This window comes from Musa acuminata, chromosome BXJ2-4 (assembly GCF_036884655.1).
Source record: "Musa acuminata AAA Group cultivar baxijiao chromosome BXJ2-4, Cavendish_Baxijiao_AAA, whole genome shotgun sequence".
Taxonomy (NCBI): Eukaryota; Viridiplantae; Streptophyta; class Magnoliopsida; order Zingiberales; family Musaceae; genus Musa; species Musa acuminata.
In genome coordinates, this window is record NC_088341.1 from 11544300 (window position 1) to 11682500 (window position 138201).

The 138201-nt window shown below is 39.7% G+C and overlaps 12 protein-coding genes and 2 long non-coding RNA genes across 29 annotated transcripts; 8 read left to right on the forward strand and 6 right to left on the reverse strand.

Moving 5' to 3' along the window:
• Positions 1-23621: 23621 nt before the first annotated feature.
• On the reverse strand, positions 23622-28827 carry LOC103981497 (CBL-interacting protein kinase 19). 2 transcript variants are annotated; one of them, XR_671427.3, is made up of 3 exons: positions 27075-28771; positions 24058-24183; positions 23622-23962 (listed from the first exon to the last, which is right to left on the reverse strand). XR_671427.3 is itself a non-coding variant. In XM_009398244.2 (2 exons), exon 1 carries the CDS (start codon positions 28551-28553, stop codon positions 27087-27089), a length of 1467 nt encoding a protein of 488 aa, XP_009396519.1. In that variant the 5' UTR covers positions 28554-28827; the 3' UTR covers positions 23622-24183; positions 27075-27086. The 2 variants fall into 2 exon arrangements, 1 of the variants encoding a protein (XP_009396519.1); XM_009398244.2 differs by having other exon boundaries at positions 23622-24183; positions 27075-28827.
• A 2253-nt stretch (positions 28828-31080) lies between these two features.
• LOC135609026 (nucleobase-ascorbate transporter 2-like) lies at positions 31081-36081 on the forward strand. The gene is made up of 14 exons (XM_065102116.1): positions 31081-31519; positions 31639-31736; positions 32234-32410; positions 32564-32664; positions 32986-33061; positions 33971-34030; positions 34155-34339; positions 34422-34518; positions 34615-34701; positions 34819-34877; positions 34954-35045; positions 35131-35208; positions 35309-35469; positions 35758-36081. The coding sequence occupies exons 1-14, from the start codon at positions 31423-31425 to the stop codon at positions 35968-35970; spliced, it is 1581 nt and encodes a 526-aa protein (XP_064958188.1). The 5' UTR covers positions 31081-31422; the 3' UTR covers positions 35971-36081.
• A 2659-nt stretch (positions 36082-38740) lies between these two features.
• Positions 38741-44642, forward strand: LOC135610034 (shaggy-related protein kinase eta-like). The gene is made up of 12 exons (XM_065103969.1): positions 38741-39298; positions 40257-40343; positions 40434-40493; positions 40589-40861; positions 40939-41013; positions 41103-41159; positions 42062-42202; positions 42323-42373; positions 42447-42542; positions 43280-43363; positions 43598-43699; positions 44238-44642. Exons 1-12 carry the CDS (start codon positions 39188-39190, stop codon positions 44331-44333), a joined length of 1233 nt encoding a protein of 410 aa, XP_064960041.1. The 5' UTR covers positions 38741-39187; the 3' UTR covers positions 44334-44642.
• Positions 44643-45454: 812 nt separating this feature from the next.
• On the forward strand, positions 45455-47080 carry LOC103981500 (proline-rich receptor-like protein kinase PERK2). Its single transcript, XM_009398248.3, has one exon. The coding sequence runs from the start codon at positions 45743-45745 to the stop codon at positions 46778-46780; it is 1038 nt and encodes a 345-aa protein (XP_009396523.1). The 5' UTR covers positions 45455-45742; the 3' UTR covers positions 46781-47080.
• A 701-nt stretch (positions 47081-47781) lies between these two features.
• Positions 47782-52264, reverse strand: LOC103981502 (uncharacterized). 7 transcript variants are annotated; one of them, XM_065103976.1, is made up of 3 exons: positions 51040-52264; positions 48828-48948; positions 47782-48144 (listed from the first exon to the last, which is right to left on the reverse strand). In XM_065103976.1, exon 1 carries the CDS (start codon positions 52027-52029, stop codon positions 51106-51108), a length of 924 nt encoding a protein of 307 aa, XP_064960048.1. In that variant the 5' UTR covers positions 52030-52264; the 3' UTR covers positions 47782-48144; positions 48828-48948; positions 51040-51105. The 7 variants fall into 7 exon arrangements, with proteins under 7 accessions (XP_064960048.1, XP_064960046.1, XP_064960047.1 ...); XM_065103974.1 differs by having other exon boundaries at positions 47782-48679; XM_065103975.1 differs by having other exon boundaries at positions 48821-48948.
• An 850-nt stretch (positions 52265-53114) lies between these two features.
• On the reverse strand, positions 53115-58989 carry LOC135610035 (uncharacterized). 3 transcript variants are annotated; one of them, XM_065103980.1, is made up of 9 exons: positions 58762-58989; positions 56946-57022; positions 55720-55948; positions 55346-55500; positions 55210-55255; positions 55030-55121; positions 54785-54881; positions 53667-53723; positions 53115-53500 (listed from the first exon to the last, which is right to left on the reverse strand). In XM_065103980.1, exons 1-9 carry the CDS (start codon positions 58840-58842, stop codon positions 53333-53335), a joined length of 1002 nt encoding a protein of 333 aa, XP_064960052.1. In that variant the 5' UTR covers positions 58843-58989; the 3' UTR covers positions 53115-53332. The 3 variants fall into 3 exon arrangements, with proteins under 3 accessions (XP_064960052.1, XP_064960051.1, XP_064960054.1); XM_065103979.1 differs by lacking the exon at positions 58762-58989 and adding an exon at positions 57479-57741; XM_065103982.1 differs by lacking the exon at positions 58762-58989 and adding an exon at positions 57479-57741 and having other exon boundaries at positions 53365-53530.
• A 45-nt stretch (positions 58990-59034) lies between these two features.
• Positions 59035-91586, reverse strand: LOC103981504 (two pore calcium channel protein 1). 2 transcript variants are annotated; one of them, XM_065103977.1, is made up of 24 exons: positions 91289-91586; positions 88772-88915; positions 88440-88547; positions 86177-86272; positions 85127-85257; positions 84580-84640; positions 84192-84358; positions 82465-82570; positions 82265-82342; positions 81416-81471; positions 78751-78823; positions 77640-77705; positions 77347-77490; positions 76343-76400; positions 74807-74914; positions 72827-72890; positions 71044-71212; positions 69600-69664; positions 69305-69395; positions 67178-67264; positions 65738-65812; positions 65031-65068; positions 64847-64946; positions 59035-59296 (listed from the first exon to the last, which is right to left on the reverse strand). In XM_065103977.1, the coding sequence occupies exons 1-23, from the start codon at positions 91442-91444 to the stop codon at positions 64862-64864; spliced, it is 2226 nt and encodes a 741-aa protein (XP_064960049.1). In that variant the 5' UTR covers positions 91445-91586; the 3' UTR covers positions 59035-59296; positions 64847-64861. The 2 variants fall into 2 exon arrangements, with proteins under 2 accessions (XP_064960049.1, XP_064960050.1); XM_065103978.1 differs by lacking the exon at positions 86177-86272 and having other exon boundaries at positions 91289-91548.
• Positions 91587-94933: 3347 nt separating this feature from the next.
• LOC135610037 (large ribosomal subunit protein eL27-like) lies at positions 94934-95529 on the forward strand. The gene has a single exon (XM_065103986.1). The coding sequence runs from the start codon at positions 94988-94990 to the stop codon at positions 95393-95395; it is 408 nt and encodes a 135-aa protein (XP_064960058.1). The 5' UTR covers positions 94934-94987; the 3' UTR covers positions 95396-95529.
• A 2109-nt stretch (positions 95530-97638) lies between these two features.
• Positions 97639-101187, reverse strand: LOC135583878 (uncharacterized). 5 transcript variants are annotated; one of them, XR_010486018.1, is made up of 6 exons: positions 99946-101187; positions 99349-99858; positions 98617-98875; positions 98465-98542; positions 98229-98393; positions 97639-98147 (listed from the first exon to the last, which is right to left on the reverse strand). XR_010486018.1 is itself a non-coding variant. In XM_065103983.1 (5 exons), exons 1-5 carry the CDS (start codon positions 100110-100112, stop codon positions 98103-98105), a joined length of 1059 nt encoding a protein of 352 aa, XP_064960055.1. In that variant the 5' UTR covers positions 100113-101184; the 3' UTR covers positions 97639-98102. The 5 variants fall into 5 exon arrangements, 3 of the variants coding, with proteins under 3 accessions (XP_064960055.1, XP_064960057.1, XP_064960056.1); XR_010486019.1 differs by having other exon boundaries at positions 98229-98387; positions 100804-101180; XM_065103983.1 differs by lacking the exon at positions 98229-98393 and having other exon boundaries at positions 99946-101184.
• Positions 101188-103707: 2520 nt separating this feature from the next.
• Positions 103708-104334, forward strand: LOC135610039 (uncharacterized). Its single transcript, XR_010486020.1, has 2 exons — positions 103708-104007; positions 104130-104334. It is a non-coding gene; the product is annotated as an uncharacterized LOC135610039 (long non-coding RNA).
• Positions 104335-104347: 13 nt separating this feature from the next.
• Positions 104348-107356, reverse strand: LOC135610038 (wax ester synthase/diacylglycerol acyltransferase 11-like). The gene is made up of 7 exons (XM_065103987.1): positions 106967-107356; positions 105725-106321; positions 105581-105647; positions 105401-105501; positions 105108-105320; positions 104899-105036; positions 104348-104817 (listed from the first exon to the last, which is right to left on the reverse strand). Exons 1-7 carry the CDS (start codon positions 107246-107248, stop codon positions 104668-104670), a joined length of 1548 nt encoding a protein of 515 aa, XP_064960059.1. The 5' UTR covers positions 107249-107356; the 3' UTR covers positions 104348-104667.
• Positions 107357-117849: 10493 nt separating this feature from the next.
• LOC103981510 (protein NDL1) lies at positions 117850-121722 on the forward strand. The gene is made up of 11 exons (XM_009398260.3): positions 117850-118053; positions 119302-119401; positions 119857-119954; positions 120091-120179; positions 120300-120360; positions 120437-120523; positions 120606-120683; positions 120770-120826; positions 120933-120988; positions 121064-121199; positions 121285-121722. Exons 1-11 carry the CDS (start codon positions 117994-117996, stop codon positions 121504-121506), a joined length of 1044 nt encoding a protein of 347 aa, XP_009396535.2. The 5' UTR covers positions 117850-117993; the 3' UTR covers positions 121507-121722.
• A 261-nt stretch (positions 121723-121983) lies between these two features.
• On the forward strand, positions 121984-125980 carry LOC103981511 (uncharacterized). The gene is made up of 2 exons (XR_010486021.1): positions 121984-122361; positions 125720-125980. It is a non-coding gene; the product is annotated as an uncharacterized LOC103981511 (long non-coding RNA).
• A 573-nt stretch (positions 125981-126553) lies between these two features.
• On the forward strand, positions 126554-128359 carry LOC135610040 (pentatricopeptide repeat-containing protein At2g15690, mitochondrial-like). Of its 2 annotated transcripts, XM_065103990.1 has the most exons (2): positions 126554-128211; positions 128299-128359. In XM_065103990.1, exon 1 carries the CDS (start codon positions 126667-126669, stop codon positions 128194-128196), a length of 1530 nt encoding a protein of 509 aa, XP_064960062.1. In that variant the 5' UTR covers positions 126554-126666; the 3' UTR covers positions 128197-128211; positions 128299-128359. The 2 variants fall into 2 exon arrangements, with proteins under 2 accessions (XP_064960062.1, XP_064960061.1); XM_065103989.1 differs by having other exon boundaries at positions 126554-128359.
• The last annotated feature ends 9842 nt before the right edge of the window (positions 128360-138201 follow it).

Consider the following 138201-nt stretch of genomic DNA (forward strand, 5'->3'; position numbering starts at 1 on the left):
GACCTGTACAATTTAAAATAATATATCATATCACTTAATGATTCATAAAATCCAAAGCCTACTCAACTAAACCATAACCATATCATAAATCTATCAGCATAGGAATCTATACAATCACAAACCCAACATGTACCGCATGTTTATATCATTACACAATTTAAACTTAATATTCCCAAAATCCCGATATGAAATGTACTTTTCAAATATTTACAAGGTATATCAATCTAGAGTTATCGTTGATATTTCATTATACATAAAAGAAACTTATACAACATCAACCTATCAAGTACAAAAGATTTGCCCCAAAATCTTCTAGCTTTCCATTGCCTTAGCCCATTTTAAACATTTTAGCAAGCGACAAGCTATCCCGAAAAAAATTATTAGCAACGGAGTGAGCACATAGAGCCCAGTAAGTGAGTAACATATCGATAACAAAGAAGACAGTTTTAAACAAATAAGGTTTCAAAATATAAGGAAGAGATATAAGAGTTCAAAGATAGCCACTCGACGAATGCAGAATTACAATATCGTATCGTTCAAAGCATGTTTTGTTCATAATAATGGAGTAAGGGCTAATTGGAGCATATCGTTGGCATAAGAAGCATATCCATGACATATGAAATATTTCAAAGCATATCAAAGGCGTAAGGAGCATTTCAGATATCAATGACATATGAAACATTTCGGAACATGTCAATAACAAATAAAATATTTCGGAACAGAACAAATACAAAAACAGAAGCTCAACATCGCATTTGACATTGCATACTTTTCATTATTATCCAAAGCACACATAGAAGAGTATAATTAAAGCTTTGAATATCATATCAAACAGATAGAAGGTGAAGTGGGATCCCAAACATAATATGGTCCATCTATTTCTGAATGACTACCAAACATAATCTAGAGCATCGCGGGCTCTAAGCACATGCCCTTTACCATTTTTGACAAAGGTCTAGATAATCTCTTTACCATTTCTGGCAAAGGTCTATATAATCTCTTTACTATTTTTAGCAAAGGTTCAAAATAATCCCACAAATACCAGAGTATAAAAAGGTATTATGAACAATAAAATTGGCATATATCGAAAACACATGCGAAACAACGTAATGCATATGCCTATACGAAACATTATGATACAAACATGAAGTTTAAATAATAGATTCAGGTATGCAAATATTTGTAGGACAAGAGTATCAAGAATTTGAAGTAATAATGTAAAGCTCAACTGAAGTAAGAATTTTAGCTGAAATCAATTTCTAAAGAGATGAAACAAGAATAGGTGAAATCGACTTCTGACAGAATTTGAGAGGCATATTTCATGAATTGTTTAGATATTATACTCCAATTTATACAAATTTAGTTCATTTGAAAGATGTATCAATCTAGTTTTAGGTAAATCAAATTTGTATAAATTAGAGTTTACAACAGAGAGTTACAAATAATTTCATAGTGAAAGGTTTGGAAACATTAGCTCTGTTTTACTGAATCCATAGGGTCAATAAAAACAAATGTTTTAAGTTTGCATTGGTAGTCCAAAAATTTTAAATCATATAAGAACAGAAAGAATTTTGAGTCTAGTTTCAAATAAATTATACTTTGCATGTTGGGCTGGCAGCCCACAAATTCAGCCCATAGTGGGCTTGGGCAGCCCACAGCTCACCCCTTTAACCTAACCCTAATTAACATTAGGGGGGTGTGGTGGATGCATTTTGGAGGCAGAAAAGGCATAAATAGGGCAGCAACGTGGGAGAAGCAAAGAGTCACGAGATTCCAAAGAAAAGGAGGAAAACAAGACAGAAAAGGAAGAGAAAGAAAGGGAAGAAGACAAGGACAATGCAGAGAGGCTGTTCTCAATCATCTAGCAGTGTTCTCATCTCAGGTTAGATTAAATCTACAGTAGACACTTGCTGTGATTACTTGGGGAGGTTTTAGATATCGTGGACAGTGACGTGATCCTTATATCCCAATTGTTCTCTTGTGATTGTTGCTAGGGTTTAGGGCAAGAGATTGAGATTTGTATATTCATTATTCTCATAGTGGATTATCTCTAGTTTGTCCCGTGGTTTTTACCATTCACATTGAAGGGGTTTTCCACGTATATCTTAGTGTTTTATTTGATTGTGGTTCTATTTAATTTCGCTGCATATTATGGTCTTCTAGTATTTGTTCATATACAAAGGTTATTCTTGTTTATATCCCCATCAACTAGTATTAGAGCAAGGGTTTTGGTGATTTAATTTTGTATTTGAACATGGAGGCCAGTAATGTTTCTCGCATGATTAGTTTAAATGGAAACAATTGGATGATATGGAAACCAAGAATGGAAGATCTCTTGTATTGCAAAGATTTGTATGAACCTTTGCAAAGGGATAGTGCAAAACTCATAACTATAACAGATGATGAGTGGAAGAGGTTAGATCGAAAAATAATTGTATTTATTTGACAGTGGCTTGATGATAGTGTCTTTCACCATGTTTCTACTGAAATTTCTGCATATTCTCTTTGGAAAAAGTTGGAAAGTCTCTATGAAAGAAAAACAGCTGGCAACAAAGCTTTTTTGATCAGAAAACTTGTGAACCTAAAATATAGAGAGGGTGCTTCTATTGCTGAACATTTGAATGAAATGCAAAGTATTACTAACCAGTTATCCTCTATGAAAATGTCTCTTGATGATCAGTTGCAGGCATTGTTACTTCTCAGTTCATTACTAGAAAGTTGGGAGACACTGGTGGTTTCCCTTAGTAATTCTGCGCCAGATGGTGTTGTCACTATGAGTCAAGTAACAAGTAGTTTTTTGAATGAGGAGTTGAGAAGAAAGAGTTCGGCAACATCTCAGAATGATTCACAGACACTTATCTCAGAGAACAAAGGAAGGTCAAAGTCTAGAAGCAGTTCATGCATGGGTAGAAATAAGTCAAGATCAAAAAACGATATTGTTTGCTATAATTATGGTGAGAAAGGACATTACAAGAACCAATGTAAGCAACCTAAGAAGAGCAAGAAAAAGGGAAAAGAAGAGGAGTCTATAGAGTCAAAATATAATATCACAACTACAATGCAGGGTGGTGATTATTTGATTTTATCTCCTTCTGATGATATTTTTTCTTGTGTGTGTCAGGATCTTAAGTGGGTGATTGACATAGGTGCTTCTTATCATGCTACACCATAGAGGGAGTTTTTTTGCTACATACAAGTTTGGAAATTTTGGTGTTGTCAAGATGGGTAACTATGGCACAGCAGACATCATAGGCATGAGTGATATCCATTTAAAGACCAACCTAAGCTACAAGTTAGTGCTTAAGGATGTGAGGCATGTGGTTGACTTGAGGCTGAATTTAATTTCAGTTGGAAGGCTAGATGATAAAAACTATGATAGCAGATTTCACAAAGGGCAATGGAAGCTCAGTAAGGGTTCTCTTGTTATAGCTAATGGAAAGAAATGTCATATTTTGTACAGGTTGCAAGCTAAAGCTTATGGTGAGCAGTTAAATGCTATAGAAAAAGACTTCAGCATGGAGTTGTGGCATAGGCGACTAGGACACATGAGCGAGAAGGGGCTGCAAGCTCTTTCCAAGAGAGAGGTATTACCAGACCTCAGAGGTATATATCTGAACCCTTGTATTGATTGTTTGGCAGGTAAATAACATAGAGTTTCATTTGCTAGTCCTACTTTGTCTAGAAAAATGCATGCGTTAGATCATGTTTATACAGATGTATGTAGTCCTTTGAGGATAAAAACTCATGGTGGATCTGTTGATGTTCGTGGTATAAGTGGTGCACTTTATTTTGTCACTTTTACAGATGATTTTTCCAGGAAAGTTTGGGCTTATGCTTTGAAGACTAAAGATCATGTGATTAATGTCTTCAAAGAGTTTCATGTTAGGGTTGAAAGGGAGACAAAAAGAAAATTGAAATGCATAAGATCAGATAATGGTGGTGAGTATACAGGATTGTTTAATGACTATTGCAGGTCACATATGATCTAACATGAGATGACAGTTCCTAGTACACCTCAGCATAATACAATTGCAGAGAGGATGAACCGCACCATCATGGAAAAGATCAGATGTATGCTTTCACAGGCCAAGCTACCCAAAAGGTTTTGGGATGAGGCTTTGAGAACTACAGTTGATGTGATCAACTTATCACCATGTACAACCCTAGATGGTGATGTTTCAGAGCATGTATGGTCAGGGAAAGATGTTTCCTATAAGCATTTGAGAGTGTTTGGTTATCATGCATTTGTACATGTTCCAGATAATGAGAGGTCCAAGCTGGATGGTAAGATTAAAGAATATATTTTTCTTGGTTACTTACATGATCATTTTGGTTACAGGCTTTGGGATCCAGAAAAACAGAAGGTGTTTAGAAGCAGAGATGTAGTCTTCTTTGAGGATCAAACTTTTGAAGATTTGAAGAAGAAGGCACCAGCCAATACTTTTGTAGAAGGATTAGCAGATTGTGACCCAATTACTCCTCCAGTATATCAGGGTGATGGGGGAGATGTGCAGGAAGATAATGTAAAGCCTGATGTTGATCTACCTGCAGAACATGTTGAGCAAAAAGAAGTTGGAGAGCAACTTTCCGCAGAACCTCAGTTGAGAAGATCTTCTAGACAACGTCAACCTTCCAGAAGATACTCTATATATGAGTATGTGATGCTTACTGATGCAGGTGAACCAGAGAGTTATTAGGAAGCAGTTGAAAGTGAGCAGAAAGAGAAGTGGTTAGTTGCTATGCAGGAAGAGATGGATGCTCTTTAGAAGAACTACACTTATGATTTGGTGCTACTACCAAATGGAATGAAGGCCTTGAAGAACAAGTGGGTTTTCAGGTTGAAGACTCGAGAATATTGTTCTCAACCAAAGTATAAAGCTAGATTGGTTGTGAAAGGCTTTGGTCAAAAGAAAGGTATTGACTTTGAAGAGATTTTTTCTCCTATTGTTAAAATGTCTTCTATTCTTGTTGCTCTTGATATTGATGCTAGCCAGGACTTGGAGGTTGAGTAGTTAGATATGAAGACAACTTTCATTCATGGGGATTTAAGGAGGAAATTTATATGGAGCAACCAGAAGGCTTCAAAGTTAAAGGTAAAGAGAACTTTGTCTGCAAATTGAAGAAGAGCTTGTATGGGCTAAAGCAAGCTCCAAGATAGTGGTATAGAAAGTTTGATTCATTTATGATAGAAAATGGATACAAAAGAACGGCTTCAGATCATTGTGTGTACATCAAATGGTTTGGTGAGGATTTTATTATTCTCTTACTTTATGTTGATGACATGCATATTCTTGGAAAAGATATGTCTAAAATTGACAGATTGAAGAAGGAACTGAGTGAGTCTTTTGCAATGAAGGACATGGGGCCAGCAAAGCAAATACTAGGTATGCAGATTTCCTGTGATAGGAAAAATAAGAAGATTTGGTTATTATAAGAGAAATACATCGAGAAGATATTGGAAAGATTTAGTATGAGCAATGCAAAACCAGTTGGTTCGCCTCTTGCAGGTCACTTCAAGTTGTGCTCAGAACAGAGTCCGTCAAGTGATGAGGAGAAGGAGAAAATGCAAAAGGTTCCTTATGCTTCAGCAGTTGGAAGTTTAATGTATGCAATGGTATGTAAGAGGCCAAACATCGCATATGCAATTGGTGTTACTAGCATATTTCTTGCAAATCCAAGCAAAGAGCACTAGGCAACAATGAAGTGGATTTTTAGATATCTCAGAGGAAGCTCTAAGGTTTGTTTAAGCTTTGGAGGTGGACTACATGTATTGACAGGTTACACAGATGCAGATATGACAAGAGATATAGATACGAGAAAGTCTACTTTAGGTTATGTACTTACTTTTGTAGGGGGAGCTGTGTCATGACAATTCAGGTTGCAAAGGTGTATTGCTCTCTCTATCACAGAAGCAGAATATATTGCTGCTACAGAGGTATACAAAGAAATGTTATGGATGAAAGAATTCTTACAAGAATTGGGGTTGAAACAGAAAAATTATGTTGTGCATTGTGGCAGCTAGAGTGTCATTCATTTGTGTAAGAACCCAATGTTTAATTCCAAGTCAAAGCATATATATGTCAGATACCACTGGATTCAAATATATTTGAAGAGAAGCAGTTGCAGCTTTAGAAAATTCACACAAATGACAACGGAGCAGACATGTTGACAAAAACTTTACCAAAAGAAAGACAAGAGATATGCCGACAGCTGGTCGGCATGGCTTCACATTGAGGAGTCATGGGATAGCCTCCCTTATGGGCTGAAGGGGGAGGTTGTTGGGCTGGCAGCCCATAAATTCAGCCCACAGTGGGCTTGGGCAGCCCACAACTCACCCCCTCTTAACCTAACCCTAATTAACATTAAGGAGGTGTGGTGGCTGCGTTTTGAAGGCAGAAAAAGGCATAAATAGGGCAGCAATGTGGGAGAAGCAAAGAGCCACGAGATTCCAAAGAAAAAGAGGAAAACAAGGTAGAAAAGGAAGAGAAAGAATGGGAAGAAGACAAGGACAACGCAGAGAGGTTGTTCTCAATCATCTAGCAGTGTTATTATCTCAGGTTAGATCAAATCTATAGTAGACTCTTGCTGTGATTACTTAGAGAGGTTTTAGATATCATGGACAGTGACATGATCCTTGTATCCTAGTTGTTCTCTTGTAATTGTTGCTAGGGTTTAGGGCAAGAGATTGAGATTTGTATATTCATTATTCTCATAGTGGATTATCTCTAGTTTGCCCCGTGGTTTTTACCCTACACATTGAAGGGGGTTTTCACGTATATCTTTGTGTTCTATTTGATTATGGTTCCATTTAATTCTGCTGCATATTATGGTCTTCTAGTATTTATTCATATACAAAGGTTATTCCTATTTATATCCCCATCATTGCATGAATTTGAGTTCCCAACAGAAAGTTATAAGTAGTTAAGCAATAAGAGGTTAGAAATTGCAGTCCCTATTTTGTAGAATCTGTATGGTTAACTGAAACAGAAGTCTTAGTAGCATTTAAACTCAAAATCATTTAGTCTCATGTCAAAATAAAGATATTTGAGTCTACTTTCAAATGGATTAGGTTTCTCCAAAATCAGAGTTTAGTGCTAAAAGTTAGGTCTGAAACAGTGCATAGTGGTCAAATTACCAAAAATTATAGATTCATAGCTTTGTATCAAAATGAAAGAAATGTCTGGTTCTAAGCTGAAATCTTTCGAATTATATAAAATTAAGATGAAAACAGAGATTAGGATTATTGTAGGATGGGATTAGAATATTTTTCTTAGAAAAATTTGATTCCTAAATGTGGGGAGTTGATGCAAAACCTCAAGCAAATCTTCTTCTTCTTCTTCCTCAATTCCTCCTCCTCCTCCCCCTCTTCTTCTTCTTCTTCCCTTCTCTTCTCAAACCCATGCCGGCTACAACTCTTAAGTTTTCCTCCTTTAGTTAAGCTTTCCTTTAGTTTCTTCTCTAATTGCATTAGGTTTAGTTAATACAAGGCTTGCAAGGTGGCAAGCATGCATGAAAGAAGCTCATGTGTGCACCAACCTTAGGTTAGCTAGTGACATATGTCCACCATTTTTTTTTCTTTAACTTAAATTTGAATCTTTCATAAATCATATCAAATTTTTAATATTTACTCTTAGATCCTTAGCCATAAAGTTTTAATATAATATCATTTAATATAAAAAATTATTAAATAATCCTCATATTTACAAACAAACGTTTACTAAATTTTAAAAAATGGGGGATGTTACACCTATAGTCTCTCAACCATCTAATATCCCGAAGACCATATATCGGGCATGGAACTATTAAGCTCATATGGTTTCTTCTCAAGTCTTGTTATAATTGGATTCTCTTGGAAAACTCTTTCTCTCTCAATCAGAATGACCTTGGCCAAGGATTTGTTTGAGCAAGAATACATATGATATTCCTCCTATGATATTGAGGGTGGATAATCCTCTATCGACACTCAATAACCTTCGTAAGGTTGGCTGCCACTCCCAAAAACTGGTTGTACTAGATTTGAAACTTCCAAATCTATAAGTCCGATATCAAAGAGTGGAGTACTAATACAAGACATCTTTGGTGTCTTAAGTCTAAGGACCGAATACACTAGTAGGACTATGGAATCATTGTTTGACAATAACGCATCATCAACCATTTGGTATTCTATGAGTGAATCAATCAGTGAACTCATTCTCCAATAAGTACTTGTACTGTATCCTTAGCATCTCCACATAAGCAGTTGTGAGACTAACTGCCTCCATTATATGGACTGTTATCTCGATGTCCCTTTCGAGTAACTTATGACCAAAATTATTAGGGTCTGTATTTAAAGGTGAATCGATTTCATTATCGTGATCTCATTACGATCCAATTCTCATTGCACAGATCTATGAACATCACAATATATATACATATATGCAACAAGTAATATAAAGTGATAAAATACCAAAGCCAATCATGTCACATGTGTCATCACACACGTAATTGGCTTGTAGGGCACCTAGGACTAATAATCTCCCACTTGATCTAAAGCCAATCACTTATGTGTCTGATCCGCATCAGACCCTTGTGATGCTCAAATACAATATGAGACAATGACTTTGTTAGTGGATCAACGATGTTATCTTCGGATATAACTCTTTCCACTGCTACATCTCATCGGGCCATGATCTCTCTAATAAGTTGGAACCTCCTTAGAACACTTCTGATGAGACCCAGGTTCCCTCATTTGAGCAATCGCTCTATAGTTGTCATAATATAAGGGAATCGACTTCTCATTGCCTAGCACGACTTCCAAAATCTGTGAGGAACTTCTTTATCCAAACTCTCTCATTTGTTGCCTCTATTGTAGCAATGTACTCTGCCTCTATGATCTAGTTAGCAGTAGTATCTTACTTGAAACTCTTCCAACATACTGCTCCTCCATTCAGGGTGAACACATTCACCGAATTAAACTTATCATCATCGACATCGGACAGGAAATTCGAGTCCATGTAGCCTTCAACTCTGAGGCTACTACCTCTATATACCAGTAAAAGATATTTAGTCCTTCTTAGGTACTTCAGGATATACTTTACTACTTTCCAATGCTCCGAGCCTAGATCCACTTGATAATTCATCCCCCCCTCTTTGTGTCGACTCGATCCTAACAATATGGAGTAGACGCCACCGACTTAGTTGGAATTCTGTTCAAAATGTAAGCTGTGGTCTCTAGAGTGTATCTCCAAAATGAGATGGAGAGATCGAGGAAACTTATCATGGACTGCACCATGTCTAACAGTGTGTAATTCCTCCTTTTGGATACACCATTGAGCTGAGGTGTATAAGGAGGTGTCCATTATGACAGAATCCCATGGTCCTTGAGAAATTGGGTGAACTCTGTACTCAAATACTCACCTCTTCGATCTGATCGAAGAGTCTTGGTACTATTTCCAATCTGATTTTCTCGAAGGCCTCAGACTTATACTTCATCAAGTACACATGTCAATACCTTGAGATATCATTAGTAAAAATAATGAAGTAGGAGTAACCACTTATGACTTGAGTTGACATGGGACCACATACATTACTATGTATGAATTCCAGCAACTTAGTGACTCTCTCTCCAGTTCCACTAAATAGAGAATTTGTCATTTTTTGACGAAGGTAAGGCTCACAAGTTGCATATGACTCATAGTCGAATGGATCTAGGTATACATCCTTTAGCAATATTTGAATCATTCCCTCATGGATATGACCTAGCCTACAATGCCACAAGTATGCACTATTCTCCTCATCTGGTTTTCTCTTGGACACACTTACCTTCATAATATGTGGAGCAGTGTCTAGCATAAACAAACTATTATGCAATATTCCTCTTGTGATGATCTCATCATCTAATAATATTGAATAACCATTATTTTTAAAAACTAAGTTATATACATTAATTATCAAACATAAAATAAAAATAGTATTTTTGATAATAGAAGGAACAAAATAACAAGCATCTAATGTAATAATAGCTCTACCAGGCAGATGTAGGGTGACCTCGCCAATATCCACTACAGCAACTTTTACTCCATTGTCCGTCTTGAGATCCATCTCGCCTCTAGCTAATCTCCTAGGTTCTGTTAGAACTTGCAACGAATTGTAGATGTGATAAGTACTACCGATATCTAATACCCTTGTGTTATCATAAAATTTTAATAAATGAAGACTGATCATAAATGTATTTGAAGCTTCTTCAAGCTTTTGTTTTGCCCTCTCTACAAGGTACTTTTTGTAATTCCTCTTCCAGTGCTCATTTTTGCTGTAATGGAAGCACTGACTTTTGTCCTTTGTTGGGTCTTTCTTAGCAACCTTTGCTTTACCCGATCAGCCCTTACTCTTGCCCTTCATAAGATACTTTTCTGCCTTCATTTTCTTTTTGGTCTCACCAGAACTGACTTCTCTTTCTTGATGGTTTTCTCTGCATCCCTCAACATATTGAGGAGCTTAGGGAGAGTTATCTCAAGCTTATTCATATTAAAATTCATTATGAACTGAGAAAAGGTATCTGATAGGGACTGAAGTACAAGGTCTATACACAAGTCTTCCTCTAGGACCATTCCTAGACCCGTGAGTTTCTTTATCCACTCAATCATCTTAAGGATATGGTTCTGAACCGGTGTCCCCTCAGTCATCCTGGCACGAAAGAGAGATATGAATATCTCATATCGTTGAGTCCTTCCTTATTACTCAAATAATTTACAAAAATATAGAAGAATAGATTTGGTATGTTGTCTCTATAACTCAAGAGTCATAGAGCCCAACATGTAACACTAAGTAAGAGTGGAATCTTCTATGTACTTCACATAGCAAGTGATCTTATCCTTGTTAGCCCCTTCCTCGGGCGTAGGCATCACTATATCAAGGACATACGTGATTTTCTCTACCCTGAGAACGATTCTTAGGTTGCGAAGTCAATCGGTGTAATTTGGACTAGTGAGGCTATTGACATTAAGTATGCTATGTAAGGGATTTGAATGTGACATATTTATGAAAATAAAGATATAATATAAATAAATAAATAATATATATATATATATATTATAAAAAATAAATAAATAAAGATAAAGACTTCTATCTTAATCTACTCTCACTATTTTCTTGTGAATCACATAACTCCCTCCAGTATGTGAATCAAAGACCTCCGATAGATCTCTAGTGGGGATCGAGATCCAATCAACAACTTAACGTAACCTCGAGTGACTCGACCAATTATGCTAAGGCCGTAAAGATAGGCAACTCTTGTCAATCACAACTCCTTGTGATTCCCGTCATATTTGGCCTCCAAACCAATATGGCATTGAGTGACTCGACTAACCATGGAGTTCGGTTAAATCATCACCATCGTTACAAGATAAGTCTGATTCAATAATATGCTCTCGAGTGACTCGACTAAGCATACCATATCCTCAGGTCATCGATGACATCTTAATGTCATAGGCAAGATAGTGAATCGCAAAATAGGTGAGCCTCGAGTGACTCGACCAATTCAACCTACATCGGGAATCGGTCCCTACATATAACGATAGAAGGCTATGTGGGTCAATCTAATTACCTCACGTTTACTGAATTAATATTATAAAAAGAGGGGATTTTTGATTTGGTATCCTAATATGATGTGTCACCCGCCCTTGCAGGTAGGCCGCTCATAGGTGCCGCTTGCGCTTACGGGTAGGTCGCCTGTAAGCATCGCCCGTATGTCACGGACATTATTGTAAATGGGGTGTTCCACGTAATGCTTATATATGTCTATGTCTTTTCGTTTGTTTATGCTTTGTATAACATGTAAAGGGTCGTTAGTAGGCTTAGCAGCCCTATTTTCTTTCGGTCTGTTGTGGATCATTTTGGACTCTTTATTGTGCAACTATTCAGAGCTTGTAAAGTCTATTTGTAATTTGAATTGGCTATGAAGTATTTTCTAAAATGATTGCTTGTGAATCCCGAGTAAGATGCTTTCTCTAATCCGTTTTCTCTTTTATAGGTCCTAAGGGACCATAAGAGGTTTCGGGGAGGTTGACCTTTGCGGATGGACACACAAGGGTGCAGCACGACTTAGGCAAAACCAACTAAGTCCGTGATAGATGATATTAGAGTGGGACAAGCACTCATAGAAACACTTGTCATGCAAACGTGGGGGACCTAGTAGGGCTACGTTGAGGGTAGCCAGCATGCGCGACCGTTTGGGGGAAAGCAGACATGAAGATGTAGGTAAAAGGAGTCGCTCAAAGGAGCGGGCATCTGAGATTGACATTCAAAGGAATGACCAACCCTTAGCACAAGAGGCACCAAGAGGACAAAAAACTTGGAAGAATGCATAGTGCAGGATGGCTGAGTTCGAGCTACGGCTTGACGTTGACAACCATATATGATGGTGCTCAAGGCAAGTGAGGTGCTTGATAAAGGATGAGACCATGCAAGGTGGAATGGGTTGCTCAATGACTGAAAGAGTTGTGTAAAGCTTATAGAGGTGAGGGGAATTACTAACTCGAATAATTCGGTACTCATGCAAGGGCTTATATATGGACGATGGAATGTTTGTGGCCATCCCAAGATGAACAAAACTCAGCACTATGAAGCATTGAAACTTTCTCTTCGGCATGAGAAGGATATGTCTATGAGAGGTTGAAGTATGCAGCGAGTTTAGCATGTTGCTAGGCCTTGAGTGGTGCAGCAGGGACTATATTGATGTGGAGTCATAATCTGGCAAGTGCGTTTGTGGGAGGCAGAACAATATATAGTTTGTTCAGCAAGGTGAAGTAGTCCAAGGGGATGGTGGTCTCCAAAACTATTAGAGAGAAAGAAGCGAAGAGAGAAATTGCTCCATTAGAACAGATACCTAGGAGGGATAAGTCCCAACTCTCCAGAAGGAGAACTATATGCAACAGACCATACATGTTAAGGAGGAGTACCTCAAAACAACTCCACAAAGCTCAACAGACTGAACGAGCGGCGAGGAGTCATCGCATGATCTCACTTGAGGTAGTGCATTGGGGGAATACATTGCGAGATCAAGTGGGGGAGTGACCCAAGGTAAAACAAATAAAGGCACACTTGGAGTCGATATGAAGATCAGACTCAACGAAGGGCTAACCCGTGGAATGGTGGGTGCGAGGGCCACCATCAACTCAATGCAAAACGAAGAGCGAAGCAACTTGGGTGTAACTCGGCGAAGTACCCAAGCCGCATGAAAGAAGCCGACATAGAAGATGGAATATGGAGCAGAGGCACAGAGCTTTCCTTAGACAAAGGTCAAGGATATGAACTCTTGTAGAAGCAAGAATGAGATCATGTCGTTCCATGGGTCCTTCATTCTGATGGAGCGGACTCATCCTGCATGGTACCAAAGATGAAGGGAGCTTCAAGGCACATGCACCTTACCTCAAAGAAGCATTTGATGGAAGAACTGAGACAACTTAACTTGTAAAGGCGAAGTTGGGTTTAAAAGGCCTTGGCACGAGGTAAGAGGATGTGGAGGTGGGAACTCTTGAAGAATATGCCATAGTACTGCCATGCAAGTTGCCATGAAGGGAGTAGTGCGTAGTGGAGATTGTGCTGGTTGGGGCAGAGGCCCAGGATCCAAACAATGGTATACCAATTTCAGCGAAGTTGGTGGATTTCGGGAGCTGCTAGGCAACGAACTGTCCTAGAGCGGGTGGATGAAGGTCGATTGCCAAAAGAACGAATATAATAAAAAATAGAAGAGGCCCTGCGATGTGTTACCAGAGGCCACACATGGAGGAATCACAATCCGAGTTCATCCCATAAGGATTAGAATGCAATGGAGATGTCACCAAGAGGCGACATAATGTAACGTATTGTGGTGGAACAGTTCGTGCCAATGTGATACACACCAATATAGTCTCGTGAGGGACTATATCATACGAACGTATGATCGGGAGCTACTGGGAGCTCCACTTTGGTGAACAACACGACGACAAGAAGGGCTATGGATTCAAGGAGTGAAGGCCATGGTACTACAAAGGCGGGTCTTCTATGCATGCATCGAATGAAAGCCTTGATCATCAGCATATGGGGGCTGTGTACTACCGAGGGAAAAGTTTGAATGTAAGTACTAGTGAGTCCTATGGGAAGGACTTGATCATGCAGAGGTATGATCAGAGCAGTTGGAAAGTTAGATTACTTCAGAGCTCATATTCTCTTAAGGGAGCCCAGCAAGTCAGAGGACAAGGATAAGTAAGCAAATGTTGCTCCCAAGGAAGCTAAGGAGAACAGAATCGGTGTGAACCCTACAACATGATGGCAGAGGTCATACATGGGAGTTGCAGTCTATCTTTCTATTGACCAAGGGGAACTGCTGGGAGAATACAGAGGTGTTGAAGCAGGGAGTCGCAAGGGGCGAGAAAGCGACAATAAGTCCAGAGGGACTTAGCTACCCAAAACAAAGCATCGGTTAGAATGGAGGTAGACTCGGAGGAGTGTCATAGAGACATATCTACCGATCATGAAGAAAGGGATGCAGATGTGATGCGATGGATAATATGGCCATGGGCATGGCAGTGCCATGGTATCGCAGAGGTAAGACTTCCATAAAGTCATCGATCCCTTACTCTCTTGGAGGGAGAGTGCATGGTCATGAAAGGGGCCAAGAAGGTGGAACATGCAGAGGCAAACTCTAAGTACCAAGACAAGGCTGAACGATAGAGGCCAAGGAACTTCATAAGACCGGTGACAACGAGCTTCTCAACAAGATAGCCAAAAGTGAAGGGCTTTGGGTCATGCAAGAGTACACAACCAAGGAACGAAGCAAGCAGTACGCGGTGCTATACTTTTGCTACTCTGTGGAGTAGGTGATAGGGTTGATAGAGAAGACGGTATAATCCTAGAGGTAACCAAAACTATTAAAGACTTACTCTAAGTTGGGGTGAAAACTTCTTATATTTCAAAAGTTCAATGGCATTGAGAAGGTGAATCACAATAGCTAACTCAACGCAAGAAGTGCAAACACTTCAAGTGCTTCAAAAGTGTGAGCAAAGAGCAAGCGAAGGCTAGTAACCAACTCAATGTATGGAGTACAACTCTCGAGGAGGTGGGCGAAGTCAAGTAACCTTTCTCTTCTCAACTCTTAAGAGAATGGGCGAAACTGAGTACCTCAATTCTCTTACCTATCTAGCAAAGGAGCTCTACATATGTTCAAAGACCATTCGAAGAAACCAAATAGAAGATAATAGATGTCAAATCCTCACCAATTTTGATCAGTGCTACTGAGAGTAGATTATTCACTTCATTTCCCAACAGAATGCCAATCGAAAGTGGAAGCAATGCAAATCTACTTGGAAGTGATAATTAAGTAAAAGAAGAGTCGATGGATAAATTTTATGGAGGAAGGACCCAAAAACTTCAAAAGATTATGAGGTGATGCTCATTAAAGCTCCAACAAGCATACACCCAGTTCAAGCAGCATGAAGCATTTGAAAGACTGACGCATAGTAAGGACGGTCCTTTCCTTCATTTAAAAAATCTGTAGGAACCAATAGGGATCAACATAACTCAGCCAACCCCACACAAGAGTCAGAGCCATTGGCAAGTTGAAACTGCATGGCAGATCAAAAGTTCGACTACTCAACAATAGCAGCGGAGAGCGGTTGGGTGCCAAGAGTCGGCAAAGGCTTCGACGAGAACGTCGAAGGAATAAGTGAGGGAGAAGGAATAAGAGAGTGTTTGACATAATGTGTATGTATGTCTGTGTCTTTTGGTTTGTTCATGCTTTGCACAACATGTAAAGGGCAGACAATAGGCTTAGCAGTTCTATTTTCTTTCGCTCTGTAGTGGACTATTTTGGACCCTTTGTTGTGTAACCATTTAGAACTTATAAAGTCTGTTTGTAATTTGCATTGGCTATGTAGTATTTTCTAAAATGATTGCTTATGGATCCCAAGTGAGGCGCTTTCTCTAACCCATTTTCTCTTTTATAGGTCCTAAGGGATTGATTATAAGAGGTTTTGGGGAGGCTGACTTTTACGGACGGACACACAAGGGTGCTGCACGACTTGGGCAAAACCAGCTAAGTCTATGACATATAGACGATGCCCATCCTTGCGGCAAGTGGCCTGCAAGCGCCGCCTACCCTCGCGAGCACCACTACAAGCGGCCTGCTTACAATAGGCTACCGATAGCTAGCCGCCTGTGTGTAGGCGGCCAACATTATAAGCAGCGTTTAACAAATTCTGCAAAGGTAGCAAAAGTTGCTACCCTTTCTCGCCTTTTGTGTGAAAGATTTTGACGTCAAAAGTTTTCCTAAAACACAACTCACGTCATTCAAAACCAATCTTTTATACAAACAACCTATTTCTAATACCATTGTAGGGAAATCTAGAGGCGACATTACATATGCAGTGGTAGAACAGAAAATAAAATCCCTAATTTTTCAATGTTGTGTTCTTCGTCATGCGAAGATTGGTGCACAAAACCTGCGACACAGAAAACCACATGTGAGATAGTTGTGTTACCTAGGGAGATTGTATATCTCTGAATCCCTATATATCTGTTAGAGAGGATGAAGAAGGTTAAGCGTCCTCTTTTCTAGTGGTGATCCACATAGTACGGCTGCGACAACGCTCCTCAAATCTCCATGTCTACTATCTGAGGAGGAAAAGGGGAGAGGAGAATAGGAGGTGATCACTAAGAAGCCCCAACCTATGGGCTTTTAGTTCCCTCCTATTTATAGAGGCCCCTAGTTAACCATAATATATCTTGGCCTATTCGGTATTGGAGCTCTATCTAATAACCCAAGTCTTTACCTAATAATCTCTTATTAACTCTTATTGGATCTTATCCATGAGATCCAATAATTTAAGGGCTTATTGGATATCCAATAAGATAGGAGCTCCAGCGGATATCTTATATCTGAACCTCTACTCGTCACAATACCTACCATATGTGTGTGACCCTTTAGGCCCAATATCGAGCTGACAGTGAATTATACCTATCAGAACTCCTTCTGGCTCAGTGAATTATTACTCGACTCATCGACAGCGGACGTTCTAGGCCACTACGCCGTAGTCCCCGGACGGTACAGGGGAATCCAATCATTTGGACATATCTATTCTCAGTTATTATGTACCTATAGTCCCTCAATCATCTAATATCCTAGAGATCATATACCAGATACGGTACTGTTAGGCCTATATGGTTTCTCCTTGAGTCTCGCTATAATTGGATTCTCCCGGAGAACTCTTTCTCTCTTAATCTAAATGACCTTGGCCAATGATTTGTTTAAGAAAAAACACAGGACATTCCTCTCATGATACCGAGAGCGGATGATCCTCTATCAACACTCAATAGCTCTCGTAAGGTTGACTGTCACTCTCAATAACCAGTTGTACTAGATTTGAAACTTTCAAACATATAAGTCTGGTATCAAAGAGTAGAGTACTCATACAAGACATCTTTGGTGTCTCAAGTCTAAGGACTAGATACACTACTAGGACTACGGAATCGTTATCTGACAATTAGGCATTATCAACCATCTAGTATTCTATGAGCGGATCAATAAGTGAACTCATTCTCCAATAAGCACATGCACTATATCCTTAGTGTTCCCACACGAATAGCTATGAGACCAACTACCTCCATCATATGGATGGGTATACAACACACCAGTATATTCGGTTATCTCGATATTCCTTTCGAGTAACCTATGACTAGGATTATTTAGGGTCTGTGTTTAAAGATGAATCAGTCTCATTATCATGATCTCACCATGATATGATTCTCATTGCATAAATCCATGGACATCACAATATATATGCATATATGCAACAAGCAATATAAAGTGATAAAATACCAAAATATAATAAGCAAAAAAATGTGTATCATGTCACACGTGTTATCACTCACGTGATTGGCTTGTGGGGCACCTATAACTAACAAGACCTGCATATCAAATAAAGACTTTCTGAATGACATCGAAAGGTATATATCATAAATTTGATCTATCATTATTTTATTTTAATTTTTAGCTTTAAAATTATCGCATACCAATAGCATAATCATAGTTTTTATGCTTACAATTAGTATCAAAGCCATATTTTGAAATCAAATACCTTAGATCATAAAAGTATTTTAGATCTATTTTATATTTAGATATGTTTTTTAGCACCCTTGTGAATATATGTTATTTGATTTTGATTGTATGATGCTTTATCACTTCCCTGTCTCATATATTTTGTAAATTCATGTTGGTTTGAAAACTTTGTTCGATGAAATCATATCAGAAAGATATTTAAAATTAAAATATTTACAAGAGTAGTAATGAGTAGGTAAAGCAGTTGTAAAATAAGTAAATAAGCAGAGAAAGAGAGGTACACCAATTTTATACTAGTTCGGTCGTTGTGATCTACATCCACTATCGATTCCTTTTCATTCGAGGCCACCAGCTTTCACTACCGATATTTTTTTAACGGATGAAAATCAACTATACTTTTACACTCATTTTTCTCCTTTTTATAGGTTTAGGAGATAATCTTTATAACCACTCACCCCTCTCTTAAACTTCACCCAATAGTTAGAGCTTGAGAGGAGTTCTTACAATATTATAATAGCGTTTTCTTTCTTTTTTGCTCTCAGTTCTTGTGTTAATCGAGTAGGGATGAGTGGGGGTTTTTATAAGTCCCAAATGGATTCAAATATGGAGCCAAAAATTTGAATCCCTAGGATTTCAGGGTACTACCGGTACCACCACTAGTATTGGGCGGTACCACTACTGTCAGTTTTGACACTCGGCGGTATCACCGTCCAGTCTAGTGGTACTACCGCTTGACATATTGACACTGGGCAGTACCCCTGCTTAGTCTAGTAGTATCACCGCTTGATATAGTTTGGGAGACTGTGTCTGGGTAGTACCAATGCCTAATCTGGCGGTACCATCGCCTGACACAATCTTGAAGATTGTGTCTGGACGGTACCATCGCCAAACCCTGTTATAGGACACTGAATGGGCCAAACAATAAGCCTAATTCAGTCCTGATTTCAACCCAATTGGCCCCTAATTGAGTTGGCATTGTTTCATCCCAATACTGACTCAATTAGACCTAAATTAACTCGATTTAGATAAATTATTACATGAATCATATGTTGTCTAGCATATCATTGGTTCTTCCGGCGCTTCGTTTAATCCTTCGGCGTATCGTCCTCTTTGGTGTATTGCTCAATCGATATGTTGACTATCACAACTTCCGATCTCCTTGGTGTAATGTCCGATCCTTTGGCCTGATGCCCGAACTCACGACACGAAGTCCTTCTGTCAGCACGTCAACCAATCCTTCAGCCCGAAGTCCAATCTTCTGACATGTTCAACTTCGGCCCAACGTCTGATTCCTCCCGCTTCAATCAATTTGCCTCTCCTTGATCGAAGTTAGTCCTGCATCACTCAAAATACATATTAGATTACAAACTCATTAATTGATTTCATCATCAAAATCCGAGATTCAACAATCTCTCCCTTTTTAATGATGACAATCAATTAGTGACGGAGTTTAAACTAAACTCCCCCTATCAATATGCCATATTGATAAAAACATTGAATTCAGAAAACCATGCAATGTTTTAAAACATAAAGGTACATTCTACCATGCATGATTCAACTCATCATCATATCTTCTCCCCCTTTATCATTAACAAAAATGAGAAGTGCATCTAGTAAATTTTTGAGATATGCAAGTTTTACAACATACAAGCTAGCAACAATTTTGAATTGCGTAAGTTTGTCAATTTTGCTTCTTGAGATGTGCAAGTTTGCACTTTTGCTTCTTTTGAGATGTGCAAGCTAGCAAATTCTTGTCCTTGAAATATGTAAGCTAGCAAGTTTTTCTCCTTGAAATGTGTAAGCTAGCACGACTTTCTCCCCCTTTGTTATTGTCAAAAAGAAGGGAAGAATATAATTTTATAATTCTTTTCCCTTTACATCAATTTTCACATCATGACAAAAATGAATTTAAATCAAATGTGGTGAGGTATACATTTTATGAATACTAGGGAGTATCATAAATAAATCATGGCATGAAAGATATAATAACAAAGATCATTTGAATACCAAGAGACATGATTCATTTTGACAACTTTTATAGATAGGAAAAAAAAACATAGGAGATCAAATACTAGGCAATCTTCAAAGGAAATTTTAAGTCATGAATTTTGAGAAATGAAGAGAAAAATCATGATTCATTTAAAAAATCTTCTCTTAAATAAAATCCAAGAATCATATGAGAATAAAGAGTAAGAGATCTTGATTCATAAAAGAAAATCTCAAGTTATAATTCTGAGAATTCAATATCATGATATAGATAAAACTCATTCAAATTCAAATCGTCAAATCGTCAAAATCACTTCCAAGAGATTGCAAAATGACATAAATAGATTTATTAATTTTTTATTAAAAAAATTAATAAGTTTTTGAAGATAGAGTCATTTTCAAAAAAAATAATGTATTCCGCTATGTGATTGATTTTATACAAGCATGTCATTATTTTCTAAGCCAAAACAATACATTATCGTTTAAACTCAAAAACAAGTTTCATCACGAAAATCATCAAGATAAATATTTAAGTATTCATAGAATTATTTTTATTTAGTATACAAGTATTAGATTCAAATTTATATTACTTATTTCATAAATACTTAATGAGTTATGTCTACTAACATAATATCTTCAAACAAAAGATTCAATTTGTTAATAATTAATAAAAGATCTGGTATACTGTTTTTGGGATATTAGATGGATGAGGTACTATAGGTACATGGTAGTTGAGGACTAATAGGTCCAATGGATTGAATTCCCCTGTATCGTTAGGGGACTACAGCGTAGTGGCCTAGTACGTCCGTAGTCGATGAATCGAGTGAATTATTATGGGGATAATAATTCACTGAACTAGAATGAGTTTTGATAGGTATGACTCATGGCTAACTCGATAGTGGGCCTAGAGAATCACACACATATAGTAGGTGTTGTGATGAGTAGAGGTTCAGATATAAGATATCCGTCGAAGCCCCTATCTTATTAGATATCCAATAAGTCCTTGAATTATTGGATCCTATAGATGAGATCCAATAAGAAATGAGATATTATTGGATAGAGATCCACTAATCTAAGAGGCTTGGGTAGTTGGATGGAGATCTAATACCCAATGGAGCTGAATCCATTAAGGTTAAGTTGATAGGAGACCTCTATAAATAAGAGGGAACCAATGATTCATAGGCTAGAGCCTTTTTGGGTTGCCTCTCTTATTCTCCTCCCCTTCTCCTCCTCAGATAGCAGACATAGAGATTCAAGAAGCATCGTTGCAGCCATGCTGTGTGGATCACCACTAGAGAGGAGGACGCTTGACCTCCTTCACCCTCTCCTAGATATCTGTAGGGATTCAGGGATATATGATCACCACTAGAGAGGAGGATGCTTAGCAACAATAACTATTGCTGCCCTTTCTACCCTCGTAGATGACAACACTGCCATCTGTGTTCAGGCTCCCGACCGGTGGTTGATGGGTTGTTGTAGCGGTAGCCACTTGCGCACAGGCACTGTGCGTGCAGGTACGACTGCCTGTAGTGGCGCCCGTAGGCAGGGCCATAGGCATGGCAGTTGCTTGAGCATAGACACTATGCCCATGCTCAAGGGCATGCCTGTGCGTGCTAGGCCTACGCGCGAGCGAGCGCTATGCCCGCGAGTCCTTCTTGAGTAACCTATGATCGAGATGTCCTTCCGTTGGGCTCGCGTGCGAGCGGGCGTTATGCCCCCTATCCGATTATCTAGATGTCCTTCTTGAGTAACCTATGATCGAGAATATTTAGGGTCTATGTTTATAGGCGAATTGGTCTCATTATCATGATCTCATCATGATCCAATTCTCATTGCACAAATCGAGGGACATCGCAATATATATTCATTATCAATATAAAGTGATAAAATACTTTAATAATATTATCCAAAAAGATTGTTATATGTAACTAGCATAAGTGATCGTTATAATTAATATTTTTAAAGTTATTTATTTTTGCTTTCCTATTCATATTTATATATGTATATATTATAATTGAATATGATAATAGGTTTGTCATAAGATAAATTACACAAGTCATTTTGTCTTAATAAGATAAATAACTTTAAAAATACCTTAATAATATTATCCAAAAAAGATTGTTCACAATTGTAACTATGATCGTTATAATTAATATTTTTAAATTTATTTATTTTTACTCTCCTATTCATATTTATATATGTATATATTATAATTGAATGTGATAATAGGATTATCTTGACAAGATAAATTACACAAGTCATTTTGGACTACTTTAGAAAGAGCTAACAATGTTATGATATATAAAAGGAAGCATGATATTGATGATATACAATCGCTATAACTCGTATTGATAGTCAGATTTAATGTGGTACTATTTTATTTGTTAGACTTATTGGCCTATTTTATAAAATTCATACGCATGTGCAAAATATTTTTTAAAGTTTTATAATCTAATTAAGTCAACTTATTTTTAAATAAACTTTTGTTTTTTTATTTATTTTAATTTTAAATTTATTTTATATCTTACTAATTAATATGTCAAGTGGGAGAATACTATATTATGTGGCCTTATCTAATTAAATATGATGTGTTATAAATCTGATTGACTAATAGAAAAAAAATCAAATCATAATATGATTTCTTATGAGATAACCTAGGGTTTCTCCTAATATTATCATAAACTCTTTGCTCTTATTTATAAAAGGTCATGACCTCATAGGGATGATACATCAGTTATTGAGACTACATATATATTCTCGTTCTTCTTTAGTCCTTAATCAATCGTTTATAGTAATCTTACGAAGGATAAAAAAAGAATAAGACGAGTCTAATTTTTCTTATAGATCGATATTACAATAGCTTTCAAATCCAATGATGTACCTGCAAATTAGATAGAGGTTTTTTGAATAATATCAAAATGTACATATTGTAAATTTGATTTATTATTATTTAATTTTAATTTTTAATATTAAAATTTTTCATACAACAGTATTTTTATGCTTATGTGAGATAGATAGGGAAGAAATAGATGTTATCTGAACACAAGGACCACCTGAATAGTCAGGCCTTACGATTGCTGATGATTAATCCTGATTATGGTTGAAATCATCGATTTCGATTCGAATGGTAGGCAATTCCCATTCCAAAACCACAGTTGGGTCTGTCGAGAAGGGTAGCATCGGCTCAAGTGCAGGCATCACAATGCAGCCAATGGAGAGGAAGACAAACAAGTAGCATGCGGAGAGAGAGAGAGAGAGAGAGAGAGAGAGAGAGAGACCGAGGTGCTCGAGGCAATCACGGGTGGTGATGGAGACAGTCAGGGAAAAAAAAGAAATCTAGTTCGAAACCGTTGATCAGATCTATTGATGGTGTTGGCTAATCTGTAGATCGGACCGATGGATTATCTGAACAGATGTAGAATTCCATAAAAAAATATTTGAATAGGTCCATGTCAATTCCCATTAAAAAAAAATTCTGCATAATAGGAACTGTAATCAAGCGGTTCAAGAAAAAAATTCTTTGCCATGCAAAAGCCACAACCATGGTTTCTGTAGTCCAGTAAAATAAGATCCAAAATACAACAAACATTATCATAAATCAAACAGATGTTAAGGTGGAGTAATAAACATACACAGACGTACGACAGTGGTCCTTGCAATCAACCACTGACTGATTTATTCTGGACCTCTATATATATATTTACACAGCCACCTTAATCCGACGGGAGATATACATGAACATCATAGCTAGATGGGGAGATAGGACTACCAACTTCCAGACAGATGGACTAATCAAAGAATATATTTATATACCGTAAATTTACGGTCAGAATGATGATAAACCTTGCTGTCATCCAATCCTTCATGGCATACTGCCCCGTCCAAGGTGAGCCAGACAGACAAACACTACAAAAATCATGAACCACATCATCAAAATAATGCTCCTTTAAAGCTTGGTTGTTGATCATGGAGGTAGAAGTAGAGGCCAGGATGGTCATCACCAGATCAAAGCATAGTTGTGGTGGACACCTACTATGGTCTGGTCCACCAAGTAAGTCACGAACATCCAAAAGAACTTCCACCACTCGAGTGTCAATCAAGAAACCAATGCTTTAAGATCAAAGAACCTGCACATATACGAAACAAAATTAATAATAATAGATGGACATAAAAAGTATGTATAAAGAAAAGGGAGAGGAAGAAGAAAATAGATAGCAATCAATCAATATGGCAAAGATAACAAAGTCAAAAGTAAATAATCATTTGGATCACGATTCTCTCTTGTTCCATTTTGACGACGAGGCTCCAAAGAATTACAAAGGAAAAAAGCAGAGAAAATAGACTAAAAATTCTATCTATAAAGGTCCTCTTCTTCCACACAAAAACAAAAGAAAACTTGAACCGGAGGAGACACGAAAATGCCATCGTACTCAAATTTGGAGGATAACATTTTTCCCTTGAACATGATAAATTCCTGAAAGAATACAATTATCAAAGCATAGTAATCTAGTTTCTCCATGCAATGTCCATGTATTTATGGACCAAACAGAGGTTCTTAGATTGAAAGAAATGACTACTAAATGTTGAATACTTAATATCCACTTTGTAGACATCATCTGCTACCTCTTTAGCCTTCGTTGCTCCCGGAAATAAAATCTGACAGCCATCTGACATACTCACCACTGGAGAATACACTAGAGACAATGATTGTAAATTGATTAAAGGACAAAAAGTCTAGCCTCAAGCACCTGTGTGAGCATGATCTTGACATGGCACCTACAATTCCAGCCATTGACCAGCACCCTCTTTTGTCATGGCAAGGCAAATGGGGCCAACTAATGTTTGTGCCTGACCTTTCAATGAGGTCTTGAGTCATCATAATTTCACCAACACTTCTAGGTCCCATATCTTTTATCTAGAAAGATGTATATGATCCTCCTAACAAGAATTCACCACCTACATCTCCTCAACTTTCCTATTATTTCTATACACCGGACCAATAACTTCAGCTGGTTTTCTAATTCATGCAGCTATATCATTAATTAAACAAGTAAATTTTTTTCTAGAAGAACAACAATTGTAACATTATTGTGATCATGGTCTGTAGTACCGGACCGTACCGCCCGGTACGGGCGGTATGTACCGGTCCGACAGGCTTCCGGTACGCGGACCATCTGTTACCATTCCGACACTGTAGCAACACTGTAGCACTGATACAGTGCTCGGCACGCCTAAATATACCGAGCAGTACACCTAGGTGTACCGCTCGGTATACCGTACCGTACCGGTACCGAGCCCAGGTCGAAACTTCGGTACGGTACGGTATTGTGGACCTTGATTGTGATACAAAAAAATATGCTAGTGTATCTTCAAGGACCAACATTTTAATATGATATCACAGTGGGACTGTTCCTAAGAGTCGTTGAAGATTAGAAAATGAAATTAGTGAAGAGTAGATCTAATCCTGATAATCATCAACAAAAGAGATAATCAAGAAATGGATGATGATTCACAGATTGAAAGATGGATTCACCTTCATAAGAACAAACTGAATGTATGAATGATTGAATTTACAAGTATCTCTGTTACCAAAAGATCTAATGAAAAAGATTATTATTAAATGAGATAATTTAATGAATCGTTTCTTCAAATCTGAATATTTAAAAGAATTAATTCATAAATGGTTTTAGAGATATGACAAGTGATACAGAGATTTAAAAGAAGTTTAGCTATTAAACAATACTACATGAAAACATTACCCATGGATCAGTATCATGTACATACGACCTATGGTCTTGTGACATAAGACATCAAAAAGACTGGCACCTGTTAAATTAAGAATTATTAATGAACAAAAATTGAATGTTTGTCTGCTCTATTATATATATTTTTTATGAATTATTGAAGTCCATTTTTTATGCCAAAAAAGAACAAATATATTATGACTTAAGTGGGTACAACAAGTGCCCACTTCATCCAAATACAAAATGTTAGATATTGGAACAAGCCATTCCACGTGCCAAATCCTATCAAGTTTAGATGTATGTGTATAGTTTGTTGGCCAGTGGACAGCACAGTTGTCCTCCATATATATATATATACATATATACATATATATATACATATATACATATATATATACATATATACATATATATATACATATATATATATATGATTCTACAATCCAATACATCCTTAACTACAGTCAGGAGGATTGACCAAGGCAGTTGCACTATCTTCTCCAGAACATCAATTACAAAAGCAATATCAAATTCCACCTGAATTTTTTGCATGGCTAATTGGAGACCTTATCTAATAGTCTTAAACTTGCAATAGAGTACAGGTCTGTTCAAAGTCTCCCATCCTTCCGAATTATTTTCCCATACTAACACAATGGATGTTCATTTACAATCCACAATCAAGAGATTATAGGACAGAGACCAAACTAAGGTGTGTTGAAGAATTTTCAAATGTGGAACTTGGTTATTTTATCACTAGCTGTACTGCTGAAAGATACTCATAGATCTTATTGGGAATTACCGAATGACTGAAATCTCAAATTAGAAATTCCAAACTGGAGTGATTCATCTTATTGATTTATAGCCTAACTACAAAATTGAAGAAAGTCACAAGAAAATGAGGAGTCCCTATTTGCAAGATTATCTTGCTAAGGTCAACTTGGAGAATTGTAATGCCTTCCAAGAGGATGGGCCATTATCTCAAACATCATCGAGTATAGTGGGAAAAAAATGATTCCAGTCAAAACAGCATGGTTGAAACTTCCTCACAAACTCTAATGCAGAATTGTCAATGTTGAGTTCAATAAGCTTACAGAGCTTCAACCCCAAAATCTGAAGTTTCCGATGCTTGATACTAACACATGATAAACACTTGAATTTCCCTAATTTGTAATTTGAAACTGTTGAGCAAGAAGTAATGAATACTCAATGGCAACAGCATAAATAATTTGAACCAAATCATGGAAGATGTCTGAAATGGGAGAAGAATAAATTACCTTTTGTTTACATTATGACATGTTGGAAGTGGTTCTGACAACGGGAGGTGACTCGTAGACGAGGTGTTGCAACCCAGGCTTGAGCTCCTTGTTGCAGAACTCTTCGTACTCCTGTCCATCTCCAGCCTTCTTCTTCACCTCAACCACCACCATGGATGGCGTTAGCTCATATATCTCCACACCAATCGTCAGTGGGCCCTTCTCCCCCTCTCTCGTCCCTTCCAAGCTGATCCTGCAATCCTTCCGCCTGACCTTGAAGCTCACAACCTTTGCAATCTCCTCCAATTTCGATATGATCTGTGACACGGGCTCCTTGGACAGGAACCTGGTCATCTCCTCTGTTTCTTCGAACAACCCTGAGAGGTCGAATCCCCTGGAGAAAGATATGATATCGAACGCGGTAAGGCTCGGCGGCCTTGGCAATGGATGGTGGTGCTGCTCGTCCGAGAATGTAGGCGGGCAGGAAGCGACGGAGCAGTCCGATTCCGACCCCGATTCGTATGTCTCATCTTGCTTAGGTTCGTTATTCTGCAGTTGGTCATCTTCGGGATCATCTTCGGGATCATTTTCGGGATCATCTATGCTATGTAACTGGTTGTCTTCGATGTAGAATCGGACGTGTCGGAACCCTTTCCTGAACCAGGGATTCTCCATGATCTCCGGAATGGTGATTCGGGTTTGGGGATTGACATCGAGGAGGCGGTGGAGGAGGTGGACGAGATCCTGCGAGAACCATCGCGGGCACCGGAAGACGCCTTTGTAGATCTTGCGGTACATGGCCACGATGCTGCGGTCGTGGAAGGGAAGGTAACCTGCCATAAGCACGAAGAGGATGACGCCACAGGACCAGACGTCGATCTTGGCGCCATCGTAGCCCCTCCGGGAGAGCACCTCGGGCGCGACATAGGCGGGCGTGCCGCAGAAGGTGTGGAAAAGCCCGTCGCCGCGCATCTGTTCGGCAACGGCGGAGAGGCCGAAGTCCGATACCTTGAGATCGCCGTGATCGTCGACGAGGAGATTCTCCGGCTTGAGATCCCGGTGGAAGACGCCGCGTGCGTGGCAGAAGGCGACGGCGGAGATCAGCTGTTGGAAGTAGCGGCGGGCGGTGTCCTCCAGGAGGCGGCCCTTGGATACGCGGGAGAAGAGCTCGCCGCCGCGGACGTACTCCATGACGAAGTAGATCTTGGTCTTGGTGGCCATGACCTCGAAGAGCTGGACGATATAGGGGTGGCGGACGCGGCGGAGGATGGCGATCTCGCGTTTGATGTGCGCAACGAGGCCGCTCTTGAGAATACTCTCCTTGTCGAGGGCCTTAATGGCGACGAGCTCGTCGGTGCGCACGTCGCGGGCGACGTAGACCTTGGCGAAGGTCCCGGCGCCGAGGAGCTTGCCCACCTCGAAGCGACCAAGGAGGAGGCCGCCGTCTTTCTTTCTCCTTTTGTCGTGCTCGCTCGGCATCATCGTGACCGCCTCCTCCATCAGGGATCGGATCCCAACCCTTCTTCTTCTTCCTTTCCCTTCCCCTCGTCAAGCCAGAGCCAGAGCCAGAGCCAGAGCCAATTCTATTTCTCTCTCTCTGAAGGCGCCTATCGATTGCCCTTTTTTCCCGTCGCAACGGGATCTGTGGGAAGGAGAAGCGGCTTCAAGATATCGAATGGTAGTATATAAAGGGCAGGGGCGGAAGCGTCGGTGGCGGAGCGATAGCTTCTCCTAGACGAAGAAAACGTGACGGTAAAGCGACGGAAGGAGGAGTACCTAGTCGGGACCTCCGTTTAAGATAACGGGCATCGCAACGTCTGTTGTCTTTTGCGTTTGCCTTTCGCTCCCAACCCCTCATCGACTCGTTCCGAAATAAAAGGAAAACAAATCATTTATTTTCACCGATCGCTCAATTCGCATTCTTGTATTGGATAATGGTGGTGGCGCGCACGTTTGTCGACGAGGGTGTCAACATGGGTAAGTGGAAAGGAAGGCATCAGCGGCCATATAGTTGCTTTGAGATTCGTACGTAGTTCAATCTGACGGTCGAGTTCATACATTCAGTAGCACTTGCTCGACCGGGAACTCCGGCTTTGTAGGGACGCGTGGGAGTACGGCAGTGTTTATTGGTGAAGGACGGGTGAGGCGCGTCGCGATGGAACGGACAGCTGGAGGTGATTTGGTTATGGGTGTCTCCCAGTGAACAAGGAGCACGGGCATAATAAGTTGGCTGTTTTAACGGAGGGGCACCACCGTTTCTGTCCGTTCGTCGTAGCCGCTTCCTTAACCGGCCCTGTGGTTGGAGAAACGACAGGTCTCCCATGTAGGACCCAAATCTGCAAACACCGGAGTCCCCCAGATAGGCGTTCGGGTACCGACCAAGCACGTACACGAGTAAAAGAAAGTTCGAAAGCAAAGGAAAGCGTCTATTATAGCTGTCGTCAGCTGCCACGCGGCCGAAAATGACGGCTGAATAATGTTTTCTAGGTTGAGGTACCCATTAACCGATACCCCCGTGCGCACACGCCTTACAATTGAAGGAAATTGAGAGCCCGCAGGAGATCCGTCGGTTGACAAAGTCAGGTACGGCCAAAAAAGGGACCTCGAAGTATGCGTGTTCTTTAGTATTCATCGCGCGTGGCGGTTTTGCTCGCCGCGGGCGGCGGGACGACCGGCACGGGGCGCCGGTCGTGCTCGCACGTGAATCACACGCTACAAAGCGTGAGGCAAAGTAGTACCTGCTTACTCGTAGAATTCAAATATATTTGAATAATAATTATGACATAAATGTAAAAAACTATGGACTAATACATATATATATATATATATATACTTAATTACCATCTCAAAGCCTCAAACTATATGCAGATACTAAAAATCACCTAAATAAAATGACAAATCCCACCGATCATATAGGACAGCAATCGAAGCCATACAAATAGAACGTACGTGTCGCATAAATATAGATTCTAACAGCCGGCCAAGGAAGACTTGCATTCGTCTTGACCTGGTCAAACAAATGCATTCACCTGCATCACTTGACGAACTATTTTGGCAGTTTCTCATTTTGCCACCACAAAAACAATACCTAATCGGACTTGTCGGTCTGACAGAAAAATATAGATATGTTCATTTGGTAAACATGCCAGTTTTTGTATCAGTAAACAATACCATTTCCAAACCCCGTTGAAGTCCGCGGTCAACGCATGGAACGATTCCATATAGGCCGTGGGCTTGGGCCTAAATAAGGCAAAATTGGGACAACAATTGGACTACCAATTTGGTCAAAATTTCTTCAGAGCTTTCAATCAGTCTCCGCCAGAGTAGATGAGCCAACAACACTGTTTCTTTTTGGTTTTTTTATGGCTCTCTTGCATGATAATGTAATAATTTTTTTTACGAGAAAATAATTCATTGGACCTGGAGGGATGAATTAATATTTTTTTTAAAAGAATTATATATTAAAATAATTCACTGAACCAGGAGATCTCCCACCGACAACAAATATCACATCACCAATCACGAAAATAATAGGAATGATAACGCATTAGGTAGCTATTAATTGTTTGATATTCGATTAACCGTAGATACTTAAATTTGAATCCCAGCTCAATTATTTTTGTATGCAAACTCGTTCTAAACCCAATAAAAAGATACATCGATCGATTTTATTGGAATGGACGGATTATAATGTTCGATAGATTTAAATCTATTTGTTTCTGAACTCATTCTAGACTAAATTAAAGGATTTGATAGATCATTATATTAGGAAAAAACCTTTATTTGCTGCATCACTAAGGGTAATGATTTTTCCCCAGTATTTAATTCACAAAGGAAATAACGAGTAAAACGGGACAATAGTTCGCATAAAAGCTGCGCAAACGCCTGTTCTTACAGCTTTGTGACAGGCCACTGGCAGGGGCATTTGGGTCATAAAATTACCAACGGGCCAATTCCCAGAAACAATAAGGACAATGAATAAAGAACAATGCAGAACAGGGGGGAGGTCACTTGGTGGGTGGCAAAGAAGTGGTTTTTTTGGCCCTCTGAATCATCCCCGCCTAGTTTTTTCTTTCTTTGTTGTGTTTGCGAGCGAGGCCATACGTTCTTTCTCGCGCAGTCACTCTCTCTCGTGTTCTTTTCTGTCTTCGTATCATCCTCCGTGTCTTTTTTTCTTTGACACCACAGTATCTCTCAGCTTTCACCAATGATTCTCCAGCCTTTTCTTTCGCTATTAGATTTCTCATCCGCGTAGCAGTCGGAAAAAAACCATCTTGGTACCGTTTGGAAGAAACGAGAAAGATCATATTTTTATCGGTTTTCAGGCCTTCTCTTTTCCTGTTTGTGCGTTTGGGGAGTTTGGTAGCTTATGGAGATGGCAGAAGTCAAGCCGGAGGAGATCACGCATCCGCCCATGGATCAGCTCCATGGTTTGGAGTACTGCATCGATTCCAATCCATCTTGGGGTGCGTTGAATCGCTTTCACCGTCCTTCTTGATTTTGCTTCTCTTTTCTTTTTCCGGTTTCAATGGTGTGTGTTAGTACCGAGTGCGTTCTGGTTTGTGCCTGACGATTTGGAGTATAGGAGAGGCTATTGCGTTGGGATTTCAGCATTACATATTGGCCTTGGGCACGGCGGTGATGATCCCGACCCTTCTGGTACACTTGATGGGTGGAACTGATGTAAGTCCCGAGTCTTTCCATCAAAACTCGATCTTGTCCAGTTTATCTCTAGCAAGTTCTTTCCTTTCTGTGTTTTGTTACATTTTGACAATTGATCAGTGTCTTTCCCGTTAATTTGTTGCAATTTGAGAAGAAAAATAGGCAAATCTTATAGAAATGGACATAGGAATTACCTGAAGATGACATATGAAGGAAAGAAGATATATTCTTATTGTTTACTAAGTGTTTTAGGTAACTTAGATTTAGTATCCATTGACTTCCTCATGCGAGCTCCAAAGCACTGATAGAAGTGATTGTTGAGTTAATATACTTTCACTTTCTACAATTGTGCTATACAAGATGAAATTGATTGTTCCAAGCCATGGATGATTACTTATTATGTGTCATATCGATCAGCACCCACTTAATTTCTGTTGGTGTCACTTGTTTTTATTATCTAACTGTTCAGATTGACAGGGCTACTAGTGGAGTTCTGATAGTGAGTTCCATTGTTGCAGGATGATAAGGTAAAGGTGGTCCAGACATTGTTGTTTGTGTCTGGAATAAATACATTGCTTCAAACCCTATTCGGAACTCGACTTCCAATTGTCATCGGTGGTTCATACGCATTTGTGGTTCCAATCATATCCATAATTCATGACTCATCGCTGGCGCAGATAACTGACGACCATGAAGTAAGCCAGCAAGTTATCTAGTCCCTCTGTAATAAGTTCTGCTCCATTAATTTTTGCTCAATACGGTGCCCTCTATTCTGATAGTCATAGAAGAAAATTTGGTTAATTTTCCTATGAATAGTTTGGACTGCTGCATTGTTTGCATGTGAGCAGAGGTTCCTCCAAACCATGAGAGCGATACAAGGAGCTTTAATTGTCTCTTCCAGCATTCAGATCATTCTGGGCTACAGCCAGTTGTGGGGGATCTGCTCCAGGTAGACCTAGTTTTCTACCACCATAAGATATATCTTTGTTTCCTGGCATGTTGTCTGGCAGAATAATTGAACAAATGTGGTCCATCAGATCAAGCAATAATCACTTATACCAGCCAACATGGTTTTCTCTTTGATGTAGAACATGATGACAGTTTACTTGCATGAAAGGATCCACCAAATGGATAGTTTTGGACTCTATTAACGTGGGGACAATTCTGGGCCAATGCTATGACATGTCTTCTTAAATAACATGCATTTTATTAGCTTGTTACAGATATTCATTGGGCCAACCATAAAATGATGGTTTTGTTCCTTATTCAGATTTTTCAGCCCTCTTGGAATGGTTCCAGTGGTTTCACTGGTAGGATTTGGATTATTCGACAGAGGATTCCCCGTGGTACTACCTCTATTACCTCTCCTTTTCTTTGATATCTGTAAGATTTGTTTGCATGAAGGTATAGTTAGCTTTTCAGTTTAGCATGTAAAGTTATTGTGCGTCGGTCTCATGGATGTTAAGAAGCGGTGCATCTTGATTCACATCTCGTACATTTTCTCTTCACGCATATGCATATGTTGATCTTGCATTATTGTAATCATCCTGCCTGTTATTAGATGGTCACCCTCCAATTTTCTGCATGGTGAACTTCTTACTTGCACAAGATTGTGTACAAAATGTAACTATTGTAACCTACTTTGTTTGCCTATTGCAGTATCACTTGTAAACTCTGTAACATGAATAAGCATCTTTCTTTAACTATTGAAACCTTTTCACAAAAGGTGGTAAATGGCATGGTGCATTATGTTTATGAACCCATAAATATTTTGGTAAAATGATCTACTATGTTTATGTTTTTCAACCAAATTTATCACCGGATTTGTACATTTCTAGAGAGATGGTGCATACCAGGAAAATTCGGACAAATTCATTAAGAAAACTTTGTTATCAGAACTTCCAATTAAAGTATGTAAACATAGTATTATCTACTTGATTTTAGATTCTTAAAACCAATATTGTTTGTTTGGTATGATATGTAATTACAAAAACTAAAATTGATGTATGCACATACTTTGATACCTCAGAACTGTTTGCTCAGTTGTTTTGAAATCTTGTCCATTGGTAAGTTAAGCGAAAAATATCTTTGGTAGGTGAAATTCTCTTGGCGACCTTCTTCCTACAAAATTTGTCCTCGTCTTTGTGACAAAAATTTATTGCTCTGAATATATAAAGAGAAGTTCTGAAATTTCTATAAGAGATGGGCATTACAACATTACATTCAATATTCAACCTAGCTCGTTTGTGCATCAGGTTGGAAGATGTGTGGAGATTGGCATTCCAATGCTTATCCTATTCATTGCATCCTCCCAGGTACTGGTTCATCTGACACAATTTAGTGATTCAGTTCTCCCAGACAGCTTGCAACTGATTTCAAGTTCTTCCTTACTGTCTCCTTGCAAATTCTCTTTCTAACCAAACGTGACAACTTGATTAGTATCTAAAGCATCTGCACATTAGACGGTGGCCCATATTGGAGAGGTTCTCTCTTCTGATAACCATTGTCATCATATGGATTTATGCCTACTTGCTTACGGTTGGTGGTGCATACAAACACCGGCCAGAACGCACCCAGGTCAACTGTCGCACTGACCGAGCCAATCTCATCTCCTCTGCTCCATGGTACTTACCCATCTTTTTATGTTTCTATCCTCCTTCAATAATGTCTAGCATCTATTTGTTGTCCTGACGCCAGAGCTTTCAGGATAAAGATTCCATACCCATTGCAATGGGGTGCACCAACTTTCAATGCTGGCCATTCTTTTGGGATGATGGCTGCTGTCCTTGTATCCTTGATCGAGGTAAGTGGTTAGAATGTTGAACTCTGCTGTTCTTGATGGTGCACTACTGCTTCTATATGTTGTTGTTAAGCTGATAGGTTTCTTGTTTTGCCACAGTCAACAGGCGCTTTCAAAGCTGCAGCCCGCCTAGCCAGTGCAACACCACCTCCAGCTCATGTTCTGAGCCGAGGCATTGGATGGCAGGTGATTTATCTACCTTACGGAATGAACTTGTGCCGGGTAAAATCTTTAATTAAATATAATTATGGAGAATGAACGGATGATGATTGATGTCTTCTTTTATGCTTCAAAAACTAACAGGGAATAGGAATTCTACTTGATGGGCTATTTGGCACTGCAAGTGGTTCGACTGTCTCTGTGTATGTTCACGATGATCTTTCTTTTCCGGTAATCATAGGCATATTTTCTATGAAGCTTAATAACTTGGAACAACAGGGAGAATGTGGGGCTTCTCGGATCAACGAGAGTTGGGAGTCGTAGGGTCACACAGATCTCAGCTTGTTTCATGATATTTTTTTCCATCATGGGTGAGCGATAAGCTGACATTCCCAATCAATTAAAATAGGTTTTCGCTTGATGTGGGATAATATTGAAGCTGCTCTTTTGACATAGGGAAATTTGGAGCTTTCTTTGCCTCCATTCCATTCACCATCTTTGCTGCTGTTTACTGTGTTCTGTTCGGGCTTGTGGGTACGTATGTCCTCCTCCCTTTGGTGTCATACAGAATTGGACTTCATGATTACTGATGAGACACTAAAATCTCTTCTCTCTTCTGCTCTTTCCGTTCAAGCTGCGGTGGGGCTGTCCTTGTTGCAGTTCACCAACATGAACTCCATGCGCAACCTCTTCATCGTTGGCGTCTCCATCTTCCTTGGCCTATCCGTTCCTCAATACTTCTTCCGCTACACTCTGAGTGCTCAGCATGGTCCAGCCCACACCAACGCAGGATGGGTTTGTGTCGCACACTTGGTTTATATCTGCCGGTCTTTAACTTAGATCGAGCATAAACAACTTAATAGTAACTTTTATCTGATTCTGTGGAGCATAATCCGTAATCATAAGTCTAAATACAAGCATTCAGAAATTGCAGAGCGGTCAATGCACTGTAGAAAAAGAAGAAGAACATCTCAAACAAATTAAGCTTGAAATATACTAAGGATTTTTCGAGAGGTTTTACATTTCTTGTTTTTATTAGCATTTTCCTGATCTGATTCATGTATCTTCATTATCCTATTGCAGTTCAATGACTACATAAACACAATCTTCTCCTCCCCGCCAACCGTGGCATTGATAGTTGCAGTTTTCCTAGACAACACACTCGACTTCGAGGACGCTGCCGCAGACCGAGGCATGCCATGGTGGACGAGGTTCCGAACCTTCAAGGGAGACAGCAGGAACGAGGAGTTCTATACTCTCCCATTCAACCTGAACCGCTTCTTTGCTCCATCATGAGGTGGTAGACATTGTTGAGTCGATACAAATGTAGATTTTAATCAAATCTAGTACTCATATCATGTATATTCTGAGTTTGATGGGCAATACAATAGATCAATCTTCTCTTTATGAAGCATGTCTATTATTTCCTTTCCTCCAGTTTTGTTCATGCTGCAATTAGGAAAGAATGATCTCAACTTCGCCATGAATCCGCCGGACCAAAGGTTTTGGTGGAACAACTCAGGTGGTTTTCCCTGGTTTCCTCGTTAACTGTTTTCCGGTCAAAATTGTAATCACAGGAGATTTTTCTCTCTTGAAGTTACCATTAATAACGTCTTGTTTTATTTGAATTATTACTTTTCTTATTTGCATAGTATTGTTAAGAAAATTATTAAAATTCATTTTCTTCATCATGTGAATAAGTTAGAAATTTAGCCAATCAATTAAGTTATTAGCTTATTTATTTTCTAATGAGTGACGTGGTTTTTAGAAAGTAATTATCTTGAATTTTATTTTTTATGTGTGAACCATAAAAATAAATATTAAAATTTTATCTTTGTGTGTGAAAGTAAAATAAAAATAAATTTAAAATAAAAATTAAATTATTGCTTATAATGATTGATGATAGAAATTTTGAGAAAAGGTAGGATCCTCTATTTTTTATTATTAGTGAGTTTTATTCATATTTTGACATTTTTAATATTATAATTATTATAATTTATATGATACATAATAATATTTTAATTTCAAAATTTTATGATTAATAAATAATTATTATTAAATTTGTTAATTTAATAATAGTTTTAATTCATGAAATTTTAGAATTTTTATAATTTAATTAGTTTTAAATTTAAAATCATTAATATGAATTAGTTAATTCATAAAAAAAAGAATGAACTTGAGGTCAATTATTTTTTTATGATATTTTAAAATAGTTTTAAAAATATTAAAATCTAATTTAATAAGAGTGGTCAAATTTAAGTCTGACCTAGGTTAAGTTGATTATGGATGAATTAGTCTATGTAATTAGGCGTGACTCAATCGCTACATATGGTCTAACCCATGTGGTTAGATATGATCCAGCCTATGTGGTCAAGTATGGTCCAGCCTATATAACCAATTACGGCTCAACTCATGTGGTCAAGGATAATAAAACACATATGATCAGGTATAACTCAACCTATGTGGCTAAGCATAACCTATCCCATGAGTCAAGTGTGGCTCAATTCAATAGTAAAGTCAAGCCCAACCCATGAGTAAGACTCATTTCAACCCGTGAAGTTAAGCCCGCTTTAACTATATGATTGGCGTTAGACACATTATCATCTCTCTGTTCAGTCTGTTGTACCTCAACTTAACCTGCTAACTGGAATAGACATGTGCGATGTAGGTGACCTGTCCAAGGCTTAAAGTGGGTTGGTTTGATCTTAGCTAACACTATACACTATACTTTTATTTTCTCTCCCTTTATTTATTTAAACTTATTAGTCGACTAATGAGATTGGGTTTGATCTATTCAAGCCAATTCAAGGTGATTTCAAATCAACTTGATTAGTTCAAGCTAAATTTAAATTAGACCAGGGTGATTCTATATCAGTTCTATAAGGATTTAAGATTTATTTCGTTAGGTCCTAATCGAATTGAGTTTTGTTCAAATCAATTAGACTACTCCAATTAGAGTTTTGATTGATTGAAAAATATTGAAAGATTGATGTCTCATGTCCTTATGATTTGATAAACTTAAAAATTTAATCTAAAGATATTATTTAAGAATAATTATTTATTTTTTGAGATTAAGTTAATGATATTAATATGATTGTTACCCTATAATATATGTGATTATGTTGATTAATCCGTATTGGAAGTATAATATATGAAAGAAGCTATGTGCCTATCACAATGCAGAGCCACTAATAGACATAATCTAGTAGGTCATAATCAATTATCATATTACTTCTTGGATGCATGAACGAATGAATAATCATGATTAACTATATATCCCTACTAAGAGCAGATAGAGTAATTTCATTCGGGGATTAATGGGTCATCAAACATGATAGTTAGACGGTTCCTCCATCCACTGTTTCAAGGAATATGTCCTCACTTGAACGGGTGAGTATTAAAGATTATCAAGATGTTACGAAGATGTGTTATATGTGATCGATACACACACAACATTGTTTATTGTATATTAATTATCGTGATTTTTCTTATACATGAGTTTCATATATTATCATTTTATATTAAATTATTAATATATATATATATATATTTCATGAGTATTAAAGATTATTTTTTAAAATTTTTGAAAGTTATCTACTATATTTATTTTGAGAATAATCTAGTACTTTCAAATAGATCTAAGGTTTGGATGAAGAAAACTTTTTTATTTTTATTTTTGTCTCTTGTGGTCGATATATTTTTTATTTTAATTAAAAATATTTAATATAAAAAAAATAAAAAAATTAAATTCAAAGATAATTTTTTAATAATTATGAATAATAAAATAATAATATATTTTTTTGATAAATCTGTGGTGTGATAAGAATTTAAGAATTGGTCGACAGATTACTCCTGGTTTTTCTCGTATAAAGAAAACATACATTATCGTGATGATTATCCACTCCCTTTCTTGACTTCCGAGGCCATCTGCGGCCCCAATTCCATAAAGTAGACCAATGATTGTCGAGGTTATCATCGTGATCGCGATCAGCATAGCTTCGGTGGGCGATGCATCAACAGGCGTTCTCATGCAGCTTCACGGGCCACCCCCGAGCTCCTCCAAAGGGATGCTACTGTGAGATGGAGACCCGAGCCCCCACCGTGGCGTGGAAAGCTATCGATGAATGACCCGAACCCTTGTTGCTCAATCATTCTGCACTCATATCTGTCAAATGTTCTACAGTTCTTTATTGGTCCAACAATTATTCACTGCTTTGGTTGTCGAGATCCATTGCGTTTTACATTACTTGCTCGAACAATTCTTCCATCACATTTATTGGCGGATGTGATGTCGGTTAAAGCGGCTGTTATAAAGACGATGTGGATTACGAGCAAGCCAATAGAACAATTTCGAAAAAGTCTTTTTCTTTCGAGTCGAAATTGTTGCTCGTTTCCTACATTTTTTGATATGCGGCAGTGCGGAATCCGCTGGAAAACCGTGCGACCGAGGAGTTGAAAAGGTCGAGTCTTTCCTTCCCTCTTTCGTTGCCCTCGTCCTTCCCCACCTTATCACATGGCCTCGCTGCCGCTGGGACCCCATCATCCGCCGCCGCTGCCGCCGCAGGAGCACGACACGCTCAACCCCGCCGCCGCTCCTCGCCGACCTGGGATGGATGAAGACAAGGTAGCCACTTCTTCCCCCTCTTCGAACCCTTTTCGATGTCTTTCGTGTTTCCGGTGCTTCCCGTGTCAAAAAGTTGCTTCTTCAAGGCGATTCGAGCTGTTTCTTTGCGATTTCGGAGCGTTCTTTTTGGTTGTTTTCTCCTCTCCGGGTGGAAAAATCTGTTCTTGATGTGAACTTTTGCCTGCTTTAAGAGATCATACAGCATTTGTCTAGCCAGAATTTCATTTTCTTTGGTGGAAGCCGTGTGGATCCGAGGTATTCTCCTTATCCTGTTTGATCTGTACGTTTATGCTGTTGCCCTTTTTTCTTGGTAAATCTTTGAAGAATATAGCGGGGGATTCATCCGTGTGATCTTTTTGTTTATGTGTAATTGTACTCAGGATTGAGAAGATTTTTGGCTTCTCCTTTGCTTTCCCTTTAGGGGTTGGTACGTCTTACAGTTGTTCTTCTTGCCTTTTGGGCCACCGATCTCTGCTCTAAGCTTAATTAAAGAGCAATGCCTTTCATTCTCTTCAATGCGTTCGAGAATAGTGACCCTTTTTTTTTTTGAGGTTTTTTGTTGGATTTTGACTATGTTGATATCACGTGCTTGTTGTTCAAACTATATCCGGATTTCTTGAGGCGGATGCTGCCATTTTATACTGGCTTGAGGACTTTTGAGGTCATTTCTTCGCTGATATCCAATCCATGTGTTACTTGGTGCTCTCTCTGTAGGCCTTGCCTCGGTCTTCAGCTTAGCTTATTAATTTGGATGAGTTTGTTCTCTTTTTGTTAGTTCCGTTTAGTTTATTGCAGTTCATAGTTGTTTGAGTGCCTTGAAATTAAGTCCAATTGCCTGTGTCCGTCTTTCTGATCTTTCCATTTATTGCTTTAGTAAATTCAGCTGTTTTCTGGTTCTTTTGCTTTGATAGAAATATGAAGTGTCTTAATTAAACTCCTTTTTAACTACATATTGCAGAAAACATCTGTTTTGGAGGGGAACGATGCAGTCACTGGACATATCATTTCCACCACCATTGGAGGCAAGAATGGTGAACCCAAGCAGGTTAGGACCCGCAAGATCATTGTATCTGAAGTTGCAATGTGAGCACGCTATTCGATGTCCATATTCTGAGCCCTTTTACTTGCTATGCAGACCATCAGTTACATGGCAGAGCGCGTCGTAGGGACTGGCTCATTTGGAATTGTATTCCAGGTCTTTTTGCTTTCTTTCTTTCTTGATTGTTCACAAGAGCATGACACCATGTAGCGCTTTGATTTCAAACATGAAACATGATTGTCTTTTGGCAGGCAAAATGTTTGGAAACAGGGGAGACTGTTGCGATAAAGAAGGTTTTGCAGGATCCAAGATACAAAAACCGTGAGCTGCAGCTGATGCGTTCAATGGATCATTCAAATGTGATCTCACTAAAGCATTGTTTCTTCTCCACGACAAGCAGGGATGAGCTTTTTCTTAACCTGGTCATGGAATATGTGCCTGAAACTCTTTATCGTGTTCTAAGACATTACAGCAGTGTAAATCAGAGGATGCCTCTTATATATGTGAAGCTTTATACGTATCAGGTAAATCATCTGTTTTCCATTGGGAGTCCCATTTTGCAGACACATGGATGAGAGAATTGACTTGGATCTGTTTTCAGATATTTAGAGGGTTGGCTTATATTCATACAGTTCCTGGTGTTTGCCATAGAGATGTAAAGCCACAAAATGTTTTGGTAGGTTCCTGTGGCCTCAAAATATTAATATTCTATCAAGCTTGATCAAGTAAAGTCTCTTCCTTTACAATTAGTTGAGTTTTCTGCAGGTAGATCCTCTTACTCATCAAGTCAAGCTATGTGATTTCGGAAGTGCAAAGGTTTTGGTATGTCTTACTTGGAATGACACTCATGGTTGTTATCTTTTTGCCTTGATGTTTTCTAGTGTTCTTCAATGGATCAATCAGTTTCACTGGATCTTTGAAAATATGCATTACTTAATAATAATGGGATTTTTTTTATTATGAATTGATTGATTAATTTGACACCTCGTTTATGCATTGTTTTATATCAGAAGATACATCCATTATGATTTCGTTTAGTCCATCTTGTACTTGTGTGAAAATTTAGCACTTTTCCCAAGAACATAATTTTCTTATTCTTCTTTTTCTTTTGCTTTGTTTGAAGTCGTGAACATAAAAGGTAAATTAATTGATATGCTTAGACTTTTGACAATTGTGAAACATTATGATGGCTGCATTGTATTCCGTAACAAGGTGATATGAAGGCTGGCCTATCCTATAATAGAATATGACTTTCTAGTACTTTTGGACTGGATTATAATTCTAGCATTTGATAGTTCCAAGCGTGTAGCGAAGCAAAGGTAATCATTTCATAAATTGGCAAATTGTGGAGAGCTGTGATGCCATATTACACGGTGTATGAGATGCCAATGTTCAACAGTGTGTTAGAATTAACACAAAATGGTTCTTTAATTGATCCATCAGAGCCAGAGAAAGCGTAAAATGCATATATAAGAGAGACTAAAGAAGGACGCAAAATACATTAATGGATTATTGGGTTTATTTCTACATTTTTTTTGCAGTCCCGTTACCAGCATGTTCATGGATAAATATCCTTGTGTTTTTTTTGTAGGTCATCTTGCACTTGTGCAATCTCTATACTTAACTTTGATATATTTGTTCAAGGATATTGGAAACCTTTTGACTCTTTTTCATTTGTTTTCTAGTATTGCTTTTTCTTTCTAATATTCTATGTACTGTACCAGGTCAAGGGTGAACCAAACATTTCTTACATTTGCTCTCGGTATTATCGTGCTCCAGAGCTTATTTTTGGTGCAACAGAATATACAGCATCTATTGATATATGGTCAGTGGGTTGTGTTCTTGCTGAGTTGCTCCTCGGTCAGGTACACTTCATCTTACCTATCAGTTCTTGTGCTTTGATAATCCATCAAAGAGGACTTTTGAATTCCTATGTTAAATGAATTAAATACAACTTATGTCTGACAATACTGCACGTTTTTCAGCCATTATTTCCTGGAGACAGTGCTGTCGATCAACTTGTTGAGATAATCAAGGTATGATTCTTCTGCCCTTTTGGTTGATACTGGTTCTTGTGATTTCAAGGATGCATGTTTCCTTTTTGTGCAGGTTCTTGGGACTCCAACTCGTGAAGAAATTCGGTGCATGAATCCAAACTATACAGAGTTCAGGTTTCCACAGATAAAGGCTCATCCATGGCACAAGGTTATTTGCAGTTACTTATCATGTTGATTTTATCATCTGAGTTATACTAATACTCTCAAGCTCAAAAAAGAATGTTTGCAAACTTCCCGAAGCTTGATTCTTTTGGAACTGATTTGCTTATAAACAGATGACTTTCTTCAGGAAAATTGTTACTTACCAGTTGTGTTGTTGTGTGATATTTATGATGAACTGGAGGATACCCACATTGGTAAACTTTTGATGATCCCTGTACCAAAGCTTTTCTTGTTAATGGATGATGCTGATTTTATTTTTCGGACAAGTAATATAGAAAATAATTGATAATTTTTGGAGAGAGAACATCCCACCTTACCAGTGCATTTGTTGTTTTGTGAAGTCTCTGATGAGGGTTACACATCAAATAGCTGTCATTAAGATGTGCTTCAGCAAAAATATTACTCGGAAAGACTAGTACTTGTGTTTGATGTCTGGACCAATTAGGTGCTCGTAATCGAAAGTGCTTTAGCTTATTAAATTTGTTATGTTGACATCTTGAATTTTTTTGGAAAATATTCACCTATTGTTGAATGAGACAGTTGGCTTGCTTTGGTTTGGGAACGAGATATGTGAGAACTTTCTGTTCTAACATTTACTATGATATATTTCTATCAAGATATTTCTCTAATTTTGGTTGTTTATTAAGATAGTTGTTTCCATTATGATGCATAATCTTGACCTTTGTTATTTGAAGAGTCTTACAGTATGTTGTAATGTTTCAGATATTTCATAAGCGAATGCCTCCTGAGGCAATAGATCTTACGTCGCGCCTTCTCCAATACTCTCCTAGTTTTCGGTGCACTGCAGTAAGTTTTTCTTCCTAAACTTTCTTGAAAAACAGTGATGCAGCTGACAGAATAACAACTATAGTATGGTCCATTTTGTGTTTAACAAGATTTAGGCCCTTTTCCCTCCTAAAACTCATCATATAGTAGTACCTTGCTCAATAAAAAGTAGTAAAATATTGTTTTCTGTAAAGACCAGAAATGTTTTATATCTGATACCCCTCTGTTCTCATTATTTGGTATTTCCGATTTCAGTTGGAAGCATGTGCTCACCCCTTCTTTGATGAGCTACGAGAACCAAATGCACGGTTGCCGAATGGTCGTCCTCTGCCTCCACTTTTTGACTTCAAACAAGAAGTAAGCAAAACAGCTTCAAGACATTTTGTCTGCCAATCTTTTTCTCTCCCTTGACACTTCTATGTTCTTAGTTTATTTTAGAACATATGCAAACATACAATTCTTTAAGGCAATTCTGGTAGTTATAACTTCTTATGAAACAAAGCCCTTGTTAAGCTTAAAGAGTTACGGGGAACAAGGCTGAAGTAAATCCAATATTTGCATTTCGGTCATGTGCTGATTTTTCAAACTTTCCTAATTCTTGGTGCATTTGCAATGGCAAAAACCATTACTTCTGAAAATTGAAACCAGGGGAATTAGAAACACTTACAAGGAACCTTACTAGGTAATCACGTAACGGTTTGATTTTTAAATTTAATCATCTTGCAAATTGGTCTCTCTTTTGGCATAAGTTTTGTTCTTTCTGTCATCATATTTAACAAGTCTACCACCATACTGCCAGGATTATCAGTAGATGGATATTAAACATGGAAATAAATTGGTAATATTAAAATTTTCATGATGCAAGTGGATTAATCCTGGCTACCTGTTTTTGCAGTTAAATGGTGCATCGCCAGAGCTCATCGACAAGCTGATTCCGGAACACCTGAGGCGACAATCGAGTCTCAGTTTCCTGCGAGTTCCTGGGACGTAGTGTGCAGCAATCACCTTCGTGATGTTATGGTCAAGATCAAGTAATCCCACTGCACAGTTTTCATGCCATCGCTAAATTTCGGCAAGAGGTGTGCAAGATGAACCAGGTGGAGCTGCCGGGTTAAAAGCAAGGTTGTTATAACCTATCCTGCCTACTGCCGAAATCTGTATATTGCAACTTATTTAGGATCATTAGGATCTTGTTTCTTCTGTGGATGGCTCCGAATGTTCAAAGAAGTATGTTTTGCTGGAGGGGACGACTATGTACGTGGCTTTTAACTGTGGTTTGATCTCTTTCGTTGTTGTTTGATGATGTCGGTGCATGGTAGGATGTCCAAGTCGAGTGCAGCTCATGAGAGCTTCTCTTTTCTTCATCCGTTCTTATTGTAAATGTATGTAATTTAGAAGATTGAAGATTTGAGCTGAGGATGAAAACTTCTGTAATGCCCATTCGTCAGTGGCGGTATCTGTGTGTGCTCCCGTGAACGCTTGAGATCACATGATAGTTTTCGATCGATCTAGTCATAAGATGTCACGATTCGACGGAGCCAAAATTAACATCTTCTTCGCTGGTTCTTTCGACCGTTCTCACTTCTGATCCATTGACATGACGTCTGCAGTGGGTTCGGTAACTGCATAGAGTACGAACATCGCAAGAACCAATAGATGTGGGCAGCAAAAGAATGATTCCGTGTGATGGTCCCAAGTCCCTGATTCGGTGTCAGGCCTCTGGTCGTGCTTTCTCCTACTCCTTCAGTGTGCGTGCTTCCCCTTCAGCATCGACACCAGCAAAGCCATCCGAGAGTGTGGTGGGATGAGAGAGGTGACCACTTATTGTGGCTTTTGATGTTCGAACTGATGAATTGTTACATCACATCAAAGTTTGTGGCACGTACATTAAGTAGCATATCGTATGCATGTGAAGTCAAATGAACAGTCAAATATATTGAAAACTAGTACTTTTTTTCTCTCTCTTTTATTTTATTTTATATAAAAAATTAGGGAATTTTTTTTTATTAATCATCCCTTAAGGAGGCCCATCACAAGGCCCTCCAAGCCCAATTGGCACGCTGCACCAAGGCCCAAGTTTCCTGATCAATGGCACACCGCACATCGAACCCAGGAGCTTGTTGAACCGGCCAACCGCCGATCGCCACGTCATCTCCCCGACCCTATTCCCCCCACACCTTAAGCTCTAAAACGGTGAGCCTCACGGCGTCTATGTCCTACACAACGCCGCGATGGCCTGTGAGACTCGCACGGTTAAGTACACACCACCACCACTTCATTATTATATAGAGACGATATAAGCTTTCTTCCATTGCCTTCCTCGCTTGGCGTCGCGCCCCCTGTGACCGTTCCCTCCCCGTTGTTGCGGTTTTGCGACTCCGCCGCCGGCAGCTCGCCTTCATGAACCGGAGCAGCAACCAGAATCCCCATCCTAAGCTAAAGACCCAGCCGCGGGCTCTCTTCTCCTGCGGCATCTTCGGCAACTGCTCACAGTCCGTTCTCAGCCCCACCACCCCTCCCCCCTCCTCCGCCACCTTCCTAGCCTCCGCGTCGCCGCCACCTGCGGCTACTCCTCCTCCGCCCTCAGCCTCGACGCCGCCGCCCCCTCCTCAGCAGTCCGTCGCCTCCGACCCGCCGCGGCCGGCCCAACCCGGACGCCCTCCTCCTTCCTCCTCGTCCTCGTCGTCCTCCTCCTCGTTTACTTCCCAGAGCTTCACCCAGTGGAGATTCCCCTTGCACCACCACGATCAGCAGCAACTACCGCCTGACACGGAGCGTCCACCGCCGGCCCTCGACACGTGTGCCGCTGCCTCCTTCAACCTCGCTGAGGTATTTCATGCCGCCGAGCTCCAGTTCGCCACCGGCGTCAGCCTCCCGGCCCTGCGTCTGCTAGAGAGATCCCTCGCCCCGGGCACCGCTCCCTCGCCGGCACCCTGCCCTCCGAAGGTGATGGCCGGGGTGGTTGCCGCCCTGCGGGTCCCGGCATCGGCCCGACCGGCGGCCAAGGTGCTCCTCGCGCTGCTACTCGCGGACCACAACCGGCGGACCGCGGTGGAGACCGGAGCCGCGTCGGCTGCGATTGAGGCGGTAGTGGCGTCGGGGCCAGCGGGGGCGACGGCGGAGCGGGCGCTAGCTGCGCTGGAGCTGCTGTGCAGGGTCGCGGAGGGGGCGGCCGAGGTACGGGCGCACTCTGCGACATCGGCGGCGCTGGCGGGGGCGGTGGAGGGGATGGCGGGCAGGGGGAGGGAGTGCGCCATCGGGGTGATGGCGGCGATCTACGGAGGGCCAGCCGCGGGGTCAGCACCGCCGGAGGTGGGGAGGGCGGTGGTGGTTGCGATGCAGGGGGAGTGCAGCTCGCGGGGAAGGCGGAAGGGGGCACAGCTGCTGCGGGCGATGCAGGAGTGCGGGCGGCTGGAACTCCCCACCGACGGGTGCTGACGGCATACCGTGAATGTCACAGAGAGGGCGAGGGAGACTGGGAGAGATGGGGCGGCAGAGAGCAGTGGCGGACGTACGTGCGTGAGAGGGACGTGACGGGGAGAATGGTTGTCAATGAGCGTGTCAGAAGAAAGAGAGAGAGAGAGAGAGAGAGAGAGAGAGATCGTGCTGTTCATTTGTGGGTACTGGTTGTGATGGACCTGCTGCGATCCAATGACAGATCAAGTCACAGTACTTCCATCCATCCTCGGATTCTTGATGTAGTAGTAAATAATTGACATCATGATCGTATTCGACTGATTCGAGACTGTGTTACGAGTCGAATCCATTCCCCAACTCTCCCTCCCAAGGAAACCAGCAGCAGTTGCTTCATCAAAGCAAGAGAAGAGATGAGGAGGGACCATTGTCTGTCTTATCACGACTACTCCCGTGAGTGCAGGCAGATTCACATGCACGGCTGACGAATGTGGACCCAAATGAGAGCAGATTAGATTTAAATCTGGGATGATAATTATCAGTATAAAAACAATTAATTGAATAGGTCATTACCTATTCATTTTAACAAACATCTTAAAGTAACACCAAAGGATGATCACAATTTTAGAAACCACAGTGGGAGGAAAACAAAGATGATGGATCTTTGGAATAGCTACAGAAGAAATCGTGACACCACAACCCTTGAAACATATCGTCACGAGAACAAGTTCTGTCAAAACTGGCAAGGAAAAGCCATTAGGAATTAAAAATCTATAAGAAAAAAGCAAACCAAAATTTCCTCCTCGCAATGCCACATTGCCACTCTGACGAGGGGTAGGAGATTAGAACCATCCTATCAAAATACATGTACATCAGCCAAGACCTCAAAACCAGTTCCAGTGATCCCAATTCTCAAGGAAAAAAAAGGGAAACAAAGTGTATCATAGATTTGCAGCAGCTTTAAAAAGAAACGATTGATTCTGCTAGATTAGATGTCATAATTCCCACGATGTCACACGATAAGCTTCCCATTTAATAATTTTTTTTTATTGAACTTTAAAATCCCCTTGAAAGGAAACAAGTGCAAAAGGAAATCCCAAAATCACAAACATTGAACTTAAACCCACTAGAAATAGATCCCACCAAAGCTGCCAAGGAGAAATAAAAACCAAATCTTGGTAGCCAACAACAACACTAGTAAATATAACAACAGCTTTAAGCAAGAACAACCTAAATGAACAGCAGAACTATAACTTCCTACTATCACAGTTGTATGTCATTTTAAAGAGACAAGATTCATCAACCAAACCTCAGATGGCCTCTGTGATCTGGCTCTTGCTAGTGTTGCTTCCACCACCAGCTCCCCCTGTTCTCTGCAACGACACAGTCTGCCCAACAAATAAGAGTTACCATAAGCCGTAGCCGAGCAGCAGAAACTCAAAGTGAAGATGGTAAGCGGCTTCTCGCACACAATTCTGAAATTAGCATGACTTGCGCACCACAGAATTCACTTCTGATAAGCACAAAGATCACAATTCATGAATCAAAGTGGACATGGTGAACCATTAAGAAATAGCTTATTACAGTGTGGGTCTACACAATGTAGTAGATAAGGTCGATGAAGCTGAAGAGGAGCAGTCCATTTATGAACCTGTCCGTGATGAACCAAACAGAGAGATTGGAAGATTTTTGTGAAGATCATTTGACTGCACCAGGAAAATCATTTTTTTATGCAGCAAACGTGTCCATAGGTCTTTTCGGGATCATATCCTATGTCAGTGCAACTCCAACAAATTGTATAGAAATATCCATCTATGATTCAATTATTTCAAGGAGTTGGCTGACCGTGGCTATATTAACGAGACCTTTGGATAGCTGGAAAGTATCTGGGAGAGTCCACCGGTATTCAAGAGACTAACCCCCCTGGTCCAGCAATAAAAGTGTTGTTTTGTAAGTCAAGAGAGATAAAAGATGGATTCGGAACTATGCCAATGAACCTATCTATCAATTGCATCAACCTATCTATATCAACAGTAAAACAAGTTGATAGAGATTTAGGATTACCAATTACCCTCAAGACCATGACACGTCTGATCATTCATGGATTGAACATCGCTGCCACCTCTGGATGAAGATAGAAATAAGCCTCATTCACATCATAGATGTCTCGATCAACATCACACCCGCAGAACCTTAATTTGAATTACCAAACATCTCAAGAGAAATTCATACATGCCATTTGTCATGAAGGAAATAGTGAGAATAAAAACTGCTTTCAGCTCAAGCCAAAGACAATCTGACAATTTAAAACTCCAGGTGCATAAAAGAAACAGAGATAAATGGATTACTCAGATACACAAACATATTGCAATTATGCAATGAAGTCATAGCCAGTATACTTGGAAGACAGCCACATTTTATAGATCTTCAGGTAAAATGCTTTGCATCCCACATTTATATCTTCACTTACCATGCATGAAACATCCACAGCCAAGTTAACATAATAGCAAGACCTTGCAACCCCAGTGATTCTATGAAATAACCTATTATATGAATTAAAAATCTTTAAGAATACAAGATCTAACATAGGACTTAGAATAACATAGGTACAAAACAACAGTGCTGACTAAGACTTGATATTACAAGTGATCTCTTAATGGAAACCATCTTAAGAATAGGCATAGTTATTCATTCAAGGTGGTGCCACCTTGGAAGATGAATTTATGGATTTTTAGCTCGGTGTCATGAATTTGCAGGTGTCACCTGCTTTGTGCCACAGCACAAAACGGCATACAGGTGGAAACAATAGAGTTCACTTAAACAGCTCAGCTCATGTGAACCATTTCATTGGTTTTTCAATTAAATAACATTTCATTTCATTTCCACTGAAGCACAAGCTCGAGTTGCCAGGTTTATGTCCTTAAAAATCTAACTGTTGCACACAAGTTTCTTGTGTTGTACAAACTTTCAATTAATTAAGAAACACTGACAAGTGTGTCACAGCAGCTACAGAGCTGGTCTACAAGGAACTACTCAGCGCTGGCTTAAGGACACTAAAAATTTTACAGATCTTTGGGATAAGATGCAGACCTCAGGTTCATACGGATACTCTCCAGCAACAAACATTTTAAGCATTTGTGCATCAGATCCTAAATTTATAAAATTGTTCTTCAAAGAGACTACAGCAATCTTCTCTGCTCCAAAGTTCAAAGACTTCATTCATGATGCAAAGAAGCTAAGGCATCTTAAACAGAGAATTTTTGTGGCATCAATAACGACAGTTCATTTTTTTAATACGTTTCATAGACAAATAACAAAGACTCCTTGGACAGCCTAAGGTTCAGTTATCGTGGATTAACCCCACAGAGTTGATGGCCCTTCAACTCCTAGGCTAAACCAGGATGTTTAGAAAGAAGTGGAGTAGATGACATTCTTTAAGCATGCATCTCTGGTTGTGCAAAATACATCCTATATTTAGCAAATTTCTTATAGCCAAAAATCCACTGGATTCTCAAGGTAAGTTCCATGGTCCATAATCAAATAAATAACCTGCATAAAAGTGCTCCAAAAGGATAGTACATCATTCAGAGAATGGGCACCGTGCAAATCATGCCTTGTTTAAAGGAAGCTAGGATCTGCAGATATACAGATTCTTCAATGGGTTCAAATTGGTATCTAGCATGAAAAATATCGCCTTCCTAATTCCCCAATATGCTGTGAATAAACAGATAGTACGAATGAGAGGAAACATGGAAAGTCAATGTTTCCTCAAAGCGAGACAACAATTGTAGACCTGGGCGTGAAAAGTCTACTACAACCATCAAGTTTTAAAATAGGTATTCTGATTACTGAAAAAAAAGACAAGCTAAGAAAATAAAATAAATGTAATGTTGCTATAATGTGAGACTTGGAATCTAGTTAACCAGCTATGATATAAAGAAAAGTCTGTATCCATATGATAAAAAGTAAAACAAAAATATTGATCACCTTGGCATATACATACATGGGCACATGTGCCTTCGATATTCCTATCATTTTGATGTTTTAGCTCCAAAGGAATCCAACTTATATACCATGTGAAACAACATATGAACGTCTGATCTTCGTCCACATTGTAAAGTCGAGGTGGAGGAATACAACAACAAGATTTTGTTTTGCCAATCAAACATCATATTGATAAAAATATTTGAACTAAAATAAGAACATGTCAAGACACTACAATGATAAAAAATCTGTATCCATAGTAATTTCTAAGTGAAATGGCAAAAGACATCAAACATAACCTGTCAAACTGCAAAGTTGTGTATCAGCAACAAGATGTGGTCTATGACTGCTACATAGCATGTATTTCAAGCAGGGGTCTCCTTGTAGCAACGATTTGTCATTCGATTTTTTCCTTTATAGTTTCTCCGACGGTCGTCATTTGATTGGTAAGCATTGGTTTGATACTTCGGTCTTGTATGTCTCGGTCCCCAGTGACCTCCTTCGTCCCTTGTCCTTCCATTTCTTCTACCTGGTTCAAAATTCCTATTCGTGATCTCCCAGGTTTCCCACGGGATACTCATCCTATCATTATAACCCACATAATTATCCCTTCCACGACCCCTCCACTGATCATCCTGAGTAGCTTGCTGATCCCAACCACGACCAACGCAATTCCATGAGTTGCCAACTACACCCTTTCCCTGCTGGTTCCAGGAATTAGGTTCCGGCACGTCACCCCATCCCGTGGGCCGCACCTCCTGTGCAAGATAAACATCCCAGTTCGCAGTCGGAAGACGACCACCGCTGTTATCCGTTGCCGAAGGAAGCTTATTGACGCGGCCGTCGCCTAAATCAGCGGAATCCGCCGGCTTCATCTCCAAGTCCGCGATCAGTTCGGGGTCGATCACGGCGTCGTGGTCGACCTCGTCGATAAACATATCTGGATCAGGCAAGGGGATGTCACAGGGGCGGCCGTGGTACTCCGCCCAGAGCCTGGTCTTCGAGTTCTGGAAAGCCTCCAAGGCCGCCGAATCGTCCCATCGGAAGACGCCCTCGTGGCGACTAACGGACATGCATCTCCGGATCATGCAGATCCTCTCCCATGGCATGCCACAGACGTCGCTGAGGTATATCTTCTCCCACAGGGGGACGGAGTGGGGAGGGCAGCCCCATCCGCCCCAAGGCTGTGGGGGCGGATCCGGCTGCGTCCATGGGATGTTGCGCGGTCGACCCCAGGCATCGTCTCCATGACGCGAATCCTCTCTCCAAGATCGCCTCGGGTCGCCCATCTCGCCAGCGTTCGGGGTTGAGCCGACTCTTCCACCAAGTTTGAACCCCAAATAGGATCGACTGTTCACCCATCGGCATATTCCCAAATCGGAAGGACAATACGAGCTCGAGCATGAGCCCTAATTACCTGATCGATCAATTATTTAGCCATCGCAATGACCAAATCGGAAAGAGGATACGAGATCCAGCCCTAAGTACCTAATCGATCGACATTTCAAATCCAGCGAAGGATTTTATCCAGGGACACACTCGCCGACTTGGACGGGATCCCGTCCTTAGAGCCTTGTACGGGACTTCCCGATGCTCGAATCACGACCGTCACCGAGATGACCTGCGTCTGTGAACGGCTCCTGGTCGGTACCACCGTTGGAGGTGGGTTTTCTACGAGAACGTGTATCCATTGAAGCATTGCAATTTGGGCGGAATCATTTGTTTTACTTATAATGGAAGGTGAAATCTTTCCTATTATTTACACAAGTGAAATTAATGGTGAAATATCACATTGTAATAGCATTTTCTTTTATGTCTTGTTCTTACACGATTAATGTGCAACCTCGGGATAATGATATATGCAGCATACAAATTCATCGTATAGAATTGAAGTGGCATGTAAAGAAAGAAAGATACGAAGACCGTTTGATTATTGTTTTTTATGATTGATTAATCTTCAAAGAAAATCATTCTATTAATATTAACATGTCTATTCATCAATCCCACTAATACTGACATGTTTGTTTATCGACAAGGCTTGTCTTTATAGCATTATACAACATATATAATATAAAATATACTTCCATCATAAATCAACATGATATGATTTATAGCATTATACAACATATATAATATAAAATACCATCATAAATTTATCATGAAACCTAACTAGTAATATATCAGTATACCAAAAATAACATATATATCCCTAACTTATATAAAGATGCCAAGTCATGCATCAACAACATATGAATCCCTACCTACCATTTTTCTTTCCTTCTTTTCCTTTCCTTTCTTTTTTCTTTTTCTTTGTCTACTTGGCCATGAGAACACCACTGCTTAAAATTGATGGTAATCAAAGGCAACATCATAATGAGAACGGTGGAGAGATGTATTTTTCTTTCTGACATTCAAAAATGTACTTTTTGCAAATTACATATTACATGTAAGATGACCCTAATTTTGGGTCAAAATGCTATTTACGTATAAAAATGTCAAAGGATCATAATGATATACAGCTCTTATCGGCAGCATAAACTGCAATGTACCACTTTGTCATGACTGTCGGTACAGATCTACTTTTGCTTCAGTTTAAACTCGATCCTCGACAAGCCCACACTTGCTTGTTGATCTAGCACTATTGGAGGTTGATCTTGTAAGTGCTTCTGTGGAATGCCTGCTTGCTGATCGTGGGTTTTGAACTATAATCAGTACTGGCTTGAAGAAATGTTCATTGGTCGAACTAGGAAAACAAGTTTGCTGCAAAATGACCGAGTCGAACTTCCATTACTGTGAGTTATGTGTATGTGCCCGAGTGATTTGGGAGAAGGAAAGGACAAAAAAAAGAGGTGAAATTATGAAAAAGAGTTGCTTTAACATTATACGAGAAAATAATGCAAACTTAACAAATTGTTTTCCCACTTACCACACCAACATGGCATTCTTGAGAAACCAAATCATTAAAGTCAGCAGCATCCATTTCCTGAAATGTTTATCATTTAGTCCAAAGGGTTAAACTGATCGTATTCCAACTTATACTGCTCAAGAAATTGAGGAAATGACATACTAAATACAATGGTTTTGAATGCTAGAGAAATTAGACTGATGAAATAAACAAATAAATTTTCTGCATACAAGCCAAATTCAAGATGATGAGTTAAAATTTGGTTTGAAAAAAGTAGCAGTAAAGATTGAGTATGTCTATAGTGTGTTATAATATACCTCACAAATAATTGGCATTAACTTTACATGAATACTAAAAGAACAAATATATAATTTTGTACCAGTTGCTATGGTGCATTACCTGCTTAATCTTCACTAACAGAGATCTTAAAAGCATTGACTTCTCAGTATAGTAACAAGCCAGCATTAGAGGGGTGAGCAACATTTGTAATAAGGTAAAGCTCTTTCCTCGACAACTAATCCTCATGCCTCTTAATTATATGCAGAGTAATTTTAGAAATCAAACATGGAAGTCACTGAACATAATATAGACCCAATAAAAAACAATTCAGATGCTTGAACAATATCCTTTTGTTTCCTAATAAATGATATAGAGGCAACTCAACTATCTTAGCTAGTTCACTGAGTGCCCGATAGAGTCTACTCACTGTCTGTTAGTTTAGGAACCTTCATACTTGTTACCAGTAGGTTTATGGCAATAAGGTGGAAACCACAGAAACCGAAAAATATGCCCTTCCTTTCACTTCTAGCTTGCAATACACCGGTACTTTCTCATCCTACTTATTGTTCTGTAACCCAAAAATAGAATTTAGATGAAACTTTCCACCTATGGTCAAACAGTCTTAATATGTTAGATACATCTTCAAACTTCTCTACAGAATCTGATGGAAATGAACCTATTATTGTTCAATATAAAGGCTCTTCTTTGTTGTTCATAGAAACATGATACATCATACGTTATACATTTTGAAAAAGAAAAATGCATAGCCAAAGATATATGATGGTTACAAAATTGAACAACTAAATACAATGAACCAATCAGATTTACTGTATATTACAGATCCAAGAAGAGGAACATACTATGCTATATACAGGAGGCACTATCATCTCCATTTTGGACTTCAAGGCAGGCATCACAGAGAAATGTAGTGAAACTTCCTGTGTTCTAAAAGTCCACCTGAAAAGAAAGTAAAAGCAAATTCACTCCACATGTAACTATAACAAAGTAGTCTACCATGATCAAATGCATGTTAGACAGTCTAATATGTTGAACCTAAATATCTAGCAGAATGCAAATTAAACATGTGTATCTGCTTTCAACCTACCCAATGTACAGGAAGATGCAAAATTGTGCCCATTCCCGTACCAACAAACGAAACCAATAATTATCCAGTGTCTCATCAACATTCAAATAGATCTGAAGTATGAGGTATATGTTTGTCATAAAATTCCAATAATTATATCAGTAGATAAATAGTCGGAATTGATAACTTCAATGGTCATACCATAGCTTCTACCACAGCTACAAATTGCATTGCACCTTGAAATTTCCTGATGGAAGCAGATGCAATCAAAAGAATTAATAAAAAACATAAATTTTTTGTTTTATAGATATCAAAAAGACAAGGGTGTAAGACATACTTCAACATTGTGTACTTTGTACGCAATGCATTGTGCATTGCATGAGTATCTTCATTCTCTATAAAGCTCAACTGTTCGTGCAGAACTGACAGATTTTGAGAGGTATGGCGGAAGATTATGTAGAATGACAACGAGTAGTTCAGCAGAAGGAATGCCTGGTATTGCAATCAGCTTTGGTAAACTTTTCAATACAGATTTAAATCAACTCTTACAATTACCAAAATGCACTAGCAAAAGAAGTTCCTATCACAAATTAATTGTTGAATGCCGTAGCTTGAATTCTTATCTGATCCTCAATGATGAGATATTTCAATCTACTATCTTAGAATGGTGGGCTCTTTTATAGGGATGTGGTTTACATCGAGGAGACCTACCGTGAAATAAGGCACAGCAGCTCTATAACCAACAAGGGTCAGGTAGAGTATGCAGCTCAACGCAGCTGTCATACGTCGTTCACGTACTGAAAGACGCTCATAGATGATGCAGTAACCATGAGATATGAGCATAAATGACACAAATGAGGCAGTTTGAAAGAGTATTCCAGTTACATACACCCCAAAGGACATCCACAGTGAGCATATCTGAAGATTTATGCAAGAATACCTGCACAAAACACCCAAACATTTATACTTTTATGGGAGGACATGAATGACATAAATTCAAAACTTGTCCTGATTTTCTCAATTGTAGATGTCATAATAGGAAACTGACTAATTATAACATAAAGTGGAAAGAATCAAAGAATCATCAGCATGGTAGCTCAATCAGAAGTGGTGTCACAACAAAAATTGCAGAACAAGTTTAAGTTACCTTCCCAACCATGTAAATTTCATCAAGCAACCTCTCTTATTCAGTTCATCAGAAAGGGCAGTATGAGGTAAATAAACAGTAGCTCAATTCCAAACCTCTAATGCATCATATAGTGATAAATTATTATGCATGCACATATGCTTAATCAGAACAAAACTGGATCAAGGTTAAGGCCCAATGTAAATCTTTATTGGTCGATGTTCTCAGCAATGACCAAGATGATTTAGTTAAGAATGCACATGTTCCAGAGTAATTCTATATATGTTTGTTTCAATGCACTCTTTCTTACCAGAAAATATAATACGGCAGACATCTAATTGCATAATCCATCGGATTCTACACGAAAATTGAATCTGTGCATAAGATGGTGAATCTATACATGGATGACATTCAAACTCTTCTCTAATGATTCGATAAAAAAACACAATGAACTCAAACTAAATGCATTCAGATTAAATGGGACATGGATAAATATACCTGGAAGTCAGAGTACAGAAGAAACAAGGTTATATTCATCAAATTGTAACATCTTAGATAATGGTCATTTCACATAGACCTGTGAGACCATCTTAATTAGCTTTGATATAGTCTAAGCACTAATTCAACATAGACGTATAATTATCTTGGGATGTAGAGGATATCCTACAACTTGGGAATAGTCACCACACGCATCAAAGAAGCAAAAAGAATAACATCACAAATCTTAGATATAAGATGAATATATAAAGAACACAGGAGGGTAGACAGATTGCATTGATCATCATAGAATAATCTTTCTTCAGTTGCTCACCAGAATGAAGATGAAAGCGCCAGTTGCAAAGTCTTAGTAAGCGGAATTGAAGCCAACATCCACTGCAGATTGCTCGTCTGCTCCAACAGAAATCATGCATAACAGCATAAATTAGAACAAACAGGGGCAGCCTTTACCATCACATAACACAAATACATTTTTTTTTCTCCTATAAATCCCTATATATTATATAAAATAGCAATTCATTTTTAATTTTTTTGCTATGAGTACATACAATTGCAAATTACTCAAACAAAATCTTCATGTCAAACATGATACCACTAAGATGCATTTTCCTCGCAGTCTATCATGGAATTCATACAATTGCAAGTTCACACATCCTCTTCCAAATGAAATTAAAGTCCTTCTGCTGCCAAGCAAAAAAAGCTCGGACGAGATGAACCGACGGCTAATTAAAAGGGTAGAAGGGGAAAAGGATGCATCAGTAGGTGCTCGACACCATCGAGAGCAACCACGAAGCGCTCAAGCCGGAACCTTTTCGGTCAAAGAACAAGATAGGGAAGGCAACGGACCTGGGGAAAACGGTTCCTCCAGGTGTTAATGGTCCAGGCGAAGGCGGAGATGGCCCAGATCGCCAGGAACGCTAGGTAGAGCGAAGGGAGCGGCCGGTACGAGTCGTCCAAGGCCGATGACCCGAACAAGAAGCGCGCATTGGGCGGAGGAGGAAGCGAGGGATCCCCCATCACCGGCGCAAAGACTGAGCTTTTGGGACAGGAGAACACGGAGCGGCTCCTCTCCCTCCTCTATTTCGCAAGTCTCGAGCTTCGGCGATGGAGTCGTCATACGATGGGGGTGAGACGACGACGCAACGGTATATAAATACCGCGGGACGCCTCCGTATCGCCGAACCGTTATATTCTCGTCCGAAACGTTATGGCCGCGGGTTTGGTGGGTGGATCAAGTAACGGTAGAAAAGCCAATCTATTTCCTTAAATTACAACATAAATTGCACTAATAAAAAATATTCCTCACCGGTAACACTAATCACTTATATAATACTAACTAAACCATCTCTTAGACGTTAATCAACATGTCTCTCTCCATTGATATGCAAAGCACATTTAACAGGGTAGAGAGAGAGAGAGAGAGAGAGAGAGAGAAGATGAGTTGCTTGATGTGATACTGGGGAAGAAGAGCATGCATCCCTGTGACTGCTACCATGGAGTGGAAGAGTGTGGGGTCAAAAAACAAAAAAAAACAAAACTGGATCTCTTAATCAAATGGCTAACTGATGTCAGCATGTAAGATTTCCAAGTTAAGCTGCCTACTTACTCCAATCTAACGAGAGAATTTGGATGGAACAGTTGCTTGGGTCTGAGATTTAGGTTGGAAACTATAGGTAGGCATTAGGTGAACCAATTCCTCGATACATACCACGTATTGCCCCATAAATAAATAAATAAAAAAAAGGATCTTTTTTATATCGAGTTCCAAAATAACATATATGTCCTTGCTAAATATTAAAAGTCCAGCGGTGGTAGGTATAATAATTGAGATTTACTATTCCATTTACTGGACATGTTTTCATTGATGAAGTCTGATGTATCATTGGCTAATCATCGTGCTGGCACTTGACTGCACTTTTGTCTTTCTAAAATTGAAATCTCAAGTCTGGGGGAAAACTGCTATAGGATGGATGTTCCGAGCTTATATTTTCTGCCGGTTATGAGAAAACAAAAAAGCAGTAAGTTAACGATTACTGCATACTCGTTATGTTTCAAATCTATCAAACTTGATCTAATAACTGTGTACTAACTAACTATGTAACAAACGTTTTCAGGAGATGGGATGATACCGAGTCCATGCCTCTCTGAGCGCACACTATTAATAGGATGAATCTTGCTGAAGATTTCCTTGTCCCTGAAAATTTTCCCATGCCATATTTCCTGGAATAGTGAGAATAGCCTCCCCTCTAACAGTGCTCACCAATTAACGTCTCTCTTTCCGAGGGCTGGAAGAATCCACCTGTGTTCTGATGCACAGACAAAACACATAAACATAATTCAAGGTGTCTAGCACCATACATAGGCTGCTTACTGGAAGGACATTTCAATAGATCAAGGAAGACTTCAAGACAAAGAAACTTATTATTATTATTATTTATTTCCACCTCAAAATACGACCACTGATGCATAATGCAAATACTCTAGAATCAGAGAAAATTACTCACCACACTGTCAAATAAAAATAATTAATAAAACACCAATCTGGAACAATATTCAAACATACACTGCACCATTAAAGAATACGCATATGAAGCTCCTTCGCTGGCTCCGGCCGAGGTGAACCGACTAGTTTTCACTCCACTCGTAAATTGACACCGACGGTACCTGGTCAACAGCCAGAATCAACATTATGCCTCACTTTACTTTATGGGGCTTAGCAGATTACAAAGAAGCTACAGCCAACAGCATCACTTGGACTGATGGTAAATACTCCAAGACACCTGATGATCAGCAGTGTTCGTTTCTAGATATAGCGACTAGACCCAATTTCTAGCAAGGGTCACCACCAACGAATTAAAGGGGAACGACAGGGATCAAACTTGATCCAAAGTTTAAACTTTATTTTGTTTAAACTTTGGATCAAAATAAAGATTCTAGATAAATAAAAAATCAATTATTTTGTTCCAAGTTAAATGGGCAATACCCACTTCAAGGTGTAGAATATATATATATATATATATATATATATATATATATATATATATATATATATATATATATATATATATATATATATATATATATATATATATATATATATATATATATATATATATATATATATATATTCTCTAACTTAGTACTTACTGATGTGGCAAACAGATAGTGTGAGAAGTGGGAAAACTGTCATTCCTTAAAATAAACACTTTGTTACTTTAAAGTAAGGTATGCAATTTCGAATGGTATGCAATTTTGAATGGTACCGTCTACTACGGGCAGGTACGTACCAGTCCGACGACATATCAATATACGGACCGTCCGCTACCAGATGGAACGTTTAAAAACGCTCCGTATCGGATGATACGAGGTAATATCAGGTAGTAACAGTCGAAATTTCGATTGTTACCATCCGACACAACTCGGTAACGATCGAAATCGATCGTTACCGCACTATAACAATGCTATAGTGCTCTAACAGTTAAATTGATTGTTGGAACCATTTCTCATAATATTTAAACCCTTCTTCTCTCCTTTCTCATACTATTTAAACCCTTCTTCTCCCCTATTTCACTCCAGTACATTCTCGTACTCTATTAAACTATCTAAAAATCTTTTTTTTCTCACATTTGTGCTCTCCTAAACTCTACAAAATAACGATTTGTGAATTCAATCGAGGCTAATTTGGGAAGATTAAGAGGAAGAATTTTCTAATCAAGAGATATATATTCTCTTTCTTTAATTAGAGAGTAATTAAGATCTTTAATATTATGATTAGTGTATTTAATATTGATTAATTCGAAATTAAATACTTAATGTTAAATATTTATATTTCATGCATATTAAATATTAAAAAAATATTTATGATAGTAAAATTAGTTTAAATAGGTTTTATTAAAGTTATTGAATGTTGTTATTAGTCATTTTAACGATGATTTAATCAAAATTTATTCAATTTTATGTCAATTTGTTTAATACCTATTAGGGTGTTTGTTATGTTTATAGTGTTGAAAGAGAAGTAATTAGTGGGAAATTAACTATGTTAATCATGTAATTAGTATATGTAATGATGATTTTATCGTAATTTGAATCATATTGGATCAAAATTATATATGTAATGTTTCTTTTATATGTTTGACATATATATGATGGTAAAATATGTTTAATTATGTTTTATTAAAGTTATTTAATGCTATGATTAATCATTTTAATGATGATTTTATCATAATTTGAATCATATTATATCAAAATTATGTATTCAATGTTTCTTTTATATATGTAACATATTTATGATGATAAAATATGATTAGTTATGTTTTAATAAAATTATTTAATATTGTGATTAGTGATTTTTTATCGATATTTGGTCAATTTAATATGTTTATACTTTATAGTTTATTTGATTTAAATTTGATAGGATCATGATACCAAAAGAACAACCACATGATGATGTACGGGTTCATGCCCGAAAGATAGATGGGAACCGTCATTGTTGGTAACGTATTTATTGTGACTACATTGGCAAGAGTGGAGGAATAACAAGGGTGAAAATGCATTTGGCTGGCGGGTATTCTAATGTTGCAAAATGTAAGAAGATTCCGACGGAGATCCGTAAATTATTTCAAAGTAAGCAACAACAAGCAAAAAAAGATACATTAAAAAAGAAGGTAAGAGTTGAGGAAGAAGATTATAGGGCTACACAGGAACCGGTTTATGATCAGTATGAGGGTTGCGGCAATCAAGTTGACCCGGATCTCACAGTTGGGATTTGTACATCATTGGAGCATAAGTATACGGTCGATGAAGCAATGAGACATCGACGACCTAACTCACAATTGGAGCATGACAGTGGTAGTGGAATCCAGAGGTCGGCCAACATGAGACGGCCAACTGCTCCTTCTCAGTTCGGTTGAACTAGTAGCATAAGGTATGGTGGACTCCGTGGTTTTATGAGAGGTCTTGGCAGGAGGTCCGCACCAGATATTGTTGATATTGATCCACAAGCCTATCCCCCACAAACAGCGAAACAGACACAGATTGATAATGCATACAAAAAAAAAAAAAGGGCTATTGAGAAGGCAATTTCAAAATGGTTCAACTTCCACAAGATTCTAGTCAACACAACCCAAGATCCATATTATCAGAGCATGGTCTCTTCTATTCAAAAGTCTGGCACGGGGATCCAACCTCTAACACCGAAGGAGATTTACGGCGTGTACTTAGATGAGGAGGTGGCAGAACTAAATGATTGGATCAAATCCTTTAAGAGACAATGAGACGAATATAGGGTGACACTGATGTGTGACAGTTAGACATGACCAACAAGAATGAGTATCATCAACTTTATTATTTATTGCAATAGAAGAGTAGTGTTTCATAAGTCCGTTAATGCTTCTAAAAAGATCCAAGATGCAAACTACATTGAGAGCTTGATGGACACTATAGTAGAGGAGATTGGACCATAGTATGTTGTCCGAATAATAACCAACAATGGAGAGAATTTCAAAAAGGTTGGTTTGCAATTGATGGAAAAAGAAAAACTTTATTTTGGACTCCATGTGCAGCTCATTGCATAGATCTAATGCTGAAGGATATTGGTGAGTTGGATGGTCAAGAATTGTGTCGCTCGAGCACAATCAATTACAAAGTTTAAATATAATCATCACTGGGTCCACGCTTTTATGCAAAAGTATGTAAACGGTGAGATACTCCGACCTGAATTTACTCGGTTTGCTACCAATTTTATTGTAATAAAACCATTATAGCAAAAAAGGCATGACTTGAAGGAAATGATCACCTCACAAGAGTGGTATGAATCCAGATATTCGAGATAGAGCGATGGAAAGAGATAGAAAAGTCTATTCTTTCCTCTAGATTTTGGGAGACTACGACAGAAATCATAAAAGGTGTAGAACCACTTTATATTGTCCTCCGTAAGGTTGATATGGACAAGCATCCACAAATGCCGTATTTTAAATATATGCTGATTTCAGCAAGAGAGGAGGTCAAGAAAGCATTCAAAGATGATTTTAAGGTCGACCAATACGTACAGATCATTGATCGTCGGACCGAAGTTCATATGGATCAAGATATCCATAATGCAAGTAAATTCATATTCAAAATAATTTAATTTATTATTTTTTATATAATAAAAAATCATACTAACAAAATTATGTCTTGCAGCGTATTATATAAACCCGACAATTCAATATCGATATGCTCTCGGAACGCAAAATGATTTACTAACGACACTACGAAATGTTATATATCGACTCTTGTCAAACACTACTGATGCAACCGATGCTCTTATGGAGGGTCGATTATTTCGAGAAACAATTGGTTCATTCTCCGATGTTGTAGCTATATCGTGTTGTTACACTATGAATCCTAGTGAGGAAAAGTTACACATATTGATTATCAATTATATTTAATGTTAATTATTTGTTATGCTAATAAAATCTTATTTATATCTTTTTGCAGTCGAGTGGTGGCTACAATTTGGAGGGGATGCACCACATTTAAGGAAGGTTGTCGTTCTTGTACTTTCATAGACAACAACATCTAGTGGTTGCGAACGTAATTGGTCAACGTTTGCATTGATTCACACGAAGGTCCGCAACAAACTCTCTTACAGACGGTTAGAGAAACTAGTATATATTCATTATAACATACAACTAAGATTACGATGTGCTGAGTTGGATAAGGAGGAGCCAAAGGAACCAGATATTGATCTCATTGACCTCCAATTCTACAACAAAGATTCGGAGCCAATGTTAGATTGGGTTGAAGCAGCAGAGAACTAAGAGGATCCTCTACTTGATGAGGTGGGAGGTTCTCAACGTCCTTCACATTTTATCATCGAGGCAATAGAAGAAGAAGAAGCACAACCCCAAAAGGTGGAAAATCCCTCTTGATCACAACGTGGAAGGAGTCAAATAACATCAAGTCAAATTGCTCGAGGAACTACAGACACCCAACGGTAACAGTCGTTCGCCCAGCGTGCAAAGGCAAAGGGGAAGGCAGTAGCATCGGTTGCATCATTGGAAATAATCGAGTCGGGCGACGAGACACCTTCACAATCACATTCATCAACTCGCTCGGTCCAGAGACATGACAGCAACATGGACAGTAGTGTCTCGACGGATGATGGTGATGATGCTGGGCAGTCGTTGGTCTCGTTTACACAACTTGAGGGTGGTGTATGGACCGAGGAGCAATATTTTACACATGTCACCCAAGATTTAGATCATGGAACTCGACAAGGTACTGGTCAAGTTTATGCGCGGAAGGGGAAGGGGAAGGGGAAGGTGAAGGGAAAGACAATGGATGAATTTGAGCAGATGCGACAGAGCCTACATGATATAGACACAGAAAGAAGCTCATCGTATTCATAGCCATCGTATTATGGAGAATCATATAGGCAACAACAGTATGGTGATAGTTGGTCATCCTTCTTTGAGCAACAGCATGATACAGAGCAGCAAATCAGTAACGAAAGTAGAAGCTCTGACATTCACTAATATATACCTCAAGAGCTGCCTCGAACAAATATGATTCATGACAATCAGCCTACGATCAGCACCACATTGATGCATCAATGACATACGGTATATCAATATACTATGTCATGGGATCAATTTCATGATTAGGTCCAACAAACATATCATATTGATATGCAAATGTATAGGATCGAGGACCCCGATTCACCACCCGTGGAAGCCCGTCGTTCGTTTTGGTGGTAGAATCAACAATCAGGTATATCTACATATGTGATTATTTAATTCATTTTAATTTTAGAGTTTATATTGTAACAAAATAGTCTAACAATTCAAATAATTTTTCTATAGATATTTCAATATTTACATGAGGATAATCCGTAATAGATTGAAATACGAACCTTGCACAAGATATGTTTCAAAGCCAAAAAAGATATGTGATACTATTCTTACTTAATTTGTATTAATTTTGCTAAACTTATACTGTTACAATATTTATTTCTAACTTAAAAACCCTATCCTAACTTTTTTTTTCAGATATTTTCGAAGGGTTTTACAGCTAAATTAGATGTACCGCTCGATATGCCTTAACATCATCAGAATTGAGAAATAGTATTTTGATTGCTAATAAAAAGATATTTACTAATCAATGACAATTATACAAAAGTAAAAGAAGTTATAAAGATTTAACATATGAGAGAATCATATTAAAAATATTTACCAGGGAATAGTGAAACTATGCTTCGCAACTCTGGGAGTCTAGTTCAGCACTTAGCATATGATGAAGAAGAATGTCAACTGTGCGACTCCTTGTCTTCACACTTCATAATAACAAAATGAAATTTTAAGCCATGGTTGCTCGACCAAGTATATCAATATTCAACAGGAACTAGGCAGAGTATTACCCAACTCGTCGACGTCGCTCCTTCTTTGCAGGATCCTCCTGTTTCAACAAATCAATGTATAAAAAGGTATATTCACAAAATAAAGCTTACAACAAATTATCTTAGGGAACCAGTTAATGAATGTTACCAAAATAAGCATCAGTGAAATCTTATTGAGATTTAGATTTTAGACCATTATCTTTGGTGATAAAGAGACCGATACTTACAAGATGAACCAAAGTACCAAAGTGACCACGGACATGATCTACACAGAATTGTCAAATTGGTACAATAGACCATGTTACCTATATTTCCATCTAAACTTGAACATCAAATGGAACTGATGTCCCCCACTTGAACTATTTATGAAACTTTATCAGAAACTGTGCCGCAGAATCAACTGTGGACTGCATCAGTGAGCAAATAATGATAAGACACTCACAAGCCTAACAAAAACTACATTGAGAAGTATCTCAGCTCCCTGATTATGAAAATTCATTTCTTTGAGGTTAAGTGCATGCATTTGGTTGGTGTGTATAAGTTTGACTGCACATAAGATTAAGTACACCGTAAATGTGCTTCATGTACTTGAAGTACCTAAAAATAACTTCACATTTTCATGCCCACCGAAGATTGTCCATAGTGATTTCTGGTAAATCTACATTTTGGAATATAAGAGTATTTCTGTTCTTTTCTATAAGGTATAGAACAACTTGATGTGTAAATACCTTTTCCTCTTGTGGTTCAGAGGCTGATTCAAGTTCCATTTCAGCAAAGAACGCCTCCAATACAAAAGCAACAACCTGAAAAAAAAAACAGCAAATGTTCGATGATGTCAGTCATCAACGGCTTTCCTACATAAACCAATCTGGCCATAGCCTGGTAGTTGATTCCCATCTTCCAACTAAAGAGGTTCTAGGTTTGCATTGTGCAGGTGGTGCTCAAGAATTTAACCCAGGAAATTCTCCAGATGTAGCGGGTCCAAAAAGAACCACAGGTAAGCAGTCAATAATATTGTTGGGTCTTTGTAGCAGATATGCAGATGAATTCTTATAAAAAATAAAACCACTCTCCTATTTATGATTTTAAATTTGACATGAAGTGCCAATGTAAAGAAATGGAGATTTTATAAGCAATATTAACTATTAAAAGAGTTGGCATCGAATTGCACATTTGAGCATAACATGTTTCTGAACTCAGGGAAACAATAGTAGTTTAATCCAGATTTGTACATAAAACAATGAAAGGAATTGTTATGCCAGAATTGAAGCATATTGACAAGTCAAATAGGAAAGGAACAAATCACCAGTTCGAAATATCAAAGACATGCATAGCGAAAAACATACACAAACAAATATCACAGGTATTTTCTAGAACAGATATAAATAACTTGAGAAAAGGTTCAACCATTCAACTTATGATAACATCAACTTTCTGCATTTACTGAAAATTATCCTTCTCCAACTAACTTTTTGATATATTATCTTATATGGTCCAAAAACAACTTATTAGTCCTGTCCATATGCATTTTATATTGTCAAATTCTCAATGGAGGTGGCCTCAGCTTTAAGAAGATCCTCTCATAAAAGTAAAGGTAACTCTTTTCCATGCAATTTAAACTTCATGAAAGTCTTTACACTTTCAACTTAGAGAAATTGGATTTAAGTGCTTGGCACCCATGCCCATGGTGGATGGTGGGTGAATGGCTCAGATAATTACAATGTCACTTAAGCAGAGAAAGGTCCATTAACTTTCTGGTGAACACATACCAGCAAAATAAGGAAGTATGTTTCCATTGTATTACAAAACACCCAAGCTAGAAAATGTAGCAAAGATCATTGAAGTAAAATATTGATAAGAGTGATTTTATGCCTTTGAATTATGGTTCATTGATAACCAATTAATAATATTAATGCAGAAGTATTTGCTACAGTCAGAAAAGGAATTATATCTACTTTAGAAATTGGTTTAAGAGTTTGTTAGTCAAGTGAACTTTATGACTGAAAAATAGGCATCAGGGTCTTTTCCAAACAACAATAGTAAAATTTCAAAACTTGACCCATCACACATGAAGAACATGAAATCTAGATGCCTAAGGTTTGAATAACATAATCATTAACCAAAATCATAGCGCTGCAAACATTAACAAATTTACATAAGAAGCTCACCAAATTAAGAAGCAGCAAGACTGTTATAAGGTAAAAGCTGACGAAGTATACAAGACTCCAAGAAGTTCCTGTTAAATCCTTGTAGCTCTGTAGAAAAGCAAGTCATAAGCACTTGCTACTTGCTAGTAATACAACATTCAAGTTCATGAAATTACTGCTAAAATGTCAAAGCTTTGGCATATGTAGATTGAGAAAAGCATAGATAACAGCATAAATCAAGACATACTTGACACTTGAGCACATGAAGCCCAAGAGCATATCTATCAGCATATTCCCAACATCCCAACTCTTTGGGCTTTAGGTCAGCTACATGGATCTTGTTATGTTATCGAGCTATCATGAAGCATAAATAGGCAAATTAATAGCTTTTAAATCCCTTTTTGTTGTTTCTCACAAAGTTTCTTGCAGACCTCGTTCTACCTATCCTTTCACCACTAAACTGAAACACCTGAAGTCTTCTAACCGGTGCATGGACCAAACCACTTTAATTAATTGTACCTATCACCAAAGCTGCCCCACTCATTTGTTTATTGGAGTAAGAAGTAAACCCACACCTATATTACCATCCACATCGCAGCAATACTTGCTTCCTTATTGCCAAACAAGATCATCTCTCTTATTTATCTAATAAGCTTTTCCCCTCTAAAATTTGAAACCATTACATTGATATGACTGAGCTATCTTTCAGCAGTTTCCTTTTGCTTTTCAGGCAAATGGGATTTTGGCAGTTTCTTTAAGATAGTGACTTGCTGAGATATGTACAAGATATTCTCTTCTCCTTTTGTTGAATCCGCTTGAAAATTAAACATCGGTTCATGGTGGAAAATGCATCTTTTGGTAATCATTCCAATTATTGGTGTAATAATCTAGGTAAAATTTTGTTGAACTAACTCACAAAATAACACCATTTATGATCTTATGAAAACTTATTTTCATAATTCCATGGATGAAATATGTCAGAGTTCAGAGATCATTATTCTTCTTTTAGGCATAAATTTGATAAAATAAGAGATCCATCCATCATGTCAGAATCATGATATAGAATAAGTTTGATCACTGCAGAAATTATGGTAGTGGTGTTCATATCAGTGTGTCAATTGATACTAGAAATACAATTATGTCATTCGTGTAACACTGATCATATATGAAGATACATCAAACTTGAAAGTTACCTTTGTTACACAATTTTTTGTTTTATATAGCTAAATGCATTAATTCAGTAAGAATTAGACAAGAGTATTTTAATATACATTTTACACAGATATTTGCTTGTTTCTTTGAATAAAATGAGTCATGAAACATTTATGTAATGGACAACCTGGTCAATTTTATTTTCTTCTGACAAATTACGTTTAATGGGAAGGTATATACAGGTTTATTCCCAGTTACTTATCCACAGACTATTGAACAATTAGTACACAGTAATGAGAATACTTCGGGTGTACATTTATCTTGCATCTTCTTCTAACATACTCTATTCAGTTAGACCCTTAGTGGTCAATTTGTCGCATGTCACTAGGAGAACTGCTTTAAGACCATATATTACTTATCAGCTTATCCTAGACATTTCAATAGCAGTCAGAAAAAGATATTCTATACTTGGCATTTTTGGTTTGCAGAATTTGGATGTCCCTTAGGCAATGTCATAGCTTAAAGTCAATTCATCAGAAGTGTGTGAACAGATTTTCATGACTAATCTCCACTTTCCACATGTTCTCTTTTTCACATTTACTGCACTGTTATGTAGAATCCATGGACCACAAATGAATAATAAAGAGGGAAAAATGGAAATGTGCCAAGTCCCAATGTTGAGACGGGGCGAGAACCAATGTTAGAGATCATGTATGGTCATTGTTGGAACACCTTGCATTCCTCTTTCCACTCCAAGTAGTATTTCTCTGAAATTCTTTCATGTCCCCAAACTTCAAAAGCCAAAATAAAATGGAGTAAATATTTCTCTGAAACTCTTTCATGTCCCCAAACTTCAGAAGCCGAGATGAAATGGAGTGAATATTTTCTCAATGCGTATGTTGTCAAACAGTGCCTTGGTGCTTGGTGACAAATAAGTATAATAATATGTCAATATATGCATATAAATAACAGGGTTTTCTTATGAAAAAAGTATACCTGCATCCATACTTGCCAATTTCCCATCACTAGCAAATTGAATAATGTCACCATTCCATTTGGGTAGTCATTAAAATTGAAAAGCAAATAGCTATAATACATCAAGAAAAACAGTCAGCAAGCAAGATAAATTTTGGTAATATAACTAAATTAAGCCTCCAAGGAAATGCTTATGTCAATTGAAGTAAAATATCAAACAAGAATAAGAGGGAATATGCAAATATGCCACATCCTGTTAAATATACAGTACTTGAAATTAATTTGGTAAAAAATAGAAAAAGGAACAGAAGGGTACTCGTTATCAGAAAGATCAGTCATCTCCAGTTTAGGGTTTCCAGCATTTACGATTCCACCAAACAGCTAGAAAGTAAGAACAACCATTAGTAAGTTTTCAAGTCATAGTTGAACAACTAATACGCTAATTTCATATTCAAGAGATCTTTTAAGGGAATTTTGTGCATTCAACTTCACCAAAAAACTGTAAACAGCAAGAGTACAACTAGCACCATACAGGTGGCCTAACCAAGTTTTTACAAGTTTCTTTCGGTCAACATTTTGTATTGATAGTTAATAGTGAAGAACCACGCATATCTACATTTTGCTTGTGCATTTAAGCAAAAGAAAAGAAAAGGACTTGCAGCCGTTGTAAAGAAAACATCATTATCATGTTTAATTTTACACACCATATGCAAATGCATAATTGTTCGTCTGCTACTATGGATGTGGAAAGGTCTCCAGAAGTGGGTGACAGCAGTCAGTTGGTACAAGAAAGTTAGTGATCAACCCTTACGAAACAATCATTCTTCATATAGAACTACCAAATACCAATATCATAGTGTTAGTCAGGATAATGACATTACAACTGCCATGGTGATGCAGCACCAGAGTGGATCAAAATCTAATCTCAAACTGACACTGACATATATGTTAGAAGATTTCTCTTTCTTTTTCTTATAAGCCCTCAAATTATACCTGTTTATTTTTGCAGGCTTTGCCCCAAAAAAAATAAATCTGGATTAATGACAGTATTGAAAAAAAATTGTCTCAAGTTTCAAGCCACAATTTACAAGCTTTTATAATTGCAAACTGCCAACTTATAAGGCACCATTAATTAATGATGTTTTGTAATTTGTGTCTTAGTGTTTTGATACTTAAGGTCTGTAATGTACAAACCATCTATTAAAGGAGAGGAGAATGAGCTTCTGAGGCATATTCCTATATTAGCCTGTAGGAATCCATATATTGATATGGACCTTAGCTCTAAGCTCTAAGTTATCCCAAGAAAAGAAGTTATTTTTCTCATATCCCAAATTCTGTCACCCTCTTTTTTATTGTTCCACATTATATGGTACATGGTTCTTATAATTTGGTGATTTGGTCAAGTAGGTTTCTTCAAGATAAGTCCTTATAACTTGATAGAAAATATCATGACTTGCACACAGTGTAATTGTGTTTCCGTTGACTTATATGATACTTAGTGTGATAGTGTTTCCATTTACTAATCTGATACTTATATCTCCCTATTAAACAAAAGAAAAAAAATACAGGAACTACACATTCTGCTTAATCCAGTAGTTAGTCCCTCCAAAGGTAAATTTGTGCAATATTTGCAAGTGTAGGACAAGTAAAAAGTATACTGTAAATCTGAGAGAGCAATAAATGCGTAGAACATAAAATAGGGCATCAAACTAGGAATGGAGCTTCGCCAATGATTGTGAGTCCAGAACAAGAATGTATACCTGTACTCCAAGTGAGCAATAAAGGCATTGTACACAAAATATAGTCCCTAGGTATGGCATCAGACTAGGAATAAGAGTTAGGAATGTTGCAACAAATGCTTTATAGCGCTGGACATGTAGTAGAAGCCTTATTAAGCGCAACATCCTTGCAATCAGAAGGTAGCGAATCCTGTAATCACAAGTAGATCATCAATACGTTAGCAAAAAAAAAGGAAGAAGAAATAACCATTATTATCACTCTAGGAAGCAGTTAAATGGCAAAATATCCCAGTTCTAAGGCCTCTTAAGATCTAAATATACATAAGCAAAAACTGCAGCAAACATCCACAGCAAGGCTATATAAGGTATACATGCTAAATTATACTTCATGTATACAACATTGACAACAGGATATCAAGAGAAAGAGGGTACCTACTAAATTATATAAATATAATATGTTAAAGAGAAAAAATAGAAATAAAGAGAACCCAATATTAATAGATAATAAAGAGATTTTATCTCAGACTGCCCTTTCTTTTTTACTTTCATGAAATGATAGGTGTATTGCTTCTTAAGAAGCTCCATGACAATGACTAATTTGTCCTTGAAGATTTGGTTGTTCTTAGTTTTCCAAATAAGCAAAAAAGAAAAGCATTCCAAAGATATCACAACCAATTCTCTAATATCATGTGATCAAGTGGAGTCTCCAGACTCCAATTGTCCCTCAAGATAAGATAAAGGGGAAACTATTTACAGGAGTTTAATGCCAAATCCAAGGGTGAACCACAAAAAAATTGGAGAAGAGGATATCATTTGTAATCAATTTGGTTTCCACACATCGCACAGGAGGGATCATTCCCTTAACCTTTTGTCACCAGCACCTCAGTGAAAATTACCCTAGGACTAATAAACGACCATATAAAATCTTGGGTTTTATAGGGTAAATGGGATTCTAGATAATGTGATAAAAACATAGTAAACCTAGCAACAAAGAAGACACATTATCCAATCCATTAGAGAAGATGAGGACAGACAATCATGTGATAAGGTGTAGGAATCACTGAATTACAGAAGAGCAAAAGAAGTAACTAGGCACCAAAAGACAAGAGGGCAAGTTTGAGTGTAATACACTGCAATATTTGGTTTAAAGATGCTGTGATAAACAAAATTAAAATTCTAAAGCAAGAGTAGCACAGTTCTCAAGCTAGACATCCTACCAAAATATGATGATTGAACTTTGACGTTTGAAATATTTCCCAATAGGGACCCATAGGCTCAAGCAAAGGGTACTCTGAAGTTTCCTAACCCCAGAATCTTACAAGGAAGGGATATCAATTTCTACAAAAGTTTCCTCACTCCAACATCTTAAACACAATTTCTTTTCTCAAAAATTTGGTATCATCATCAAACATTTTTCCTTTTAGTAGGCTAGACAAGTAATATTCATCTATAGGTACTTACAGAATTTTTTATTTTCAATCCTCACTTTTTCCACCAGGGATGTGAGGGATAGTTGTATGGAGGTTTAGCTCCATAGGAAGAAGATTTCCTTTTATTCACATTATTAGTCATAGAAAAGTTCCATCCATTTCTGTCTTTAGTCCAAGTACCTCTTCTCCTCACTTCCCAGTTGTAGACTCTTGTATGTTAAATAAACAGCCTGGCTTGTTGAATTGCAGAAAATGAAACTAATCCCAAATTCAATCATACTTGATGAAAGTTTAACAGATCTAAAATTTCTGTCTTCTTATAATATGACAATGGTAGCTAAACAATAAGAATCTGTGGAATTATCTGACATTACCATTCGCCATTTGAAAGAAAAGGAAGCACGGATGGGAAGGCAAATGTCATAGTCTCTCCAACAACTGTAAAATATAGACACCAAGCACATTTTTCACATAGACATGACAATGAGAGTGGCATTTATCAAACCAAGAAGAAACAAATAGCATTATACATGTCTGAATTAAAAAAATAGGTCAGTAGCAAACTTTCATAAGAATTATGAAACTGTCAATAAACAGATATTGGGGCACTGGAATTGGAGAGATAGAAAGATTGTTCAAATAGAAATATGCAGGCTAAATTATTTAGTCTTCAAACAAGTACTTCAATTAAACAAAACTAGTTCTTACTATATTCATGAGGTCATTAAACTTAAAACTGATAATCTTAATAAACAAGATATGTTAACGTCGGCACCTTGAGTCATCTAATTCAGTTTAGTTTAATTGCCATAATGCTATTCAAATTGTTTTAAAAAATTGACTTGATTTTTCAACTCACAAAAGGCAATGATGGACCAAATACTACTCACTGAAGACAAGTTGATAATTTGGCAGAAGCATGTGATGACTTAAAAGGTTTTGGAAGTGACTCAAACTTGATCCTGAAGTTCAATAAGCGAACAAATAAGAGTGTTCAGTGAAATCTTGTACAGGAATTCCTAAAGTCTTGTACTTGAGGTTCAAAGAGGATCTGATGCATTCGTGTTAGTACAATCACACTTAAATTGACCAAGTCCAGGATAAAGTCTAAGTTCAACTGTAGTCTAATCAAGGTTGACATAGCAACCTATAATGATACATTTAAATCTTTTCACTTTTCATGCATTTTCGAACTATATTTGTGACTATGAGACCAATTAGGTACTTTACTTGTTCTCTTCTCTTCACTTTTCTTGCTCTTCATTTCGTCTCTTCTATTCTCTTCTCTTCTCCTCCTATTTTCTTCTCTCCTTTTCTCTTCTCTTTCTCCTCTTTTTCTTTGGTTAGTTATTGCAGCTGCTGCTCTTTTTCTTCTTCATTGGTGACAGACCGGTTGGAACTGACCAAATTAATATAGTCCAACAGAGTTAGACTTTCTTCTCTCTTTTTTTATTTTCTTCTTCTTCTTCCTTGGCTTTGGTTAGTCATTGCAGCTGTTCCTTTTCTTCTTAGTAGGTGACAGAGTAGGTTGAATTTACCAAACCAAGAGTCCAACAGAGTTAGAATGGCTGTAAGGGAAACCAGCTAAAACCTTATATGAACACCCATCTTCTGTAATGTTGACGCAGGTGTGATAGCGGACAAAAGAATCCAAGCATCATAATATAAGGCTATCTATGCTTTATGGATCATAATGCTAAGATGAGAACGTTGAAATCGATGGATGGCTGTTCAAAGATACCACTAAGAGAGATTAAGAAATATTTACAAAGTTGAACAATTAGGTGCCTCCACTTCCTTCCTCTTGCTCCTCCTTCCTCCACTGCCTCCTCTTCTATCTTCCTCTTCCTCCTTCCTCCTCTTCCTCCACCACCTCCTCTTCTTCCTTCCTCTTCCTTCTTCATCCTCTTCCCCCACCATCACCTCTTATTCTTCTTCTACCTCTTCGATACATACTGGTATACCATATGTCAGAACACTGAAATTAATCGATTGTATTGGAAACGGTTTGTACGTGTGTCAATCCGGCTAAGGATCAGTACAGTACACAAGTACAAAATTGCAATCCTTGTTTGGAGTTTTCATCTTGGAACATTATAGTTGTACTCGTACAATACATCAACTCATTCCAAACCCCATATTGGTGGGAGCCTCGTACACCAAGCTATTTTTTTCTTGTTGTTGTTGTGCACAAAATGAACCCAAAAGAAAACTTGTTATGATAATCAATCAACAGTAATGTTGCATTACAACTAAGGTTGATGGTTAACTAGACAAGTCCATATATCAACACTTGACTATAAACAAAAAATTCGCCCAAATGATTGCCAAAGTTGCTGCATAAATATTCTTACCAATTATCCATGTAATCACAAAATCAAATCGATTTTGTCCATCCATCCAATAAGCATCAAATCCAAATGAAAAAATTTTCAAAGCCATCTCCAACACATAAATCCACCCTGTAAGATAGTATGCACTTAATGAGAATCCAACAAATTAAGGCTGACTAATTGCTGAATGGAAATATTGATGTCAGAAATCTACAACATGGAAGCCAAAAAAATTTAAAGAAAAAGCCCACAAAGCACGGTAAGTAAGGTGTAACTAGAATAACAAGATGGGTAAAACACAAAGATGAGAGAGAAAATGTTCTGAAGGTGTTTAGCTAATGCCAGCTCATTGTAAGCACAAATTTCCAATTGGGCCAAAATTTCAAGTAGTTGACCAAGACTATGCCCCTGAACCTACATTCATTAAAACCAATAAAACATAATGATGCCGATTTCCATATTTTAGTCATCAAATTAGCTATTTGATCTTCAAGCACAGTATAACGACTAACATGGTCTTTTATCTAAATGTAAACCATAATGTATCATACAGTTACCCTATAGTTCTTTCACTCAAGTTGAAAAAATTCCATATTGTCTACCAATAAGACCAAATACACTTGGTTTTCCATAAATCTGTATATTATGTTTTTTATACCTTGATCAGAAGCTAAAGTTGACAACTTGACATGATCATTTGCAATAAATACCAAAAGAACAATAAAGTTAACCAAAAAGAAAACTAACTTGAGCGCTTGTTAAATCATGTGCAATGTGTTCTGTAAAATTGACCAACACACTACTTTTGATAATGCATCCTCCAACATATATCATTTGCACAATATAGCTATCTCAAGATGCTCAATCAGTGGTAGTGCCATTAATTTTAAAACTTGATTTGAGCTTTATGAATCCTAAAATGTGTGAATATGTTATGATGTGATAGTGCAATGGTTGCTGCCATTAATCAGAAGTTTCCAAATTCCTAAAATTATATCACAGAAGAATGCTTTCAGAAAATTAGAAATAGGTTGATCAACAATATGAAACAAGCACAGTATAACAACTACTTGCATTAATCAACTGGGCCTTTACCTAATAAATGATTTCTCTCATCATCTTGAAGATGTTCTAAGTTTTGACCCTTGTCAAGGTGATTCCTATGTACTCAATCTCAGTAATTCTGTTGGTGGGGTTTATCCCACCAGTTTTTTTTTTCCTTAGAAAACAAAACTATACTTATAATACTGCTGTCAAAAGCATTAGAATGCCAAGCCATGTCAAATGGAAAACAAGTGAGGCAGCATGTTCTACCCATCAAGCACAAAACAAGACTTCTTAAGCACTAGATATTCAATGCCATATGCAGGTCTTTTTTAAGAATATGAAGCTAGATAACATGGTCATGATGCCAAGAATTGAAACAATAAGAATAGCAAAAAATTATTCGCATACCTAATAAGTAAAAACAATTGTTCACATAATAAATAAGAATCATTCACATAATTAATGGAAAAAACTAAAAAGGTGCAGTTGAGGAATTCATGTAACTCTTACCAAAAACAAACTCAATTCCTTGCCAAAATATCTGGGCAGAGCTGTTCTGTATGTCAAGCTGTGGCAGACAAAATCATCCATAACATTGGCATAAAATAAATTCCAACAACAAAAAAAAATTTTACCTCTTGCTTGTACTATAGTTACCATGAATTTAAATTTATTTTCATGACAAAATGATAGAACACAATTAGATAACAGAAGCATCTAAGATATCCTATTTATATCGTACATAGAGTTGTTAATTACATGTCCTATCAATCGGATATGGCAAGCAATGCCAATCCATGTCCTTGCCTTGGATCCCTATCTAGGATGGTGGTTCTTATCATGCTCATCCACAGACCATTGATTTATTTATTTAGAAAGTTGGTGACTCATCCAAGGTTTTAGAGTTTGCTATCATGATGTTCACAAAGTGGAAGATTGTTCAGAATCAATTGTACAGATTCTAATATAGCCTGCAGGTGAAACCTAGCAGTGGCAGGAGCCTCATGCGTTGGCTGTCCATTTAAAGTATAATTATGAGAGAGAGGAAACTATGCAATAACAATATGCAGTAACAAACAGCACACATTTATCACTTGATAGCGATGTGTGCAGCAAACAGATTGAATACAGGTGTGAAACTACAAGGTGCAAGCATAAATATTCCTGAAAATTCCCAACTTGTTACTGACCCATCTAAGTTTGAAGTTAGATTCTTGCACATATGTCCTTTTAATATGTAAATATGAAAGTTCTATGCTGGCAAATATATCCCCAAAAACTATGCAACAATATGACTTTCACAGGTATACATGTAAATGATGTAATTAAAACTTTTAAAGGCTAGACACCTTAACAAGTGCATATATACAATTTTTCCAAACTAAACAAACTATGTATTCAATAGAAAAGCTTTAGACAGTAGATTGTTAGATGAATTCAGCCAAAATATGTATTTATGGAAATAAAAACCACAAATAATAAATTAATATGCAAAGAAATATCAGTAGACATACCGTTGTTTCAATTATAACAGCAACTAGATTGACTACAAGCACAAAGGCCACAATGTATCCAAACATTGGGCTCTGAACAAAAGCCTTGAACTTTTCACAAGGAGGTGACCGGTAAAATGTTGGGTAATTTTCAAACCATGATGGCTGCAAACAGAAAATAGCATTAGACAATAACAAGCATCCTGATTCAGTAACTTTCAGCATCTCATCAATATTTTTTATTTAATTCTAAATCCTTTTTATAATGCATAGATATAGAACTTAAATAAAACAGTACAAAAAGATTGACTTACTGATGCTTCTTTTTGAAACCTCAATGCGATGGCATTGCAAAGATCAGTGAATTCTTCCAAATTAATCTGAGAATGACAAGTGACATTAAGCGAATTTTTAGATGGCTAAGTCTTGAGAGAATATCAAAAGTCAAAACTGATAATATAGATTTGTCATTACAAGAAAATTATAATGAACAAATTAAGAGTTCAGCATACACTAATTATTGGTTATAGCACAAGAAGTTGCCACGACAAACGATCTAATGTCACATTAAATTAGGTATCAAGTGTCATAGCAAATAACTAATGATGATTCAGCTGTTATTCTCATATTGGTTTATTGACATACAATACATTTTTAAATCATTCGATCTGTCAACTGTAAGTAAATGCTCAAGGCAGTTACATGGTCTTACATCTTAGAAAAATGTAGTCTTTGTACACCAAAAATAGAGTTCGAGGAAGTCGTGTAGAAAGGTATCTCAACGTACTTGTGTAGATAGTAATGATGTGCATACAGATAGTTCTTGAATATTATATCTGATAGGTCTCAGCTGACTCAAATTAGATTGAGTTAGATAGTTATGTTGCATGCGATGCAAAAAATCATGAAGATGTGGAAATCTGGCATATATGAAGGCAGAAGTGAGTAATGATATCTCATAGGAAACCAAGAATAGATTGCAACAAATTATCTATTCAAGTTAGATTATGAACATGAGGATGGAAGAATGGAAAAGCCATACAGACCAATAAAGATTAGTAGGTTGCAATCCCTCTTTCCACGTTATTTCTTTTTTCCACATATAAAAAGAATCAGACTTTTCCCTGTGAAATTCTCAAAACATGCCTAAATCTCTACAACCCTCACTTTATGATATCAGCACTTCACCAGCAAACCATAATGTTTAATTGCTCTGGTGCCTGCTAAATTAAACTGTGTACATGTTCACCAGTTTCTTAACAGTAAATAGATCAGGTATCCTGATGCAACTAAGAAATGTCATTTTTCTGGAATTCATCAAAAATCATACGTTTCTGCATTTGCTTTAGGTAAAGAGATCTCTTAATTAATAAAATATATGTGTACGCATGCATCAATAGATGCTAGATAGAGGAAATTTTTTACCTTGAAGTCACCACTATCATCAAGCTCACTGAATATCAGTTCAAAATCTTCTTCTGAAATTTTTGGCAAAGACCTAAGAAAGATATAAAGAATCATATAGCATGACAACAATAATTGAATATAATGCCACACAACAGAAGTGTATTATTGTTTAGAAGAACGGTGAATTTTCCAAACCAATCTTCATCTAGTCCTATATACTAATCATACTCATCATCCGATCCTAATGTGGAATTATTAGGTGTCATTACTTCCCACTTAAAAGATTGACAACCTCATTCAACACAGTATGAATAACACATCATATAGCATTGACAACCTCATCAAGATTTAAAACAGTACAAATAACACAGAATTATCCTTAGTAGAAGAAATGTGAGATGTATAGCACCACATTAGCAGCTTGATGTGCCCCTTGAACAATCCATGAGCACCGATTCCAAAGTAATAAAAAAATATGCTGTGTTAAACCATTAGGTTGGCCTTAATACCAATTGTCATGAAATGATAGATTTATAAGCTAAATAACTATTAAGAAATGGTCTTACCCACGTGTTTAAAATACGTGAGCCAAGCTATTGGTAATAGGCCAATCTACTATTTTAGAACAACAATCCCCATCATTTACTCTGATTTAAAATGTTGCATTCATGCAATTAATCCATCACTTGTAAAACAAAGTCCATCAAATTTTTGTCAAATATTAAAATTTAATCTATTTGACAGGGTTTGCTGCACCGATGCGTACCACCTGATACGAGTAGTACCGATCACTTGACCCTGTACCGGGCAATATAGGGTCTATACCGGGTGGTAACAGTCGAAATCCGATCGTTACCAACTAGTACAAGTCGCTAACTATCATATTTCGATCGTTATCGATTAAGGGGTGAGATTGCCCTATTTCAAATAGTCAATTTGACCGTTTGAGGCTTAGAAAAGGGTTTTTAAACCCTTTCCTCCCCCCTCTTTAACTCATTTCACTCTCTCAATCTCTTAAACTCTCTCAAACTTTTTTTCACTCATATCTCTCACTTATTTTCACATTTTCACTCTCCTAAACTCAACAAGACTATAATTTATAGATTAGATCAAATTTAGAAGACTAATTTTGGAGGATTAAGAGGAAGAATACTCTAATCAAGTGGTATGTACTCTCTTTCTAGAGGAAGAACACTCTAATTTATGGATTAGATCATCATATTCATAGTCGTCGTATTATGGAGAATCTTACAGCTAACAACAGCATGATGATAATTGGCCATGCTTCTTCGAGCAATAGTACGATGATTGATCATATGATACAGAGTAGTAGATCAATAGCGAAAGTAGAAGTTCTGACATTTTCTATAGTCCGCATTAATACATGCCACATTCGTTCGTTCCTTAGGAGCCGCCTCGGACACATGTTGTTCATGATGATCAGACTACGACCATCACCATATTGATATACCAATAGCAAACGGTGTCTTAGTATACTATGTCGTGGGATCAATTTCAGAATTGGGTCTGACAAACATATCATATTAATATACAGATATATAGGGTTGAGGATCTCGATCCACCGCCCGTGGAGCCTTGTCTTTTTTTTTTATGATAGAACCAAGTATATCCATTGATTTATTATTTAATTCATTTTAATCGTAAAGTTTAAGTTGTATAAAAAGTAATCTAATAATTTAAATAATTTTTTTGTAGATAATTCAATATTAATAGAAGGACGATCCAGAACGTACCATAAAACTACTCCTCAAAGTCTAGAAAAGATATATAGCACTATTCATTCCTAATTTACATTATTTTTACTGAAATTATACTAAATTTATATTTATTTCTAACTTAAAAACCCTAATCTAACTTTTTTTTCTATTTTTTTTATATTTTTGGAGGTTTTTTGATGATTTTGGGCGTACCGTAGGTACACCTCGGTATGTATCGTACCAAGTAGGGCTCAGTACACCGGTACAGACCAAAATTACAATTCTTGGTATTTGAGGGCAAGCCTTTGTTACAACGGTAAGGTTGCTCTGTTGTGACCAATAAAAAGACAATAATAAGGTTGCTCCTTTATGACCAATAAAAGATTTAAGTTAAGCACACAGCCTCTCTCATTCGAGTCACAAAATCAGCATCTTTCTATTGGTAAGGCTACATATATCGACCCTCCCCAAACCTCGTATTGGCTAGAGCCTTGTGCACCAAGTACCTTTTTTTTAAAAATAATACATGAACTATATTCAGTATTCTAGCCAAGGTCTGTCATACCGAAGCGTACTGCCCGTATCGGGCGGTACGTACCGGTCCGACAAGTTACTGGTATGCGGACCGCCCGGTACCGCTACAGTGCTACTATACTGTAGCACTGCTATAGTATGAAAAAGTATAAAATTGTTCGGTACACCAGAGTGTACCGCTCGGTACGCCCTGATGTACTGCCCGGTACACCGGTACCGTACCATACCGAGCCCAGGTCAAAACGTCGGTATGGTACGGTACGGCGAACATTGATTCTAGCATTCTAGTATTACAGGAAAAAAGGAAAATTGTATATATATCAACACTTACATTAGCAAAATAGTCTAAAGTTCTCACATAATATTTGTTACCCAATGACATTTAGATGAAAATGAGTGAGACTGACCACAAGTACAGGAGTACTTCTTACCGATATTTGTTTAATTCTTCAAACAGACGACTGCACTGTGGCTTGTTCACAAAACCCTGGATTTGGTGTTCAAATAACAAAGATTAAACATGTGAAAACTGAAGTAGCCAATAGAAAGGACCACCACTTTCTTACTGTTACACATGGTAAAACATTAGAAAGAATGAATGTAACATCCATGTAATAAAGTAAGCAATTATAATCAAGTACTTTAATCATAGCACATGCATATCATACATGCTTTATGGAGATAATAATTACTTGAAAATTACACCTGTCAAGTTTTCTTCATTATAAAGGTTTCCACCAAGACATTTCACATTCTTTTAATTGTACAAATAGGAAAAAAAAGTTAATCATTTTATGAAAATTCAAAACAATCTAGCTGTCATCCATTATAGTTGCATGGCCCATTTACCAGAATCATATTCTGCATGGTTGTTGAACATGTTCATCTTTAACCCACAAGTATTCATGGCTACTCTATGCATAAATATGATTGTTTTCTTGTTATGCACTTGGACAGATTATAGTTGATTCATTACTTCCATCAAATGGAATTAAATGACTCACTAAGGGGGGACGGTCACAGCCATCAAGATGTAATGATATTTGCATATAATGGTGATGGTGTCGGCCTTTAGAATATTGTCACTATTTCTTCTGTTTCATATATTAAATAATTATAGCATTGTATATATCTAAGGGTATCTCCATCCTTGACCAAGTGGATAACCAGATCCATCTTGTACATCAAGTTGAAAAAAGTTTTAATATAGAGGAAGGTTGCAGTTCTAATTTTCTTTATGAAAAGGAACTAAAAAACAAAATACAGGGAAGAAGACTTACATTAACATTTATAAGACTGAATGCTTTTTCCAAAATGGATTTTCTCATTGTATCCATCTGAAGAACTTGCTTTGCAAGCTATAAAAAGAAGTCATACCACAACCGAGAATTGTTGATCAAAATATTAGCAAAATCTTTATATAGCATATAGATCTAACACATATACGTTTCAAAAGTTCAACAAAAAATCTTGGAAATACCTGTTTTTTGAAGCTATCATAAACAACAGCAAGAATAAGATTTGTAAGGAAATAAACACCCAACAGCACATAGAGGACGAAAAAAAGGCATGACCATCGCGAATTCCTGTACAGTGACAAGCATAATATTAAATTCTAATTCCAAAAAATGAGCATGGTGACAATCACATAACATAGTAATTTATTCATAGTACAGTTTTTGTTTCAAAAGGGTTTCTTTAGTTGCCCTAGCTGCCTCAGATGTCAACCTGAACCATTAAACTTTGATCCTTCGCAGACTACTTGAAAATAGCAGCAAATAAAACCTGGAATAAAAGCTCTCTACAAAAGACTGCCAGATTTTTGCAGAAAGGAGGCCCATAATTTTTTTAATGGCATCATTAAAAACAAAAACTTCCCCAAATAGTTCGGAGTTTGGGACTTTATGCTTTGTTGTTGTTGTATTGAAAACAAAAAGTTATGTCGCTATGTCGTTAAACATGACTCAATGGAATCCTGTTTGTAATCAAACCACTAGCAGTCTACTAGCTGAATGACTTCTGTAGACTGACTTGTTAACCTACCCAAAAGATGCTTAAAGATAAAATTGCAAGTAGCAAGTCACACATCTTATTTTCGGCATGGAACTGTATTGGTGTTATGGTTTTTCCTACTCAAGTCCCTATTGTAAGGTTAACATATAACATATAACCTTGATACCTACTGTAAGGTTCTGATGTGCCACTAAACTTGATAAAGTGACTACCTTGGTGTGCATGATGGAACCCCCATCTTGATGCATGACAGTCAGCATATATCAAGAGGCATTTGTAGATTCTTTGATAATTGATGATCACCTCAAACTTCAACATGATCCTTCTAACGTAACAATTTTACAGGGTACCCCAAGGATTTTAGTTTTAAGCAAGATTCCCCTAAAAGCATCTTATTCTAAAGGATGTATGAGACATGGAACATGGGAGTTTGAACTGAATCAGGCTTCACTGGATTAAACTTCAAATAGCTGAGCTGAATAATGTGGTTCTTAACTGAATAATGAATGTGGATTAAACTTCAAATAGCTGAGCTGGATTACAACTTGATATTAAATCCAGCAATTAGGGTGTCTGTTAAATCTATCCCTTGATGTTTCTTCCATGTCACAGCTAACTCGTTTTCATCAAAACTCAAATACTAAACGGGAGGCCAAAGAATAGAAAACGATGCCTCCAAGCTATTGGAGAAGAAGATCAGAGGCACCGAAGAGTTAAGTTCTTTGTTAGGCAAGGAGGCCTACTTTGAGCTTCACCTCTTGCTACCAAAGAGGGGTGGAGGTAATGGAAGCCAGCAGAGATCCAGACAAGTAGCTGTTTATTTATTTATTTATTTATTTATTTATTTATTTAGGCTGTGAAAAAGTTATTGTATTCTCTTTTTTTCTTCAACTTAATTTTGTTTTACTGTTCCAATGGCATGCTGGCCGTCTCAGCTGGCATGACATGGATTGAACTGTGCTGGCAGTCAGTTTGAACTCTTCATGGTGACGGAGCTTGAATCCTTCGAATGGTTTGCCAACATAACTCAAAATGCTTATACTTAAATTATATATAATAGACCACTTAACTAGTATATCCAACCCTTCCTAATTTTCATATGTCAATGACAATTATTTTTCAATATGCAATTAAATCCTGATAGGGTTTAAATCATTTATATTGCAAAAGCACTGAATTTGCTAGCCTGCTTACTTGTAGGCAGGAACCCACACATCTGGATTGTTAGATGTGGTGAAAAGTACAAACATCTGATATAATGTGGTTCCATAAGAACTAAACATGGTCCTTCCCTGTTCAGTGTCCTCAAATGTGACATAAGCTAACCAGCTGGCAAATAAGAGGAAAAAAGCCGAAAGAGCCTGCACATAAGAGAAAATGGAAAATTAAGTTCAGACACAAAACAAAAAGTTCTAGTTTGATATTAACATGTGTTAAAAGCCAAAGAAAAAAGTGTAATATCACTTCAATTACACAATAGCTATGATGAGAGAAAATAAATGGGATAGTTCACTATAAGCAACAGTAACAAAAAGCACAAGCACATGCATACTGGTGGAAGACATCTAAAACTGAATCTTACCAAGATATTAAGGTATGTGCCAGCCATTCCAGCCAGTGTGAGCATACATCCACACAAATCCCTGAAGTATGATAACATTGTTTATTATTCAACAATGACTTCCCACAAATAAGAATCCACTACATGAACTAGGCACTTCTGATCTTTGTCATACTTCAAAATTCAAATTATGTTCAATGATCATAAAAGATTGGACATGGACCATATAACTTTATAGCAAAAACTAAATTTCCATCAACCATGAAATTAGTAGTTCATAGTAAAATTATGCTATGTGCATTTATAATAAAAATTCAGGAAAATCAGGATGAGAAAACTGAGATACAACATGATAAGGTGATAGAATTTGATCAAATTTATGACATTTTCTTGTTATCTGTTTATCCCCTATATGATAGCCAATAAGTTTCCGTACAAGCCTCTCTTGTTCTAGATCTTTAAAGAAATTGGCATTGCAGAGGTTCCCATTCAGCAATTGGTTAGTCATGAAATTAGTAACTATAGAGAGAGCAATTCAGTGAATAATAGAAAACAATGATATGCTAACCTGATTGTCAAAATAACAAAGACAACACGGATATATGGTGCGACTCTTAAAGGTAGTAAAGGAACAAACATGTGTGACACAGAGAGAGCATATATGAACATATCACAAACTAAAACCAAGAGAAGCGTGACCTGCAAATAACAAAGAAAAAATGTCATATTTAGTGAACAGAGTGAGAAAAAAATGGATTTTGATTAATTAGAATCCTTGATGATGTCTGGAATGAATAAGAATAAATTGACTAGAAGGTTCTCATGGTCCATAATAAGTACATAAAATACATAATGAGTTAAGAGGTAAATTTTCATTTTGACATGATGGAAGTTGCTTTCATCTCAATCCTTGAAAAGAGGATAAGATTTCTTGAAAGCTGGAGATTCAGTCTGAAAATTAGAATTGCAAAAATCAAAATATAAGCAAACCATTTATGTTGAAGATTTATGCTCTGTACCTATCAGACCAAACTTTTAAAGACCGAAGGATCTTCAAGTTTCTTTTACCTGTAAGTTTAATGAACTTTGGCATTGCAAACAGAACTAAACCATACATTATTGAGAATCTTCTAACCAAGGTATGCAATTTCGAATAATATCGCCTGGTACGGGCGGTACCTACCGGTCCGTCAGCTGACTGGTACACGGACCGCCCATTACCGGACCGAACGATATATATATAAATATATATATAATATATATATATATATATATATATATATATATATATATATATATATATATAAGGCGACGTCGCGTCGTCTTTTTCGACGAATATTTATATATAAATATTTATATATAAATATATATAAACATATATATATAAACAAGGCGACGTCACCGAATTATATATATATATATATATATATATATATATATATACCGAGCGGTATACCGCTCGATATATAGTATCATACCGTACCGAGCGAACGTCGAAACTCCAATATGGTACGAAATTGCGAACCTTGCTTCTAATTGTATAAATCTTTTTGTTCATACACAATTCTACATAAACAAAAAATTTTAGTGGGTGTTGATATAATCAATAAATGCTTACCTTTAACTTGTTCAAATGATTCTTCCAGTAAAGATGGAAACCCTCATATGCAAGTGGAAGCAAAGTATGTAATGCAAGAATGCATAGTGTTATTCCCTGTGAAGAAGAAGAAAACTATCTTCAGTGGGCTGCTAAATTCATAGCTACAAGGTCAGAGCTAACAGTATACAATAAATTAAAACACTTGGATTGAGACAAAGTTTCTCATAAATAACAGCTTGGAGACCAAATCTTATCATAGTCGATCACATTCTACCATGATCTTCCATGTCGTCTTTTAAGAAACAAAATTATGTAATTATTTGTATCACATAATAAAAGAAAATACTAAGAATTAACCTTGACATGTATATGCATGATAGATAAGTTGGTATCGGATGGATATTGGGGACATCTTGTCCAACAAAGCATACCTTGTCTAATAAACAAATGAACAACAAATGATCCACATAAGCACAGACACCCATGCCATGGGATGCAGCATACCATGCCAAAGGTGATAAGCATGGGGGTGCCATCAATAAGGGAAGCCATACAAAGTAATAGCATATTTTGTAATAATAATGGATTGGTTGTGCAGCCATTCACCCCCTTGTTAAGCATGTCATGCCGTGATGATAAAATTATGTGTTGTGTGAAGCTTGTGCCCCTATATTAGATAGATAAAAATGATAGACCATGATTTTGACTTGGTGTCTGTCATACTGTGTTGACATGATACCTGCATGAAGACCTATGGTGTGCCAATTGTGTGTGGACACATCATACTGCTAGAACGATGTGGAATGAGACTGAAATTGTTTGAGAATAAAAAGATGGAAGAATAGTTAAATTGAAGCAATAGAAGTAAAAGAAATACACGTTAACCATTAATCTATTTGCTACAAATAATCCCTTTCTTATTCAAGGAGTAAACAGGAAAAACAGTATATGACTCACTGTCAATAATAATGGTGTAAATTATTAACATTTTCTCATCATTTCCAGAACCTTCACTTTTAGATATTTCCCTTCAAATACTAAATTAGTTTAGACGCATTGAGTCAACTTGCAAAAAATATTTATGTAACACCCTAATTAATCCCACATTAGAAGCGAGCAAAGACTAAGATTAACTTATAAGGATCTGAGAAGTGTACTTCTATAGACTTAGTTTAAACATTTTTAGACAATGGTTCAGACTTAACGAAGTTGACAAGCCAGTTGTCTCATCAAGTTAGGTCGTGATAATTGATATCAGAGCTAACCAAGTATTGCGGCATAGTGAAGGGCTCAAGTAGGAAAGGACTACCCATGTACGAAGTAAGATTACACGTCAAGGAGTGAAGTGATCACTGGGCTATGCCTCACATGCACCGTGCTAGGGTTTAATCTCAGCTATGCTGGGCCTTGACCAAAATGTTAAGCCCTTAAGTGGAGGAGACTGTAACACCCCAATTAGTCTCACATTGGAAGCGAGCTAAGACTAAGATTGACTTATAAGAGTATGATGGGTGTACTACTATAAATTTCAGCTTAAATATTTTGAGCTAGCGGTTCATATTCAACAAAGTTGACAAGCTAGTTATCCCATTAGGTTGGATCGTGACAATTTATATTTAGGTCCTTTAACTATTCTTTCAAACGTCTTATAGGAAACACCAAAGTATTCTTTTGAACTCATGTCATTCTAACTTTTGGACTATGATATTAATTGGAATCCACTGCTTTTAAATTATTTGTCCTCTTTTCCACTGTAACCAGTGGCATATGCTGGTATGTTACATGCCAATTGGTTTAAGGGCATGCTAGCCTGGTTCTTTTGTTGGCATTGAACCATGGCAATGTGTCATTACTGTGCTGACATGCCAACACCCCTTTCCTTGATAAGAACCCAAATTATCAGTTCCCTAGAATATGCTTTAAATAAGAAAGAGGGAAAGAACATGTTAGAATGTCAAATTGTCATTCAAAAAGATCTCTGACATTAAATTAGTGTGAGGTAAAGCATACATGTCTAATAGCCAAATCATGGTGAAAGAGATGATGGATAATCACGTTCATATTATAAAAAGAAAAGTTCAACCATTCCAAATTTTCACTATTCGACTATAGCAAACTATATCAGCTGAGAACTTCACCAATGTTAGTAATTATCGGAATAGTCATGAAACAAATCAGACAATGATGCCAGTTCAACATTAGCCTACGAGGTAAAAAAAAAAGTCAGTGGTTCAATAATGAGCCCCTTTAAATGGTTTAACTTCTGCCCAATGGAATCTACCTCATAAGTGAGTGATTGGCCACTGGTTAAGTAAGGCAGCTGTCCAAGGAAAAAGTTCTCTCTGTCCTCGCAAGAATAGTGGCCATACTTTGCACACCATAGAGGTTTCTGCAAATTGATAGTACAAATTATCCATCGAAATTATCAACCAAGAATAAGTAGAATATCATATTAGCGGACAATTAACTGTCAAGATTAAGCAAGGGCCTATTAGCATGCTCAAAATATCATAGATCTCACAGAAAGTTGCTATTTTTCTATGTCGTGTAGAACATCCGATCAGAACAAAACAGGAGAAAAGATTCACATGGAAGACAGAACTCACAACTAACCTCGAGAAAGTTGAGTATAATTAAGGCAAGAAGATTAAGTGACCATAGAAAATCCAAGCGAATGTAGACAAAATAGAACTTTGCAGCCTTTTCGAATCTTGTATCATTTAGAATCTCCTCGGGAAGACCAATACCATCTTCTGCCTGTAAGAGGAAAAATGTGAATACTAACAATTACGGCAGATCAAACTGCTAGTGGAAAGAACATGCATCTTACAAATAATTCCTAAAGTCAGATTTTCCCAGTATCAGAGTGGGCAAACAACTTGGTATTTGCAATAAACAGATCAACAACAATTCATAGAATAATGGTATTACAAGACAACAGAAAGAAAACTTAGTATTAACATTTCAGTGCAATTTTCAGATGATGCAGAGCCAAATTTGCTGCAACAGCACTGAAGCCAAGAAAATTGATTGCATGCGGTCCAGGGTTATAGGTTTGGGATCAAATTTAACTATGGTATCTGAAACTGGGAAGAATCCGATAGCATCAGCATAATAGGACCAACCAACAAATACTTCAAAAATAAAAGTAATAAGAGAAGAGAAAAGAAAATGGTTGAGAGAATATTATACTGATGGAGCGAAAGAAAATCACAGTTAGGGGTTTGTTTGTTTGTTTACTTGTTTATCTCCCCCTCTTCCCTCTCTTCTCCTCTTTTCAGTCCTCTTATCACTTCTTCCTCTTTTTTCTCATCTATGTTCATATTTCTTCAACTTTCGGGACTTTTGACCACAGGAGGACAACTGTAGCTAAATCAGTCAAAGATCAGCACAAAATCATCAACCTCTTCTAGAAAGGATCAGCCTAATTCCAGCAAATTCTTGGGCAATCCACCGAGAAGACCAAGGGAACCGGATCACTAGACTAGACTGGACTCAGATTGGATCAATACAGACCAATCCAGAAAATGTGATATAATCTGATGCATTTCGTTGGCAACAGGGTTTAAGTTAACAGCATCTCCAACATCACTTTGTAGTATCAGAAATTGTTTAATGGTTTCAGGGAAAACATCACATACTGGGGGCATTGTGGCTCACCATTGTCAGTTAAGTAATATCTTGACAAACATTAATATTGATTTATCTTTGGTTTCACATATTTTCCTGGTATCTTGCCATCCATTTTCAGTTAAAAGATATTAGAGTGATTAAGTAAGAAACTAATGAGGGACATTCATATACAACTCAAGGAAGCTGCATGTCTTTAGTTTTGTTTTCATTTTTTCTTTTTTTCCAAGAAGCCCCATAGGCCATTCAAAGTTTGAAACCACTTGAACATGAATAAGCAGTACAATCTGAGACAATTCAGAAAGCAGAGAACTTTTTCATAATTTACATCAGTGAAAAATCTAAAACTAACCTATTTCATATTAAAACAAAAAATCTCTACAGCATGCTTCATAAGTGACGGAGCTTATTTGCAAAAATGAGTATAAATATTTTAAGTATATCAAAGCTGCAAAAAAAAAAAAGAATAAAATTGAGTTGAAGGAAAACCTTCTGATTTAGTCTTAAGCCCATTACTAGTACCTTCACAAATGAATTTGATACGGATATTCAAATTTTTTACTCTAGCCATCAGTACAACTGTTGAAGATCCATAATACGATAACAACCTTGACATCTAATGAATGTCAACATTGAATATCCAAATTGAATTTGAAGGGAATACTAGATAATTTCAATAGCTTGCAAAAGCAATGGAGACATGAGAAAAGTAAAAGGAAGAGTGTGCTGAAACTTAATCAAGAAAACACCAATTGAGCTAGTATTGATCACTCACACCGAAGCTATATTATTGAACACTGGATAATTCAGATCTAGATTGCAGCGGGAGCCCTATGCACAATTAATTAATCTAGATTGCCACAATCTAAGGTGGCAGTTTAGCTCTGCAACTCTTGCAATTTCTTGTGCTGCAAGAGCTGAAGTAAGGTATAGACTTGTTCAAATTAATTAAGCAAACAAGCCCGCAAAGAGGGATCATCCGCCATAGAAATGAGAAAATGGACAGCTTGTGCGTGATAGGGATCAAATAACCAGTCCTCTAATTAGTGATGGCGATGCTCTGCCATCCAAATTCCAAGATAAGGGACGGCAGCTATTCAAATAGCTTTTTGAACATTCTTTGCAAGAAAGAATGATATCCAGAATTCACAACTTAACAAGTAGGATCAGATCCCCTTCTCGTTTGCATTGTCCAATCACAATATATCAAAACATTTGAGTCGAACCACCGTAATGAAATGAAAATCCCGTTGCAACGGCTTCGACTTCATCAGCGATATGACAGAAGATGATATGGGCTGGTAAATTTCAGAGAGTAAATTCCACCTCGACAGCTGAAGTAGGATCTTACTAATCAATTTTGCCATGAAAAGAAATCCTATCCACTGCATCATTTGCGTGCCATTCGTTCGAGAAGATGGAAATTAAATCGACAGTTACGAGAATGCATTGAGACAGATTAAACGAGGTATGATGAAAAGGAGAGAAGGAAGGAAGAACCAGATCAACGAGAGCTGCGGCCTTCTGGTAGTTGTTTCCGTAAGTTATGGCGTCGGACCTCCGCGGAACGGACTTCCGCCTTTGGTAGGCGGCACCTCGCCATCCGCCGGCGCCGCTGCTGCTGCTGCCCTCTCCCGCGATCAAAGGGGTCTGCATCTCCCTCTTCTCCCTCTCTCTCACCAACAGTACCACAGCAAGCGGAGATCCGTCGGGACCGAGTTCGAGAAAACAGCGCCCTCGGAAAAGATGAATAGATATAGAAATTGCACCTTGCCGACGTCCAACGAAATTCCAAAGAAGCCCATCGGAAATCCGATTTCCGACTCTCTCTCTCTCTCACGATTCACTCCTCTCCGCAGATCCAGCCGTTCCATTTCAGCGGGACCCACCATATCGTGCCATGTACGGTGGAGATCCGAGAGTGGGAGGAGAGGAGATCCGAACGTCGTCACGTGAGGGGGACAAGGGAAGTGGGGACGTCGTGGGGCCGCACGCGGCCTCCGCCCGCGTGTCTCGAGGGGGTTTTGATGCGTTTCTGCAATTCTGCGGCGTCGGGTCGACGAGGCGATCTTAATCGGACGGCTATCGAGCTCGCGCATAGATTTAAAATGTGCGGGAGCTTGACATCCGTCCCCGTGACGTGTCCCGCTCCAAACGGACGAGGACAAGGCAACTCGATTTAATGAGATGAGATGGCCGACTTCATACCTGGCGGGGACCAAAGCACGACGCGTGCTTCACGCTCAATCCATTCGGTAATACGAATCGTAAATAGGTACGGTGTTGACGTCGCGTTGGCGAACGGATCAAAATGGAAGTGATGAGCTACTGGTGTTTGACGAAATGGTAGAATGCGATGGGGATGGAGAAGACATGACGAGACATTACATTTGGATAAGACGCAGCAAATGTGTGGATGAATGTGTATGAAAGACATGAGATTTCGAAGTCATTTGAAAGTGTGAGAGCGATTGGTGACTAACATATCATGCAACTTGCTACCGAATATAAAATTACACTCTCTTGGAAGGAACCACTTTGATCTTCATATAAAATATATGAAACAATTGGTGAGGGAAAAGTCAACTGCCGGCATCAGAGTATATCTTATTATTGATTTTGTAGTTCCTTCGACATGGAGTGTAATCGGTAGACTTTTTGTTTATGGAAGACAGTAAACAAAGTTGGAAAACCTGCAATCTGCCGACAGAAGCAGTCCTGTTCACTGTATTCGGCTTGTCATTCTGCACTAGGGTTCATCATTCGGAGTTGCTCTCTTTGGTGTTTTTCGTATGTGGACCACGCATATATATATATATATATATATATATATATATATATATATATATATATATATATATATATATATATATATATATATATATATATATATATATATATATATATATATATATATATATATATATATATATATATATATATATACCTTTTTACAACGGATTCCATATAATTGGGACATTAATTATAGATTTATCAAGTTAAATAATCAATTATCCTATCGAGTTAAAATATTATTTGTTTCTCCATTTTTGTCCTCACGTTTATCATCAATTGCATCAAAAATTATAATGTTTCATTGGCATCGTTCTCGCTCCTTCAAAACTTAAATTAATATGAGTTTCAGATAATTTGATTATATTTTAAAAAAAATTATATCATATAACACACCCGACGAGTCTCTTTATAATAAACTTTGAATATTATTATTTTTATAATAGGATTGGTTATAAAGAAAAGATGCATCTCTTTTGGAGTTAATTGTGAACCTGAGATATAGTAACATCTGATTTGTTCAATTGTATACTTAGGTATTGGCCATGAAATGTTGAGGTGTTGACCACCACACATTGAGATGCTAATCTCGTTACACTCATGTGTTAGTTATGGACATCAAAGTGTCAACTGTATGGTACTAAGATATCAACTACACATATTGAGGTCACTCATGGGACACCAAAGTGTCAACTATATAGTATTGAGATATAGTGTATTGAGGTATCGTTCACATGACACCGATATGTCCATTGCATGATACTAAGATAATGATTATAGCATGTTAGGGTATCGTCCACATGACACTAAGATGGTACTTATGTGGTGTTGAAATATCAATTATAGCATGTTGAGATGCCAATCACATGGCACCCATGTATTGGCCACGTGACACTAAGGTGTTGTTTATCTTGCACTAAAGTATTAGCCATAATGTGTTGAGGTGCTGATCATATAACACCTAATTATCAACTACATGACATTGAGGTGATAATCATATGACACTAAGGTATTGACCACATAATATCGAGAGAGATATGGCTAAAGTGTCAATTACATAACCTCGAGGTATCAATTATGTGCCTATTTCTATATGTTAAAATTGGATTTTAAATTAAGTCAACCTAAAATACTTATATACTAAAGAGATATAAAAGAATAATTAAGATATGAAAGATGTTAATTGGTTGGTCAGTAAAAGATAAATGATTCAATCTCATCAAATTAATAAATTATCTCAAAAGATCAGCACATAACAATGACGAGGATGTCAGGACCAAATATATACATTGCTTGTACTACGAATCCTTGTATATCTATTGGTGAGGAAGAATGTGTGTTTTACTCACTCTAGAAAAAAAAAAGAGAAATCTCATTTCACATCCTAGATGTTTTTTCATTTCTATCATCCAGAAGCTAAACAAGTCGATTTAGAATATGTTAGCAAAAACCCTCTATTATGTCACTATAATCCATATCATCAAATTTATAATTTTTATGACATATTATAATTATTCAATATATCAAATTTGAAAGTTGAGTATTTGAACTTATCCTAAGTCGTGTGTCAAAAGATGTAAGATTTTAAAGAGGATTCTATAAAAATAATATGGGGAGTATACCCGATAAAAATTTCTACGATGTTTGAATTAGTGGTACGGACTTAAGATGCAGGATAATTAAGTGGATAGTTATTATATAAAGATAATAATAAATAATTATTAATTATTATTCGATCGTGAGAACTATTGAATTATCAAGCATCACAACTAGGTTTATGTTAAAGAAGCGAATGAGTCGACTAATGTATTGAGATAGTTGGTGTCAAATGTGGTATCGAGGCGGTCCGACATGAGTATGACATTCAACAATCATATCAAGTTAACAAGAAATCTAACGATATATGATATGCAATCGAATTATCTAATTGTGAGATCCTTATCAATACTTCAAGAGATCCACACATTTTCATCTTTTTCCTATCTTTCTTTCTCCGCTTCATACTTTCTCCTTTACCAATTAGTGTTAAGCATAATGATTAATAGTTTGTAATATGGAGTACCTTCATGTATCCCACCATCACAATTAGATTTAATGTTGGACTTCCATCGAACTAAGAAAACCCAAATGACTTCAGTGGACTTCCATCGAAATAATTCATAGAATTAATTTTCACCTCCATAAAAGATGATTCTTCTTTTGACGACATGATTACAATATTCTAAAAGGATATAATTCTCCTGAGCCCGGCCCATAGCGTCAGACCGATGGTCCACTCGACCGTTCGATTAAACCCGGTCCAACCGCGCCCCAAACCCTAAGCGACTACCAACCATATAACAGTGGCCTCGCTAGGGTTTCCATTCCCAGGAGTTGAGGGAGGCGGCGAGGAGGAAGGAAGAGAAGATGGTGAAGTTTCTGAAGCCGAACAAGGCGGTGATCATCCTGCAGGGGCGGTTCGCCGGGCGAAAGGCGGTGATCGTGCGGGCCTTCGACGACGGCACGCGGGAGCGGCCCTACGGGCACTGCCTGGTGGCCGGCATCGCCAAGTACCCGAAGAAAGTTATCCGCAAGGACTCAGCGAAGAAGACGGCCAAGAAGTCGCGGGTGAAGTCGTTCCTGAAGCTGGTGAACTACAGCCATATCATGCCCACCCGCTACACCCTCGACGTCGACCTCAAGGATGTCGTCACCATCGATTCCCTCCAGTCCCGCGACAAGAAGGTCTCCGCTTGCAAGGAGACCAAGTCTCGCCTTGAGGAGCGCTTCAAGACCGGCAAGAATAGATGGTTCTTCACTAAGCTCAGGTTCTAATCTATAGAAGCCTTCGCTATTTAGTTCCATCGGTAATGCCGCTAATGTTACTGCAATTTTCCCCATCAAATGTGAGACAGTTGTGGACCTGCTGAGACTCTATATTCTAGTATTTCGATTTTGATGGCACTTCATTTCTCGTTTATTAGTATCATGATTTATCATAAGATGGATGTGTCGGATGCTTCAAGCTAATCATGTTTACATGTGTTTCTCACCTTTGCATGATCATGCTGCAGTAACTCTGAAATCTTGTAATGCTTGTCTGTGATGATGTTGTGTTAGGCTAATTTGATATACGGAAGGTGTAGTTTTGATCTCTGTTACCTGTTGGTATCTATGAGGGTTTCAGAATTTGAGTACACCTGCAATTTTCTAATTGTTTTTTGGAATTCACATGGAATTTCTACTGAAACATGTCAGCTTAGAAATTCCTGTTGGATTTAGTAATCTGATGGATGATGGCTTAAAAATTCCATGACAAACATAAGATATGCACAAAATTTTCTAATCTGACGCAAAACAGATTGGAATCTAGCAAAATATATGTTGGGACTTGGAAAAATGCAGCCTGATCCAAAATGGAAATTCCTGTTAGAACTTGGTTCCCCGCTTAGAACCCTGGGAGTTGTATGTGATTCGTCGTCTTCTCTCCCCTGCCAAATGGGACCTTATGCATTTCGGGTCTTCAAAGGTAGACCTTGGTATTGTGATTTGTGTCTGAAACTTTTTTGTTGCTACAAAAGGATCCTTCTGCTTAGGGGTCAATTAGCAAATACGCTTCCGATATTGTGTTTTAGAGCTTTTTATGATAGGTTATATAATGTCAATACTTGATTTATGTGACATGTAGTCGCTCTTATATACTTTTTCTTTTTGTGAAATCATGCACAAAATTCTTGAAAAGAATATGATTTTGATATAATATTCTCATCTGTGGTTGAATTCCCTCTTATTTTGTTCTTTGATTTGTTGTGGAAATATGCTTGGAAAGAAATATGATTTTGATATAATCTTTTCCTATCCGATGTTGTTGTTAACCCTTGTACCATATAGTATCATTGGCTGGGTTTCTATATAAGCTTTTAAGTAGCGGGGGTGGGTAAGGGATTTGTGTGTAGGATAACTTTGTTGAATCTGAATCATTGTCTAAAAATGCTTAACTTGAAAGTTAATAGTATTACATCTACTAGACTCTTGTAAACCAATCTTAGTCTTAGTTCACTTTCGATAAGATGTGAGACTAAACCAAAGTGATATAGTCTCTCCACTTGCTTGATGTTCTGGTCTAACCTAGTGATGATTTCATGTCGTGATGTACTCTTTGACCCTGTCCGTGGAGTCCCTCACAATGCCCTAATACTAGATCGGTTTTGATATCAATTGTCACAACTTGACATGATGAGATAATTGGTTTATTAAGAACTTGAACCATTGACTCAAAATGTTTAAACTGAAGTTAACAATAATACATCTTTTAGATTTTTATAAATCAAATCTTAGTCGTGACACAGTTTTGATGTACTAAATGGGGTGTAAAAGTGTGGCTGAAAGTTCTAAGTCAAATAAATAATACTATGTTCAACATCTAGTAACAATGTTAGCAGGTTGGCAAAATCAAATGTTGCTTGTAACTGAAATTTGGTTACAATTGGCTCAGTATATTGTTTGATTAATTTGGCTTGGGAACTCCATGCTGAATGTGTTATTTACTGTAAACCCTTGAGTGGAATAATAGGTTTCTAGTGCTGTGTTATGGTCCTTTTGATGAGCAAGCATGGTAGTAGATTATTGGCTTGGGAACTCCATGGTAGTATATTGTTTGATTAATTTGGCTTGGGAACTCCATGCTGAATGTGTAATTTACTGTAAACCCTTGAGTGGAATAATAGGTTTTTAGTGCTGTGTTATGGTCCATTTGATGAGCAAGCATGGTGGTAGATTATTGGCGTCTAACTATAGGTCCACCCTGACGAAATCGTTTGATTTGGATTAGCTAATCTTGGTTATAAAGAACCTGGCTTTTTTATGGTGGTAGATCTTTTTTCTTTTTTATGTTGATAGCGGTAGGGGTTTAGACTCGTATTGGGAAACTATTCTTGAAACCTAGAAACCGAGCAGAGGGGTAGATAAAAAGAGTAATGGTTAGCAATTCTTGCTTGATTTAGGATACGCGATGCCTCCTAGCATATTCTGTTGTCGATTGTTTTGGTAGGAAAATCTACATTCGAAATGCATGAAGCTCAAACCAATAATAGTGTGTTTGATTCCGAATACCAATTACAACCATCTTCTCCCAAAATTATTTGCGGCGTCACGAAAAACCCATCTATGCCACATTTGGTTGCGCAACTTGCTTCATCGGTTAGGATGTGCCAGTGAGTTGGGTTGGGGGGGAATCAAGCATTCGAGAGGCTTATTGGATCTCCTGAAGAATTCATCTATGCTGTATGAGAGGCTATCGTCCCCTGGGCGGCGGGGCCCCCATGCACCCGCTCTCGGAAAGAAACCAAACCAAAAACACTTGAGATTGTGCAAAGGGAGTAAGGACAACACGAGAGCCAAAAAGCCGGAGACACCTAAAAAAACGAGAACAAGAAGCACAACTTCGAGCGGGCAATGGCGGACGCATCCTCCTGCCTCCTTGTTTGCGCCCCCGCCCTCCATTTCTTCGGATCAACACGGCTCGTTCCGCTTCCCGCAGCCTTCACTCGGAATCGCTCCCCATTATTCCCTTCAACCCCCTTTGCTTCTGTAAACAGGAGCCCATTTTGTAGTCGTGAGATCACCCACCCAAAGAGAGGGGAAAAAGAAGACTACTCGACACCATTACCCAATCCATCACCACAACCACCACCACCACCACCACAGCAGCTCTAACTTGATTTCATCAAGTGTCTTTCATGATCTACTACCAGCTAAGCTTTGCTTTCTTTAAGAGAGTGATATAATGCAACATCGAAAAAGGCCTATTTGATTCTCTCTTCCGTCACTATTTCTAACATGAAAAAGTACGAGTAATAATGTAGAATGTCAATTAAAATAGGAAAAGTAAGTTCGAAAGAATACCTTTCTCACACGCATCTTTTCCTTTACTTCATACCGTCCCCGCGTCAAGTCCGACAGCCACATCCCTGGAAAGCAATACTGCACCCACCCACCCAACAATTACACCACGGTAGAATAACTTAAGATGAATAGGACTACTCAGTCGTTTGTACCTGGAGAGACCTGTCGATGTTCTTGGCCCGTTTCTTGGGCCTCTGGGGAAGCTTCGTCCCCTTCATCGCCAAGAAGTCGTCCTCTTTCTCCTTCCTGGAGAGGGAGACGTAGATCCGCGGCCACATGAAACGGTCCAGATTCGGCTTCTCCGTCGCGGCGGCGCCGCCGGCTTCCGCATCCAGATTCGCCTTCGCCGGTGGGTCTTGCGGCAAGCGCTTTTCGGATCGTGGTGCACCTCCCGATCGCTCCTCCACGGCCCTGGTCATTGCAAGTTGCAAGAAGATGAAGGAAACCAAAAAAGAGGGATCTTGACAGCAGAGGGAGGTGGGTAGGTGCGGCGAACAAAACTGGTGGTGGAGGGGTCTTTTACTTTGATGCCCACTTCAGATAAGAAAGAATAGGAAAGAGAGGCTTTGCTGATCTTGACCGCAGAAAGGAGGTTGAACACAAAACCAGAAAAAGGAGAAGAGGGTACTTGTCACAGAAAGCTCATGGACGACAACCAAGAACACAAATCCAAATGGAAGAAATCAGTGGCTATTCTCTCGTCAGTAAACGTAGGGTGGAAGATGAGGAATGGCAGCGGAGGGATGAAAAAGAAAGCTTTTCTTTTACTGTGTCCCCACCAACACATCACGCAGTTCTGATGCGCAAGAGCGACAAGGAAACGCTGCGTGAAACCTTGAAGAAGAAGAAGAAGAAGAAGAAGGATATGGGGGGGTCTCGCTTACCGGCTGTTGGCAAGAGATGCCGTTGCAGCACGGACGGGCGTGGACGGCCTGAGGTAACCCACTTTGGAGTACGGCCCACAGGGCGGTGGCATAGCCGCCGCCGCCGCCGCCGCCGCTGCACGGCCCTCCGTTCTCGGTCCCCGCGACCGCTTCTTGTGCCCCCACCGGAGGAGAACGTCGCCGCCTCCGCCGTGGCCCACCCCGTCGATGTGGTGGTGGTTCTCAGCTGTCGCTGGTCCGGCAGAGGTGAATGGAAATAACGAGCCTGAAGTGAGGAGCGGTCCGGCGTCAGACTGCGCCTGGTAGGAGATGTGCGGCAAATGGTGGTCTCTCGTCGGTGACGGGTTGGCCGACCAGGAGGCGGATCTCGACCTCGAGGATTTGGCTTCCGAGGGGGAATGGTTTGCGATTCTGCCAGCTTCATCGGCGTCGTCTTCCTTGGAGGTTCTCAAGCTGTGCTTCTTTCCATTGCCGAGGGGAAGGACATCCGGGCTGCTTACTCTCTGGTACCTGAGATGCAGAAAGACGAAGAGGTTAAGGGATGCAATTTAAACCCAATACATCAACAAACCTTAAAGATCTACGCTGGTAACATACAACTCCCATAGATAGCATGAGAAGAAGACGACGATCGTCCACAGGGAGAAGGAAACCAAGTATAGATCCGTCGATTGCAAATCTGTTGAAAGCAAAAGAGTTGGTTCTTTTTCGCTCAAATCAATGGAGGAGTGGATTGATTCCTTGAGAAAATACTTGCAACACATCCTTCGAACTCGATTGAGAACAGAAGCGGGGGAAAACGAAGACTAATCTACAAGGCACATCTTCTCTTACAAACTGCAGACGTTACACTGAAGATGTTTCCTTGACTGAATATAAGAAGAGAAGAGCAGCGCGACATGAAGCAGCAGATGACGGTGCTCGCAGTTTCTAGGCAGCGCAACAAGTGAAAAGCACGGAACCAACTCAAATCCAAAGAAAGAAGCAAACTCGTGCCATTTCTCTGCGAAAGACAACCAGAACACTAAAACCGCGCTACATCGATCAGAAACCACAAAAATCTACAATGAGATGGGCCGACTCATCCAAACAGCGCAAAAAAAAGCAAAAGAGGAAGAAAAGGTGGAACATTTGGCGATCCATAATGAAAACCTCGCGGTTTTTTCGACCGCAAAGCCCACTACGGGCTATGAGAGCGCCCTAAGAACCAGCAGAGGACATCGGAGGTCCGACAAAATATACATGGAAAGCAAAACCCCACCCCCCATTTGGAGAAACGCTCCCCCACATCCATGGCATCCGCCTCCGACCGAACATCTAGTCAATCAAAAGGCAGAAGATGACATCGGTCCCAAGCAACAAGGCCTCCGAAGAACAAGAGCAAAGAAGCTTGCCAGTTGGGACCCATCAGACGAACACGGAAGCAGAGGGATGCAGACAGAGATCGCAGCGAACCTCATCATGTCTGACGCCGAACGAGATTCACAGAGCAGCTTCGCTTCGATTCGTTCGACGGATGGCATAGGGGTCTCGGAGAGGCGCATCGATGGCGGCGTCCTTCAACAGAAACGCGGTTCTACTTCAATCTTTCGTCCTCCGAACAGAGCGAGAGGTACGGCGCCTGGAAGACGTGAAGAGGCGGACGAGACAGAAATGTAGCGGTTTGCAGGAGAGGAAGAGATTTAGAAGAGGGGGAACGGAATTGGGTTAAGGAAAGAACGGCTCCATCTAACATTATATTACCGAAATACCCCTACCTCTAAAATTTAACGCCCCGATGCAAGGGGGGTTATCTTTGTGCATGAGGAAAGCAAACAGGGGTGGTTGTTAGTAACTTAGTTTAATAAAGGAAAATATAAATAAATTCATATCTTATACGTGAATTGTTATGAATCACACATGAATCGATGTATGGGGGGTGGGCATCATGCCAATTTTTTCCGTGGATTACAAGGAGTGCTTCAAAACCTAAAATGGCCTTATTATCCTATTTCATTATTTTTTTGTTTTATAGTAAATAATTGAGCTAGTCGAATATTTTTTTAAAAAATATATTATTATTAAGTTATTCTTGATTATTCGAGCTAAAAGCTTATTCCGATCCTGATCTTTATTTCTCGATCTTGGTTTGTTACCAATTTGTTCGACTCTGAGAGTGTTAAGCTTTGTAAAAATTAGGTCGAGAGAGTTCCAACAAATGTCTCTCCGATGCCTAATGTAGTCTAGGATTTGAATGATTGGTAATGAACTTTAAAGTTATATTCAAGTGTGCGGATAACACACGTAAAAAGATTTTATAATAGGCTCTTGGAAGCATTACTCCTGTAATCGACGTTAGTTATGAGGGTGTGTTTATCTTGACTTTGATTATGATCATGTTGTGTTAAGTCTAGTGATACAATAATGGTTTAGTCGATTTGGTAACATGATGTGGATGTGTTGTTTTACATAGAGGTATCGAGCGTGTATCGGTTATATAGTACTAAAGTGTTGATCGTGTTACACAAATGTGTCAAGCACATGTTGATTGCATGGTGTTCGGGTGTCTATTACACACGGTGCTAAAGTGTTTATTCTTGATAGAGAATTTATCAACAATTGACATGCAATCGTCATATAAGACCCATGTCACCCTCCTACGTATACAAAGTATCATAACAGAAAAGCACTAACTTCTTTTTTCATCCATTATGACACAGAAGAGAAATGCAAACTCCCTTCTCTACCTTTGTAACACAATCTTAAATGCTCTTCTCCTCGGACAAGACAACAATAAACTTTCTTTTCATCTTTCAAAAGTATAAAAACATATCCTAAATAAGAAGAAAGGTATCTCCCACTCGGCGATGGTTAAGTATAATACTTTGACTCGATATTTAGAAATTTTAGTTTACTAACTTGAGCGTCGAAGAAACCAGGTCATAATGCCCCACCCAGCTTTGGTCTTTATGTAGGTGATAACCTAAGGAGTATAATACTTTTGCTTTGTTTCATAGCCACTTTGGATTCTCTCGAAGTCATCTTAGATTTACTTCGTATTTACTTCAGACCCTTCTTAGAGCCATTTCAGAATCATCTTGGATTCATCTTAGATCCACATCAGATCTACTTCAAACACCTGAAAATCACCTCAAATGCACAGTACTTCAAACACCTCAAAATATCATTGATGTTGATCTAAGACATCAACATCAATAATATTTTTTCCTAATAATTCTCATGTCAAATATAAATCAGATTTTATTGTTTAGTAAAATATATGTAAAATTGGTCTATTAATGTCTAAACAATAATATATTTCTTATTTAGATTACGAGAATGCGGCGATGGTTAAGTGGTAGGACGAAGCCGATGTACCTATTTGCACGCGCCACAAGGAAATGAGATCACATCAACCTTTAGTAGCGTCGACTTAAATCGAGAATGATGACCCAATGAGCCATTCTATCTCCGTATACGTCAACTTACGTTAACCTAACTCTCGAATCCATGCCGTGTCCTCATATTAAGAACTCCGGATGTGTGCGGGAAGCCACAGGGTTTGCTCGCCTGCCGTCTGAAGTCAAGGGGGGCAAACCCGACTCTCTGCTGATGCAAGTCGAACTCCCAGGAGTAGCCCCTCTGCAGTCTTCTGCCGATGATGGAGCCGTCGTCGGTTAGGTTCGTCTCTCGGATCGTCATGCACTTGCGCCCCTCTCCGTCTTCGTAGAACAGGTTCTCCGCCCTCGCCGCAAGCTGCGCTCCGCCCTTGAGCTCGATCACCAGTTCCGGAATCCGCAGAGGCGACGCATCCAAGCACACGTCCGAGCTCGCAATGGTTGCGTTCTCAGACGAACGGAAGATACGAGAAGACTCAGTTGCAGATGAAGAGAAGCGGACATTGCGATCTTGGAATCCGAGCGTTACGAGGGAAGAAATCTTACAGAAGGGTTTACTGTGTGTTAATCTTTAGGTGGAGTATGGAAATATTATGAGTTGGTCAACGTCGGGGGTATGAACTAAGTTGCGGTTACACTGACATGAGAGAGGTATGATAACGAGGTAATGGAGACGTTAATCGCGTACAGGGTTCTAATTTAACTAAAATCTCCGTCCATTAATTACTCGATAAGTGTATACGGTTGGATTATATTCGACATCCGTTCTTTGAAACACCATTGCGTCGCGTCGCGTCGCGCTCGCGGGGATTTTTTATAGTCGTGACTCGCGGCTGTGGCGGCGTGCGCTCGCATCGGTTGGTTGCTGAGTCAGCTGACCATGGTCGAAGCTAACCCAACCGTCCCCACCGACGAGATTGGGGCCCCACACCGTTAGCATCCGTTTCCTCTGAGTGTAAGCGATGACGCACTCCGGTGAAGTAACCTTAAAGGCGATTATTACGCAGATAGAAAAGACCGACACGGAATGGACCCCCACCATCATCCTGGTTCATAAAACCACCGCCACAACAAACGCGCCCCATCCGTAGCCCAATCAGTGTCGAGGTTTTGCCGCTGCTGCTCTTCTTCGGCGAATCTGCGAGCGGCCGAAGAGAGAGAAAAAGTTCGCCGAGATGTTCGAGCTGTTCGTCCTTGGGTGCACCGGCGTGGTGGTCTTCCTACACGGCGCCAACTTTTTCTTCCGCGCCCTGTCCCACCGTCTCACCGCCCGTCCTCTCAGGTTCCCCCTTTCTCTCTCCCCTGTCTCTGCGTTACGCTACTTTTCGATCGATGAAATTTGCCGCGTTTGTAACGAGTCCTCTCGGTGATCGTATGTATGCCTGCCATGTTTTCTGGTCTCAGCTTCTTGGGAGTCGGGTGGTGGTAGGGCTTCGGTCGCGGAAGAATCCGTGGTGATTCCTCCTCCATGCGCCACACGACTCATGATCTGAGTCTGTCCATGAATTAATCGACGAAGGCGAAGCATGTAATCATTGTAGAAAGACTCTGACCAACTATAATTTGGTGTCTTTATCGTGAATGGAGATCTACTATTCTACAGTTTAAAGGATTCGTGATCATCCAATCAAATGGTTAAGATGAGATATCAAAGCAGGTTGTGAGTTCTCACAGATGAGTAATTTGGGATTCGATCGACTATTCCCAAGCCAAAACTAGCATTTGTTTCCTTGTGCTCCGTCTGCTAGCAGAAGGGGAGACAGGGGAACACTAGGCTAATAGATTGACCGGGACGAGAGCCTAAGGAAAGAGGAGTTGCTTCGAGTCCCCTGTTTTAGTATATAGACGAAGAAGGAAAAGGACATGAGAGAGTAAAAAACCATGTTCTACTGTGAATCATCATTTAGTAGAAGACTACTACTAAGGAGGACATCTTGCCGTCCTATGGTTTTGTTGGAATGGCTTCCTTGATGAGCTTGAGGGACTCGGCAAAGTCATCCAGGAGCTGGTGAGCATCAGGTATCACCTTGTCGTCAACTGTCACAACCATCTTCATCATGTTCATGTAACTTTGGAAATGAACCGTAAGGGCCTGTTAAAATGATTCACTTAGAAGAAGAAGAAGAAGAAGAAGACGACCTGTTGAGGAGCATACTGTTGATGATACACTTACTTGTGGATGTCCATATACGCTGGGAGCAAGGTAGACAATGGGATGATCATAAAATGCCACTTCTTCCACCGGCCCGATCATATTTGAGAACGACAACGTCGTGTTGGAGAGCACTCTGTGGCACAATGCAGCTCCCGCCTGGTATGTTCACAGGCACATTGACCATGAGAAGACACTCGAGTTGAAGCTTTGAAACGAGTAGCTCCTACCTTAATGCCCAAGCATTTGACGATGAGCTCTCCACTTTTATAGGTGAAGATGGCTTCCAAGGAATTCTTCTTCCGACCTGCAATCTCCTTCCCTTTGCGAATGTAATCCATGGGGTCTTTGTACTTGAAGATTGAAAAGGGTAGGATGATGTACCCGATGTAGTTCCCCCATTTGGTTCCACTGTGTCTTCCCTCCATCAGTTCCGCCAAAGCCTGCTTAGAAACAGGGAACCTCGTCAAGTCCCAAAGAAGACGAAGGTGATTTCGAATCTTAAGATGAGAGAAATGTATACATGGACTCCTGGACTCGGTCTAATGTTAACGAGCAGAGTTGACTGGAGTCGGATGTTCGACGGGAGTTGCGTCTTCTTGCCGTGCTCATCCACGTTCTGACCTAAGAATTAGAAACCGGAGAAGATCTCAGATGGTGAAGGATGGTTGTGTTGCCGACTTACAGACAAGTGCTTGCTTACCGTATCTCCTGCTTAGGTAACGAGACAAGCCCGCGGAGGTGACGCCCACCAGTACATCGTTCACCGTCTGCAACACGATCAAGCATCAGTAGGTGTTGCACGGATGTGTCGTAAATGAAGGGAAAGAAGGAGAGAAGGGCCTACGCAGTGCATGGCGTTCTTGACGTCCTTGATGTCGTCCAGGCTGACGGTGCGGTGCACGATCCGCTTGGGATGGTACTCCACGCCCTTGGGTCCGGTGAGCGGCGTGGTAGTGTCCTTGGAGAAGGCCGACGTAGCCGTGAAGCGGAGGACGTCGAGGAGCGTGTTCCAGGCGAGGATCAGAAAGGCCCAGAGCCACAAGAGGAGCGTGAAAGCACCGCCGGCGTGGAGCTTGCGGGACACGAGCGGGCGCCGGGACTGGTGAGGGATGGTGGGGAGGGAGTGGGGGTCGGATGCCTTGCGGGTGCAGGCGAGGAGGAGCGACATGAGTGAGGTGCCGTCGCCGAGGGAGTGGTGGACGCGGAGGACGGCGACGGCGGCGGCTTCGGAGGTGGGGAAGTTGAGGACGTGGAGGTCCCAGAGGGGGCGAGAACGGTCCAAGGGGGCGCTGGTGAGGGAGGCGACGTAGTCCTCCACGACCTGGTCCGGGGAAGCGGCGGCGCGGCGTTGGTCCTCCAGGTCCGGGATCACGATGTGGTTCTCCACCACCACCTTGGTCCGCACCCATCTTGGCTCCGCCCCTCCACTCTCCTCCAAAACCTGACACCAACTGAGATTCTGAGATGCCCGAAAGAAAGATGGAAAAATACTTTTTACCACGACTAAAAATAAGCAACTAATTAATGAGTTTCTCAAGTATAGGAAGGAATTTGTGTTCATTAACAGAAAAAATAAGCAGCAACAAACAGTAAGCTAGAGAATGATAGCCTGTTCAGTAAGGCAAAAGTCAGGAACAGCTAGCTAGCTAGCTAGCTACATGGGATCGCGTCCACCAACAATCTCATCGCCTCCATAAATGAACCATAAATGAACGGTACCATTCGCTTCGGTGAATGCTTAACATAACGCCAGCTGGATAATCCAACGATTCGATCATCAAACCCGATACAGATTTTTTGTTTTATCAAGTAGGACAAGTCACATGAATGACGATAAATCGAAGATGAAAAACATGATCCCTATTAGCCGAATCATCGGAGACGAGAGCAGCATGGCTCCAACACCGAAATTAATTCCATTATAATAGATAGCAAAGATAATTTCTATGATCCACGCAATTGGCGTTACCGTGGATTCAGATTAGCTGTTTCAGGTTCAAACAAATACATCCCACCAAAAAACCGTGCTCCCAAGGAATCTCCGTCACAGGAGGCGGAAAAGGGATCGAGGCGACCGTGCGCTTACCGGGACGCTGGAGAAGCGGGGGTGGCGGACCAGCGTGGCCGCCAAGCCGGACCTGATGACGTCGACGTCAGCGGGCTTCCCCAACCCCATGATCGCCACGATGCAGCAGTCGAAGCCCGGCTGGTGGAACAGCTGCGCCGCAGGGCTCAGCGGCTCCTCCTCCTCCTCGTCCACCGCCCTCGCTTTTCCTGCTACGGTCTCCTCCTCTGCAGCTCCACTCGCGGCGCTCCTTCTCCCGATCCTTATCGGGAGCGGCCTTTTCCTGGGCGTCGCCCCGTCCATCGATTCCGAAGCTTGGAGGCTTACGCACGCGAGTGGAGACGGGGGAATTAGGGATACGATGGAAGCGAGGCGTCCACCGACTCCACTGCTGGTGTATTGTCCCCGAGGCGTTCAGAGACGAGAATGCCCCCGGATGGGGTCCCGCTTCTCCTACCTCTTATTATTACCCTCCGTCCCGACCTTTTACTTTGAGGGAGAGATACTGGTCTCGAAATCGGGTCCCGCTTGGGGCTACAAACTTCCACCAGTAGTTATGGTGCGTTCGTTTTAATGGTCCCAAAGGACACAGCATCAGATAAGGTCGTGCATCTCCTCCCAACACACACGACTCTCCGTCGCGTCGATCGGTGATTTGTCGTAAGGAGGCTGATCGGTGAGGTTAGGTTACCGTCATACGAACATCCGCTAAATCTGAAAGAACTTTAATTAGCATGGAATCTGACAGCAAATCGAGAACGAGGGATGCCAATTCATCGATTGGCAAATCCATGGGATTTGATAAGTGACATTATTTTGAGGTTTCGAAAAGATTCCCGGTCGATTCGAGTTATTTATGGGTCTCGCAGTTCCCGTCCATTATGGAGTTTCCATGTATTCGGGCGTTGTTATCGTCCTTATATTTTTTATAATAATAATAATAATAAAATCTTTTAACAAAGAGACTACAATTTTGGAGTGCGAAGACAATTTGTCATGTACCTATCAATCCATCTCCGTAGAGATGGGAAATTAGGCTACGCAAGCTAGTAGAGTCTCAGAGCAAACAAGTATCAGTTCAATTTTGACTTTCTTTTGGGGCTGTAGTCCAAATTGGATTCGTCCTTTTAAATTAATCATGTAATATAAATTATGTGCATTCGTGGGATAAGTAAACCATAAGGACCATAAATGTCATCTAATGGTAGTGATTTGAGTTTATTCTTATTCCGAAGGAAGCAACATTCCATAGCAAAAAAAGAGAACTCACGAATCAGTTCATATTCCTAACCGGGAAACAGCTCGTGAGACGTGCCTAAGATGACATGGCATTTATGATGAACGTGTCTCCCCACTGTTGACATGCCTTGACAAAGTAAAGTGTGCCATGTACCCGACGTGGCCTTCACGGCCAACATATCCCCTCACACTCCACGTGGGATAATCGAACAAAACCTGCAACACACCTAAAATGAGCTTCACAGGGAACATATCTCCCCTAGCTTGATTGATGCTTCTCAGCCAGGCAACACATGTGACAGATTTTTTATAATCTTTATAGCTAATATATATTTAGGTGGTCTAACTAGACAAAGGGTGCATTGTCAATGCATCTTTTTACACTTAATGTGTCATAATCCGTCATCGTGCTTCCTCGCGCTTAATGCATCTTATTTGGGCAAAGGGTGTAAGGCATGTGATGTACTTATTGTAACGTTTGTGATCGTCATGTCACGTGTGCTCACATTCTATGCACCCCGTGCGAGTAGATTGATCGCTTGACATATCGAACACAACCTTAGTGGTCGATGTGTTTCCTTATGATTAATATATTCTTATGAGATAATTCATTATATATGTGACATGCCCAAAACAATCTTTATGGCTAACATGGCCTTCACACAACTTTCTTAGCCAACATGTCTTCTCATCCTACTTAGCTTTCGTGAGTAATACATTTCTTAGTGCTCAATACAATTTACATGTCTTTCGTGACCAATATGTCTTATTATGCTTGATGCATTCTAAATAGACATAACATATGATATGCTCGATATAGCCTTCATGACCAATAAGCTTCCTCATGCTTAACGCACCATATTCGAGCAAAGCGAGTGATGTGCTTGAAACATTTTTTATGATCAATGTATCTCCTTACTTTTGAGATGTTCTAATGGACACTATAATGTGACCCGCACAACTGAGGCATCTTTGACGTCCAACACATCAACCTCATGTATGAAATTTTGGGGTAATCTTTAACTAGTCTTTATTATAAATACAATCGTTGAGATCTCATAATATACATTCCACTCGAATAATGAGTATGTTATCCCAAAACGAAGTGAGGAATTGATATGATAAATGTTACGTATGTATGCAAAATTCGAGATATGGTGTACAGTTAACTAAATAAACGACATCAACATGAGTTCGAGGAGCAAATATTTTTTAAAATATTCCTTAGTGTAAGAATATTTTCTCACTGCTCTATAAATAGGAGCTTTTCGGGTATGAATTTGGTGCCAAAAAAAAACTTTATTTTAATATCTTGCATACAACTTTAAATTTGCTTGAGCATCCAAGAGATCGTACTAGATATATCCTGATACTAGTTTTATAGGTGACATTTGTCACGTAAAAGGACTTAATCTAAGAGAATTATCATAAAAGAGCATCTATATCCTTAAGGATTTATTTTTAAGAATGCAACAACATTTAGGAAGTAAGTAGCCTCAATCAACTTGACTCCATGACATTTAATTTTGATACTAACAATCATATAAAGTGATTTCAAAAAATCGATTTATTTTATGACATTATACATTTTTATTAATTGACATCACAAAAAAATTGATGATATTATATTATGGAGCTTACTATTTAGAGCCCCATTTTTATTATTTATAACAAAGATGAGTCTAACCCATTCCTCACGTTTGTTTAAACGATTTAATATTTTTAGGTTACATATACATTTTGTAGTAGCTTAAAGATCGTCATCTTTAGGTCAATATTATTGACTCAGAAGAGTTTATATTTTAGACCTTATTAAAGTATCCATAGTATTATCTTATGGGCATTTATAAAATATTCACAATATGATATTTTTTGGGATAATTTAAAATATTCTTAATATATCATCTTTTGGGTAATTATAAGATAATCAAATGTTCGAATTGATATTTTCGATCTTAACGTTCAGAAGTATAATATTAACTATTTTTTCATTCAAGTGTGTGTTATTAGAAATTAATTATATAGATATTCAACCCATAATGTTTGTTATATTTGTAAGTTTATTTATTATGTAATAGATTAGAAGATATTCTTTTCTCGATCAATTATATTAACTCATAAAATATCTTGTTTTGGACTTTTGTAAACTACATAGAGTATTATCATCTGAGCATTCATAAGATACTCTAAATATGATGTTTACTGTGATGATTTAAAAAAATCTAGAATATATTATCTTTTGAGCGATAATGAGTTCATAAGTCAAAGGAAGAACTCGGGGAGGACGCGCACCGGGGGTCTCTATTCACGCTTGAGATACAAGATCAATACATTGCGGCGGAGGCCTGGATGGCCAGGAGGTGGGAGGAGCACAAAAGGGTCAGGCCGGAGCCACCCCGGGGGTAACAACCGAGAGCCGGCAAAGCCCATCGGTGCCCTTCCTGCAAAGCACGTCGCATGAGGCAGGCCAAACGTCACGCCGCCATAAATGAGGCCTGACATGGCAGCCAAAGGGCGCGCAGAGCGAATGTCAAGGCACAGTCTTCTCGATTTCGACTCTCGAGAGCCGGCGACTCTACACAAGGGATCATCCCCTAGGCCCCCGTGCAGACGAAGATGTACTTGGCCACCCGCGTTCACAGATCACCGCATAACAGACTGTTGCTCCGAGCAACTGCTCGACCGCAGTCTACCCGAGTCCACCTCTGCATGGCCAGCCCGCTTGAGCCGTGTCCCTCGACCGTAGTCTGCTTGAGTCCACCTCTGCACGGCGTGCCCGCCTGAGCCGCGCCCCTCGACCGTAGTCTGCCCGAGTCCACCTCTGCGCGGCTTGCCCGCCTAAGCCGTGTCCCTCGATCGTAGTCTGCCCGAGTCCACCTCTGCGCGGCCTGAGCAATGCCCCTCGGCCGTAATCTGCCCGAGTCCACCTCTGCGCGGCCTGCCCGCCTGAGCTGTGTCCCTCGGCCGTAGTCTGCCCGAGTCCACCTCTGCCCGGCCTACCCGCTTGAGCTGTGTCCCTTGGTCACAGTCTACCCGAGTCCACCTCTGCGTGACCTGCTCACCTGAGCTGTGCCCCTCGGCCGCAGTCTACCCGAGTCCACCTCTACGCGGCCTACCCGCCTGAGCCGTGCCCCTCGACAGCAGTCTGCCCGAGTCCACCTCTGCGTGGCTTGCCCGCTTGAGCCGTGTCCCTCGGCCGCAGTCTACCCGAGTCCACCTCTGCGAGGCCTGCCCACTTGAGCAGTGTCCCTTGGCCATAGTCTTCTGAGCCCACCTCTGCGCGGCCTGACCGCCTAAGCTGTGCTCCTCGGCCACGGACTGCCCGAGTCCAGCTCTGCGCAACCTGCCTGCCTGAGTCGCATACCTCGGTCGCAAACTACATGATCCCTACACCTCGGCGCCACCTGCTCGCCCGAGTCTTCTGCCTTGCTCAAGTCATACCCCACGGTCACACGTCGCACAGGACGACGGGCCAACAACCGACCATCGCGACCCTCTGGGAAACCTCCCCGGCATTAACCAGAGGGCAAACCGACAGAAACAACCACTTAAAGCAGAAGCCACGCCTCAGACCCCCCTAACAACAGTCAATGCATGGCTCCCTCCGGGGGGAGGGAATGATGAGGATAATAATAATGATGGGACATGAACTAACGTCACCTGCTCCCGGATGATGTCTACTAGGTCACGTAGACTGAGCAGTTGCAGGGGTTGCCTGCCTCGGTCTGACCTGACAGCGCTTGGTCGAAGCAGACCAAAACGCCGACCGAGGCACGTCGCCATCCTACAAGAGCCTAGTCCTTCACGCAACGCCAAATGCCAGTGTCAGACGTTATCCAAGGTACGACCCTGCTCCCTGCAAGTGGGCACATCAGGAAACAGTGATTTTCCCTATAAAAACCCTCGCGTTCGGAACGAATTGGGGGAGAAAAATAAGAAAAACCCCCTAAGACTATCGACTGACTTGATCGTTGGAGGGGTCGGGCTGAGCTCTACCGACCCGACCTATGTGCAGGGACGAAGACGAAGTGCCTACCACCGAAGGCCTAGGTGAGGGGTCCCCTCCCAGAGAAAACAGTGACCCCGTCATGATCGGACCACCGCGGTCAGCTACCTCAACAGTCTCAAGGGTCGTTCAGCAAGATCTCCAATCATTCGGACCCGAACCCAACCGTATTGGTCCCGAGGCCACGACGTAAAGATGTTGACACTAACAGTTTTGCACTAGAAGGAGGGCCCGAATGTCGAGGGATCGACAGATCGACCCAGACGAACCCACAACTGAGGGGTCGCACCTGATCGAGGCTCCGGGGTAACGCCCCCTCGCATGGTGAACCTTAAGCTGAGCACCCCACCGCGACCTCAGAGCGCTATTGGCGGTTATTCAACGACCCAGGCTTGTTGCCGCCCGAAGGTGCTAGTCATAGGTGCCCAACAAGCCAATCACGTGAGTGATGACACGTGTGACTTGATACAGAATCTTTTTGCTTATTATATTTTGACGTATATCACTTTATAACTATTGCATATATGCATATATATTGTGATATCCTTGGATTTGTGCAATAGGAATCGGATCGTGATGAGATCACGATAATGAGATCGATTCACCTTTAAACACACATCCTAAATAATCCCGGTCATAGGTTACTCGAGAGGGACATCGTGATAACCAGACAGACTAGTGTGCTGTATACCCATCCATATGATGGATGCGGCTGGTCTCATAGCTGCTCGTGTAGGGACACTAGGGATACAGTACAGGTGTTCATTGGAGAATGAGTTCACTGATTGATCCGCTTACGGAATACTGGATGGTTGATGATGCCTTATTGTCAGACAGCGATTCCGTAGTCCTAGTGGTATATCTGATCCTTAGACTTGAGACACCAAGGATGTCCTATATGAGTGCTCCACTCTTTGATACCAGACTTATAGGTTTGACTGTCCCAGATCTAGTACAGCTGGTCATTGGGAGTGGTAGTCGACCTTACGAGGGCTATTGAGTGTCGATAGAGGAAGAGCCTATAGGTACACGGTAACTGAGGACAGACAGGTCCAATGGATTGGATTCCCCTGTATCGTTTGGGGACTATGGCATAGTGGCCTAGTACGTCCGTAGTCAATGAGTCAAGTGAATTATTACAGAGATAATAATTTACTGAGTTAGAAGGAGTTCTGACAAGTATGACTCACGGCCAGCTCGATATTGGGCCTAGAGGGTCACACACATATGGTAGGCATTGCAATGAGTAGAGGTTCGGATATGAGATATTCGACGGAGCCCTTGTCTTATTGGATGCAGATCCAATACTCACTAGGGGAGGACCCATTAGGGTTTGACATGGGACCTCTATAAATAGAAGGGATTCAGAGCCTCATAGGCTAGAGCCTTTGCTTGCCTTTCCTATTCTCCTCCCCTTCTCCACCTCAGAGCAGGCTTGGAGTTTTGAGGAGCGTCATCGCAACCCTATTGTGTGGATTACCGCTAGAGAGGAGGATGCTTGACCTCCTTCACCCTCTCCTAAGGATCTGCAAGGAAATAAGGATATACGATCTCCCTAGGTAACACAATCTACTCTATACACAGTTTTAAGTTTCGCGGATTTTGTGCACCAATCTTCACACGACGATGAACATTTCTTTGGGAATCGGGGATTTTGTTTTCTTGTTCTTCCGCTGCGCATGTGATGTCGTCCCCAAGATTTCCCAACAGAAGGCGCCCCAACCGACCCGTCGCCCGTATCGCTTGAGGCCTTTCAGGACCTCACTCATCAAGTCCGAGCTCTGACTGGGATGGTGCAGACTATTATCCCGTTAATTTCTCATCCGGCGCACCCACCTATGATCCAACCACTACGGCAACAAGAGCCGCCCGTTCGAGCTCACACGGTACCTCCAGAGCTCCCCGCGTCGCCTCGGGTCTGATCGGCCCTGCTCGAGGATCGAGCAATGGGAAACCCGAGCGCCCGCTCGAAGCCCGAGGTGTTATCTTTAGATTCAACGGGCTCCCTGCGAGCCCAACGACGCTTTGTTAACCAGCGACTCGACAAAGTGCATAGGGAGGTTCGTAAGTCAAAAGAAGAACTCAGGGAGGACGCGCACCGGGGGTCTCCGTTCACGCTTGAGATACAAGATCAGTAAGTCCTCCCGAACTTCCGGCTCCCCTCTCTCGATGCATATGATGGCGCCACTGACCCGGTAGACCATGTAGCTTCCTTTCGTGCCCAGATGGCGCTGTACGGAACCTCAGACGCTTTGATGTGCAGGGCGTTTCCCATGACTCTGAGGGGGCAGCCCGCGCATGGTATAGCGACCTGAAGGCCGGGGCGATCACTTCCTTTGATCAGCTCACCAAAGACTTTGAGCTTAACTTCCTAGCTTACGCTTGGCCAAAGCCGTCCGTTGCACTGCTCCTCGGACTTAACCAAAGAGAGGACGAGCCCCTCTCCCATTTTGTGAATCGCTTTGTCACGGAAATCCAGGGGTTGCTAGACGCTCATCCCTCTCTGTTAATGCAGGCGTTTATGATAGGCCCGCGACCTTCTAGATTCTTCTGGTCCCTCATGGAGTGACCCCCCACCGCGGTACCGGAAATGCTCCAACGGGCTAACCAGTACATCGCGGCGGAGGCCTGGATGGCCGGGAGGTGGGAGGAGCACAAAAGGGTCAGGCCGAAGCCACCCCGGGGGTAATAGCCGAGAGCCGATAAAGCCCATCGGTGCCCTTCCCGCAAAGCACGTCGCATGATGCAGGCCAAACATCACCTCGCCATAAATGAGGCCTGACATGGCAGCCAAAGGGCGTGTAGAGCGAATGTCAAGGCACGATCTTCTCGATTTCAACTCCTTAGAGCTGGCGACTCCACGCGAGGGATCGTCCCCTCGGCCCCCGCGCATACGAAGATGTACTTGGCCACCCGCGTTCACAGATCGTCGCATAACATACTGCTGCTCCGAGCAGCTGCTCGGTCGTAGTCTGCCCGTGGACCCCGAGTCCACCTCTGCGCAGCCTGCCTGCCTAAGCCGCACCCCTCGGCCGCAGTCTGCTCGAGTCCACCTCTGCGCGGCCTGCCCGCTTGAGCCGTGTCCCTCGGTCACAATCTGCCCGAGTCCACCTCTGCGCGACCTGCCCGCCTGAGCCGTGCCCCTCAGCCACAGTCTGCCCGAGACCACCTCTACGCGGCCTACTCGCTTGAGCCGTGCCCTTCGGTCGCAATCTTCCCGAGTCCTGCACGGCCTGCCCTCCTAAGCCGTGTCCCTCGGCCGCAGTCTACCTAAGTCCACCTCTTTGCGGTCCGCCCACCTGAGTCGTGTCCCTCGGCCGCAGTCTGCCCAAGTCCACCTCTGCGCGGCCTGCCCGCCTGAGTCGTGCCCCTCGGCCGCAATCTTCCGATCCCACCTCTGCGCGGCCTACCCGCCTAAGCCATGCCCCTCGGCCACGGATTGCCCGAGTCTACCTCTGCGCGGCCTGCCCGCTTGAGCCGCATACCTCGATTGCAAACTGCATGATTCCTACACCTCGGCGCCACCTGCTCGCCCGAGTCTTCTGCCTTGCTCAAGTCATACCCCACGGTCACACGTCGCATAAGACAACGGGCCAGCAACCGACCATCGCGACCCTCTAGGGAACCTCCTCGACACTAACTAGAGGGCAAACCGACAGGAACAACCACTTAAAGCAGAAGCCACGCCTCGGACCCCTCTAGCAACAATCGATGCATGGCTCCCTCCGGGGGGAGGGTAATAATAATGATGAGACATGAACTAACGTCATCTGCTCCCGGATGATGTTTCCTAAGTCACGTAGATCGAGGAGTTACGGGGGTTGCCTACCTTGGTCTGACCTGACAACGCTTGGCCGAAGCAGATCAAAACGCCAACCGAGGCACGTCGCCATCTTGCAGGAGCTCGATCCTTCACGCAAAGCCAATGCCGATGTCAGATGTTATCCAGCTCCCTGCAAGCGAGCACATCAGGAAACAATGACCTTCCCTATAAAAACCCTCGCGTTCGGACCGAATGGGGGGAGAAAAATAAGAAAAACCCCCTGAGACTATCGACTTACTTGATCGTCGAACCCGAACCCGACCTATGTGCAGGGACGAAGATGGAGTGCTTCCCACCGAAGGCCCAGGCGAGGGGTCCCCTCCCAGAGAAAATAGTGACCCATCATGATCGGACCATGGCGGTCGGCTACCTCAACGGTCTCAAGAGTCATATTGACCCCGAGGCCACGGCATAAAGATGTTGACACTAACACCGGTGTCAAGCACCATGGAGGCGTACCTCGCAGGAGATCCCGATCCTGGTGAAATACGCGCCGATTCCCAGGGTAAGGCCGGAGACCAGTTGAGTCATGAAACCTCGCCGGCCAGTTACTTCCGCGGCCTTTGCTGCCGCGAGGGTATGCCGGATGGTTTCCACACGGGCGGCGTCACGGTCGAGGCGGAGGGCGAAGATCTGCTCCACGGTGGCGCTGGCGGCAAGGAAGGAGTCACGTTTGGTGAGGTGGACGTGGACGGAGGAGGGGACCGGGAGGGTCACCTCAGCTTCGTCTGCCGTGGCCATGGTTTCGATGGCGATGTCGTCCTCGGGAAGGAGGGGCGGGGGGCTTCTGAGGGGGTTGACGACAAGTGTTTGATACTTCACGGGCTTTGAAGTGCCATTAGCGGTAACGACGAGAAGGTGGAGGAGGAGGAGGAGCAGAGGGTGGAATGTGGTCACCGCCATGAAGGAGAGACGAGAGAGCAGCTTAGTGGGGGAAGAAGAGTGCTAAGGGGTGGTGTTTATAAAGGAAGTAGAGGAGGGGGGGCCATGGTCGTTGGTGGCCGACCACTTGGTCTTCTCGTCGCCATTGCCTCCTCCGCCTCCTCCTACGTGCCTATACATATCACTCTCAAAATAGTTCGAAGTTTGCGGATATGATTCATTTTTATTATTACCCCGGTTTGACTTGTTCATCACGCCACCAACTTAGGTCTAAACGATCACTTAGTGTTTACAGGAGCCAAGTAAGCCGTGACACACTCTTCGCCCACTGAAACCCGCTTTGCTAATGTTATATTTTCCATGTATATCAAATGCGATGGTCCATCGTGCTTTGAGATTCGCGAAGAATATCCCGTTGCCCAGAATATGCTTACGTCAGTAACCATTTCGGTGGCCTCTCGTGATCCGACGGTGACAGGCTCTCTGCCACACCTACTCCCCGATTTATATCGCTGACCCGCAGTCAAACGAAACGGGCTCCACCTTAACCATCGCGGCTGTTATGTACAGATCAGCTGTAAATGCGCCGCAAGATTCAGCTTTCGCGCACCCACGTAACACAGTTGGTCCCCACTTTTTGTGGAGAAGTAAGAGATTGGAAAAGCTGGATCCTGCAAGTAGTTGGACAGAAAATCCCATCCAATCTGTTGCCCCAACGGAGACGAACGTCAGCCGTCACGGATCGGACGGTTGTGATCGATAGCCTTGCTCGGGAGCTCCAAATCGCGGGTGGGTAGTTTCGTCATTCAGGTACCACAACCCGGGCCACCTCGTGCGGGCCAGTGTGCAACAGGAAGCCTGAATCTGCCAGCTGTCATCCACAAGGAGAGGAAGCGAGAGCGATGTCGGTGGGCTTTTCGTCGCTGGGTTAATAAAAGAAAGAGCTGAATAAGATTCGTTCTCCGGCTCGTGGTATCGGTTCGGAACAAGCGATGGCGGATTCTCCTCCCAAATAGGCGAGAACAGATTGCGAGAGACGGAAGGAGGCGAAGGCGAGGCGGGGCGAATCCAGGCCTTGATCGCGACGCCTCCTGGCCGATGGGAGATTCGAGCGGCTCCGTCTCGATTGATGTGGAGAAGCTCTCCTTCGGCGGAAAGGTTGGGTTTTATTGTTTCATCGGTTAGCATTTCCGTCCCTGGTTTTTAGATAGTTAAAAAAGATAAGATTTTGTTACGTTAGCCATGAGATTTTTTGTTCCTTTTTAACGGAGCGTTGTTGTTTTCACAAGGAAAATCTAAATCATGCCAAGAATTTGATTTTATTTTCCATATCTTGATGGTTTGGAATCTAAGTCGTCGACCTATGAGGAAAGGATGATGATTCCTTGTAACAGGACTCTCCTGGAAACCCCGAGATGGTTCGGAGTTGGTATCAAGAATATTTCGGATTGTTTCGTCCTTCGATTTATGTGAAATCCAAATGTGATTGTCCTTTGCTTTATTCGTTATGCGTCTTTTGTATCAGGATAAGGGAATAAACTGAAGTCCAACTGAGTTCAGAGATTCGTTGTTTTTTTTATAGACGAGCCGACATTGTACTTCGGAAACGAACAGAGGCTTATGCAACGGTGTTTGCTTGCCTACATGTTCATCACTTGAAGTAGAATGTGTTCTATCCTTGAAGATGAGTATTCCATTGAATCATATTTTAGTAGCTTGAGCTGACCTTAGTGCAGACAGTTCCTGACTCGATGTTTCGGATTATGTCCATACCAATTTGTTATTGAGAACAATTGAAATAAAAGAAATCTGTTTTGTTGGACCAACTCGTTTAGTATATGTCCACTCTATGTTGACTTGATTCAATTGATTCTCTTGAATCATCTTGTCAAATTCTTGGTCTCATGTGTTATCTTTTTAAGCTTTGACTACCTGAACATCCACTTCTATGTTTCTTCACCATTTTAGCAATAATGTGAGCAAACCATCTTTTCATTCTGACGTCATTGGTTGTGTTAAGGCCCAGAGTTGTAGCTCTCTGTTGCCTATTTGCTTTTTCTTTTCATTTTGCAAATTGTCCAGGTAAGCAATATTTTTCCTACTGTTATTCGGTCAAGGATGAATCATATATGAAACTGCAAATAGTTATATAAATGAAGTTCTTTAATGTCCCTGTTTTTGTTGTTGTCAAGGGGATATGCATTAGTTTCTTTTTCCAACAATATTGTAGTCGTGTTTGCTGAATCTTGCTTACACCAAGTTTCTATAGGAAGATTGGTCCACCTTTTCTCTTTCTGTACTAATGCTAAGTAAAAACAAAATGTTTGCTTTTCTTTTGAGGATACTTTTATAGGTTTCTCATGTGATTACTGAATCATTGTGGGTTTTTATTTTTTGGGTCCACAGGAACATCTTGTTAAGACCAGGTTTGGCGAGGTGTCGGTTACTGTTTTTGGAGATAAGGAGAAGCCTGCATTAATAACCTATCCAGATGTTGCTTTAAACTGTAAGTTCACTGTTAGAAACAGTTGACCAATATTTTTTGCTTTATTCTACTAATGCGTGCTACTTGACCATCTATGAAGTATCTTTAAACATTGATAAAGATCCGTTAAGATTATCTCAAATCATTCTATTGTTTGTGCTAGTCTAATATGATATGTTTCTTCAGTGTTTGCACATGACATTTCTGTGGTTAATTTGCTTCAATTTCTTAAAATAAAATTGCTAGGCTCTCTTTGTTAAATTATTTGAGTATTAGGAGTGTTGGTGTTAGACTGTTCATGTTTGCTAGACTCTCTTTGTTTGTTCGGCCAACAAGGCACCACAAAAGTAGCTGTTGCTATGTCGTTTCTCTTGATATCAAATTCTTGAATGGTGCACAGCCAAATACATATATATTTCATTTTAACAGTTTTCAGGAATTTTACTTTATGTTATGTTGATGGCTTTATTGGGCAGATGTGTCATGTTTCCAAGGATTGTTTTCTTGCCCTGAAGCTGCATCCCTGTTGCTTCATAGCTTTTGCATTTATCATATCAGTCCTCCAGGGCATGAGGTCGGTACCTTTGATAGAAGCGTTTGTTTTAGCTGATTCTCGTTTCTGATGATTATGTTCCTTTATCATATGCTTGGTTAACATGGTGTTCATATCAGTTTGTCATCTGACTCATCTTGCTCAAGTTCTGTTGCAGACAGGTGCTGGTCCGATTTCTTCTGATATTCCTGTTCCTTCTGTTGATGATTTGGCCAATCAAATTGCCATTGTTCTCGACTTCTTCAGGTAATTATAAGCATATGTAGTATCTGGTTACTCGCTTTGTTCTTGTAATCTAGGATGCTTTATAGTTGAATGTTGGGTTTCTAAATGTTTTTCTTAATCTCTTGATTCATCCCTTTCTAGGTTAGGTTCAGTTATGTGCCTGGGGGTCACCGCTGGTGCTTACATTCTTACCCTTTTTGCTGTAGGTGCTTCCCAAGGATCATGTCTTAGTATTACATTATCTATAGCATATTGACTTAAGTTCTACATCCTTCCAGATCAAATATAGGGAGAGTGTGATTGGTCTGATTCTTGTATCTCCTCTATGTAAAGCTCCCTCTTGGACAGAATGGTTGTACAATAAGGTTTGACCTCAGATCCTCGTTACCATTGTTGTTTAATCTACATGAAATAGATCATCAGCTAATTGTCAACGCTGTTGTTCAGGTTATATCGAATTTAATCTATTTCTATGGTATGTGTGGCTTAATAAAGGAGAGATTGCTTCAGCGATACTTTAGCAAGGTAGCTTTTGCTATACTGTTCTTTATGTTTCTTTCGTTACGCCATGACACTAATGCCCATGATTTTCTTTTCGTTTATGTTGGCAGGAAGTTCGTGGCATTGCACAAATCCCCGAGTCAGATACTGTGCAGGGCTGCAGAAATGTGAGTCTAGTTAACCCATCTGTCTATGCGTTATTCATTGGCTATATAAATCTGAGAAGAAGAAATGTATTCATTTGCAATGGTGCCTGACGCTCTGCCTCTTCAGCTGCTGGATGAAAGACAAGCCATGAACGTGTGGCGGTTTCTTCAATCGATTAACCGGTATTGTCAAACATTTTTGATTTGTCAACAATCATTAGTTTTTTCATTCTAACACTGCTACCGACCGACGAGCAGGAGGCATGACATCACTGAAGACCTGCAGCAGCTACAATGCCGGACTTTAGTATTCGTGGGCGAGAACTCCCCATTCCATGTTGACGCACTTCACATGGCATCAAAGCTGGACAGAAGATACAGTGCCTTGGTGGAGGTATGATCTTGATGCTGCGATGATCATCAACTTCAAAATAGGACACGGCTGGCTTTAGTCTCTGAACTTTGTGTATGCAATTCAGGTCCATGCATGTGGATCACTGGTGACGGAGGAGCAGCCTCATGCGATGCTGATACCGATGGAGTATTTCTTCATGGGGTATCGGCTGTACAGACCTAGCCAATTAACCGGCAGCCCGTGCAGTCCGCTCAGTCCATGTTGCATCTCACCGGAGTTGCTGTCACCGGAAAGCATGGGCGTGAAGTTGAAGCCGATCAAGACGAGGGCTTCGCAGGAAGTTTGAACATGGCGGGTAGAGGATGGGCTTCTCTGCCTGCAATAATGTAAAGATGTTGTTTGTGGAATATTTTTGGGTGTAGATAGGGGAAGGAAAACGGAGGAGGGTATATGGCCACGGTAATAAGACTCCTATGTTCCATTCATTTCCATGGCATCATGCTCGCCTGTATGAATGAGAATAATAACAAGAGGTGGTGCCTTCAGTGTTCTTCTAGTTTTACATTTGACATGCAGCCTGAATCCAAACCCGATAGATCAAACTTGGTATTTATTTCTTTCTTTGTGAAAAATGTATTCGAGATTTAATTAACAATAATTAAATTCGTCCCATACCTTATTATTATTATTATTAGTATTTTATATTTATACTTGTTTCAAATAACATTATTTGAGAATCCGAAAAATCTCACCTGATACCACCTCTAATTTTATTCTGATCAAAGTTGGTTAAACATAATCCAATAGATGTTAACGGGTCGAATTTGAAATTTACGGCAGCTATGAATGGAGCCTTCACTCCTCGTTTTCACTATCTTGATTCCCATCTCTCTCACGCATAGTGCTATGAGCAGCGCGAGTCCAATCGGCGCTTGCGCCGCCCGGCTCATGGCTGCCGCGTGCTCGCCGCGGCGCGCTCGATCGCGGTTGGCGCCGCTTGCGGCGGCGGTGGTTCCGGCCGGACTCTCGGAGGGGGTTCTTATGCTGGCCGATGCTGTCTCTTCCGCGCGCACGGAGGTAGGGGCCGGGACTCGCGACGAGCTCGTCTGCTTCGTTAGTTCCCAATATCAGCCGCCACTCGAGTGTCCCTCCTCCTCTCGCTTTCTGTTCGATCCTCAACCCCTGCATCCCTCATGCCGAGGTAATCTGATCTTTTTACATCCCCTTGTCCTATTGAAATAGAGATTCTGCGGATTTTGCTGTGATCTCTTAGCTTTTTTTAATCGATTAATCTAGGATAGAGAATTGGGGAAATAAGGGTTATGAAATTAGACTTTCTGGTTGCAGTGTAAAGACTTTGTGCATTAACCCATCCCAAGTCTCACATTGATAAGTACCTCTTGGATCCTTTTTTTGGTTATCCTCCACCTTTCCAAATCTCTCTAATTTCATAAAGCAAACAAGGTTCCTGTTGTGATTCTTTATGTCGGGGCTTGGGAAAGGGCACGGCTTGATTCGGCCTTGATTGTGTAAGGTCATCCGCGTGGTTACTCAGAAGGAAGGCTCCACGGAGTAAGGAGAAAGAGTCGTGGTTGCCGTCTCCTAGGGTGTTCTCTAGCGAATCCGCGAGGGGCTTCTAGTCCCGAGTCCCTGCACAACAGGTCAATGCCGAAGATAGGAGTTCCGGCTTGACCTCTTTGAGTTAGTTTTTGTGGATAGTGAATCCTGCCCCCCTCGGCATCTCCCCGGGGGTGGTTTTTATACCTTTCGTAGGTAGTCGACTCCCCTGTGCTTGTTAACGTTGGTCGACATTTTCGACCGGCGGTTTATCTGTTCCGGGGCCCTCCTTCCGACCCCATGCCTTGCGGGGTTGTATCCTCATTGGTAAGCATCGCTTGATTCCGTACGGCGTGGATTTGCAGTGCGCCACTTCAGACTTGTAGTGTGTTGCTTCGAAGCCGGGTGGCATTGCTTCTGAGCTAGGCTGCATCGCTTTAGGACACAGCCGTTTCTGGTTTGTTCTATATCGTTTCGCATTGCTTTGAGATGTGTGCACTATTTTGACTGGAGTGGTGCCACGTGTGATCTAAGGTGGCTGCCAACTAGGTAGTACCAAAATATCCTCTATTAGTTCCCATAGAGAACTGAATTATTTTCCATTTCTCAATTTTTCTTTGTTTCTCTCCTACTTGTTGCATTCCAATGAGAGAATCCCCATCTCTTCACTCTCTTTTTGCCTCACTACTTGGCATTTTGTCCATATTCTGAATTTATTGTTTTCTTCATCAACAATCTAGGATCTTTTTGTTTGGAGGTTTACAGTATTATCTGTTTGCAGAGGAACACGTCTATGTGTTTCACCTATGATGTTGTAGCTGTTCTTTATCTCAAGTGAAATTGAGGCACTGGCTGGGTGTAATTTCTCAACCGAGGCTTCATCTGCTAGTTCTTTCAGAACAATTAGAGAATCTGAAATCGTTCGATCTTTTAGGAGCATCATCTACATATTGTGCCTTCCGAGAGATGGGTTCAATTAGAGCATGTAAAAGTATAATGGTAATTTGGAAAAAAATAGTTGAGGTTAATATGAATGTGTGATCCTCAAGGATTTGTTTCCAAATTTTCATGAGATTTGGAGTGTTTTTGAGTCAGAGACACATATGACATTAGCGCTCACCAGGTAGATGGATACTTGCAACAAAGATGACTTGTGTTATTAGTTTCCATCAACAACGTCTTGAATCATAGAAGTGATAAATCTCATTTATAGTCTGGTTTCGTGCTGCTGAGATGTGAATATTGATAAATTATTTTACCTCCTTTTCTTTCTTAAAATTAAAATCTTCTCTAATTCATTGATTGGATTAAGGGATAGTGACAAGTAGATAATATCATAATACTTAGTCATAATCTATTGTTAATTATCTTCTTCATAATTTCTTAAACTTCTTCTCTATAAATCCTATGGATTTGGTGTATCCATTTGAACCAGTGTCTAGGTCCAAAATATCCTTTCTCTAGTTTTGTGTTTTTTGGACAACCCATTTTATGTACATTAGCTAAAAGTAACGATAGTGAAGAAGGAATGCATCAGATTTTCAACCATTTCTATAAGTTTCCATTCTTCTGGCAGTCTGAGTGAATTTTGATAATTTTGCTAATATTTCATAGTTTCAGTGCAATCATTTGGAAGCAAAAGGAATTTTCCAAGAATGAAAACAATTATGTGTTGTAGTCCATAAAAAATAACATTAGATGTTAGTATGAAGTAGATTTTAATGTTTTATAATATAAATAAGTATGTGATTGATAGAGCATGAAGCAAATTACTCTCTGAGAGGCAGCAAAAAATCTTATGGATCTCTGAAAATGAAGAAATCCCATGGTGTTACTTGAGAAGAAATGTTTTGATGTTTAATATCAGTTCAGCCATTTATTTGGTCTTTGGAGTTTAAAGCATGGGCTTCCTTATCATTTTTAACATGGAGGCTGAGGTATCAATTTCTTGGTGGAACAACCCGATCTAAATTTCTTGATTAACTTGAATTTAATGATATCATGTGGATTATGTATAACACATGTAGAGATAGTCATCTTCATTGTCTCTATTTCAAGCCAGAGTGAAATATATGAAAAGCCATAGTCTTGGCTTTAAGGAATGGGTTGAGCACAGAGGAAAATGGATCAGAAAAAGAACTTTTCTGTTTTTATAGGTTCTGAACTGATTTTGACAAGTTCTAGCGGAAACTTGTAAGTTCCCATGGGAACACCCAAAACTAGGCTGAAATAAACCAGCTAACCAAAAATGAGTTTCGGATTGTATCCAGTGAAAACTAATGTGGAATGGATTTACTGCAGTTGTTTGTGGCTGAAACTTAGAACCATGTTTTCAATTGTCATTGACATGAATGTTTATAAAAAAAAAAAGTTGAGTTATAGCAAGAAACATAGCCTTGTAAAATAATTTTTTACATCTGACTTGTCATTAAAGTCTAGTTATATTCAATAAATATAAATAAACATGTAGTTTTTATTATACAATTATGTATGGATAGGATCCTCCACTATGTTTGAATAGCTGCAGTGAATTGTAATCTTTTTGTTCGATTATGTGAGCCAATGGATTAGTGAATTAGAACAAAAACTTCAGCTAAAATTGGTTGGTTTGAGATGTTCCATTTTGTGTTGAATTTGTTGAGCCATTGCAATTCCAATTTTGACAACTTAATACTTGTCTGAGTATCAGAGCTTGATGAGGATTAAGAAGCTCTGTAGTTGAGTCGTAATTTTTAATATTAGAGGGACAAAATGGGTTTTGAGGATGTGTTATAGAGATTACTGCCTAAATGACACGCACAAGCATGTGAACACAGTAAATGGGTGGCTCCTGTGTCTATAGCGAACCCTTGTTTTCTGGTTACATTTCAGCCACTGTTAGAAAGAAAAAAAAGACTAAACTTGCATACAATCTCTTTCCTTGGTGATTTAATTTAAATGTATTCCAGGCTTTGGCTTTGATTTGATGCATCCTAATGACCTTTTGTCTGCTTGAGGTGCAGGTGGCTGGTAGGAACGAGATGTGCAAGCTAATTAGAGAAGTTCAATATACCCGTAATGCTCGAACTCAAATGTACTGTTCTATTTTGTGTATGATGATATGTTTATTTGATCGAATGAATTCGGTGTTGATGTTGCTCCTTAAAGGTCATGCTATACCTTCAAGGTATGCTTGTTCAATGGCCTCTTTCAATTTGTTTATCATAAGTTTTGTTATAGCTTTGATGACGTAATAAAATATGTTCCGTAACAAGTTTATTGCATCATAACATGTTTTGTGAGATTTGTTCTCATAAATCAACCAAGTACGTTAGTAATATAATTTAATCGAGGACAATTAATATTGTAAACTAAACACATTTAACCTGAAATAGCATGATGATTTTTTTTTTTTATGGTGTTGATTTTTTTCCATTGAGATTGAGAAGTTGTCTCTGTTGGGTTGATTAATGTAATATTACACAGATGATAACATCAGACTCAAGTCTACGTGGGAGTTGATTAATCTAATATTATAAGCATCAAGTTCATGTACATCGAAGCACTAAAGCTAAATCACATAGTCTAGTAACCATGTCAATAGAAAGAATTCTTCTTCGGCTTGGGTGAATCACCCTCGAAGACTTGTACGAGTGACATCATCTTCCCCGTGGGTTCACACGAAGGTGGCATCATCCCGAACTGTCTCGGGTTGATTCACCCGTGCTGAAAGCGTCCCAGGGTTTTTCTAAGTGTGTCCGCCATCGGGCCCAACCTGTTTGCTTGATTGCACATCCATTCACCTGATGGACGGCTTTGATCTGACCAGTTTTAGATGCTTTGCCCACAAGAACGCGAACCGGAAACCCTTCCATGTAAAACCCCGCAGAAAGATCAAACCCCGAACCCGGGGGCGCTTCTGAAGAGCTGATTAGGGTTGTTCCGCCACGGAGCTATTGCCTCCTCATTCATGCTGATCCATAGAGGCGGGAACTCGATGCTGGCCGTCAATCTCTTCAAGTTACGCCTCCCTGGTTTCCCCTTGCCTCTCCTCACGTCCCTGAAGGTCTCGCATGCCCACTCGCAAACCCTCGCCATCCGATGCCTCAGTTCCTCCTACATCGCTCCCAATAGCTTCCAGAGGCACCCTCCTCCACCGCCTCCGCCGCCAACTCATGGTCCACGTCCCTCCGGTCCCTATTCCTACCCGCAAGACCACCGGAATCCAAACCGCTGGCCGCCCCAGAATCAGCACCACCAACGCCCGCCACCACCCTTCGATAGTCATCCCACTGTGGGCGGCCGCTACCCTCCCTTTGCCGGGCGCCCTCCCGTCGACACCGGCCGTCCCCCGGTGGCCGATGTTCCGCCGCCCCCTCTTGCTGCCCCTCCTCCGGGACCCATCGAGCTCGTTGCCCTTGCCCAAGAAGGAAAGCTCAAGGAAGCTGTTGATCTGTTGAACCAGGGCGTACTCCCTGACCCTCCTACCTTCTTCGACCTTATCGCCTCCTGCTCCGACTCAAAGCATCTCGATGAACTGAAGAAGATTTATGATTTCTTCTTTCGATCCCCTTTCCGTGCCGACCTCCAAATCAACAATAAGCTACTGGAAATGTTCTCAAAGTGTGGTAGTATGATTGATGCCCGCCGGGTGTTCGATCGGATGCCTGACCGAACCATGGACTCTTGGCATTTGATGATCGATGGGTATGCGGTGAATAACCTGGGTGACGATGGATTACAGATGTTTGAGCAGATGAGGAAGGTTGGGGTGTGCCCCAACGAAAGTACCTTCCTTTCCGTCTTAGCCGCTTGTGCCAGTGCCGAGGCAGTGGAAGAGGGCTTTATTCATTTTGATGCCATGCATAAAGAAAACGGGATATCACCACAGGTCGAGCATTACATTGGTCTGATCGAAGTCCTCGGCAAGTCAGGCCACCTTAACGAAGCAATGGAATTCATCGAGAAGCTACCATTTGAACCACCAGTAGCTGTCTGGGAAGCGATGATGAACTTGGCTCGGGCTCAGGGCGATGTAGATCTTGAGGACTGTGCTGCGGAGCTCATGACTTTCTTGGATCCTTCAAAGATTCTTCCGTCCAAGATTCCAACCCCTACAGCCAAGAGGCGATCCGGCTTAAACATGCTGGATGGGAGGAACAAGCTAGGGGAGTACCGGTTGCCCCCAAAGATAGAAAAGAAGGTGGTGAAGGAGCAAGTTTATGTGCCTGACACTAGATATGTGCTCCATGACATTGATCAGGAGGCCAAGGAACAGGCATTGCTCTACCACAGCGAGAGGCTGGCAATTGCTTATGGGCTGATAAGCACGCCGGCTAGGACGCCGCTTCGGATCATCAAGAATCTCAGGATATGCGGTGACTGTCACAATGCAATCAAGATCATGTCTAGGATCGTCGGGAGGGAGCTCATTGTTCGGGACAATAAACGGTTTCACCACTTCAAGGATGGGAAGTGCTCTTGTGGAGATTATTGGTGAAGCTGCTTGCTCCAAGTATTTATCCTTAACTTCTGCTCTTCGCATAATTTCTCTATAAATATTTGCTAGTGTTGGTACTTATCGTGGTTGTAATCCATGCAGTGTCATACACTTATACTGGTGTTGAAATAATACTACAAGCTGATGGTGTTAAGTTTGTGAAGTTTAGAGATGTTACGTCTCAGTGTAGGCTTCTGCTTCTATGTTAGGAGTGACAATAGGGATGGGGCTCGCAACAGGGTTGATTGTTGGAAGTCCTCTAGTAAATCTCTCTCTCTCTCTCTCTATAATATATATATATATATATATATATATATATATATATACCTGTTGATTTTTGGAAGTCCTCTAGTAAATCTCTCTCTCTCTAATATATATATATATATATATATATATATATATATGATGATGATGATGATGATGATGATGATGATGATGAATTCTTGGAAAAAAAATCATCTTTTTGGGTTTTATCTCGTGGTCTTCTTTTTAATATTTTTCAAAGGGCTTCATAATTCTGAAATGTTCCACTAACAAGATAATTGGAGCACGTGTTGGTTACATCGTAGGAACCGATCATAGGATGAACCAATTCATAGTTTCTAAGTTAGTTATAGAGTTGTAAGTGACTTAAAATTCTTCCTTTGTAGTTCAAATTCTTTAACCAATAAAGATATTTATTTAAATTTTAATTTTATATTTGAGGTTTTGTATTTGGTTTTGAGCCAATTGGACTTGGTTTTTGAATAGGACTTACGTTTTGATGGAGCTGTCGAAAATATGATAAGCATATTTAAAAATAATGTAATTGATATAAAGTCTTCCTATTTCTTCTTTCTAAACCAAGAATGATATGTATTTAAAACACTGTTTTTGTATATGAGTTATTTTTTATTGGATTTTAAATTAATTTACCTTGGTTAAAAATGTCTCAATGGAGGCGTCAAAAACACCATTGCTGATATAGGAGACTTTTATTTATTTATTTATATTGTTTCTAAACTAATAAAGATATTTATTTATATACCTATGTATATTTCTAAACTAATAAATATTTTTATTTATATAAATATCTTTATGTAAATATATTTATCTAAAGATATCGATTCGTATTGGATTTTGAATCCATTTATCTTAGTTATAATATTTTTAAGTAGATTTATGGTATCTTGATGGAAGTATCAAAATTAAGTCTAATTAAAATCATTAGCGAGAATTGAGTTGATCCATGGTACACTAATAATGATTCTAAATCGATTAACTAATTCATCTTAAGGATCGATTCACGACATTTTATTTTTGATAGGGAGTATATTATCAGTCAATCGTCATCTGATATATAATTATCACGTGTCCATCTATTTGCCCATGTGGAAGGATCCTAGGCAATTATTGGTTCCTCCTGTTGTTGCCCATGTGCACAAAAGGCCAAGGGGACACGATTGGAGATTGTCTCATTGTAGAATATTTTATGAATATTTTATCTTTTTATGATCAGGTATAAAAGTTCATTTCAAACAAAGTGAAAGGAGAGCTTACCTTTTTTTGACTACTCGACTCTGTACTCATATCCTTCTGGTTATTAACTTGGGCGTCGAAGGGATCAGATCGAGAAATCTCTCCTGACCTCGATCTTCGTGTAAGTGATATATCAAGAGTTTGGCGTTTTCACTTGGGAGATACCTCAAATAACCTTATGCATAGGAGTCCATGCCACATCAAGCTGATCGAGACATCAACGATATCTTCTCTCATCAAGACATCAACGCTCAAGTGAGGATGCTTTGCTCCTAACCCACAACACTTTCACTTAAGGGAGACAGCAACTACCCTTTCCGCATATGGATGTATCCACCTCAACACAAACGCCAATGTGGTATTGGCATTTATTCAACTATCTAGGCATTTCACCCCCGAGGATGACCCTAAACCACCTTCTCATCCCCGTCGAGGTGTTCTTGAACCTTACCCAGCAAGTGTAGACATTAACGGGCATGATACATGCCATTGCTCCACTTTTTTCCCTAGTTAGCCCAACAAGCGACACCACTAGCTCCGTCACGATCACCGACTTAACCACCACCGGCATCGACACCCATTGAGGTTCTCCCATTCAACGTGATGTCGACATCCTAGAATCACATGAGACATATCAAACAATCGATCAAGGGGGCACTTCGCTCCCTAATTGTAGAATTAAGCGGACCACATTACCACTCTACCCTATGTGAATCCGAGATCCAATTGGAAGATTCGACGATGGATTCTCTATGGATTTCAAAAGAAAAATCGATAGTATAGTTGTATTTGCTGGAATAAGTTTTCTGGATAGATAATGAATGAACTCATGGTAATACTTCAATAAGATCGAAAAATAGCTCACCACCAAGTTTAAAATCATAAAGGGATACAGAAAGTTCACCACCCCAAGGAAATTAAACAAGGATACAAAACTTGAAAATAAAAGACTCACCACTCAAGAAAGCATTCAGGAGATACATAGTTTAAGAGAGAACTCCCCTGCCAATATTATCAGTTTTCTGAAGTTATTTCTAACCCCTAAACAATAAAATAAGTACTGCATGAAACAACCCTTCATGCATAGGGAATTTCGAAATTAAGTGTTTTATAACTGATAACCAACTTCTTTAATGTATTTCTTGGTAATGAAGAAAAGCACATTGAAACATATGTAACTTTATCTAAGGAATGTGCTAATGAGTTATTATATTTGAGTGGGCCGAGTTGAAAACTATGAGGCAACATTGTGGGTTGAAAAAAATACCATAGCATCAGCAAGGTCCATATGAGCATATTGTAGCACATTAGGCACTCCCATGTCAATCTCCCCAGGTTGAAAAAGACTTGTCCTCAAGTCCTTGTTTGTTTTGTCAATATGATTATAAAAAGGACTTAAATCAGCTACATTAAATGTTAGGGACATTCCGTAATCTTCAGGTAGCTCGATCTCATAAGTATTTTTGTCAATTCTCTAAGCACCTTGAATGGACCATTAGCCTTCGGTTTCAATTTTTCAAATTTGCCCAGTGGAAACCTCTCCTTCCTTAGATGAATCCAGACCAAATCACCTGCATTAAACTCCACATGTTTTCTGTGTTTGTTAGCAGCTTGCATGTATTACTTATTTTGCTTCTCAATGGTTGCTTTAATACCCTCATGCAGCTTCTTTATTTGCTTAGCTCTTTCATTAACATCTCCGCTAAATTGCTTAGTTGTCGAATGAGGGATAAAGTATAAAGGGCCAGTAGGATTAATACCATAAACAACCTCAAAATGACTCTTATGATGCATGAAACAATTGTAGGTAAACTCAATTTGTGGAAGAATGAGATCTTATTACTTAATGTTCTTGCCAATATAGCTTCTAAGTTTGTTTCCTGAGCTTCTGTTCGTTACTTCAGTTTGTCCATCGGTTTGTGGATGATGTAATTTGTTGAAATTCAAAGAAATACCCAACTTCCTCCAAATAGTTCTCCAAAAATGATTAAGAAATTTTGAATCTCGATCAAACACCATAGTTCTTGGAATACCATGTAATTTAATAATATCTTTAAAATATAAATCAGCAAGATGAGATGCATCATTCGATTTATTGCAGGGAACAAAGTGAGACATTTTTGAAAATCTGTCAACAACAACCATGATAAAATCCTTGTTCCTTTGAGTTCTTGGCAATCCCAAAACGAAATTAAGACTCACTTCCTCCCATGGAGCATTTAGCACTGGTTATGGAGTGTATAAATAAGAATTTTGACTTCTTATTTTTTCCAAATGATACACTCGACATTACTTTACATGTCTCTCCACATCCCTGAACACCTTAGGCTAATAAAAATTTGATTGAACAAGAGCTAGAGTCTTGTCCCTACTGAAATGTCCTCTCAAAATACCACAATGAGCTTCAACTAGAATTACTTGTCTCAAAGAACAAGATAATGAGCTTCAACTAGAATTACTTGTCTCAAAGAACAAGATGGAACACATAATGCATTAGCTCGAAAAAGAAAATCATTAAAGATAAAAAATTGTTGAAAGGAACCTGATTTGTAATTCTGCCATATTGAGCCGAAATCCACATCATTCTCATAGAGATATTTGAATGTCTCAATGTATGATAATAAAGAGTACTTTCTACTCAATGCATCAGCAACTAAAATTTATGCTTGATTATAAAATTATAAGATTGCAAGAACTTCACCCAAGCTGCATGTCTCTTGTTTAGCTTGTGCTAGTGATTAATGAACTTTAATGTCTCATGATTAGAATATAGAACAAATAGCTTGGCAAAAAGATACTAACTCCAATGAGATAAATCTCGAAAAATGGCATATAACTCTTTATCATAGGTAGAATACCTTCTTCTTGTATCATTCATCTTTTCGCTAAAAAAAGCAATGAGCTTTCTGTCTTGACTCAAAACAGTACCAATTCTCATATTAGATGCATCGCATTCAACTTCAAACACATTGTCAAAATTAGGTAGTACTAAGATAGAAGCTTCAATCACATTTCTTTTTAAAAGCTTAAAAGCATCATTAGTCTCACTAGTCCATTTGAATTTATCACATTTCAGGCATTCGGTAATTGGAGCGACAATATAGTTGAAACCCTTAATGAATCTTTTGTAAAAGGTGATTAAGCCACGAAAACTCCTCACATCATGCAATGAAGCAGATGTTGGCCAATTGAGAATAGCTTCTACATTGCTTTGATCCATTATGATTCCATTTTTCGAAACAACATACCCCAAAAACATCACATTATGAGTAAAAAAATCACACTTCTTTATATTAGCATAAAGTTTTTATTGTCTCAAAATAAAAAAAATCTCCTTAAGATGATTTATATGCTCCTCTTCACTCTTGCTGTAAACCAATATATCGTCAAAGTAATCTACAATAAAAGTCTCAATCCATGGCTTAAGTATATGATTTGTAAATCTCATGAAAGTGCTAGGAGCATTAGATAACCCAAATAGCATGCATAACCAACCATTCATATAAGCCTTCTCTAGTTTTAAATATTATTTTCCACTCATCTCTAGGCCTCATACTTATTTGATGATAGGCACTCCTCAAATCAATTTTAGAGAAAATAAAATCATCACACAAATGATCAAGTAAATCATTTAACCTTGGAATGGGAAAACTATAATCCACTATGATTTTGTTGATGGTGCGACCGTCCACACACTTTCTCCAAGAACCATCCTTCTTAGGCACTAATAAGGCTAGAACCACACAAGGACTCATACTCTATCGAATTAACTCATTTTTTACCAACTCATTCACTTGCCATTGAAGTTCTTCATGTTCCTTGGGACTCATTCTGTAGGCTACCTTATTAGATAGAATAGCCCCCGGAATAAGATCGATATGATGCTAGATGTCTCTCAAAGGTGGAAGGCCATGTGCAATTTCTTTCGGTATAACATCTTAAAACTCCTCCAGGATTAGTTTTATGATTGCTGGTATCTCCTTGTGTTGTTCATTCTCCTCAACTACTACTAGAGCTAAAACATAACCACCCTTGTCTAATTTACCCTTGTATTCACCATAGGATATAAAAGTACTAACTTTCTTCTTTGGTACACTAATTTCAGACGGTTGTAATGGAGCTAAAATAATCTTCTTTTCATTCACCTTAAAAGAATAATATATTTGTAGCCATCATACAACACCCTTCTATCATAATGCCAAGGTCTTCCCAACAGCAAATGACAAGCGTCCATAAGAGCAATATCACACCATACTTCATCTTTATAATACTTTCCAATAGAAAATGAAACTAAACATCTTGTAGTTAGCTTGATGTCATTTTCTTTTTGCAATCAACATAATTGGTACGGATGTGGATGAGGGATTGTGTCCAACTTTAGCTTCCATATCATCTTCAAAGATACCACATTCTCAAAGCTGCCACTATCGATGATCACCAAGTACACATTGCCAAGAGAAGTGCATTTAGTGTGAAACATATTATTTCTCACCCAACTTTCATCCTCGGCGACATAGGACACTTGTCAACTACGTTGTAGTACAATAGACAAACCATGATCAGCATAAGTAAGCTCTTCCTTATCATTATCATATTTTGGTTCATCGTCAGCTTCATCTTCTCTTCCATCACTATGATCTTCAACCAAAGTAACAATCCTTCTATTTGGACAATCTGAAGTAATATGCCCAAAACCGTGACATTTTCGGCCACTTGGGGTAGAATAATTCAGTGTTTGTTTGCTGCCATCAGATCCTTCACCCTTGTCTTGCACCTTTGATACTACCTTGCTTTGGATAGTAGCTTGAAATTTTCTCCTTTTATATAGTCTTCTTTTGACCCATACCGAAAACTTTTTTCAAACTTCTATTGCTTTTCAACTTTTAAAGCTAACTTGCTCACATCATTTAAAAACCAATATGACTACAGTTGAACCACTTTAGCAATATTTCAGACCTCCTAAGTATCTTACAATAGTTTGCTCTTCCGGTTCCACAAGCTCTCCTTTTAACATAAGATTATTGAATTCTACTGTGTACTCCTCCACACTAAGATCTTTTTGCTTGAAATTATGAATTTTGATAAAGATATCTTGCCTATAATTGTCAAGTAAATATTTTCTCTTCAGCTCTCTTTTAATTTTCTCCCATGTCACGATCTTATTCTTCCCCTCACGTTCTCTTTGTTTCTTCATATTTTCCCACCAAAATGATTCATTCCGTCTGAGTTTGAGTGCCACAAATTTTACCTTCTTTTGTTCTGGTAGTTTATGAAAATTAAAAATTCTTTCTACTGTATTAAGCTAATCGATAAAGTCATCAACGTTTATTTTACCTTTAAACTTTGTAATATCTAATCTTGGGTTGTATTTGTTCTGTCACTCGTCTTGGACTTCATGTCTTGCTCGAAATCTTCTCGACTCCCTTAGATGAGGAGGCGTATCATCATCATAAGTAATTCTTGGACATCATTTTTATGTTGGTTATGTCTACTTCGAAGTTCTTCAATTATTTCATTTTTTTCTTGTAGACTACGTAGCAATCTTCGTAGCTGCAACCTCAACGACTCAACATCATCTTCATGATCGCTATCTTCACCAACTATATCTTTTCCATTCCGCCTTGTCATGATCTTTAGCTTTTAGCTCTGAAATCAAACTGATACTAAGGGGGTTAAAATGTAGAATGGATTTTGAAAGAAAAACCGACAGTGTAGTTGTATTTGCTGGAATAAGTTTTTCGAATAGAAAAGGAACGAACTCATGATAATACTTCAATAAGATTGAAAAATAGCTCACCACCAAGTTTAAAATCACAAAGGGATACAGAAAGTTTACCACCCAAAGGAAATTAAACAAGGATACATAATTGGAAAATAAAAGACTCACCACTCAAGGAAGCATCCAAGAGATGTTAGGATCGAGAGCACTAAGAGGGTGGGGGGGGGGGGGGGGGGGAGTGAATTAGTGCAGCGGAAAACTTTCTACGATTAAAACCGAAAGCTGCGTTTGAACGATAAAGACAACTCTATATGAAAGTTGATACTAAGCAAGGTTGCAGTCAATCTATGCAGGCAGTTTGCAGCTATGAAGAAAACCAGAATATCGGCGCAAACTGAAATCCGACGTTCGTACGAAGAAACAGATTTACGTCTAAGTGCCGATTCGTAAATCACTTGTTTAGATAAAACGCAGTTTAAGCAGAAGTATAAAGATAGTGTGCTGCTATTGTACAGCTCAAAAAGTAATCTGCAAAAAGCAGATTTACGTCTAAACGCAGATTTACGTCTGAACTTTGAAACTCGTTTGTAAAATCGCAGAAGGTAGTATGCAGTTGAAATCAAGACGTAAACGTAAACTGAAATCTGATGATTGTACGAGGAAAGCCGATTTACGTCTAAATGCAGTTTTACGTCTAAATGCATATTTTCGTCTAAACCTTGAAACTCGTTCGTAAAATTGCAGAGGGCAGTAAGCTATTGAGAAGTTTGCAGTGAAGGTAAAATACTCAAAGGAAATGCAAACCGCGATTTAGAGTGGTTCGGTCAATCTTGACCTACTCCACTTTTGGCTTCCTCCACCGACGAGGTCACCGACGTCAACTAGAGGCCTTCCTTCAATAGGCGAAGGCCAACCACCCTCTTACAGATTCACTCCTTTTGGCGGGCTTAGGAGACAACCCTTACAGAAGTTTTTCTCTCCTCTCTTTACAACTCAAACTTGAAGAATAGAAAGAGGAGAACTAGCAGTTTTGAGCTCTAAGAAACACAGAAAGACAGCAAGATTTCGAGTGTGTGTTCTGTGCTTTCAGTGCTGAATGAGTGGGGTATTTATAGGCCCCAACCCAATTCAAATTTGGAGCTCAATTCTGTCAATTCCCGGAATTCCGGGATCAGGCGGTTGCACCTCCTGATTAGGGCGGTTGCACCGCCTGGCAGAGCTCAAAGACTGAGCCTCTGGGCGGTGCTACCTCTGTCAGGGGTGGTTGCACCTCTTTGCCAGAGCTCGAAGACCGAGCTCAGGCGATTGCACCGCCTGACTGGAGAGGTTGCACCGCTTGGCAGAGCTCGAAACTTGAGCTCTGGCGGTGCTACCTCCTGACAGAGGAGGTTGCACCGCCCAGTCTCGCTCGGAGACTGAGCCCTGGGCGGTTGCACCTCTTGGCTGGGGCGGTTGCACCGCCCAGTCTCGCTGGGAGACATAGCCTGGGCGGTGCTACCTCCCTGCCTGGGCGGTTGCACCTCCCACAGCAACCTGGGTCCGAATGGGTTGAACCATTCGACCCAGTTTGAGTTCTTCAGGGGCCCAATTGCCCCAGGATTAAGCTAATGGGATCACCTCCCATTTCTAACTTAATCAAAGTGCTAACTACGATTATTTCCTAAGACATTCTGCAGCTTGCTTCGGTGCGTCACTCGCTTCTTCCGGCGAGTTTCCGGCGAACTTCTGTCGATCATCCGATGAACCCTCGGTGATGCTCCTGCGGACTTCCGGCAAACTCCTGGACTGCGACGATCCACTTGGCAAGTTCCGACGAGCTCCTTTGGTAAGCTTCTGGACTTCTCGGATTTGTTCTCGCAGAACCTCCGACGACTGTCCGAACTTCTGTCGAGCTCTCGAACTTCCAGCGTGATCATTGTCATGACTCCGGCGCAACTCCTGCTGCATGTCTTACTTTCATCATAGTTAATCCTGCACACACAAAAACAAAAACTTCGATCGAGACAATTAATCCTAAGCAATTAACCAAGTTGTCCGGCATGTCATTGGTCCCTCGACGCTTCGTCCGATTCTTCGGCGCATCATCCTTTCCTGCAGCCTATTGCCCAATCGGCCAGTTGACTCCGCAACTCCGATATCCTTGGCACAATACCCGCTCTTCTTGGCCCGATGCCCGAGTCCACGACCCAAAGCCTTCTGTCGATACGTCGACCGATCCACCGGCCCGACGTCCAATCTTCTGACATGTTCTTCCGGCACAACATGATTTTCCTGCTTTAATTGTCTCATCCAGATCGAAGCATCCTGCGTCACTCAAAACGCAGATTAAATCATAAACATATATCAAGTAGTTTCATCATCAAAATACGAGATTCAACAAGAGATACAGAGTTTAAGAGAGAACTCCCATGGAGCTTCTGCCAATATCATCAGTTTTCTGAAGTTCTTTCTAACCCCTAAACAACATAATAAGTACTAGTGAATGAAACAACCCTTCATGCATAGGAAATTTCGAAATTAACTATTTTACAACTGGTAACCAACTTATTTAATATATTCCTTGGTTATGAAAAAAACGCCTTGAAACAATTGTAACTTTATCTAAGGAATGTGCTAATGTGCTGTCATATTTGAGTGGGCTGATGAGTTGAAAACTATGAGATAATATTGTGGGCTGAAAAAAATATCATAACATCAACAAGGTCCATACGGGCAGATTGTAACAAATTATGCACTCCCGTGTTAGAGTTCTAGTAATATAAAGGGGA

What these genes read in the sequence shown, in the direction of transcription:
- LOC103981497 (XM_009398244.2), bottom strand. Translation starts at nt 28,553, where the DNA reads ATGGAGGAGGCGGTCACGATGATGCCGAGCGAGCACGACAAAAGGAGA.
- LOC135609026 (XM_065102116.1), top strand. Translation starts at nt 31,423, where the DNA reads ATGGAGATGGCAGAAGTCAAGCCGGAGGAGATCACGCATCCGCCCATG. An exon ending in ACTTGATGGGTGGAACTGAT is followed by an intron (nt 31,737 to 32,233) that starts GTAAGTCCCGAG and finishes CCATTGTTGCAG; the next exon opens with GATGATAAGGTAAAGGTGGT. An exon ending in AGTGGTTCGACTGTCTCTGT is followed by an intron (nt 34,878 to 34,953) that starts GTATGTTCACGA and finishes TTGGAACAACAG; the next exon opens with GGAGAATGTGGGGCTTCTCG.
- LOC135610034 (XM_065103969.1), top strand. Translation starts at nt 39,188, where the DNA reads ATGGCCTCGCTGCCGCTGGGACCCCATCATCCGCCGCCGCTGCCGCCG. An exon ending in CTAGTTTTCGGTGCACTGCA is followed by an intron (nt 43,364 to 43,597) that starts GTAAGTTTTTCT and finishes TTCCGATTTCAG; the next exon opens with TTGGAAGCATGTGCTCACCC. An exon ending in TTTTTGACTTCAAACAAGAA is followed by an intron (nt 43,700 to 44,237) that starts GTAAGCAAAACA and finishes CTGTTTTTGCAG; the next exon opens with TTAAATGGTGCATCGCCAGA.
- LOC103981500 (XM_009398248.3), top strand. Translation starts at nt 45,743, where the DNA reads ATGAACCGGAGCAGCAACCAGAATCCCCATCCTAAGCTAAAGACCCAG.
- LOC103981502 (XM_065103976.1), bottom strand. Translation starts at nt 52,029, where the DNA reads ATGGGCGACCCGAGGCGATCTTGGAGAGAGGATTCGCGTCATGGAGAC.
- LOC135610035 (XM_065103979.1), bottom strand. Translation starts at nt 57,649, where the DNA reads ATGGGGGATCCCTCGCTTCCTCCTCCGCCCAATGCGCGCTTCTTGTTC. An exon ending in GGAGGAACCGTTTTCCCCAG is followed by an intron (nt 57,023 to 57,478) that starts GTCCGTTGCCTT and finishes CTGTTGGAGCAG; the next exon opens with ACGAGCAATCTGCAGTGGAT. An exon ending in TAGCTGTGGTAGAAGCTATG is followed by an intron (nt 55,122 to 55,209) that starts GTATGACCATTG and finishes CTCATACTTCAG; the next exon opens with ATCTATTTGAATGTTGATGA.
- LOC103981504 (XM_065103977.1), bottom strand. Translation starts at nt 91,444, where the DNA reads ATGCAGACCCCTTTGATCGCGGGAGAGGGCAGCAGCAGCAGCGGCGCC. An exon ending in GCACATACCTTAATATCTTG is followed by an intron (nt 84,359 to 84,579) that starts GTAAGATTCAGT and finishes TCTTATGTGCAG; the next exon opens with GCTCTTTCGGCTTTTTTCCT. An exon ending in GGTTTCAAAAAGAAGCATCA is followed by an intron (nt 77,491 to 77,639) that starts GTAAGTCAATCT and finishes TTCTGTTTGCAG; the next exon opens with CCATCATGGTTTGAAAATTA.
- LOC135610037 (XM_065103986.1), top strand. Translation starts at nt 94,988, where the DNA reads ATGGTGAAGTTTCTGAAGCCGAACAAGGCGGTGATCATCCTGCAGGGG.
- LOC135583878 (XM_065103983.1), bottom strand. Translation starts at nt 100,112, where the DNA reads ATGTGTTGCAAGTATTTTCTCAAGGAATCAATCCACTCCTCCATTGAT. An exon ending in GCATCTCTTGCCAACAGCCG is followed by an intron (nt 98,876 to 99,348) that starts GTAAGCGAGACC and finishes TGCAATGACCAG; the next exon opens with GGCCGTGGAGGAGCGATCGG. An exon ending in AAAAGATGCGTGTGAGAAAG is followed by an intron (nt 98,148 to 98,464) that starts GTATTCTTTCGA and finishes TCCTGTTTACAG; the next exon opens with AAGCAAAGGGGGTTGAAGGG.
- LOC135610038 (XM_065103987.1), bottom strand. Translation starts at nt 107,248, where the DNA reads ATGGACGGGGCGACGCCCAGGAAAAGGCCGCTCCCGATAAGGATCGGG. An exon ending in CCCGCTTCTCCAGCGTCCCG is followed by an intron (nt 106,322 to 106,966) that starts GTAAGCGCACGG and finishes AGTTGGTGTCAG; the next exon opens with GTTTTGGAGGAGAGTGGAGG. An exon ending in TCAAATGCTTGGGCATTAAG is followed by an intron (nt 105,037 to 105,107) that starts GTAGGAGCTACT and finishes TGAACATACCAG; the next exon opens with GCGGGAGCTGCATTGTGCCA.
- LOC103981510 (XM_009398260.3), top strand. Translation starts at nt 117,994, where the DNA reads ATGGGAGATTCGAGCGGCTCCGTCTCGATTGATGTGGAGAAGCTCTCC. An exon ending in ATTGTTCTCGACTTCTTCAG is followed by an intron (nt 120,180 to 120,299) that starts GTAATTATAAGC and finishes ATCCCTTTCTAG; the next exon opens with GTTAGGTTCAGTTATGTGCC. An exon ending in TTTCTTCAATCGATTAACCG is followed by an intron (nt 120,989 to 121,063) that starts GTATTGTCAAAC and finishes ACCGACGAGCAG; the next exon opens with GAGGCATGACATCACTGAAG.
- LOC135610040 (XM_065103989.1), top strand. Translation starts at nt 126,667, where the DNA reads ATGCTGATCCATAGAGGCGGGAACTCGATGCTGGCCGTCAATCTCTTC.